Below are 144,179 nucleotides of genomic sequence, written 5' to 3'. Positions count from 1 at the left end.
GCTGCACATACACCCAGAACTGGGACTAAATCTACATATATCTGGGGATTGTAGGAAACAGCATTAAACTAATTAAAATCACCCAGGGCAAAATGGTGCAAGTGCAAGATCAAAAAATTGAGGCAGTCACTAACCCCACATATATGCAATACATAAAACAAGAAAACACATGTAGAGCCTGCTCTGTGGCTTGAATTGCAAGTGGTTTGTATATTAAGTGGAGTTCCAAAAACCGGATTGATTTACTGTGTTGTGTGTGACAAAGTGGGGGGCCATTGTATGTGATATATGTATTGATTGCTTGCTTGCTACAAAGTTTGCAAAAGTGACATAATTTGTAACATTTTTTTTCCTTTGCAGTTTCCTGAGTAGCTGAGTAAGGGGGAGGGCTTAGCTGCTACCAGGTGGTATAAATCAGGCCTCACTACTCTGTAGAGCCTGCTCTGTGGCTTGAATTGCAAGTGGTTTGTATATTAAGTGGAGTTCCAAAAACCGGATTGATTTACTGTGTTGTGTGTGACAAAGTGGGGGGCCATTGTATGTGATATATGTATTGATTGCTTGCTTGCTACAAAGTTTGCAAAAGTGACATAATTTGTAACCTTTTTTTTCCTTTGCAGTTTCCTGAGTAGCTGAGTAAGGGGGAGGGCTTAGCTGCTACCAGGTGGTATAAATCAGGCCTCACTACTCTGTAGAGCCTGCTCTGTGGCTTGAATTGCAAGTGGTTTGTATATTAAGTGGAGTTCCAAAAACCTGATTGATTTACTGTGTTGTGTGTGACAAAGTGGGGGGCCATTGTATGTGATATATGTATTGATTGCTTGCTTGCTACAAAGTTTGCAAAAGTGACATAATTTGTAACCTTTTTTTTCCTTTGCAGTTTCCTGAGTAGCTGAGTAAGGGGGAGGGCTTAGCTGCTACCAGGTGGTATAAATCAGGCCTCACTACTCTGTAGAGCCTGCTCTGTGGCTTGAATTGCAAGTGGTTTGTATATTAAGTGGAGTTCCAAAAACCGGATTGATTTACTGTGTTGTGTGTGACAAAGTGGGGGGCCATTGTATGTGATATATGTATTGATTGCTTGCTTGCTACAAAGTTTGCAAAAGTGACATAATTTGTAACCTTTTTTTTCCTTTGCAGTTTCCTGAGTAGCTGAGTAAGGGGGAGGGCTTAGCTGCTACCAGGTGGTATAAATCAGGCCTCACTACTCTGTAGAGCCTGCTCTGTGGCTTGAATTGCAAGTGGTTTGTATATTAAGTGGAGTTCCAAAAACCTGATTGATTTACTGTGTTGTGTGTGACAAAGTGGGGGGCCATTGTATGTGATATATGTATTGATTGCTTGCTTGCTACAAAGTTTGCAAAAGTGACATAATTTGTAACCTTTTTTTTCCTTTGCAGTTTCCTGAGTAGCTGAGTAAGGGGGAGGGCTTAGCTGCTACCAGGTGGTATAAATCAGGCCTCACTACTCTGTAGAGCCTGCTCTGTGGCTTGAATTGCAAGTGGTTTGTATATTAAGTGGAGTTCCAAAAACCGGATTGATTTACTGTGTTGTGTGTGACAAAGTGGGGGGCCATTGTATGTGATATATGTATTGATTGCTTGCTTGCTACAAAGTTTGCAAAAGTGACATAATTTGTAACTTTTTTTTCCTTTGCAGTTTCCTGAGTAGCTGAGTAAGGGGGAGGGCTTAGCTGCTACCAGGTGGTATAAATCAGGCCTCACTACTCTGTAGAGCCTGCTCTGTGGCTTGAATTGCAAGTGGTTTGTATATTAAGTGGAGTTCCAAAAACCGGATTGATTTACTGTGTTGTGTGTGACAAAGTGGGGGGCCATTGTATGTGATATATGTATTGATTGCTTGCTTGCTACAAAGTTTGCAAAAGTGACATAATTTGTAACCTTTTTTTTCCTTTGCAGTTTCCTGAGTAGCTGAGTAAGGGGGAGGGCTTAGCTGCTACCAGGTGGTATAAATCAGGCCTCACTACTCTGTAGAGCCTGCTCTGTGGCTTGAATTGCAAGTGGTTTGTATATTAAGTGGAGTTCCAAAAACCGGATTGATTTACTGTGTTGTGTGTGACAAAGTGGGGGGCCATTGTATGTGATATATGTATTGATTGCTTACTTGCTACAAAGTTTGCAAAAGTGACATAATTTGTAACCTTTTTTTTCCTTTGCAGTTTCCTGAGTAGCTGAGTAAGTTTCCTGAGTAGCTGAGTAAGCTGCAGTTTCCTTTGCAGTTTCCTGAGTAGCTGAGCATATTGTTCACCTGGAAGCTCGTATTAGAGATCTGGAGGAGCAGAATGCAACACTGAGGAGGATAGACAATTTTGAACGGAGCTTGCTGCTCACAGAGCATGCAGTTAGTGGGTTACAACTGGAGGGTGAAGACATGGGTGAGCAGGATCAGGTAAGTAGCTGGGTTAATGTAGTTAGGGGCAGTAGAAAGGGGTCAAAGACAAGGAAGGCCGATCCGGTTTCTGACATTCCAGGCAAAATTGCCAAGTTGGGTGATGATGCGAGGGTGTCAGTCTCAGAAATGGCAGCCCTAGTGGATACTGATCTCCCTAACAGCCGGGAGAACAGCCCAGCTAGTAGTCGGCGGGATGGTAATGCAGGTAAGCCAAGACAATTGATAGTCGTAGGGGATTCTATAATCAGGAAGACGGATAGAATTATTTGTCGCCAAGACCACCTCAACCGAATGGTTTGCTGTCTCCCTGGTGCCAGGGTTCGGCATGTGGTGGAACGGGTGGACAAATTGCTGGGAGGGGCTGGTGATGATCCAGCTGTCGTGGTCCATGTCGGTACCAACGACAGAATAAATGGTAGGTGGAGGAGCCTTAAGAATAATTTTAAAGAACTAGGCTACAAGCTGAAGGGAAGGACCTCCAAGGTTGTATTCTCAGGAATACTGCCTGTGCCATGCGCATCACAGGAAAGACAGCGGGAGCTTAGGGAGTTAAATGCATGGCTGAAGTCTTGGTGTAGAGGAGAAGGATTTGGGTTCCTAGAGCACTGGGCTGACTTTTCATTGGGGTACAAACTGTATTCTGCAGATGATTTGCACCTAAATGGAAGGGGGTCCGCTGTGCTGGGGGAGAGAATTCTAGCTGGGGTGGCGGAGTATTTAAACTAGGGCTGAGGAGGGAGGTCAATGTAGAAAAAAAAGGGGTAGCCAGGTTAGAGAGGGGTCAGACTATATTGGTGGGGGGAGAAACAGAATGTGGGGAGAGGACTGGACAACAGGGTAAGGAGATCCTTTCGTTACAAAACATCAGTGTAAATAAAAAGGACCGATTAATGTCAAATCACATTTCTGATAATAAAAGTGAAAAACTGACAGGCAAGTTAAAGTTTATGTTCACAAATGCCAGAAGTCTAGCAAGTAAAATGGGGGAGCTGGAGGCCTTGATACTGGAAGAAAATATAGATATAGTTGGTGTTGCTGAAACATGGCTGGACTCTTCACATGACTGGGCTGTAAATCTACAGGGTTTTACACTTTTTCGTAAAGACAGGACAAATAGGAAAGGTGGTGGTGTATGTCTGTATGTGAGAAGTGATATGAAGGCGAGTGTGAAAGAGACAATAGTGGGTGAAGACTGTGAGGAGGTTGAAACCTTGTGGGTGGAACTAGAAAGGGAGGTAAACACTGAAAAAATTACTTTTGGTGTAATCTATAGACCCCCCAATATAACTGAGGAGATGGAAGTTCAGCTATATAAACAGATGGAGCGGGCTGCACAGGCGGGTACTGTAGTGATAATGGGAGATTTTAATTTCCGGGATATTAATTGGTGTCATGGTTCGGCTTCAACTGCAAAGGGGAGACATTTCCTCAACCTGTTGCAGGAAAATTTTATGGGCCAGTTTGTGGAAGACCCGACTAGAGGTGAAGCTCTGTTGGATCTGGTCATTTCTAATAATGCAGATCTTGTTGGGAATGTCAATGTTCGTGAAAACCTCGGTAACAGTGATCACAATATAGTTACATTTTACCTATACTGTAAAAAACAAACGCAGGCTGGGAGGGCAAAAACATTTAATTTTAAGAAAGCCAATTTCCCCAGGATGAGGGCTGCAATTCAGGATATGGACTGGGAAGAACTAATGTCAAATAATGGAACAAATGATAAATGGGAGATTTTCAAATCTACTTTGAGTTATTATAGTGCAAAATTTATTCCTACAGGTAATAAGTATAAACGACTCAAATTAAACCCCACATGGCTTACACCTTCTGTGAAAGGGGCAATACATGACAAAAAAAGGGCATTTAAAAAATACAAATCTGAGGGTACAGCTGTAGCCTTTGTAAAATATAAAGAGCTTAATAAAATCTGTAAAAATGTAATAAAATTAGCAAAAATACAAAATGAAAGGCAGGTGGCCAAGGATAGTAAAACAAATCCTAAAAAATTCTTCAAGCATATAAATGCAAAAAAGCCAAGGTCTGAACATGTAGGACCCCTAGATAATGGTAATGGGGAGTTGATCACAGGGGATCAAGAGAAGGCAGAGTTACTAAATGGGTTCTTCCGCTCTGTATATACAACAGAAGAAGGAGCAGCTGATGTAGCCGGTGCCAGGGCTGTTAATATATCAGTTGATATACTGAATTGGATGAATGTAGAGATGGTCCAAGCTAAATTAAATAAAATAAATGTGCACAAGGCCCCGGGACCAGATGGGTTACACCCTAGAATTCTTAAAGAGCTTAGTTCAGTTATTTCTGTCCCCCTTTTCATAATATTCAGAGAATCTCTAGTGACTGGTATAGTGCCAAGGGACTGGCGCAGGGCAAATGTGGTGCCTATTTTCAAAAAGGGCTCTAGGTCTTCCCCAGGTAATTATAGACCAGTAAGCTTAACATCCATCGTGGGGAAAATGTTTGAGGGGCTATTGAGGGACTATATACAGGATTATGTGACAATAAATAGCATTATAAGTGACAGCCAGCACGGTTTTACTAAGGACAGAAGTTGTCAAACTAACCTAATCTGTTTTTATGAAGAGGTGAGCAGAAGTCTAGACAGAGGGGCCGCTGTGGATATAGTGTTTTTGGACTTTGCAAAGGCATTTGACACTGTCCCCCATAGACGCCTAATGGGTAAATTAAGGACTATAGGTTTAGAAAATATAGTTTGTAATTGGATTGAGAATTGGCTCAAGGACCGTATCCAGAGAGTTGTGGTCAATGATTCCTTCTCTGAATGGTCACCGGTTATAAGTGGTGTACCCCAGGGTTCAGTGCTGGGACCACTATTATTCAACTTATTTATTAATGATATAGAGGATGGGATTAATAGCACTATTTCTATTTTTGCAGATGACACCAAGCTATGTAATATAGTTCAGACTATGGAAGATGTTTGTGAATTGCAGGCAGATTTAAACAAACTAAGTGTTTGGGCGTCCACTTGGCAAATGAAGTTTAATGTAGATAAATGTAAAGTTATGCATCTGGGTACCAACAACCTGCATGCATCATATGTCCTAGGGGGCGCTACACTGGCGGATTCACTTGTTGAGAAGGATCTGGGTGTTCTTGTAAATCATAAACTCAATAACAGCATGCAGTGTCAATCAGCTGCTTCAAAGGCCAGCAAGATATTGTCATGTATTAAAAGAGGCATGGACTCGCGGGACAGAGATGTAATATTGCCACTTTACAAAGCATTAGTGAGGCCTCATCTAGAATATGCAGTTCAGTTCTGGGCTCCAGTTCATAGAAAGGATGCCCTGGAGTTGGAAAAAATACAAAGAAGAGCAACGAAGCTAATAAGGGGCATGGAGAATTTAAGTTATGAGGAAAGATTGAAAGAATTAAACCTATTTAGCCTTGAAAAAAGACGACTAAGGGGGGACATGATTAACTTATATAAATATATTAATGGCACATACAAAAAATATGGTGATATCCTGTTCCTTGTAAAACCCCCTCAAAAAACAAGGGGGCACTCCCTCCGTCTGGAGAAAAAAAGGTTCAAGCTGCAGAGGCGACAAGGCTTCTTTACAGTAAGAACGGTGAATTTATGGAATAGCCTACCGCAGGAGCTGGTCACAGCAGGGACAGTAGATGGCTTTAAAAAAGGGTTAGATAATTTCCTAGAACAAAAAAATATTAGCTCCTATGTGTAGACATTTTTCCTTCCCTTTTCCCTTCCCTTGGTTGGACTTGATGGACATGTGTCTTTTTTCAGCCGTACTAACTATGTAACTATGTAACTATGTAACTATGTAGCTATTGGTTTTTGGGTTTTAAACTGTGTTGATAAATATTTTTGGGGGGATATGTTTTTGATATATGTAGGCGATCATCTGTTATCCATACTGATGTATGTCTATGTGAATGAGTAACGCTGGCATTTATGTGCTCGCATTGCTGCCCGTTCCTATGTTGGGATCTTCGTTATAATATAATGGTTGTAGGAAATATTATTTATTTATAGAATTATTTTATGGAATGATTTTTGGTGTTTATGTTTGTGAAATGGCTTCGCTGGCATGATGCCGTCTCCTTGGCAACGTTAGGGTGTCTGCCGTGGAGACTATCTATATATATATATATATATATATATATATATATATATATGTATATATATATAGAATCTCTTTCTAGTCATTGAACCTATTTTGGATAAGTTACTAAAACTTCTTGACCTGATACCTGTATGTGACTGGGGTTTTTGGTAGGCTTCATCCCAGGCTGTTTTTTTACTATGTATTTTTTTATTTTTTTTAAACATATATTTTTCTTTGGTTCAAATAGTAATGCACACAGTTAGCAATAAGATAGTTGCAGTGTTACATTGACCCACTTTTAACTATGTTTTTAACATTTTTTGTACATATTTTTTTGAGGGTGTATTAGTCTGTTTATATGTATGGATTAATAAATATAGAATTTTCTAGACTATTCGGTCTATTATGTATATGTACTTTGAGATAAGACACTTTTTGGTCTTTTTTTTAGTTTTTTTGTGTTTTTTTTTGTCTTGCTTTACAAGTAGTGTTCAGGAACTATATAGGTGTATAATGTGTTGATAAATGTGACCCATATTTCCAGTGCTAAGGTGCCTGTTTTTTGTTTTTGTTTTATGATAAAAAGATTGATTGATGAAAATCGAGAGTTGAAAAGAAAGAAGCTCAGACTGATTCCATGCAAAGGTAAGCGAGGTGACAGCAGAAAAAAATAGATTAGAAATAAGTATACTGTGAGTTCATTATTGCAGTCTAAGTTCTATGCAACAAGAACCTGCTCAAATTGATTAAAACTATGAGAAGCAAATTATTTTATTAAAAAATATTCAGACGTTGCCATGAACTGTGTGCTGTACTCTGTGCCTTGTAAGGAAGCTTAAGGACTGATATACTCGTTAAGAATTAAATAAAAACAAAGTTGGTAAGCACAATTGAAATAAATGTCCAGGTGTACGTCTGTTGTGACTGCAATGCAAAAGCAAACAAACACAAGGTTACAATGTCGACAAAAATTTACTGACGCAACAATCTGAAATATTCCTTGATATATCCAGCCAAACTCTGAATTATCCATGGAGATTTTTTTTTTTAACATCACCTAGAGAAGCAAATGAGTGGTTAGATCGGAATGGTTACAAGGGCTAATAGGGCCTTAAGATACCTGAAAACAATTCTAGAGGGTCTCAAATCTTTTAAATAATTATGTTTCTCTGGGGGAGTCTGTATTTTGATCATATGCCTGAGAATAATATGTGGATACATCCAAAATGTTTGGATTATATTAATAGAATTTAGTTAAAATGATTAGATAGAGGGAAGTGCAAGCAAAGTAGCGGGATGCTCTTTTTGAGGAGAGCATGTGGCCAACAAAAGAGAAGGCTTGGGGGGGGGGGCACGATTTGAGGGCATGGGGGAGGTGGGGGACTAGAGAGGGCGTATTGTTTTTTTCTTTTCTTTTTTTATTATTATTATTATTATTACTGTATTTATTATCTTTCCTTTAGGATTATTGTGTATGTATCTAAAGTATACAAACAAAGGTAATTGATGGGAGAAACTAAGGTGGTAATGTGGAATGCCAGAGGACGGTAAGAAAATTAAAAGATACTGCTGTTTAAAATCCTAAGAAAATATCACCCGGCCATTAATGGCATAGCAGAGAAACATATGACAAAACATAGCCTAGCAGTGTTTAATAAAAAATGGATTAAACAACAATACCATTTGACCTATTGCAATCATGCCCGAGGGGTTAGCATTTTTATTCATCGAGCTGTTAACTGTAACGTAATTGGTAGTAAAATATATGAGGAAGGAAGGGTCATATTCTTGTATTGTGAATTGAATGAATTCAAATGTGTTCTGGCATCCGTGTATTTAGCAGCGCCTTATGCCTATGATGTTATGGAATGAGTGAATAAATAGGGGATAAGCCAGATGTACCTATAATGAAATTGGTGGAATTTTAATTGCGTACTTGATGACGAAATAGATAGATTATATAATATATATATATATATATATATATATATATATATCTATATATATATTTATTTACTTTTTTTTTTCATTATTTCGTTTATTATTTTAGGACAAGTAAATACAAGAGAACAAAAATCTACGGTATCAGCACAAGCATACAAAATATGCGGTAACAGCATATGCGCAGTAATGAAGGTAGAGGAAGAATAAAAACAATGTAGTTGTAATACAAAGTACGTATGGCAAATTTTCATAATACAGTTATCATTGCAATAATCCAAAACTACAGAATAGTAATGGAAATAAAGAGAAAAGAAAAGTCACAGATGGGGAGACAGACAAAAATAGAGGAGGGGAAAGGGAAGGAATAAGAGATCAATCGAAGGCACTTCAACACCAGCACCCCACTGAGGAAGATCGTCACCATCCCGGAACTCAACCCATAGAGCCCGAGTGTGGAAAAATCTCACAGAACTACCATGATCATCTGACATAAGTTCCTCGATTTTCATAATAAGGTTAACCTCCATGACCCATTCACCCAGCGAAGGAACCTGTGTAGATTTCCAATGGTGAGGAATTACAGTACTAGCTGCAGTCAGGAAATGTCTAAGAAGATCTTTATCAAGGCCGGAAAGTGTCCCAGGTATAATAGTGAGTAGACCTGCTACAGGAGTAGCAGAGATGGAAGATGCAGTATGTTTGTTATAGAAATCAAATATTTTTATCCATAACGGACGCAATAATGAGCTGTCCCGCCAAATATGTAGGAAAGTCCCAGGGGCCCTCCCGCAATGCCAGCAAAGATCTGGCACAGAGAGGAAAATTCTATGCAAAAGAGATGGATACCTGTACCACATGGTGAGAATTGTATAATTCTTCTCTTGAGCAAAACACGATGTAGGACGTTTATGTTTAGGTGATCATCTGTATCCTTTATCTTGACCTTTTCAATGACAGTTCAATGGCTTTTGTTGTGTGAGATCCCGCTGCAGCAAGTTATCACAGTCAAGATAAAGATGGCTACATCTGTATTAATACCTTCCGCCAATCTTCATTTGAAATCGGAAGTCCTAGTTCTCTTAACTCAGGACTTAGTATAAGGGAGTTGTGTTAGAAAAAAGTGGGCTGGAGGAAAGTGCGGAACTAAGAGAGGAGATGAAACTCAGAAGAAGACTGATATAAATAAGATTCCATGGGAGTCTCATCCTGAGTAAGGGCAGTACAATCCTCCAAGGAATATAAGTATGACCTTAATTGTAAATATGATAACCAACCCAATCTCCTCTCCGGCAATTATTCGACAAAACACTGAGAGATGGGAGCTCCCCATTTGAAGACATCGTTCTTGCTAAGCATACATTGTCGGATCCCCGACAACTCAGAAAATCCTCTGCTCCAGCAGCAGGAGGAAAGGCAGGGTTGCTAAAAAGTGGAGAGAGAGGGCCTGGTCTATGTGAAAGGTCTGTAATTTGATGTATGCAATCCCATGCCAACAAAAATTGCTGAGTTAGCAAAGGAAGTGAATCAGCCTGTCTATGTGAGTTATTCAGCCATGGGAGTGAGGTTAGAGCAAGGAACACCATTTCTTTCTCAATCCTTACCCATTGTTTGCTGACCGATGATCTGAACCAGTCTGCTACCCTCATAAGTATTGCTGTATGGTGAAATTGTGCAAAATCTGGTAATCCAGTTTCCCCATTCAATTTTGTCCGACAGAGAACTGAGAATCTAATGCGTGGTCTGGATGAACCCTATACAAATTTACTAATGACTCTGTTGAGGTTGCGAAAAAAGGATGAGGGAACCATAATGGGAACAGTCTGAAATATGTACAAAAATTTAGGTAAAACATCCATTTTAATGGCGTTTATGCGGCCAAACCATGACATACGTTTGCAACTATAAGTTTCCAAATCCTTGAGAGTAAGTTTAAGGATAGGAGCATAGTTTAGGGAAAATAAGTCAGCGAGCCATTTAGGAATTTCTATTCCCAAGTATTTGAGAGAAGTAGTCTGCCATTTGAAAGAGAATGTTCGAGCGACATGTTCAGCCAAAGAGGCTTGCAAAGAGACATTTAAGGCTTCCGATTTGGAGTAGTTGACCTTGAAGTTACTAAGCTGACCAAATCGCTCAAATTCCCCCATCAATGATGGTAGTGAAGTTAATGGTTCCATAATATATAACAGGAGATCATCTGTGTAGAGTGGCAGCTTGTGAGCATGAGGACCAACCTGTATGCCATGTATATTTTAATTCCCCCTGAGTGCCACAGCCAGGTGTTCCATAGTAACTACATATAACAAGGGTGACAATGGGCATCCTTGTCTGGTGCCATTCGCTATCCTCACTGAATCAGAGAGGATGCCATTGACTAATACCGATACCTGAGGCTTGTTGTAAAGAGCCATAATCTTCCCAAACAAATTTGGGCCTAGACCAATCTGAGCTAAAGTACTGCGGAGAAACAACCAGTGGACACGGTCGAACGCCTTTTCAGCATATATAGACAACAAACAAGCTGCCACTCTACGTTTCTGAGCATATGACAGCAGAAGGAGGGACATGTTTGTGTTGTCTCTAGCCTCCCTTCCCTTAAAGGGAATGTGTTGCCAGAAAAACATGTTTTTTTTTAAAAATTAAACATTTAGTGTGTGGGTGATTAAACATTGTTCAAATTTTTTTTATTTTTTTCACGAGTCAGGAAATATTATAAATTAATTCTAATTTATAATACTACCCATTTTTGGTCACTAGATGGAGCTATTCCCAAAATTGCAGCTTTGCAAAATTGGGTAAAAAGCCCTCGCTCTAGTGAGCTCTCAGCATCCCCCCCTCCTTTATCCTGGCTAGTGCCGGGATAAACGAGGGGTTTGAACGGTGTAACCTCCTACACTGTGTGTCGCCATTTTTTGAGCTAACACACAGTGTAGTAGGTTTACATACAGTAGTAAACACACACAAACACGAACATACATTGAAATCTCTTACCTGCTCCTGCCGCCGCGGCTCCCTCCGGCCCGTCCGCTCCGTTTGCTGCCGCTGGTCCAAGTGCACAAATCCGGAAGCCGCGACCGGAAGTAGTAATATTACTGTCCGGCCGCGACTTCCGGTCCACAGGAAAATGGCGCCGGACGGCGCCAATTTCGAATTGGACTGTGTGGGAGCGGCGCATGCGCAGTTCCCACACAGACGCCGTACACTAAAGTCAATGGGACGGGAGCCGTTCGCTGTCCCTATGGGACTGTGGCTGCCGTATTCCATGTCTGTATGTGTCGTTAATCGACACACACAGAAATGGAACAAAAAATGGCAGCCCCCATAGGGAAGAAAAAGTGTAAAAATAAGAAAAAGTAAAACACAAACACACAAATGAATATAAACGTTTTTAATAAAGCGCTAACATCTTTAACATATAAAAAAATAATTTGTGATGACACTGTTCCTTTAACACCTTAACAAAGCCCACCTGGTCACGATGGACAAGAAAGGGTAGCAGAAGAGGAGAAAGGCGAGAGGCAATTATTTTGGCATATATCTTGAGGTCCACATTAATTAAAGAAATAGGGCGAAAGTTAGGACATGCTGTAGGTTCCTTACCAGGTTTTGGGAGGAGTGTTATGTGAGCTACCAAGGATTCAGAAACAAAAGGGCATGAGGGTGAGATGGAGTTAAATACTTTGACTAGAAACGGAGCTAGTTGTTCTCCGAAGGTCTTGTGGAAGCGGTTGTTAAAACTGTATGGTCCAGGGCTTTTGCCTAACAGCAAAGTCCTTAATTACCTGTTGGATCTCAGAATCCGAGAAATCAGAATCCAAGTTTGAGACGTCGTCTGCCAACAAAGTCGGCAGTGCTGTCTCATGGATGTATTGATCAATTTTCTCCTCCAGAGCAGGAACCGGCATGTCGCTGATGTGGCCTGTGATGTTATACAATGACGAATAGTAGTCTTGGAAACATGAGGCAATGGCAGTGGGATCGCATACTTCTGGACCCAGTGGAGGGATAACAACGGGAATATACAGTGAAGGAAATAAGTATTTGATCCCTTGCTGATTTTGTAAGTTTGCCCACTGTCAAAGTCATGAACAGTCTAGAATTTTTAGGCTAGGTTAATTTTACCAGTGAGAGATAGATTATATATATATAAAAAAAAAAAAAAGAAAATCACATAGTAAAAATTATATATATTTATTTGCATTGTGCACAGAGAAATAAGTATTTGATCCCCTACCAACCATTAAGAGTTCAGCCTCCTCCAGACCAGTTACACGCTCCAAATCAACTTGGTGCCTGCATTAAAGACAGCTGTCTTAAATGGTCACCTGCATAAAAGACTCCTGTCCACAGACTCAATTAATCAGTCTGACTCTAACCTCTACAACATGGGCAAGACCAAAGAGCTTTCTAAGGATGTCAGGGACAAGATCATAGACCTGCACAAGGCTGGAATGGGCTACAAAACCATAAGTAAGACGCTGGGTGAGAAGGAGACAACTGTTGGTGCAATAGTAAGAAAATGGAAGACATACAAAATGACTGTCAATCGACATCGATCTGGGGCTCCATGCAAAATCTCACCTCGTGGGGTATCCTTGATCCTGAGGAAGGTGAGAGCTCAGCCGAAAACTACACGGGGGGAACTTGTTAATCATCTCAAGGCAGCTGGGACCACAGTCACCAAGAAAACCATTGGTAACACATTACGCCGTAATGAATTAAAATCCTGCAGTGCCCACAAGGTCCCCCTGCTCAAGAAGGCACATGTACAGGCCCGTCTGAAGTTTGCAAGTGAACATCTGGATGATTCTGAGAGTGATTGGGAGAAGGTGCTGTGGTCAGATGAGACTAAAATTGAGCTCTTTGGCATTAACTCAACTCGCCGTGTTTGGAGGAAGAGAAATGCTGCCTATGACCCAAAGAACACCGTCCCCACTGTCAAGCATGAAGGTGGAAACATTATGTTTTGGGGGTGTTTCTCTGCTAAGGGCACAGGACTACTTCACCGCATCAATGGGAGAATGGATGGAGCCATGTACCGTCAAATCCTGAGTGACAACCTCCTTCCCTCCACCAGGACATTAAAAATGGCTCGTGGCTGGGTCTTCCAGCACGACAATGACCCGAAACATACAGCCAAGGCAACAAAGGAGTGGCTCAAAAAGAAGCACATTAAGGTCATGGAGTGGCCTAGCCAGTCTCCAGACCTTAATCCCATCGAAAACTTATGGAGGGAGCTGAAGATCCGAGTTGCCAAGCGACAGCCTCGTAATCTTAATGATTTACAGATGATCTGCAAAGAGGAGTGGGCCGAAATTCCATCTAACATGTGTGCAAACCTCATCATCAACTACAAAAAACGTCTGACTGCTGTGCTTACCAACAAGGGTTTTGTCACCAAGTATTAAGTCTTGTTTGCCAAAGGGATCAAATACTTATTTCTCTGTGCACAATGCAAATAAATATACAGGGTGGGCCATTTATATGGATACACCTAAATAAAATGGGAATGGTTGGTGATATTAACTTCCTGTTTGTGGCACATTAGTATATGGGAGGGGGGAAACTTTTCAAGCTGCGTGTTGACCATGGCGGCCATTTTGAAGTCGGACATTTTGTATCCAACTTTCGTTTTTTCAATGGGAAGAGGGTCATGTGACACATCAAACTTATCGAGAATTTCACAAGAAAAACAATATTGTGCCTGGTTTTAACGTTACTTTATTCTTTCATGAGTTATTTACAAGTTTCTGACCACTTATAAAATGTGTTCAAAGTGCTGCCCATTGTGTTGGATTGTCAATGCAACCCTCTTCTCCCACTCTTCACACACTGATAGCAACACCGCAGAAGAAATGCCTCCCGATCTGACCCCCTTAGACTTATCTTTGGGGTCATCTGAAGGCAATTGTCTATGCTGTGAAGATACGAGATGTGCAGCAACTGAAATTACGGATACTGGAAGCCTGTGCTAGCATTTCTTCTGCGGTGTTGCTATCAGTGTGTGAAGAGTGGGAGAAGAGGGTTGCATTGACAATCCAACACAATGGGCAGCACTTTGAACACATTTTATAAGTGGTCAGAAACTTGTAAATAACTCATGAAAGAATAAAGTAATGTTAAAACCAATCACACCATTGTTTTTCTTGTGAAATTCTCGATAAGTTTAATGTGTCACATGACCCTCTTTCCATTGAAAAAACTAAAGTTGTATACAAAATGGCCGACTTCAAAATGGCCGCCATGGTCAACACCCAGCTTGAAAAGTTTCCCCCCTTCCATATACTAATGTGCCACAAACAGGAAGTTAATATCACCAACCATTCCCATTTTATTTAGGTGTATCCATATAAATGGCCCACCCTGTATATAATTTTGACAATGTGATTTTCTTTTTTTTTTTTTATATAATCTATCTCTAAAATTAACATAGCCTAAAAATTCTAGACTGTTCATGTCTTTGACAGTGGGCAAACTTACAAAATCAGCAAGGGATCAAATACTTATTTCCTTCACTGTATATAGCCTGTGACCTTGGGTGTAGTAATTTAGCTAGTGGTTTACCACATTTGTCTGTGAACTCAAACGAATGTCGGCGCATATGATCTCGGAATCTGGTATATGATTGAGACTCTAGAGTTTTAATCCAATTTATGAGGTCGTTGATGGCAAAACTTTTTTCTTTCTTTAAGCGAGAGCCCTGTTTGTATAAGTACACATCTGACGATACCTTTCAATGCTTCCCACTGTGTAGGCAGAGGCGTCTGATCATGTTCATGAGTAGTAAAAAATTTTTGTATCGTTTCTTTAAGTGCTGTCACACAGACCATGTCACGTAAGAAGTTATCATTGACTTTCCAAGCTGAGAAGTTTTTAACAGAGTTGGGAAAAGTCAAGGATAAGAACACAGGTGCATGGTCATACCACAACATCACTACCACTGTAGAAGAAGAATGCCATGTGAGTAAATGGTGACTCATCAGTAAAATGTCTAAGCGACTATACATATTATGCAGCGCAGAAAAGAAAGTATAATCCCGGTGTTAAGGATCTGCCAGGCACAGCTTCTGTATCCACGCCCATAGGTAATCAGTCTGCACCTGCTTCTATGTCTGTGAGACTGACTCCATCTTCCACCACTCAGGATGGCAGGCTTAGGAGTGGGAGAGCCTATCACAGCCTTGCCAGACGGAGCTAGCTCCCGCCCTCTGTCTATTTATACCTGCCTTTCCTGTTCCTCCTTGCTTGTGATTCTTCTCTGTTGGTTTCCTGGCCCTGCTGCGCTTCTTGAACTACTTGTCCCTGTTTCGTATTGACCCTGGCTTACTGACTACTTTTCTGCTCTGCGTTTGGTACCTCGTACATTCCTGGTTTGACACGACTTGTTCACTACTCTCCTGCTCTGCGTTTGACACCTCGTACTCTCCTGGTTTGACTCGGCTCGTTTACTACTCTTGTTGCTCACCGTGTTGCCGTGGGCAACTGCCCCGTTTCCCTTTGTTCTGTGTTTCCTTGTCTGGTTGTCTGTCGTGCACTTACTGAGTGTAGGGACCGTTGCCCAGTTGTACCCCGTCGCCTAGGGCGGGTCGTTGCAAGTAGGCAGGGACTGAGTGGCGGGTAGATTAGGGCTCACTTGTCTGTTTCCCTATCCCTGTCATTACATAATCACAAGCCCATATACCTACTCTACCCTGGTACCTCACATCACTATGGACCCCCTTGAGACCCTGGTTCAGCAAATGCAGGGTCTCTCCCTACAGGTCCAGGCCCTGGCTCAGAGGGTCAACCAGCATGATGCTACCATGGTAGTTCCCCTCACCTCACCTCTTGAACCCCACCTCAAGTTGCCTGACCGGTGCTCAGGGGACCGGAAGACTTTTCTCTCCTTTCGGGAGAGTTGTAGGCTCTATTTTCGTTTAAAGCCCCACTCCTCAGATTCTGAGAGCCAGCGGGTGGGTATAATTATGTCCCGGCTCCAGGAAGGGCCCCAAGAATGGGCCTTCTCCTTGGCTCCTGACGCCCCTGAACTTTCCTCCGTTGATCTTTTCTTTTCTGCTCTCTGACTCATTTATGACGAGACTGACAGGACTGCCTTTGCCAAGAGTCAGCTGGTGACCTTACGTCAGGGTAAGAGACCTGTTGAGGAGTATTGCTCTGACTTTAGGAAGTGGTGCGTAGCTTCTCGGTGGAATGACCCTGCCTTAAGGTGCCAGTTTAGGTTGGGTCTGTGGAACGCCCTGAAAGACCTGCTAGTTAACTATCCCTCTTCTGACTCCCTAGACCAGGTTATGGCTTTAGCGGTACGACTTGACCGACGTCTCAGGGAACGACAACGTGAACGTTTATGTGTTTTCTCCTCTGACTCCCCCATGATGCCTTCCGAGGTTCCGTTGCTTCGTTCTTCCACGGAAGACTCGGAGGTACCTATGCAACTCGGGGCCTCCGTGTCCCCCCAACAACGTAGAGAGTTCCGCAGGAAGAATGGTCTCTGCTTCTATTGTGGGGATGACAAGCATCAAGTGAACACCTGTCCTAGGCGTAAGAATAAGCAGCCGGAAAACTTCTGCGCCTAAGTGATCATCGGGGAGGTCACTTGGGCGCACAGGTATTTCCCGTAAATATGAAACGTAATAAAATCTTGCTTCCCTTTCAGGTCTCTTTTGGTGGTAGGTCTGCTACCGGCAGTGCCTTCGTGGATTCAGGGTCGTCTGCTAATATCATGTCTGTGGAATTTGCTATGTCTCTAGCTATGCCTTTGATTGATTTGCCTAAACCTGTCGCGGTAGTGGGTATCGACTCCACTCCTCTTGCTAATGGTTATTTTACACAGCATACCCCTGTTTTTGAACTCCTTGTTGTCTCCATGCATTTGGAGCAGTGCTCTGTACTGTTGATGCAGGGATTATCGTCCGATTTGGTTTTAGGCCTTCCCTGGTTGCAGTTGCATAATCCCACGTTTGACTGGAATACTGGGGAGCTTACCAAATGGGGTAATGAATGCTTGACGTCATGTTTTTCTGTTAATTCTATTTCTCCCCCTGAGGAGGTGAACACGCTACCTGAGTTTGTTCAGGACTTCACTGATGTTTTCTCTAAGGAGGCCTCCGAGGTGTTACCTCCTCATAGAGAATACGATTGCGCCATCGATTTGGTACCAGTAGCTAAGCTCCCTAAGGGTAGGATATTTAATCTCTCTTGTCCCGAACGTGAAGCCATGAGAGAGTATATCCAGGAATGCCTGGCCAAGGGTTACAATCGCCCCTCTACTTCTCCGGTAGTTGCTGGCTTCTTCTTCGTAGGGAAGAAGGATGGTGGTCTTAGGCCATGCATTGACTATCGTAACTTGAATAAGGTCACTGTAAGGAACCAGTATCCCCTTCCTTTGATTCCTGATCTCTTTAATCAGGTTCAGGGGGCCCAATGGTTCTCTAAGTTTGATCTACGGGGGCGTATAACCTTATCGGCATCAGAGAGGGGGATGAGTGGAAGACTGCGTTTAACACGCCCGAAGGTCATTTCGAATACCTCGTCATGCCCTTTGGGTTGTGTAATGCTCCCGCGGTCTTCCAGAATTTCATAAATTAGATTTTAAGAGATTACCTGGGGGTATTTCTTGTAGTGTACCTTGATGACATACTTGTGTTTTCCAAGGACTGGTCCTCCCACATTGAGCATGTCAGGAAGGTGCTCCAGGTCCTTCGGGAAAACAAACTGTTTGTGAAGACCGAAAAATGTGTGTTTGGGGTGCAGGAGATACCATTTTTGGGTCAAATCCTCACTCCTCATGAATTCCGCATAGACCCCGCCAAGGTCCAGGCTGTGGCGGAATGGGTCCAACCTGCCTCCCTGAAGGCGTTACAGTGCTTCTTGGGGTTCGCTAATTATTACAGGAGATTTATTGCTAACTTCTCGGTCATCGCTAAGCCTCTTACAGACCTCACTCGCAAGGGTGCTGATCTCCTCCACTGGCCTCCTGAGGCTGTCCAGGCTTTTGAGGTCCTTAAGAAGTGCTTTATCTCGGCCCCGGTGTTGGTTCAGCCCAACCAAATGGAGCCATTTATCATGGAGGTTGACGCGTCCGAGGTGGGAGTGGGGGCTGTCTTGTCCCAGGGTACCAGGTCCCTCACCCATCTCCGTCCCTGTGCCTACTTCTCCAGGAAGTTTTCGCCCACTGAGAGTAACTATGATATTGGCAACCGCAAACTTTTAGCCATTAAATGGCATTTGAAGAGTGGCGCCACTTCCTGGAGGGGGCTAGGCACCAGGTAACGGTCCTTACCGACCACAAGAATCTGGTTTTCCTAGAATCGGCCCGGAGGCTAAACCCGAGACAAGCTCGATGGGCGTTATTTTTTACCAGATTCAATTTTTTGGTTACCTATAGGGCTGGGTCTAAAAATATTAAGGCTGATGAACTGTCGCATAGCTTCATGGCCAGCCCTCCTTTGGAGGAAGATCCTGCTCGTATTTTGCCTCCAGGTATAATCATTTCCTCTATTGATTCTGATTTAGTCTCTGAAATTGCTGCTGATCAAGGTTCAGCTCCCGGGAACCTTCCTGAGAACAAGCTGTTTGTTCCCCTGCAATTCCGGCTAAGGGTACTTAGTGAAAATCATGACTCCGCACTATCTGGTCATCCAGGCATCCTGGGTACCAAGCACCTCATTGCCAGAAACTATTGGTGGCCTGGGTTGCCTAAAGACGTTAAGGCCTATGTCGCCGCTTGTGAGGTTTGTGCTAGGTCCAAGACTCCCAGGTCCCGACCAGCGGGCTTACTACGTTCTTTGCCCATTCCCCAGAGACCTTGGACCCTTATCTCCATGGATTTTATCACCGATTTGCCTCCATCTCAAGGCAAGTCGGTGGTGTGGGTTGTAGTAGACCGCTTCAGTAAGATGTGCCACTTTGTGCCCCTCAAAAAACTACCCAATGCTAAGACGTTAGCTACCTTGTTTGTCAAACACATCCTGCGTCTCCATGGGGTCCCTGTCAATATTGTTTCTGACAGAGGGGTACAATTTGTTTCTTTGTTTTGGAGAGCCTTCTGTAAAAAGTTGGAGGTTGATCTGTCCTTCTCCTCTGCCTTCCATCCTGAAACTAATGGCCAAACCGAGAGGACTAATCAGTCTCTAGAACAATATTTAAGGTGTTTTATCTCTGACTGTCAATATGATTGGGTCTCATTCATTCCCCTCGCCGAATTTTCCCTTAATAACCAGGTCAGTAACTCGTTAGGGGTCTCCCCCTTTTTCTGTAATTTTGGGTTTAATCCACGGTTCTCCTCCGTTTCACCTGGTAGTTCCAACAATCCCGAGGTAGAGGTCGTTCATCGGGAACTGTGCACAGTCTGGACCCAGGTTCAGAAGAACCTAGAGGCGTCCCAGAGCATACAAAAAACTCAGGCAGATAGAAGACGTTCTGCTAACCCCTTGTTTATGGTCGGGGATCTGGTGTGGCTATCATCAAAGAACTTGCGTCTTAAAGTGCCGTCCAAGAAGTTTGCTCCCCGGTTTATAGGGCCGTACAAGGTCATTGAAGTCCTCAATCCTGTCTCCTTCCGACTGGAGTTGCCCCCATCTTTTCGAGTACACAACGTGTTTCATGCCTCCCTCCTTAAACGCTGCTCCCCGTCCTTGGCTCCCTCGAGGAAACCTCCTGTCCCCGTTCTCACCCCTGAGGGGGTAGAATTCGAGGTGGCCAAGATTGTGGACAGCAAGATGGTGCAAGGCTCCCTCCAGTACCTGGTCCATTGGAGAGGATACGGGCCTGAGGAGAGGACTTGGGTACCCGCCCGGGATGTTCACGCTGGGGTATTGGTCAGGAGGTTCCACCTTCGTTTCCCCAATAAACCAGGTCCATCTAGAAAGGGTCCGGTGGCCCCTCATAAAAGGGGGGTACTGTTAAGGATCTGCCAGGCACAGCTTCTGTATCCACGCCCATTGGTAATCAGTCTGCACCTGCTTCTATGTCTGTGAGACTGACTCCATCTTCCACCACTCAGGATGGCAGGCTTAGGAGTGGGAGAGCCTATCACAGCCTTGCCAGACGGAGCTAGCTCCCGCCCTCTGTCTATTTATACCTGCCTTTCCTGTTCCTCCTTGCTTGTGATTCTTCTCTGTTGGTTACCTGGCCCTTCTGCGCTTCTTGAACTACTTGTCCCTGCTTCGTATTGACCCTGGCTTACTGACTACTTTTCTGCTCTGCGTTTGGTACCTCGTACACTCCTGGTTTGACTCGGCTTGTTCACTACTCTCCTGCTCTGCGTTTGACACCTCGTACTCTCCTGGTTTGACTCGGCTCGTTTACTACTCTTGTTGCTCACGATGTTGCCGTGGGCAACTGCCCCGTTTCCCTTTGTTCTGTGTTTCCTTGTCTGGTTGTCTGTCGTGCACTTACTGAGTGTAGGGATTGTCGCCCAGTTGTACCCCGTCGCCTAGAAATTACCTGCAGACTCGTGCCTGGTCCTGGTTAGGAAGATAAAAATTAGCAAAATTAAATAGTTTATGCATGCCATATAAGATTTTAGACCTTTTCTCCAGAACGTTAAAGGAACAGTGTCATCACAAATTATTTTTTTATATGTTAAAGATGTTAGTGCTTTATTAAAAACGTTTATATTTATTTGTGTGTTTGTGTTTTACTTTTTCTTATTTTTACACTTTTTCTTCCCTATGGGGGCTGCCATTTTTTGTTCCATTTCTGTATGTGTCGATTAACGACACATACAGACATGGAATACGGCAGCCACAGTCCCATAGGGACTGCGAACGGCTCCCGTCCCATTGACTTCTGTGTACGGCGTCTGTGTGGGAACTGCACATGCGCCGCTCCCACACAGTCCAATTCTAAATTGGCTCCGTCCGGCGCCATTTTCCTGTGGACCGGAAGTCGCGGCCGGACAGTAATATTACTACTTCCGGTCGCGGCTTCCGGATTTGTGCACTTGGACCAGCGGCAGCAGACGGAGCGGACGGGCCGGAGGGAGCCGCGGCGGCAGGAGCAGGTAAGAGATTTCAATGTATGTTCGTGTTTGTGTGTGTTTACTACTGTATGTAAACCTACTACACTGTGTGTTAGCTCAAAAAATGGCGACACACAGTGTAGGAGGTTACACCGTTCAAACCCCTCGTTTATCCCGGCACTAGCCAGGATAAAGGAGGGGGGGATGCTGAGAGCTCACTAGAGCGAGGGCTTTTTACCCAATTTTGCAATGCTGCAATTTTGGGAATAGCTCCATCTAGTGACCAGAAATGGGAAATATTATAAATTAGAATTAATTTATAATATTTCCTGACTCGTGAAAAAAATTAAAAAAATTTGAACAATGTTTTTAATCACCCACACACTAAATGTTTAATTTAAAAAAAAACAACATGTTTTTCTGGCAACACATTACCTTTAAGACCCCTAACATTCAGGATGCCTAGTTTAAGCAACGCCATGAGTATAACAAAGGGGGAAAAACAAATGGATAAGAAAACAGATATACAGGGAAAGAAAGGAGATAGGGATCACACAGAGGTAAATCAAGAATACAGTAATAAAGCACACAATATGTAAATCAACACAGTGCTATAAGCACTCACTCCCTGAGCTCTAAGTCAGGGAGGAAACACAAAACTTATTTCAACACTGGAATTAATCCAGCGAGGCCCTAAGTGAGGAAATGTCAGAAAAGGCTTGAGCAGGTTGTCTACACGGACTCCAGCACTCAAAGTGAAACAGTTGAAACTTATCAACATATCTAACAGTGAGGTCATATAAACCTTTCAACTTTTAAAGGCGAAAGGTGAATTAATGCCAACACTAAGAAACCCATGAAAAGGGATGCACCCCTAGCTTATGTAATACATTCAGCGTAAATATCAAGGAACAACAGAAACCCTTATAGCGTTATATGTAGAACATTAATCATTTTCAAACAGAAGAAATCTGTAAAAAAGGATTTGTCAATCGTATGTGAGAGAAATCAGAATACAAAGGAAGGAAATATAACAATAGCACAGGTAAGGATGTAATTTCAGTTCAATGAGAAATTATACCTGGAAATATTAGGAGAAGAACAGAGCAATTCAGATAATCATTCTAGTTCAGCAAGACATCCTTGTTGCCGGCCTCTATGAGCTACTGGTGAGCAATGACGATGGCGCAACCATGCGCGTTGAGGTGGTGGAACATAAAGCCAATCTGAAATTGTGACCCTCGGCAGGTCGTATTCAGCACAAAGGTAGGTATATCGTCTGGGTCTCTGACGAACAATAAGGCACTATCTTTACGAGCCTGAAGCTGAAATGGATGGCCCCATGAATGGGGTATTTCCCGTTCTTGCAATATCCCTAACAATGGATGCAAGGCTTTGCGTTTATCCAAAGTCATTCTGGCTAGATCTGAGAGCAATTGGATCCTTGCACCCTCTGGTATAATGTCTCCATGATCTTGAACCTTGCGCAAAATAGTCTCTTTGAAAGTAAAGTAATGAATACGGCATTACCCATCCCTGGGTTTGTCAGGGTCCGGATTACAGGGACCGAGGGTTCTGTGAGCTCTATCAGTTTCTAAAGTATTGTAAACCTTCAGGCCCATTAGAGAGTTAAACATTTTCTGCAGGGTAGGGATGAATTTCACAGGGGGAATAGTTTCAGGAATCCCTCTCACCCTAATGTTGTTGCGGCAGTTCCTAATTTTGTGATCTTCTGCTATAGTAAAGAGCATGTGTATTTGTCGGGAATGTTGATTCAAAAGACCCTGTTGGGTAGATTGGTGAGTGGAGAGGACAGCCACATCATCTTCAATGCACTGAACATGATCAGTTAAATGAAATAAGTTAGTAGTCATAGACTTTATCTCAGTCTTATATGTGGTTTCCAAGCGCTGAATGTAACCCTCCATATCCGTCTTGGTAGGCATAGCTGCCAAGTGATGTTTCAAAGCTCGTAGTTCATCCCCTCCCACAGTACCTGGATTAGCAGAGTGTGACGAAGCAGCCAAGGAGCCGTCGCTCGGTTGGGATGAGGGACTGATGGAGCAGCCAGAGACCGTCAGATTGATCGGTGGAGTGGTCCCTGAAGTAAGTATAGCGGCGTCAAGTGAGCGCACATGGTCCGGAGGCACCATCTTGGGGGAACTGCCAGCCGCAGCATCTGTCAGGGACCTGTGAATTCCTCCGGCTAATGACGCTTGCCAAGTGCTTAGAGGGATCCCAACAGGTTTCTTATACCATCAGAGAGGTTGATTAGGCAGAGCAACAGTGGTTATGAAAGTGCTGGAGCACTAGCAGACAGGGAGCTCTCAAGCATCACGTCCACTCGGCGCCATTTCCAGGCCACACCCCGTCATATAATATATTTTTAACGAGAAAACTAGTGGATCACCATTAATCAAAATATTGGAAGAATTGTAATGGTTTCATGTCAGAAGTTTGGATTGGTGGGGGTCTGAGCACTGAGACCCCCACCTATCTGTGTACGGACTCAATAGAAAGTCTATGAGCCCATGCACCGATACATCGGCTTTCTGGGAAAAGCCGAACAGATACAAAGCAGTAGAGCGCTCACATGAGCACTTCAGCTGCTTCGTTCTAGTAATTGGCGGGGGTCTCAGTGTTCGGAGCCCCACCAATCCAAACTTCTTTTTGAAAAACCCATCACATACGGTTTCACAGTTCTTTATCAGACATAGGCTATACCATACCCCTACAGGACTAAAACATTTTATTAATAGATCCTCCGCAATATGTCCAATATGCAAGGCAGAGGATGCGGATGAAACCCTCAATTCATAATCAAACCCACTGGCCATATTTGGAACAAGAGCGCATAGACTGTCCGGGGAGGAGACCTGAACAATATATCCCTGTTATCCTCTGTTTACAAAACATTATATATAAAGAGGACAGTGTTAGTAATGTCATCTACCTATACCCCTCATGATTGGCTGTCTACAAGGCATTATGGAGAAGCCTGCCGAGGTCATGTGATCCTTTTTCTAATCTGTGTGTGGCACTCACCAACGGCCACACATATAACCGCAATTCATGTGCTGCGAACTTCAAACCGATTTTGATTTATGTAGAACCAACAGACATGCACCTGCACATTTATTTTACTTTGTTAAGAGGTGCTGGCCAACTTTATTTTTGAGGGCAATCTGGGCACGTGCCCAGGGCCGGAGCCTGAAATTGTTAAAATTACAGCCGGTTCAGAGAACCGGGGTGAAGTGGGAACTCTCATCTAATTGTATCCACGTCCTTAGGTCACGGATATAATTGATTATTATAGCGCTGGCGAGGTGGAAACTATTAGTACCTGCCTCACCATTTGGCGCTTTAACAATGTTGCAGTCGGCACGATGAGGTCATCACGCCGACTGCACCGTTACGCCGGGTGATGCTGCCTGGTGTCTGACCAGTACTGTGTCGCTGGAGGATGGCGTGGGAACAGGGACAGGTGAAAATGTTTTGTTTTTTTCTATGGGCAGCGTTGGGGACAATATCTACAGGGGGCGTTTTCTACACTGGCCAATATCTACACTAGGCAATATCTACAGGGGGCATTGTGACTGGCATTATCTATGGAGGGCATTGTGACTGGTGCTATCTACTTAGGGTATTGTGACTGGAGCTATCTACAGGGGGCATTGTGACTGGCGCTATCTACAGGGGGAGTATGACTGGCATTATCTATGGGGGCATTGTGACTGGTGCCATCTACTTAGGGTATTGTGACTGGTGCTATCTACAGGGGGCATTGTGACTGGCGCTATCTACAGGGGGGATTATGACTGGCTTTATCTACAGGGAGCATTATGACTGGTGCCATCTACAGGTGGCATTGTGACTGGCACTATCTACAGATGGAATTGTGACTGGCGCTATCTACAGGGGGCATTGTGACTGGTGCTATCTACAGAGGGGTAGTGTGACTGGAGCTATCTACAGGTGACATTGTGACTGGCGCTATCTACAGGTGTTATTGTGACTGGCGCTATCTACAGGAGGCATTGTGACTGGTGCTATTTACAGGGAGCAGTGTGACTGGCACTATCTACAGAGGGCATTGTGACTGGTGCTATCTACAGGGGGCATTGGGACTAGCTTTATCTACATGGGGCATTGTGACTGGCACTTTCTACAGGTGTCATTGTGAATGGCGCTATCTACAGGGGACATTGTGACTGGAGCTATCTACCGGGGGGATTGTGACTGACACTATATACAGTGGGCATTGTGACTGGCACTATCTACAGAGGGCATTGTTAGTGTGTGGTGTTTTACTGTAGAGTGTTTGACACAATTTACTTAATGTGGACAGAGCATGGTGCTATTATATTCAGGGGCACAGTGTGTGATACTATTACATTCAGGGGCATAGCGTGTGGCACCATGAGAATTTTCAATGGGAAGAAGGAAAGAGGCTGGCACTACCAAAACCGCACAGTCGGAATAGGAGTTGAAATATGGCTTGCTTACTATTGGATGATTGCAGGTAAATTGCCACGGAGTTGCTCTTCGAAAGAATAGCACAAAAAGCTGGATATATATGTAGAGGAATGATCGAGGCACTCACCGGAACTGGCAAAAAATTCGTTCTTTATTACAAAAGAGGATCTAGGTCAGGATGTGGAAATGCCTACGGCCGTTTCACGTGCTGGTACACGCTTTCTCAAGGCCCTAGCGTCACTTCCTTCACCTGCCTTTTTATACACAAATTAGTACACATTGTTACATAACAAAAAATTAAAAAAGACAGGGAAATGCACAGTATACTTAGATGGTTCATACAATTGGTACATTCTAATCTTAGAATATCAAAATTACAATACAAAATTCTCTAAAAACAAATAAGGTTCATGTTAAAAACGAACTCAGATCATTCCGATCATTGAGACCGAGCGGTCCTAGTGCACCTGTCAGAGAAATAATCTCTGCCTCTCTCTGCAGCAAAGATTTGTGTCTGTCTCCTCCTAACACCAATGGCTGAATGTGAACAATACCCACAAATCGCATACATCGAGCGTTATTTTCATGTTTCTCCTGCATATGTTGTATCAACCTAGGGCATCCCTCACATGTATTTAGTGATCTTATATGTTCACGAAATCTTACATACATAGGTCGTATAGTTTTTCCTATATAAAATCTACCACAATCGCAAATTACTGCATAAACAACATATTGAGTCCTACAGGTTATTAATCCATTAATTTCAAACGTAATGCCCCCTAAATTCAGGTTCCTTGTACGTATTATGGAATTGCAATAATTGCATTGACCACATCTGTGGTTACCCTTTGGACTATTAGCTGTCAACCAATTTTCTTTGCACTTCTCTTTTTGGGAAAAACGTCCCCTGACTAAAATATCTTTTAAATTTTTACATCTACGAAAGGATACAATTGGTTTCCTAATTGCGACTTCCATAAGTAATGGATCATTCTCAATTAGGTGCCAATTGTTTCGAATACTTGTTCGAATAACATCACTCATTGCGCTATAACCGAAGGATAGAACAAATCTCTGATCTTTTTTCATAGGAGTTTTTCGACTATGTTTTTTATGATGGAATAACGATGTTTGTTTAATTTCACTAGCTCTATTTAAAGCATCTTTTACCAATTGTACCGGATAACCTCTTGCTTCCAACTTTTGACTCATCTCATCTGCCTGTTTATAAAATGTCAAGTCACTACTATTGATTCATCTTAGACGCAAAAATTGAGCATAAGGTAAAGATTTAGTTATATGTCTAGGGTGATAACTATCATACCGCAACAATGTATTAGTGGCTGTTGGTTTTCGATAACCTTTAGTCTGAATTACTCCCTCCTCTATTGTTACATATACATCCAAAAACTCAATTTCTTGATTACCAAATTTATGTGTAAAACTCATATTTGACGAATTTGCATTCAGGTATTTTACAAAGTCTAGAAACTCCTGCTGGGTACCAGACCACACTACAAAAATGTCGTCTATATAACGTAGGTATAACTGTAGGTATTTGGCATAGGGATTCGAAAGATTGTATATCATTTGTTCTTCAAAATCCGCTAAAAATAAATTCGCAAAAGTCGGAGCTACGGGAGTACCCATCGCCGTTCCTGACTTTTGTCGATACCAGATGTCATCAAATTGAAAGGAATTGTGACTCAACACATACTGTAATGCCTCACATATGAAGTCAATAAACGCATGATCACTTTTAGTATACTGCAATTGACGTCTAACGGCCTGTACACCGGCATCCTGAGGGATACGGGTGTATAGGCTTTCGACGTCAATACTAGCCAATTTAAATCCTTTTTGCCAACCAAAGTCCATAATTATTGACAAGAAATCTTGTGTATCCTGTAAATAGGAAGGAATATTCTTTAATAATGGGCGCATAACCCAATCCAAATAGCGTGAAAGTGGCTCAGTAACTGATCCAATTCCCGCTATAATGGGGCGGCCCGGAGGAAATTCCATTGATTTATGTACCTTTGGGATGAAATACCAGTATGGTCTATTGGGAAATGGTATAATTAATTTCTCTCCGAATTTTTCAGAAAAGAAACCACCCTCAACCCCCTTTCTCAATAGTGATCTCAATAACCTTAGGTATAATGAAGTTGGTTCCTGTTTGAGGATTTCATAGACCGAATTGTCATCTAACTGACGATGGGCCTCCTGAATATAATATTCTTTGGACAGTAATACTATATTCCCTCCTTTATCTGCCGGTTTTAAAATAATATTATTATTAGAACTTAACCATTTCAATGCCTTCCTTTCCTCTACTGATAGATTAGGAATGGCTGAAGGATAAATGAGGCATTTTACATCACGTAAAACCTCTTTTTGAAATAAATCTAATTGTGAACCGGCAGGTAAAGGAGGGTTAAAGGTGGATGGTCTCCCACCCTGAAACTTCTCAATATTGTACGATTGTGATTCACAATCCACTTCTTCAATAGGGACATCCATTAAAATATGTAACATTTTTCTATCTTCAGCAGAAAAATTATCATTTAAACTAAAGCCAAGATTACCTACAGTAACTTTCCTTTCTCCAATAGGAGGCACCTTTTCAGAAACATGACCAGAAAAAACCCGATGCAAATTCATCTTACGTATTGATTTATAAAGATCTATTTCAAATTTAGTATAATCAAATTCAGAATTGATACAATAATTAAAGCCCTTTGAAAGTAGAGACAAACAATCTGGAGTCAAAATAAGATCGGACAGATTAATCACAGTTGTTACATTGGTAGAAACAGGTACATCCAAATCAGATATAGACACTGCATTATAAGAAGAACAGTCTCTTACTGTCTCCAAGAGACCTGCTTTCGCTTGACTCCTGCATAATTGCCTCTTCTGCCTGACCTAGATCCTCTTTTGTAATAAAGAACGAATTTTTTGCCAGTTCCGGTGAGTGCCTCGATCATTCCTCTACATATATATCCAGCTTTTTGTGCTATTCTTTCGAAGAGCAACTCCGTGGCAATTTACCTGCAATCATCCAATAGTAAGCAAGCCATATTTCAACTCCTATTCCGACTGTGCGGTTTTGGTAGTGCCAGCCTCTTTCCTTCTTCCCATTGATTGTATCCAGTGTATTTGGGCTAGAGCACGCCGATAGAACCAGCCATGGAAAATAATCCAGTGGATTATGTGGAGCCTCTGGCTACTTTGGATTCAGCAGCGCTGATCGCAGGTCGTATGGATGTGGATGCGTTTTTTGCACAATGCAATCTCCAAGATGAGTTGCAGGTGATGGGCACAAAAGCTCTTGAAAATAAGGTCATGTTTTTGTCCGAAAAAGAAGTCAAGTTGTTTTGGACTGTTAACTCCTTACAATCTTACAAGGACTGCAATAGATCACCTAGAGGCTTGCGTATATATAAAGAAATTTCGCAATATCATGATGATATGGAATTTGCTGCACAGTGGAAACAGCTGCATGTACAACATTCACTCAATTTAACTGAGTTAATACTGACCCGCACTGAAAAAGAATATACATCTATAAAGGAACAACTTGGTAAAGCCAAAGTGGAATTAAAAACGAGATTAACCGAAACACAATTCCAAATGTTTATTAAGAAAGTTGACAAGAAGGTTATTCCTATTCAGTCGGAAATAAAAGAAAGGAAAAAAGATAAATTCATCCGAGATAAAGGTGATTTTGATACCGGTCATATCTTCAGTTGGGGTAATCGGAGGATACGAAAATTTAGACGTCAAAGGATCCAGCACAAATCAACTGATTACTGGACTACTGATTCGGGATCGGATTCTAGCTATGGAGAAGAAGTGACCAGGCATGGTCCGTTGATGGACATTTCCACCAGTTCTGTAATTGAGGGGAATAATAACCCTTTAGGAGGAGCATCAGAAGGGGTCGTCAAAGGCAGAAGAGGCAATTATGCAGGAGTCAAGCGAAAGCAGGTCTCTTGGAGACAGTAAGAGACTGTTCTTCTTATAATGCAGTGTCTATATCTGATTTGGATGTACCTGTTTCTACCAATGTAACAACTGTGATTAATCTGTCCGATCTTATTTTGACTCCAGATTGTTTGTCTCTACTTTCAAAGGGCTTTAATTATTGTATCAATTCTGAATTTGATTATACTAAATTTGAAATAGATCTTTATAAATCAATACGTAAGATGAATTTGCATCGGGTTTTTTCTGGTCATGTTTCTGAAAAGGTGCCTCCTATTGGAGAAAGGAAAGTTACTGTAGGTAATCTTGGCTTTAGTTTAAATGATAATTTTTCTGCTGAAGATAGAAAAATGTTACATATTTTAATGGATGTCCCTATTGAAGAAGTGGATTGTGAATCACAATCGTACAATATTGAGAAGTTTCAGGGTGGGAGACCATCCACCTTTAACCCTCCTTTACCTGCCGGTTCACAATTAGATTTATTTCAAAAAGAGGTTTTACGTGATGTAAAATGCCTCATTTATCCTTCAGCCATTCCTAATCTATCAGTAGAGGAAAGGAAGGCATTGAAATGGTTAAGTTCTAATAATAATATTATTTTAAAACCGGCAGATAAAGGAGGGAATATAGTATTACTGTCCAAAGAATATTATATTCAGGAGGCCCATCGTCAGTTAGATGACAATTCGGTCTATGAAATCCTCAAACAGGAACCAACTTCATTATACCTAAGGTTATTGAGATCACTATTGAGAAAGGGGGTTGAGGGTGGTTTCTTTTCTGAAAAATTCGGAGAGAAATTAATTATACCATTTCCCAATAGACCATACTGGTATTTCATCCCAAAGGTACATAAATCAATGGAATTTCCTCCGGGCCGCCCCATTATAGCGGGAATTGGATCAGTTACTGAGCCACTTTCACGCTATTTGGATTGGGTTATGCGCCCATTATTAAAGAATATTCCTTCCTATTTACAGGATACACAAGATTTCTTGTCAATAATTATGGACTTTGGTTGGCAAAAAGGATTTAAATTGGCTAGTATTGACGTCGAAAGCCTATACACCCGTATCCCTCAGGATGCCGGTGTACAGGCCGTTAGACGTCAATTGCAGTATACTAAAAGTGATCATGCGTTTATTGACTTCATATGTGAGGCATTACAGTATGTGTTGAGTCACAATTCCTTTCAATTTGATGACATCTGGTATCGACAAAAGTCAGGAACGGCGATGGGTACTCCCGTAGCTCCGACTTTTGCGAATTTATTTTTAGCGGATTTTGAAGAACAAATGATATACAATCTTTCGAATCCCTATGCCAAATACCTACAGTTATACCTACGTTATATAGACGACATTTTTGTAGTGTGGTCTGGTACCCAGCAGGAGTTTCTAGACTTTGTAAAATACCTGAATGCAAATTCGTCAAATATGAGTTTTACACATAAATTTGGTAATCAAGAAATTGAGTTTTTGGATGTATATGTAACAATAGAGGAGGGAGTAATTCAGACTAAAGGTTATCGAAAACCAACAGCCACTAATACATTGTTGCGGTATGATAGTTATCACCCTAGACATATAACTAAATCTTTACCTTATGCTCAATTTTTGCGTCTAAGACGAATCAATAGTAGTGACTTGACATTTTATAAACAGGCAGATGAGATGAGTCAAAAGTTGGAAGCAAGAGGTTATCCGGTACAATTGGTAAAAGATGCTTTAAATAGAGCTAGTGAAATTAAACAAACATTGTTATTCCATCATAAAAAATATAGTCGAAAAACTCCTATGAAAAAAGATCAGAGATTTGTTCTATCCTTCGGTTATAGCCCAATGAGTGATGTTATTCGAACAAGTATTCGAAACAATTGGCACCTAATTGAGAATGATCCATTACTTATGGAAGTCGCAATTAGGAAACCAATTGTATCCTTTCGTAGATGTAAAAATTTAAAAGATATTTTAGTCAGGGGACGTTTTTCCCAAAAAGAGAAGTGCAAAGAAAATTGGTTGACAGCTAATAGTCCAAAGGGTAACCACAGATGTGGTCAATGCAATTATTGCAATTCCATAATACGTACAAGGAACCTGAATTTAGGGTATATATATATACACACACACACTACCGTTCAAAAGTTTGGGGTCAGCCAGACAATTTTGTGTTTTCCATGAAAACTCACACTTATATTTATCAAATGATTTGCAAACTGACTAGAAAATATAGTCAAGACATTGACAAGGTTAGAAATAATGATTTTTATTTTAAATAATAATTTTCTCCTTCAAACTTTGCTTTCGTCAAAGAATGGTCCATTTGCAGCAATTACAGCATTGCAGACCTTTGGCATTCTAGCTGTTAATTTGCTGAGGTAATCTAGAGAAATTTCACCCCATGCTTCCAGAAGGCCCTCCCACAAGTTGGATTGGCTAGATGGGCACTTCTTGCGTACCATACGGTCAAGCTGCTCCCACAACAGCTCTATGGGGTTGAGATCTAGTGACTGCGCTGGCCACTCCATTACAGATAGAATACCAGCTGCTTGCTTCTTCCCTAAATAGTTCTTGCATAATTTGGAGGTGTGCTTTGGGTCATTGTCCTGTTGTAGGATGAAATTGGCTCCAATCAAGCGCTGTCCACAGGGTATGGCATGGCGTTGCAAAATGGAGTGATAGACTTCCTTATTCAAAATCCCTTTTACCTTGTACAAATCTCCTACTTTACCAGCACCAAAGCAACCCCAGACCATCACATTACCTCCACCATGCTTGACAGATGGAGTCAGGCACTCTTCCAGCATCTTTTCAGTTGTTCTGCGTCTCACAAATGTTCTTCTGTGTGATCCAAACACCTCAAACTTCGATTCGTCTGTCCATAACACTTTTTTCCAATCTTCCTCTGTCCAATGTCTGTGTGCTTTTTCCCATATTAATCTTTTCCTTTTATTAGCCAGTCTCAGATATGGCTTTTTCTTTGCCACTCTGCCCTGAAGGCCAGCATCCCGGAGTCACCTTTTCACTGTAGACGTTGACACTGGCGTTTTGCGGGTACTATTTAATGAAGCTGCCAGTTGAGGACCTGTGAGGCGTCTATTTCTCAAACTAGAGACTTTAATGTACTTGTATTGTTGCTCATTTGTGCAGCGGGGCCTCCCACTTCTCTTTCTACTCTGGTTAGAGCCTGTTTGTGCTGTCCTCTGAAGGGAGTAGTACACACCGTTGTAGGAAATTTTCAGTTTCTTGGCAATTTCTCGCATGGAATAGCCCTCATTTCTAAGAACAAGAATAGACTGTCGAGTTTCAAATGAAAGCTCTCTTTTTCTAGCCATTTTGAGAGTTTAATCGAACCCACAAATGTAATGCTACAGATTCTCAACTAGCTCAAAGGAAGGTCAGTTTTATAGCTCCTCTAAACAGCAAAACTGTTTACAGCGGTGCTAACATAATTGCACAAATTTACGCTGTTTACCGTGTGGTATAAATAACACAATAACTTTATTCAGTGGGTTGTTGTGATTGCAACGATACCAAATTTGTATAGTTTTTGTCTGTTTTACTACTTTTACACAGTGAAAACACTTTTTTTTCAAAATTTTTTGTCTATGTGTCTCCATATTTGAAGAGCCGTAACGTTTTTATTTTATCGGTACCATTTTGGAGCAGATGCGACTTTTTGATCACTTTTTATCACATTTTTTATCACATTTTTTGTAAGGCTGGATTCAAAGAAAACAGCAATTTTTGCATAGTTTTTTAATCTATTTTTTACGACGTTCACCGTGCGGGTTAAATTATGTAATAAGTTTATAGTTTTGGTCGTTACGGATGCGGCGATACCAAATATGTGTAACTTTTTTACTTTATTTTGTTTGTTAATAATAAAGCAGTTTGTAAGGGGAAAAAGTGAGTTCATTTTTTTTAGACTTTTTTTTTTTTTTAACTTTTTATTAAACTTTTTTTAGAACTTTTTTACTAGTCCCACTAGGGGACTTCACTATGCGATAATCCGATCGCATTTATAATACACTGCAATACTTCTGTATTGCAGTGTATTATGCCTGTCCGTGTAAAACGGACAGGCATCTGCTAGGTCAAGCCTCCGGCATGACCTAGCAGGCATTCATTACAGGCAGACCTGGGGGCCTTTATTAGGCCCCTGGCTGCCATCGGAGACACAGACACTCGGCGATCTTATCGCCGGATGTCAGTGGGATGAGAGGGAGCTCCCTCCCTCTCTCTAAAACCACTATTGAGCACCGCATCTGAGGGGTTAAACGAGTAAGATCGATACTAATATCAATCTCACCCGGTCGAGCAGGGACGCCCCCAGCCCTCAGCTGCCTCTGGCAGCTGAGAGCAGGGAGATTTGACAGCTCCCTGCTCTGTTTACTTATTCCGATGCAGCGACGTAAAAAGTCTATTGCATCGGAATAAGGCCCGTTAGTGACCGACGTAGAAACACTATGGGCCGGTCACTAACGGGTTAAAAAAGGCTTAGATAATTTCCTAGAATGAAAAAAATATCAGCTCCTATGTCAATGTGTAGAGATTTTTTCATTCCCCTTCCCATCCCTTGGTTAAACTTGATGGACATGTGTCTTTTTTAAACTGTACTAACTATGTAACTATGTAACTATGACATCGGAGGTATAAAAGTTGTTTTGTGATGGCTACGTTCAGGAAAGTTTTGGAAACATGAGATAAACAGCAAGATATTTCAGTCTTTTTTTTTTACTAATTGCTTCTATAATACGTTAAATTCTATTATAGGAAGCTTCTCTTTTCAATTTTTTATCAGTCTGTAATCATCATTATCTGTTTATTGCTACAATAATGTTACTTTGCGAAATGCCAGATGTGGAATTAGCTATTGTGAATTGAAGTTGCTTTGTAACACCTAACCTTATACATGTGTATTTATTTTTTTTAAACAGTTTTAAAGATGAAAATTTATTTGAGAACATTTGTAGTTTATTTTACACTACATCCCAGATGTAATGATGTTATAAATGGAATTCATTTTGTATCTTCATTATTTATATGCATAGTAAGTTGGAAAAGCGCAACCTGGAAGTCTCTCCTGCAAAGCTTATATTAATTCTAATTTGTACTTTGCAAAAGAGACATCTGGCATTATACAGTACTTTTACCTAGGCTAGAGGGCCTGCACAACCTACCATCAGCACAATGAAATTTCTGATGGGACCACAAGCAAAATCAAAACTGGAAGTAGAGTTTAAAGGAAGTCAAGATCATAAGCCTGAGACCAGTTCTATTTAGTTTAAAGGGAATCTGTCAGTAGATTGTATGATACCAAACGGCTGACACCACCATAGATAGCTATCTGGTAACGGATTAGGGACATACCTGTGTTCCTGCTGGTACTGCTTGCATTAGTGAAAAAAAATATGTGTTATTCTGCCACGCACCTTGCCCGCTGAACCAGGAAGAGTCTGCCATCTAACACTCCAAACCTCCCCTCTCCTATAAAGTTGATTCAACAGTCAATCAACTACATAAGAAAGGGGAGGGCTTGGGGTGCTAGATGCCCGCCTTTTCCTAGTTTAGCGGGCAAAGTGCGTGGCAGAATACACTTGTTTTTTCCACTAATACAAGCAGTAACCGCCGGAACACATAGCTATTGGCGACATACATTTGTTAGCATAAAATCTACAGACAGACTCCCTTTAACTAATAGTTTCTAATAAACTTACCTCACTAATTCCTCCTCGGCAGTCTCCCGGATCTCTTGTAGATCTTTTTTTTAGAATCCTGTGTGATAATATAATGTCCATAGTGACATAATGTGACCACTGTCATCAATTGTTGCTAGCCTATGTAACGACGGGGGTAGGGAAACGAACAAGTGAGCCCTAATCTACCCGCCACTCTGTCCCTGCCTACTTGCAACGACCCACCCTAGGCGACGGGGTACAACTGGGCGGCGGTCCCTACGCTCAGTAAGTGCACGAGACAAACATACAAGGGAATACAAAGCAAATGGAAAGGGGCAGTTGCCCACGGAAACACCGTGAGCAGTGAGCAACCAGAGTGGTGAACGAGCCAAGTCAAACCAGGAGAGCATGAGGTACCAAACGCAGAGAAGGAGAGTAGTCAGTAAGCAGGGTCAGTATGGAGCAGGATCAAATAGTTAGTAGCTGTAGCTGGGCCAGGAAACCACACGAAAAGAATCACAAGCAAAGGAGGAACAGGAAAGGCAGGTATAAATAGACAGAGGGCGGGAGCTAGCTCCGTCTGGCCAGGCTGCGATAGGCTCTCCCACTCCTAAGCCTGCCATCCTGAGTGGTGGAAGATGGAGTCAGTCTCAGAGACGTAGATTCAGGTGCAGACTGATTACCTATGGGAGTTAACCCCGAAGCTGTGCCTGGCAGATCCTTTACAGCCTACAGATATGTTCAGCCATAACTTTTCTTAAATTGCGTTAAAGGGGTTGTGTCATGACGGACATTTATGGCATATTCCCGGGAGATTTAATAAAGTTCTGATAGATGCGGATCCTACCTTTGGGATCTCCACCTATCTCTCAATTGGGGGGACCCTTGACCCAGTCCTGCATCCAGGTTTAGCATCAGTGCAGAGCAAGAAGTGTTTTTCAGAAACAGCCAAGCAGGTGGGATGGGGTTTGGATAACCCCATTCGGGAAATAGGTGCAGGTCCCAGTGGTAGGACCCCCATCTATTAGACATTAATAGAATATTCTGTGGAAATGTCATAAATGTCTTTCAGGAAACAACCCCTTTACGTTATACAATTTATTATGATATTAATTCAAAATAATCTTAGGCCTTTTAACATGGAAGTCTCTATGGGATATGTCAGGTTTAGAGATTAAGCCCACTTTAGCTGACAGTATGGGCGTTACAAATAGGCTGTGATTCGGCGAGATATGCTACGCCTCACGACTGGCACATTATTCCTCCATGTATTACACATAGTACTGACACCCCATGTACTGAACACAGCACTGACCCCCATTCATCACATTTATTTTTGATTGCATTACAACACAGTTCTGACACTTATGTACTACACAGTGTTCTTTTATGCCATACATTTACACTTTTGTACTACACGAATATTCACACCCATGTATCGTACATTTTTGTGCAATGATAGCACTTAGCTGCCACTCCCCTCAAGACTAGTGGGAGTGGCTATTACTACTTAATGCACCTGAGCACTCTCCCTCTGAAGCATTTTTGACCTGTCTGCGTCCTGCTGGGGCCGGGTATTTACCTACCCATTTAGTAAGTATGGCTTTTTCTGTGTTTTTTAAGTTTATCTATGTCCCATTTTTCTGTTGGGGTTTAGAGATACGGTAAGGGAGTCCGTAGTGATGGGCAGGATACCAAACAAAGAGCACCTGGAGACTATAGGACAAGGAAACCTTATGAAGTGATAGGAGACCAAAATATAAAACAATTCTCAAATAAATGTAATTGACACATTTAAAAATTTCCTCATCAGAGACAACCCCTTTCCCACTCCCGGCAAGCTCATGAGACACCACCTTTAAGAGACCTTAGCTAAAGTCGGTTCTCCACAGGCAGCAGTGAGCTGTCGAAGTCTTACTAGATTTTGACTTCTGTGTGAGACTTTCTGCTTCTGAGCTGGGAGAGCCCACTATGAGGTTTGAAGCATGTGTATAGTGAACATCTCTAGAGCTATAATACTTTATGACGGATGCAGTTATATTAGCAGCATTGTACGATGGATTCCTGTGTATTCTAGAATAGCAGGATGAGAAGGAGGAGGTAAATCCTGTCACAACTTTCACCTTAGTGTGTGACTGCTGCTTGTTCTATGTGTATGTAGAGACATAGATTAATCCTTTACAAGCAGCTGTTTCATCCTCCTCTAACAAATTAACCCTTGACAAGTAGCTGTATCCTCCTTCTTCTCTAGCAGATAAAACATTCAAAAGCAGCTGTAATCTGCTCCTCTCTCTGGGCTGTATAATATACAGTTAACTCTTATTACATGGCTGATAAAAAAACAATATTCTGTATGAAGTTTAGGCCCCGGGTTGGAGGGGAGGACATTTTTCACCCGATATGCATTTTGCTGATTCGTCACTTATTACAATGCTTTGGTAATTAATTCACCAGGATTGTGCTTAGCTTTTGTCAAATTTATGTTAAAAACAAGGAAATCAATTCTCCCATTGTATTCAATGGACCAGTTAATCAACAAAATGGCGAAACAGGCAAATTGATTTGATCATTCCTACGCCTTGCTGAATCTGAGTATAAAGCTCTCCTTTCATTCAGATCAGGGCCACTATCAAAAATTTTGGGGCCCCATACAATCAGTGGCCGTGAGTCAGCATGAGCACAAAAAGCTAGAATGGGGATTAGACGGCCCCGTTCTAGGGATATGTGCAGGTCCCAGAGTTGGGACCCGTATCTATCTGTCATCTATGACATATCCTGTGGATATTGTTAAGGATCTGCCAGGCACAGCTTCTGTGTATACACGCATAGGTAATCAGTCTGCACCTGCTTCTATGTCTGTGAGACTGACTCCATCTTCCACCGCTCAGGATGGCAGGCTTAGGAGTGGGAGAGCCTATCACAGCCTGGCCAGACGGAGCTAGCTCCCGCCCTCTGTCTATTTATACCTGCCTTTCCTGTTCCTCCTTGCTTGTGATTCTTCTGTTTGGTTTCCTAGCCCTGCTGCAGCTTCTGTACTATTTGACCCTGCTTCATATGACCCTGGCTCACTGACTACTCTCCTGCTCTGCGTTTGGTACCTCGTACACTCCTGGTTTGACTCGGCTTGTTCACTACTCTCCTGCTCTGCGTTTTGTACCTCGTACACTCCTGTTTGACTCGACTCGTTCACCACTCTTGTTGTTCACGGTGTTGCCGTGGGTAACTGCCCCATTTCCCTTTGCTTCTGTGTACCCTTGTCTGTTTGTCTGTCGTGCACTTACTGAGCATAGGGACCGTCGCCCAGTTGTACCCCGTCGCCTAGGGCGGGTCGTTGCAAGTAGGCAGGGACTGAGTGGCGGGTAGATAAGGGCTCACTTGTCTGTTTCCCTACCCCCATCATTACATAATCACAAGCCCTTTACTTAGTCTACCCTGGTCCCTCACACTACTATGGACCCCCTTGAGACCCTGGCTCAGCAAATGCAGGGTCTCTCCCTACAGGTCCAGGCCCTGGCTCAGATGGTCAACCAGCCTGATGCTACCATGGTAGTGCCCCTCACCTCACCTCTTGAACCCCACCTCAAGCTGCCTGACCGGTTCTCAGGGGACCGGAATACTTTTTTCTCCTTTCGGGAGAGTTGTAGGCTCTATTTTCGCTTAAAGCCCCACTCCTCAGGTTCTGAGAGCCAGCGAGTGGGTATAATTATGTACCGGCTCCAGGAACGGCCCTAAGAATGGGCCTTCTCCTTGGCCCCTGACGTCAGGGTAAGAGACCTGTGGAGGAGTATTGTTCTGACTTTAGGAAGTGGTGCGTAGCTTCTCGGTGGAATGACCCTGCCTTAAGGTGCCAGTTTAGGTTGGGTCTGTCGAACGCCCTGAAAGACCTGCTAGTTAGTTATCCCTCTTCTGACTCCCTAGACCAGGTTATGGCTTTAGCGGTACGACTTGACCGACGTCTCAGGGAACGACAACTTTAATGTTTTTGTGTTTTCTCCTCTGACTCCCCCATGATGCCTCCCGAGGTTCCGTTGCTTCAGTCTTCCACGGAAGACTCGGAGGTACCTATGCAAATCGGGGCCTCCGTGTCTCCCCGACAACGTAGAGAGTTCCGCAAGAAGAATGGTCTCTGCTTCTATTGTGAGGATGACAAGCATCAAGTGAACACCTGTCCTAGGCGTAAGAATAAGCAGCCGGAAAACTTCTGCGCCTAAGTGATCATCGAGGAGGTCACTTGGGCGCACAGGTATTTCCTGTAAATATGAAACGTAATAAAATCTTGCTTCCCTTTCAGGTCTCTTTTGGTGGTAGGTCTGCTACCGGCAGTGCCTTCGTGGATTCAGGGTCTTCTGCTAATATCATGTCTGTGGAATTTGCTATGTCTCTAGCTATGCCTTTGTTTGATTTGCCTAAACTTGTCCCGGTAGTGGGTATCGACTCCACTCCTCTTGCTATTGGTTATTTTACACAGCATACCCCTGTTTTTGAACTCTTTGTTGGTTCCATGCATTTGGAGCAGTGCTCTGTACTGTTGATGCAGGGATTATCGTCCGATTTGGTTTTAGGCCTTCCCTGGTTGCAGTTGCATAATCCCACGTTTGACTGGAATACTGGGGAGCTTACCAAATGGGGTAATGAATGCTTGACGTCATGTTTTTCTGTTAATTCTATTTCTCCCCCTGAGGAGGTGAACATGCTACCTGAGTTTGTTCAGGACTTCACTGATGTTTTCTCTAAGGAGGCCTCCGAGGTGTTACCTCCTCATAGAGAATATGATTGCGCCATCGATTTGGTACCAGGAGCTAAGCTCCCTAAGGGTAGGATATTTAATCTCTCTTGTCCCGAACGTGAAGCCATGAGAGAGTATATCCAGGAATGCCTGGCCAAGGGTTACATTCGCCCCTCTACTTCTCCGGTAGGTGCTGGCTTCTTCTTCGTAGGGAAGAAGGATGGTGGTCTTAGGCCATGTATTGACTACCGTAACTTGAATAAGGTCACTGTAAGGAACCAGTATCCCCTTCCTTTGATTCCTGATCTCTTTAATCAGGTTCAGTGGGCCCAATGGTTCTCTAAGTTTGATCTACGGGGGGCGTATAACCTTATCCGCATCAAAGAGGGGGATGAGTGGAAGACTGCGTTTAACACTCCCGAAGGTCATTTCGAATACCTCGTCATGCCCTTTGGGTTGTGTAATGCTCCCGCGGTCTTCCAGAATTTCATAAATGAGATTTTAAGAGATTACCTGGGGGTATTTCTTGTAGTGTACCTTGATGACATACTTGTGTTTTCCAAGGACTGGTCCTCCCACATTGAGCATGTGAGGAAGGTGCTCCAGGTCCTTCGGGAAAACAAACTGTTTGCGAAGACCGAAAAATGTGTGTTTGGGGTGCAGGAGATACCATTTTTGGGTCAAATCCTCACTCCTCATGAATTCCGCATTGACCCCGCCAAGGTCCAGGCTGTGGCGGAATGGGTCCAACCTGCCTCCCTGAAGGCGTTACAGTGCTTCTTGGGGTTCGCTAATTATTTCAGGAGATTTATTGCTAACTTCTCGGTCATCGCTAAGCCTCTTACGGACCTCACTCGCAAAGGTGCTGATCTCCTCCACTGGCCTCCTGAGGCTGTCCAGGCTTTTGAGGTCCTTAAGAAGTGCTTTATCTCGGCCTCGGTGCTGGTTCAGCCCAACCAAATGGAGCCATTTGTCGTGGAGGTTGATGCGTCCGAGGTGGGAGTGGGGGCTGTCTTGTCCCAGGGTACCAGTTTCCTCACCCATCTCCGTCCCTGTGCCTACTTCTCCAGGAAGTTTTCGCCCACTGAGACTAACTATGATATTGGCAACCGCGAACTCTTAGCCATTAAATGGGCATTTGAAGAGTGGCGCCACTTCCTGGAGGGGGCTAGGCACCAGGTAACGGTCCTTACCGACCACAAGAATCTGGTTTTCCTAGAATCTGCCCGGAGGCTAAAGCCGAGACAAGCTCGATGGGCGTTATTTTTTACCAGATTCAACTTTTTGGTTACCTATACGGCTGTGTCTAAAAATATTAAGGCTGATGCACTGTCGCGTAGTTTCATGGCCAGCCCTCCTTCGGAGGAAGATCCTGTTTGTATTTTGCCTCCAGGTATAATCATTTCCTCTATTGATTCTGATTTAGTCTCTGATATTGCTGCTGATCAAGGTTCAGCTCCCGGGAACCTTCCTGAGAACAAGCTGTTCGTTCCCCTGCTAAGGGTACTTAGGGAAAATCATGACTCCGCACTATCTGGTCATCCAGGCATCCTGGGTACCAAGCACCTCATTGCCAGAAACTATTGGTGGCCTGGGTTGCATAAAGACGTTAAGGCCTACGTCGCCGCTTGTGAGGTTTGTGGTAGGTCCAAGACTCCCAGGTCCCGACCAGCGGGCTTACTACGTTCTTTGCCCATTCCCCAGAGACCTTGGACCCATATCTCCATGGATTTTATCACCAATTTGCCTCCATCTCAAGGCAAGTCGGTGGTGTGGGTTGTAGTAGACCGCTTCAGTAAGATGTGCCACTTTGTGCCCCTCAAAAAACTACCCAATGCTAAGACGTTAGCTACCTTGTTTGTCAAACACATCCTGCATCTCCATGGGGTCCCTGTCAATATTGTTTCTGACAGAGGGGTACAATTTGTTTCTTTGTTTTGGAGAGCCTTCTGTAAAAAGTTGGAGATTGATCTGTCCTTCTCCTCTGCCTTCCATCCTGAAACTAATGGCCAAACCGAGAGGACTAATCAGTCTCTAGAACAATATTTAAGGTGTTTTATCTCTGGCTGTCAATATGATTGGGTCTCATTCATTCCCCTCGCCGAATTTTCCCTTAATAACCAGGTCAGTAACTCGTCAGGGGTCTCCCCCTTTTTCTGTAATTTTGGGTTTAATCCACGGTTCTCCTCCGTTTCACCTGGTAGTTCCAACAATCCCGAGGTAGAGGTTGTTCATCGGGAACTGTGCACAGTCTGGGCCCATGTTCAGAAGAACCTAGAGGCGTCCCAGAGCATACAAAAAACTCAGGCAGATAGAAGACGTTCTGCTAACCCCTTGTTTATGGTCAGGGATCTGGTGTGGCTATCGTCTAAGAACTTGCGCCTTAAAGTCCCGTCCAAGAAGTTTGCTCCCCGGTTTATAGGGTCGTACAAGGTCATTGAAGTCCTCAATCCTGTCTCCATCCGACTGGAGTTGCCCCCATCTTTTCGAGTACACGACGTGTTTCATGCCTCCCTCCTTAAACGCTGCTCCCCGTCCTTGGCTCCCTCGAGGAAACCTCCTGTCCCCGTTCTCACCCCTGAAGGGGTAGAATTCGAGGTGGCCAAGATTGTGGACAGCAAGATGGTCCAAGGCTTCCTCCAGTACCTGGTCCATTGGAGAGGATACGGGCCGGAGGAGAGGACTTGGGTACCCGCCCGAGATGTTCACGCTGGGGTATTGGTCAGGAGGTTCCACCTTCGTTTCCCCAATAAACCAGGTCCATCTAGAAAGGGTCCGGTGGCCCCTCATAAAAGGGGGGGTACTGTTAAGGATCTGCCAGGCACAGCTTCTGTGTATACACCCATTGGTAATCAGTCTGCACCTGCTTCTATGTCTGTGAGACTGACTCCATCTTCCACCACTCAGGATGGCAGGCTTAGGAGTGGGAGAGCCTATCACAGCCTGGCCAGACGGAGCTAGCTCCCGCCCTCTGTCTATTTATACCTGCCTTTCCTGTTCCTCCTTGCTTGTGATTCTTCTGTTTGGTTTCCTAGCCCTGCTGCAGCTTCTGTACTATTTGACCCTGCTTCATATGACCCTGGCTTACTGACTACTCTCCTGCTCTGCGTTTGGTACCTCGTACACTCCTGGTTTGACTCGGCTTGTTCACTACTCTCCTGCTCTGCATTTTGTACCTCGTACACTCCTGTTTGACTCGGCTCGTTCACCACTCTTGTTGTTCACGGTGTTGCCGTGGGCAACTGCCCCATTTCCCTTTGCTTCTGTGTACCCTTGTCTGTTTGTCTGTCGTGCACTTACTGAGTGTAGGGACCGTCGCCCAGTTGTACCCCGTCGCCTAGGGCGGGTCGTTGCAAGTAGGCAGGGACTGAGTGGCGGGTAGATTAGGGTTCACTTGTCTGTTTCCCTACCTCTATCATTACAGATATGTCATACATGTCCTTCATGGGAAAACCCCTTTAATAGGACTTTAGGTTGAAAATAGATCAAATTGTAATGTACTTATCTTAGTAATTCTGTACCATTCCCGCACTGCAGTTACTCGCCTGTCCCTAGTCATCTCTATTTACCTTGCTTACACAATGACGTGATGTGGTCATGTCACATGATTGTGGCAGCCAGTCACCGCCGTACTAATTAAGGGTACAGGAGGTCTGGGAACGGCGCAGTAGTTACAGTAAGCACCAATACAACTACGCTTACTTTTAAAGTTCTAGCCCTATTGAACCTAATTAAAATGGAATCTGTCACCAGGTTTATGCTGCCCTGTCCTAGGGCAGCATAAAGTAGTGCCAGAAGCCCTGATTTTCTTGATGTGTCACCTGTCAATATGGTGAAGTTTTAATAAAATCACAATTTATCAGATTCAGCGTGAGCCGAGCCAGGAGTCCTAGTAATCATGTGCATGTGCTAATTTTGGAGTCCTCCATATTCATTATATGCGGGATAATCCCACCCACCGCCGCCGATTGACAGCTTTCTTCTCTATGCGCTGCAACTGGTAAACGGATATTTTATGACAACTGTGCAATATTGACAAGTGACAGACACCTGTAATCAGGTTGTCTGTCAATACTTTATGCTGCCCTGAGATAGTGCAGCATAAATCTGGTGACAGATTCCCTTTAGTCATAAAGACCAACATCAACCATTCACATCTACCCCTTCTCCTATACAATGTGTGAACATATATATATATATATATATATATATATATATATACTACTGTTCAAAAGTTTAGGGTCACTTAGAAGTGTCCTTATTTTTTAAAGAAAAGCACAGTTTTTTTCAATGAAATGAATCATAAATACACTCTATACATTGTTAATGTGCTAAATGACTATTCTAGCTGCAAATGTCTGGTTTTTAATGCAATATCTACATAGGTGTAAAGAGGCCCATTTCCAGCAACCATCACTCCAGTGTTCTAATGGTACATTGTGTTTGCTAACTGTGTTAGAAGGCTAATGGATGATTAGTAAACACTTGAAAACCTTTGTGCAATTATGTTAGCACCACTGTAAACAGTTTTGCTGTTTAGAGGAGCTATAAAACTGACCTTCCTTTGAGCTAGTTGAGTATCTGGAGCATTACATTTGTGGGTTCGATTAAACTCTCAAAATGGCTAGAAAAAGAGAGCTTTCATGTGAAACTTGACAGTCTATTCTTGTTCTTAGAAATGAAGGCTATTCCATGCGAGAAATTGCCAAGAAACTGAAGATTTCCTACAACGGTGTGTACTACTCCCTTCAGAGGACAGCACACACAGGCTCTAACCAGGGTAGAAAGAGAAGTGGGAGGCCCCGCTGCACAACTGAGCAACAAGTCAAGTACATTAGAGTCTCTAGTTTGAGAAATAGACGCCTCACAGGTCCTCAACTGGCAATTTCATTAAATAGTACCCGCAAAACGCCAGTGTCAACATCTACAGAGAAGAGGCGACTCCGGGATGCTGGCCTTCAGGGCAGAGTGGCAAAGAAAAAGCCATATCTGAGACTGGCTAATAAAAGGAAAAGATTAATATGGGCAAAAGCACACAGACATTGGACAGAGTAAGATTGGAAAAAAGTGTTATGGACAGACGAATAGAAGTTTGAGGTGTTTGAATCACACAGATGCTGGAAGAGTGCCTGACGCCATCTGTCAAGCATGGTGGAGGTAATGTGATGGTCTGGGGTTGCTTTGGTGCTGGTAAAGTGGGAGATTTGTACAAGGTAAAAGGGATTTTGAATAAGTAATGCTATCACTCTATTTTGCAACGCCATGCCATACCCTGTGGACAGCGCTTGATTGGAGCCAATTTCATCCTACAGCAGGACAATGACCCAAAGCACACCTCCAAATTATGCAAGAACTGTTTAGGGAAGAATCAGGCAGCTGGTATTCTATCTGTAATGGAGTGGCCAGCGCAGTCACCAGATCTCAACCCCATAGAGCTATTGTGGGAGCAGCTTGACCGTATGGTACGCAAGAAGTGCCATTCAAGCCAATCCAACTTGTGGGAGGGCCTTCTGGAAGCATGGGGTGAAATTTCCTCTGCAAATTAACAACTAGAATGCCAAAGGTCTGCAATGCTGTAATTGCTGCAAATGGAGCATTCTTTGACGAAAGCAATGTTTGAAGAAGAAAATTATTATTTGAAATAAAAATCTATATTTCTAACCTTGTCAATGTCTTGACTATATTTTCTAGTCATTTTGCAACTCATTTGATAAATATAAGTGTGAGTTTTCATGGAAAACACAAAATTGTCTGGCTGACCCCAAACTTTTGAACGCCAGTATATATATATATATATATATATATATATATATATATATATATATATATATAGAGACAATACACTACCTTTAAAAATTTTTTTTAATAAAGCATCCATCACAACATCTTGTGGCAGAGAGATCCATAGTCTTACTGCCTTTACATTGAAAAACCCAATCTCTGAAGATGGTGAACCTTCTTCCCTGTAATCGTATTGGATGCCCCCTTGTTATAGTTACAGGTGTGGTATAAAATGATCATTAGACAGCTCTATAGTGTACTGTGTACTGATCTTATTTTCCAAACTAAATACCCTCAAGTTTGATCATTTTTCTTTTAATGCAATCTATCCATTTTCTTAAAGGGAATGTGTCGCTAGAATTTTTTTTTTCAGTTAAACAATGAGTATATAACTGATTACACATTGTTTTAATGTTTTTTTATTTTTTCACAAGTCAGAAAATATTATAAATTAGATTTTAATTTATAATATTTCCATGTGCTGGCCACTAGAGGGAGCAGTTCCCAAAATTGCAGCATGGTCACTGTGGTAAAGCAACCTCATTGATTTCTGCTGCAAATTTCGGGAGGACACACTCTCCTCTAGTGTCCTCACACAATCCCCCCTTCCTTCTTCTGGTATAGTACCAGGCGGGGGAGGGGTTTGAATGTCTTCAAACCCCCTACACTGTGTGCCGCCATTTTCTGAGCGTCTTACCAAGTTCTTGCCGCCTACGCTCCTCTTCCTTGCGCCTTCGCTTCATTGAACATATGGCCGGAAGTTGTCATCTTACTGTCCGGCAGTGGCTTCCGTTCCACGTGAAAATGGTGCCGGATTTATCTCTAGGAACGAGCTTTGTTCTGGTCTGTGTGTGAACTGCGCAAGCGCAGTTCACACACAGACGGCGCACGCTTCTGAGAATGGAACGGCTCCCATTCGAATTCTTTATGGCACTGTATGTTTCGTATAGCATCTTAATCGACACATACAGTGATGAAGAAAAAAATGGCAGCCCCCATTGAGAAGTAAAAGTATTAATACATTAAAAAGTTGAAAGTGACAACATAATATTTTTTCTTTACATTATATAAAAAGCAATATAATTACAAAAAAAATCATGACACCTTCCCTTTACCCCCTTGAGGACATGGCCAATCTTGGTTTTTTCATTTTCGTTTTTTCCTCTCGCCTTCCAAAAGCCATAACTTTTAAATTTTTTCCCTGACATAGCCATATGAGGGCTTGTTTTTTGTGGGACAAGTTGTATTTTTTCATGACTTCATTTATTGTACTGCATAATGTAGTCTGAAGCTGAAAGTGAAATGGGTAAACAACAGATTTGTTGGGGGGTTTCGTTTTTACGGCGTCAATCAGGCGGTAAAAACTACATGTTCACCTGATTCTATGGGTTGATACGATTATGGTAATACCAAATTTATATGTTTTTTAAAAAAGTTTTACCACTGTTAGAAAAAACGATTTAAAAAAAATATATGTTGTGTTGCCATATTCTGAAACACATAAACAACACAATAGTTTGAACAGCACATTCCAACAAAATGAAACAAAATGTGTATACAGGTGCAAGAACACCTGTGACTGCAAATTTAAACAGCACACAAGAAAATGGCGATAGCACACTGCTGTGCTGTTCAAACTTTTGTGTTCTTTATGTGATTCGTATATGTGGGGTTAGTGACTGCCCCGATTTTTTGATCTTGCACTCCTCCCATTCTGCCCTGGGTGATTTTAATTAGTTTAATGCTGGTTCCTACCATCCCCAAGAATATGTAGTTTTAGTCCCAGTTCTGGGTGTATGTGCAGCGTAGGTTTCCACCTCATAGAGGTCGTCTTGGCGTGGCAGGTGGGCTAATACAATTTGATCAAAATGTTCGCTAAGAACCTCCCTATTGTAAGTAGATAAAGCATTAATGCATATTTATTTATATTTAGTGGCTTAGCTGGCATTGGTTTTCGCAGTGTGCTGTCACCATTTTCTTGTGTGCCATATTCTGAAAGCCATAACTTTTTTATTTTTCCATCAATTGAGCGATGTGAGGGACTATTTTTTGTGGGGCAAGCTGTCGTTTTTACTGATACCATTTTGTGGTACATGCGACTTCTTGATCACTTTTATTCCAATTTTTTTGAGAGCTAAGGTGACCAAAAAAAAATGCACTTTGCGCTTTATTTATATATATATATATATATATATATATATATATATATATATATATATATATATATATATATATATATATTTTATGGTGTTCACCGAGCGGGTTAAACAACACTGTATTGTGATAGTTCAGACTTCAGACTTTTACTTATGCGGAGATACCTGTTACAGTGAGGGTATGTGCACACGATAGCAGGCTTTTACGTCTGAAATGACAGACTGTTTTCAGGAGAAAACAGCTGCCTCGTTTCAGACGTAAATGCTCCTCCTCGCATTTTGCGAGACTTCTCTGACAGCCGTAAATTTTGAGCTGTGCTTCACTGTTCAATGAAGAACGGCTCAAATTACGTCTGAAAGAAGTGTCCTGCACTTCTTTTGACAAGGCTGTATTTTTACGCGTCGTCGTTTGACAGCTGTCAAACGACGACGCGTAAATGACAGGTTGTCTGCACAGTACGTCGGCAATCCCATTCAAATGAATGGGCAGATGTTTGCCGACGTATTGTAGCCCTATTTTCAGACGTAAAACGAGGCATAATACGCCTCCTTTACGTCTGAAAATAGGTCGTGTGAACCCAGCCTGAAGGAAATAAGTATTTGATCCCTTGCTGATTTTGTAAGTTTGCCTACTGTCAACGACATGAACAGTCTAGAATTTTTAGGCTAGGTTAATTTTACCAGTGAGAGATTATCTAAAAAAAAAAAAAAGAAAATCACATAGTCAAAATTATATATATTTATTTGCATTGTGCACAGAGAAATAAGTATTTGATCCCTTTGGCAAACAAGACTTAATACTTGGTGGCAAAACCCTTGTTGGCAAGCACAGCAGTCAGACGTTTTTTGTAGTTGATGATGAGGTTTGCACACATGTTAGATGGAATTTTGGCCCACTCCTCTTTGCAGATCATCTGTAAATCATTAAGATTTCGAGGCTGTCGCTTGGCAACTCGGATCTTCAGGTCCCTCCATAAATTTTCGATGGGATTAAGGTCTGGAGACTGGCTAGGCCACTCCATGACCTTAATGTGCTTCTTTTTGAGCCACTCCTTTGTTGCCTTGGCTGTATGTTTCGGTTCATTGTCGTGCTGGAAGACCCAGCCACGAGCCATTTTTTTTTTTTTTAAACTCAGTTTATTGAAGGAGACATATTAATACATTAACACAGCAGCAGGACCCCCGCGTAGCAGACATGTCCATAAGTTATGCATATACAGGGCCGATCTGTTCATAATCACTGTAAAGTACTTAACAAGAGTCATAACACTCCTATACAATAACAAAAAAATAAAATAATTAACCACATAAACAAAAAAGAAAGAAAATAAAATACAATAAAAGAAAATACGTCTCTTTTTATCAAATTTTGTCAGTTACATTTCTGTCTTGATATAGTATACAGGTTCTCAAAATGAACAAATAAAGGATCAGGTATATGAGTATACGGTACCCCCCTCTGCAGTGCCGATCAATCAACTCGACCTTATTCCACCTAGCTCCTGAATGCTCATATGCGAATCCCTCTAATAGCACCCGTTAGCTCCATTCCTGAGTAAGACGTAAGATCCGAATTACACCAATTATCCCATATCCAGTTGAATTTTTCAGTACGATTTCTATGAAGAAACATTATACGCTCATAAGGTATAGCTGCATTTACCAATTGGATCCACATAGCCTTGGTAGGTGGACGGGCGTTCATCCACCTGAGCGCTATTGATTTGCGGGCCATAAACAACGTCTCCCGAAGGCAAATTCGAAGATGTGGAGAAATCAGGTCTTCCTCCATCATCCCAAATAAGCAGATACCTGGCTCTGCCAACACAGGAATCGACAGAACCCTAGCAAGCAAGGCAGTAACCTCCGTCCAGAAGTGGCGGATATCTGGGCAGTCCCATATCATATGCCGGAAATCAGCCGGGCTATAAAGGCATCTATGACACTGGGGGGAGGGCCTTCTACCCATTTTATATAATCGTAGTGGCGTTAGATAACACTGATGTATTATATATAGCTATATAAGTTTGTTATTAATGGCCGGGGATACAAATCTATGTGATTCCAAAAGGCTATCTCTGGCCTCCTCATCCATGGATGGGATCAGCTCCTGCCACTTGTCCAGCGCCGGAAAGGCTGCCCTGCTTGCTTTGGCGTGTATGAGATAAGAGTATATCGAGGAAATCAGCCCTCCCGGTCCCTGGGACCGTACAATACCTATTAGGGGATATGAGGAGATGTCTATGTCTCTACCTCTAAACTGGGCCTGTAAAGAGTGCCTGAATTGCAAAAATTTGTAAAATGCCTGTCTCGGGATCTGATATATCTCTTCCAGCTGGGTAAAAGAAAGTAATACATTATTATTAAACACATCCCCGACAGTGTTGATACCTAGATTAGACCAAAACCCAGCATCCTGTGAAGTACTCATCTGGTCCATCGTGTCATTATGCCACAAGGGGGTTTCTGCCATTATTTGTTCATTCCATGAGAGCTGCCTCGCGGCTCCCCAGGACTTTTTTGCCACCCTGTGGATTGGCAGGGCATTACTGCCAAGTGGAGCCGAAGGTTCCAGTATTGACCACATTTTCCTTAATCCTATAAAGTTTGCCAGACATCTCTCCAAACCCACCGGTTCTTCATGTGACACCCAGTCTCCCAGGTATTTCAATTGACCAGCTAAATAATATACGTATAAGTCCGTGAGTGCCATGCCCGCCCGGTCTTTAGGCCGTTGCAGTTTGGCTAATTGCAGCTTTGATCTGGAGGACCCCCATATAAACCTTATGAACATAGAATCCATTTCTCTAAAGAACGCCATGGGAATGGGAACAAATATGTGCTGCAGTATATATAAACACTTAGGTTGAACCACCATTTTAACAAGATTAATCCGGCCCGCCACCGAAAGAGGTAGAACCGACCAAATTTTAAATTTGTCTTTAAAGGTTGCTAACAAAGGTTCTACATTCAGCTTCAGCATGTCATCATCTGATCTAGCTATCTGAATCCCCAAATATTTAAATTGAGATACCACTTGTAGCCCGCTAATCTTCTGGCCCACCCCCATATTTCTGGTAGGGGAGAGATACATCAGACAAGATATGTCGGGTTCGACATATATAGAAGCATATCATCTGCATATAAGGCAATCCGTTCCTCGCCCCTATTTAAACACGTACCCCGGAATATCTCATCCTGTCTAATCAAGATTGCAAGGGGTTCTATGGCAAGGGCAAACAATAAAGGAGATATCGGGCACCCCTGCCTAGTTCCCCGTTTCAATTTGAAGTATGAAGACAACTGCCCATTCAGGTCTATGGCCGCTCTGGGATGTGAATATAAAGGCTTATCCATTGTATAAAAACTGGCCCTAACCCAAATTTTTGGAGAATATGCAGTAAGTATGGCCATTCAATAGAGTCAAAGGCCTTGGCCGCATCCAAGGAGGCCAAGGCCCAGTCCTTTTTTTGCCGCGTAGCTATCTGAGGCACAATTTGGGTCCTACGTAAATTATCTGATGTACTTCTCCCTTTAATAAACCCTGTTTGATCCGGGGCTATAACAGATGGCATGATAGCGTTCAACCTATTGGCCAATACCTTCGTCAGTATTTTATAATCCACGTTAAGAAGTGCTATAGGTCTATATGATGAGCAATCTAGGGGATCTTTATCTGGCTTTAATATGACCACTATAGTTGCATCAGAAAATGAATCTGGTAAAGCCCCCTGAACAAGGGATGCATGATACGTCTTAAGCAGCTCAGGAGCCAACTGGTCCATATACTTCACATATACGGGATGCCATCCGTGCCCGAGGCCTTCCCTTTAGGCATGGACGTTATAGCTTCCACTATCTCCTCCATAGTAATGGGACTATCTAGGTACTGTCTTTGGTCTAGTGTTATTTTAGGGCAGCTGACTTGATCACAGTAGCCAACCAGCTCCTCCTTTGATCTATGAGATCTAGTAACATATAAATCTTTGTAAAATTCATAAAACTCCAATAATATATCAGGTGTAGAAGTCAGAATCGTACCCTCTCTAGTTTTGATTTTAAGTATGGCCGGTGACGCATTATTCTGATGAATAATGTGTGCTAGCATGCTAGTAGATTGGTTGCCCTGTTCAAAATACTTCTGGTTATTAAAAAACATTCTGCGCTTGCTTTTCTCAGTAAGATATAAAAGATACTGTCTCCCCGCCTGCAGCCATGTCAGTCTGTTAACCTCCGAGGGGTCAGAAATGTAATGTGCTTCCAACCGTGTGCAAGCCTCCGCTAATTCTTTTTCTTTTTTAACCGACTCTCGCTTTATATAGGAGATGGTAGATTGGAGGCAACCCCTGAGGTATGCTTTTTGTGCATCCCAGTAGGCAGAGTGGTTAGGTGTCATCGAATTCTCCCCTACGTATATCTGTAATTGATCCGGTATACGGTCCTGCTGGGTAAACTGTGTTAGCCAGAAGACTCGAGTGTATCTTCCTACTCAACATTCGTGTACCCTCTTGAGTCACCTTTATGCGCACCACGACCGGTGAGTGGTCTGAGAACGTGCGAGGTAAATGTTCTGCAGACTGCAAGGCTAAGCAAATCTGGCCATTCCCGCAGATATAATCAATTCGAGACATCGAATTCTTCCCAGGGGTGAAGCAGGTAAACTCCCGAGCACCGGGCCACATGTGTCTCCAGAGGTCGTGCCACCCAACCTCCTCCAAAAATATTGCCAGTGGCGACGGCCTACTACTCGACAAGGGATCCGGGGCAGCGTCGCCCCTAAACTTATCCATCCCAGGAGCGGCTAAAGAGTTAAAATCACCCATACAGATAACTGCGGCGGATGGATATGCTGAAGCGAAACCCGCTGCCTCATATAACACAGCTAAGGCCTGTGTAGGGGGTATATATACACACAGTATTACATAGGGCTGACATTCAATCCATGCGTGTATGAAAATGTATCTACCCTCCGGGTCTTTTTTGATTACTCCAGGCTCCCACCTAAGGGACCTATAAACTAGCAAAGAAACCCCTCTGGAATAGGTAGAATAAGTGGCATGTGCTGCCCATTGTATCCATGACCGTCTAAGAAAGCGAACCGTATCTGGAATTGAATGTGTCTCCTGTAGACTTATCATCTGTGCTCCGCTTGCACGTATTTGAGAAAAGACTTGGGTTCGTTTACCTGGGGTACCCATTCCCCTTACATTCCATGATAATACATTGAGAACTACCATTTACTGGGTATTATACGACAGAGAGCTTCAAGAGAAGAGAAAAGAAGAGAGACGGAACTTACTAACACAATAAACTATAAACTTCCTCCGAATCTGATGTAAAACTAATCAGATCCTATCAAGAAGATTTTCACGGGGGTAGTCTGTGAAGAACGATCTACCTATCACAGACTATTGCTCCGCCCCTTCAGCGTCTCCCAGGCTGTATCAGACATTTTGTTCCACATTATAAAGATATACCCGTATTTGCAGACAATTATTAAATAATTTCATTCCAGCTCCCTCTAATACTTTGTGTGTTATCAGCCACATATATTGTTAAACTTACAGCTATCAGTTGTTTCATACTGCTCAAGTATGTACCCAAACCTACAAAATACAGCAGGAGTGGCTATATGCTTTTTGTAATAAAGAAAAAACAACCCCACACATATTTGAAAAGAACTACCAGGTAATTTACACAGTGGTGCAATTCTGAGTATACAGATATAGAAATAAATCAATCTGGGCTGAAAATAAACGGTACTCAGCCTATCAGTCCAACTTTTCTATCCTTGCCAGGCTCCATGACCTGCTTCACCGCAGGCAGCATCATGGTAAATTTCTTGGCGCCATGGCATTGCGACTGTTCAGCCAGTCTTCGGCCTCCGCCGGCGTGTTAAAGAAAAGGGACCTGTCCTGATGGACGACTCGTAGTCTTGCAGGAAAAACCATTGAGTATGGAATCTGTAGATCTCTCAGGCGCTTTTTAATCCCCACAAACGTGGCCCGTGCTTTCTGGAGTATAGCAGAGAAATCCGGAAAAAGCATGATGGATGCCGTGTTGTAGGTAATATGACCTTTTTGGAGCGCAGCTCTCAGGATGGTATCTCTATCTTTACTGCTAAGCAGTTTAACCAGCATGGGGGGGGGGGGGGGCGAGAGGGGACTCGGTGTGCTCTCTCAACCGCGTAGGCCATAGATAATTTAACTTCCGGAAAGATATTCTTAATCCACTGCTCCATGAATGTGCTGGGGTCCGAACCTTCGGCTCTTTCCGGTAATCCCAGAACCCGTACATTGTTCCGCCTTAGGCGGTTTTCCAGATCATCGGATCTTTGTGACCACATTTATGCTGCCCTCTCCAGGGCTCCAAGCTGTCTAGCCACAGGTGCAGCATCGTCCTCAATCTGTGAAATGCGAGTTTCCGTGTCTTTCACTCTGTCCCGGAGCTTATGCATATCCTGGCGTATCAAGCCAATATCAATTTTAACTTCCTCTATTCTGGTAGTCAATGAGGTAGTCGATTCCCTTATAGCCGTAAATAGCTGAGCTGTGACTTCTTTCAGAGTTGGCTCCTTCTCCCCCTCCCCCTCACCTTCACTCTGCTCTTGCCGCGCCTAGGGAACTTCGGCGCCATGCTGTCCTCCCGGCCTAGCAAAGTCCCGGAGCTTGTCCGCTGCTGTCGAATGTCGCGTTTTGCTCATAGTAAGTGCTCCTCTGTTCCTCCGTCTAGTATACCTGGTCCAGGAAATGTTTGCGGCAGTATTATGTCAGGATTATTAGTGGAGACGCTGAGACATGGACGGAGCTCCTACTGCATGCAACTGCTCGTGGTGGTAGCTAGCCACACCCCCCCGCCACGAGCCATTTTTAATGTCCTGATGGAGGGAAGGAGGCTGTCACTCAGGATTTGACGGTACATGGCTCCATCCATTCTCCCATTGATGGGGTGAAGTAGTCCTGTGCCCTTAGCAGAGAAACACCCCCAAAACATAATGTTTCCACCTCCATGCTTGACAGTGGGGACGATGTTCTTTGGGTCATAGGCAGCATTTCTCTTCCTCCAAACACGGCGAGTTAAAGTTAATGCCAAAGAGCTCAATTTTAGTCTCATCTGACCACAGCACCTTCTCCCAATCACTCTCAGAATCATCCAGATGTTCATTTGCAAACTTCAGACGGGCCTGTACATGTGCCTTCTTGAGCAGGGGACCTTGCGGGCACTGCAGGATTTTAATCCATTACGGCGTAATGTGTTACCAATGGTTTTCTTGGTGACTGTGGTCCCAGCTGCCTTGAGATCATCAACAAGTTCCCCCCGTGTAGTTTTCGGCTGAGCTCTCACCTTCCTCAGGATCAAGGATACCCCACGAGGTGAGATTTTGCATGGAGCCCCAGATCGATGTCGATTGACAGTCATTTTGTATGTCTTCCATTTTCTTACTATTGCACCAACAGTTGTCTCCTTCTCACCCAGCGTCTTACTTATGGTTTTGTAGCCCATTCCAGCCTTGTGCAGGTCTATGATCTTGTCCCTGACATCCTTAGAAAGCTCTTTGGTCTTGCCCATGTTGTAGAGGTTAGAGTCAGACTGATTAATTGAGTCTGTGGACAGGAGTCTTTTATACAGGTGACCATTTAAGACAGCTGTCTTTAATGCAGGCACCAAGTTGATTTGGAGCGTGTAACTGGTCTGGAGTAGGCTGAACTCTTAATTGTTGGTAGGGGATGAAATACTTATTTCTCTGTGCACAATGCAAATAAATATATATAATTTTGACTATGTGATTTTCAGGTTTTTTTTTTTTTAATATAATCTATCTATCACTGGTAAAATTAACCTAGCCTAAAAATTCTAGACTGTTCATGACTTTGACAGTGGTCAAACTTACAAAATCAGCAAGGGATCCAATACTTATTTCCTTCACTGTATGTTAACTTTAATTTTTTTTTTAACATTGCTTTAAAGAGAACCTTTCACCTGCCCAGGCAGGGCTGCATAAACCCTTGGGCACTTTAATGCCGATGCCGCTGCCGAAGATACTCCCGCCACCATTGAACAGAATAAAGAGAATTCACATTCTATTCCTCCTCTTCTGTTCTGTGATGGTAGCGGTGCTGTGCGTGCGCACGCACACGCTCTCGCTCTTTCCAGCTCTTGCTTTGACACTGTCCGTAGCTGATTGGGCAGTGTCACAGCCATGTTACACGCCCCCCTAGCCAATTACACGCCCTATTGAAAGTTCAGGGGGTTATTTAAATATTGTGTGCAAAATATAATCGCACCGATATCTAAATAACGGAGAAAGATAGGAAAAAATTTATAGTGAGACAAAGTTTGTACAGCCCTGCCCATTACATGATGCACTTAGCTGCACATGTATGGGCAGGTAAAAGGTTCTCTTTAAGAAAAAAAATGGGATTTTTTTTGGAACATTAAAAAAACCTTTATTTAACTGTTCTTTTACTTGTTTTATTAGTCCCCCTAGGGGACTTGAACCACGGATCGTTGGATCGCTTGCATAATATACTGCAATACTAATGTATTGCAGAATATCGCAATAGTCTCCATTGAGACTCCATTAAAGGAGTAAAAAGATGGCACAACTGGGGGCCTTTATTAGGCCCTCAGGCTGCCATGACAACCATCGGCACCCCACAATCGCGTTGCAGGGGGGGGGGGCGATGGTACGTCGGAGGGATCTTATTAATTTTCTTATCCTAGTTACGGTGGGTAGATCCATCATCACATCCTGAATTGAATCCTGTCCCAAGTAGAGTTTTGATATAAAACATTTTTTTTTTTCAACATTCAATTTTTATTTACATTTTTCAAATACAACAACATTTGCAACAAATAATCGATACATTGGAAATCTTATGTCCCATTAATTCCAATCATATCCAGAGAACTGAACGAATAACCAAGTAGGAGGGATCAGGAGAGGGGAGGAAGGGGAAGGGAAGGGGAAAGAGGTGGAACTGTGGGTACAGGAGCTACATCGACAGCCACTTTGTTATACAGTATCCAATGACTCCAGAAGGCAATATAGGAAGCATATCTCTTTTGCCTAAGATAGAAGAGATGTTCATATATGAAATGTGTTGACACTTTGGCATTGACTTCTTTGCATGTAGGGGACGTCGAGGACTTCTAGGCTTTAGCTATCAAAAGTTTGGCTGTGAGTAGAACATGGCACACTAGGCGTCCAAGAACCTGTGGAACCCTCTCTATCTCCAAAGACAAAAGAGCCAGGGCGGGATCCTTAGCTATGGGTATCCCTGTAACCGTCGAAAGTAATTGGAAAATTTTGTTCCAAAAAGTGGAAATAAGGGGACAACCCCAAAATATATGGTTGATCGTACCCACCTGGCCGCAAAGGCGCCAACATAAATCAGATGACTGAGGATAAATCCTAGCCAATTTAAAGGAAGTATAATACCACCTCATTTAAAACTTATGAAATACTTCCAAAAGATTCATACAAACCGAGGATTTCAAAGTCCACTAAAGCGCCATTTCCCTTTGTGCCAGGGTAAATGTTTTATCAAGATCTCTTTCCTAATTAAAAAAATTAGTTCGCCGGGAAATCTCCACATCCCCATTCAAAGTGTCATAAATTCGACCTGTAAGGTTCACAACTCCCCAACCAGACCCAGAAAGGAGAGTACTAATGGATAAAGGCAAATGGAAGTCCAACAAAGACAAACTAGTCAAATAAGACTTTATCTGACCATATTTATAAATATCTCTATCCGATATATGAAACAGAAAATAAATCAGAAACAAAATGAATGCCTGCTGCAGGCCAATGTCTAATGCCCAGATTAGGAATCAACACTTCCAAAACTCCCACCGGTATCTGAACCAGACTGCTCCCAGGAACCCTAGAGGGCTGTGAAAGAAAATAAAGCCAGCTCTGCAAGGAAACCTTTACAGTGGGAACACTGGGAAGAGGAAGACCAGGTTTTAAGGCATAGGCTAATAAGACATTAGACAGAGGCTGTCCTCCCCATAGGTAGTATTCAATTGAAGGCCAACTAGAACCATTAGTAGGGGAAAACCACTTCTCAGATTGCTTTATCACTAACGCTCTATGATAGTGCAACAGATTAGGGACTCCAATACCGCCTCTATTTTTCCGGATCATAAGAATAGACGCCGCCACCCTAGGCTTCCTGCCCCCCCACAAGAAGATCCTGAGTTGTTTTTGGAATAGAGAGCCATAAAAACGGGATTGGAATTGTCAATGTCCGCAAAAAATACAGAATCTTGGGCAGTATGAACATTTTATAACAAACATTGTGACCTAGCCAAGATGGTTCATGTTTCGAAATTTGGTCCAATTCTCCCTGTAAAGAAACCAAAAGAGGCTCAAGATTAAGTTTAGGAAGCCTGGACAGAGGAAAACCAATTTGAATCCTCAAGTAAGGAATGGAGGAACTTTCCCACTTAAATGGGAATTCAATGTGTATAGACTGTTTTAAAGCAGAGTTAATAAAGAGCCCAAGTATCTGAGACTTGGAGGCATTCACTTTATAATAAGAAATTAAACCAAAACTTGAAATAATTTTTCCCTCAAAGATGGCAAAGGATCAGTAATAGTTAAGATAATATGTACCATCAGGAGCCTGCCGTCCCTTTATGAAACCAACCTGATCGGAGTGTACTATAATAGGCAGGATATCTAATAAATGGATAGCAAGAAGTTTGGCATAAAGTTTAGTATCGAAATTAAGAAGGGAAATAGGCCTAACGTTAGCTGGGTTTGTAAGGGATTTTCCTGGTTTAGGAATTGTCACTATCGGGGCTTGAAGCATCTCTTGGGGCATACTTCCCTCAGACATCGCCTTATTAAAGACTGAGGTTAGGTGGGGTGAGAGAATGGAATCGAAGGCTCGATAGTATTCATTAGAAAAGCCGTCAGGCCCAGGGGATTTATTAGCTTTGGATAGCTTAATTATTTTGGAAACTTCCGTGTGAGAAATGGGGGCGTTCAAAAGAGATAATTGTTCCTGAGAAATCGAAGGTAATTGAACTGAATCCAAAAAGGTCTTTATATCTATATCCGTGGGTTTCGGGGTATTAGGGTCCGACTGCAAATTATACAATTTGGAATAATAGGATCTAAATTCATCCGCTATTGCCTGGGGGATGATAATTTTAGAACCATCTTCTAGGGATTCTATATGGGTTATTTTAGATTTTAGCTGACGTTGTTTAATTCTACGCGCCATCAGTTTACTGGCTTTATTGTCGGAGGTATAATAATTCAGCCGTAAGGAAGTAATCTTGTTATCAAATTCATCTAAAAGGAGGGCCTTTAAATTACGTCTGAGGATCATAAGTTTATCGTGCAGGGAAGGTAACTTATTTTGTTGAAGTTCTTGTTCCACAGAGCGCATGTCAGATAATAAAGACTCCATATTGGCCATTTAAAATTTTTTATACCGCCCCCCTTGTTGTATCAAAAATCCCCTCATGACGGCCTTATGGGCATTCCATAAAGTAAAGGGACACACATGTGGGGAACCATTAAACAGAATAATATTCCTGCAATTGGGAGGATATCTTTTCTTTATATTTGGGAAGACCAAGGAGAAAATTATTGACACGCCATGAAAAACCAGGAGAAGGGACATGGCCTAAAGAAAACAGGAGATATGTGGGAGCATGATCTGACCACGTTATTTGTCCTATCTCAGAAGACTTAATTCCCGGAATAGAGCCCCTATCGACCAAAAAGAAATCTATTCTGGAAAAGGAACGATTTCTTGTAGAATAGAAAGTAAATTCTCTAGAAGAAGAATTCATACAGCGAAACGTATCATATAAATCTTCCTTGAGTAACTATCGGGATAAAGTCGGGGGAGATCTTCTGTCCTGATTAGTAGTGTCCCACTGAGCGTCAGGTATAATATTGAAATCTCCACATATTATAAGCTTCCCTTTCATAACCTTGCGAATCTTGCGCAAAGTTTTGTTTAAAACACTTGTTTGGGACGTATTTGGAGCATAAATTTTAGCGATTGTAACGGGACAATTGCTAAGCATACCTACCAGGACCAAATATCTCCCCCGCTCATCAACAACAGAAGAATGCATTTGGAAGGACAACGTATCTTTAAAGGCTATTAACACTCCTGTTTTTTTCTTATCAGCATTAGACGTATGAATTACCGGAAACCTATGGGGAGTACATTTTGGACAATTAAATCTAGAAAAATGTGTCTCTTGTAGACATATAATGTTCGTGTTAGATGCCAATGCATCCCTCCATACGGAAGCTCTCCTAAAGGGAGAATTGAGCCCCCTTGTATTCAGGGACATAAATTTAACCGCCGTAAAAAGGTATTGTAAAGCATGCATAGACATAAAAAATACTATTCGAACCCAGATATATTTTGAGCGGCCATGAACCTCAAAGTAAAGTAGCAATCTCAGAGCACCAAGTGAAAAGGAAAAGGGAGAGGGCAGGGAAGGCAAGGAAAAACAGAGAATTTGTAAAAACATAACAATCACGTAGTGATAAAAGTAACTCCGCCAATTAACTTGGCTGACAGCTACCAAAACACAGGGGGAAAAGAGTCTACTCGACACCATCACGACCTCCATATTAAAGCAAATACCCTGGAAGAGGTCATGGCTGGGGTTTTCTGATCCAATCCGGTGAAAGTCTCGAAGGAGAGCGTCTAACTGGAGCAGAGGAAAGTGATATAGGCGAGAGACGCCATTGATTAAGTAAGGCGGACCCTTCCTCCACGTTCGCCATAGTGTGCAGAACCCGTTTCTGTATACAATCAATTTGGCAGGGAAGCCCCACCTATAGCCCATATAGTTTTTCTTCAAGGCCAAGGTGAGATGCAAAAATGTCTTCCTAGCTTGTAGAGTCGCTTGGGACAAATCAGCGTAGAGATGTATCTTCTCATAGGGTGCAGGTAGAACCGGCAGTCGTCTTGTAGCAGACATGAAGGAGTCTTTCGTATGAAAGAAAATAATCCGTGCAATCACATCCCTTGGTAGCTCAGCAGAGACAGATTTAGGCTTAGGGAGCCTATGCGCTCTATCAATGATAAGATCTGCAGGTTTAGAAGCAGGCAATAAGTCTTTAATAAGTTGCTGCAAATAGACATTTACGTTAGCCCGTTGGTCCGACTCAGGAATGCCTCTGAACTTCACAGTGTTTCTTCTATTACGATCTTCCAAGTCAGCTATCTTACATTTAAGAGCATGCAGCTCTTCTTCCAAAGATACATGAGCGTCCACAATGTCATTATGGGCATTAGTTAGTTCTCCCATTTTAGACTTCACATGATCCACTCTATCTCCCAGATCATCAATAGCATTAGATAACTTTGTGGAGAATCCCATCAAATCATTTTGGAAGGAACCTCTGAGAGCTAGCACCACATTTTTTATACAGGCTTCTGATGCAGCCTGATGAGAGGAAGATATGAAGTCCTACCTAAATAAACGTTTAAAATGTCTTTATTAATTAGTATTTAAAATAGGGCACTCATGCCAATTTATACCGTGAATAGGCGTTTGGCAAAACAGAGACACAGTTCCCTGATCAGGTGTAAAAATAAGATGATGATTGGTACACCTTAGTGTCGATACAACACCCGACAGGAGTAGTGATACACACCACTCGTCCGTTTGCCGCAACGATACAAAGTAGCTCAGTCCAATATGAATGTTCCACAGGCACCGATGCTAGGTGCACCAATTGAAACATGAACAGAGAACTTAGCAAAAATAAATGTGGTCTGTTTGCCACAAGTTAGCAATTTTGAGCAATCTCCCAACGCGTTTCTGAAACCCTCTGAACCAGAGGGGAACGTCCTCAGGGGTATTTGTAAATTGCGTATATTAGTTTAAGCAGCTACCATACAGCACATATTATGCTGCTGAATTCGTGTATTCTCAGGAGCGCAATGAGACACTAATGCCTGGTCTGACTCGCGCCAGAGACTCTCACAAGATTTATACAGCTAGCCCCGCCTAGCAGATGGGCGGAATGGAACGGACATAGCCAATCGGTGTATCACAGCGTATAAGTAACGCCCACCGATCGGGCCTGCCCATGGTAACATAGACGCCAATCAGGTAGATGCATAAAGCATCAGTAGTTACTAGGGGAATACAGGCGGTTTATGCGTACGTTTGATAAATAAACGGGTAGGTGTGAATATGTGCCAAGCTTAGGGCAGACTGACTATGTAAATGTGGCGGTAGTCACCTACAATTTGAAGCTGATGACCATTTCTTATATACACAATAAAGGAAGGGTGCACGTGGGATGGGTAAATGGAAAAATAAATAAATAAATAAATAATTAAAAAATATATATATATATATTTTTTTTTATTTTTTTTTTATTGGGAGTATACATCGCTCGCAAAAGACCAAGCTGTATTTAATAGATTGTTGTAGATGAGCGACTAATGATGTTATTGTTGGCATAGACGAGTAAGAGAACTAAAGGAAGGAAAGAAAGGACAGATATTCATTAAGTCCAGATGGACTAACTGTTTTCATTCTGAATATCCATTGGGCTTCCTTCTGGAGTATTTTTTTTATCCCAATCACCTCCTCTGGTTGGTGGCACAATGTGTTCCATCCCCTGGAATTTCAGGACAGAGGAATCACCAGAATGATGCTCCCATACATGTCTAGAGACAGAGGTATCTTCCTTCCTATTTATGTCACAAATGTGATCTCTAATCGTCCGTCTAAATGGTGATTGGGATAAAAAAATCCCTATTCCTATGCCAACAATAACATCGTTAGTCGCTCATCTACAACAATCTATTAAATACAGCTTGGTCTTTTGCGAGCGATGTATACACCCAATAATAATAATAAAAAAAAAATTCCTTTCTTATGTTTACTCCTTGACCTTTTCTTCCCCCTGATCACCCTCCTACATTGACTATGGATACATTAAAGCTGGTGTCCTACAATGTGTATGGACTTAACTTTTAGACATTCTATGGAAATTTAATGCTCAAGTTCAGTCCTGTAGACATATTTTCTGAGAAATATATGTCCCAAGTCAGCTGTGTACAGTTTTCTATCGTGGTATCACAGTTGTAACACTGATTCTAAAACTAAAGTGGTCAGTATCCTCATTTCATAAACACTCCCGTGGAAGTGTTTTGAGGGTAGCAAGAAAGCAGATATCTTTTCCCTAATGGGGAAAATTGAGCAGTGCCTGGTAACTATAGAGGTGGCATATCTACCTACTTCTATTTAATGCACTTCTAGATTCACTACTGACAGATCTAGATGAATTTGCAGTAGGAACCCTGATACTAGGAGGCAACAGAAACATTTTTTGGAACCACAACTGGACATCTCCAGAGGTGACACTCAAATACCTTATTCCACATTATGCATAATTAAATGCACTGTACATTCATATCAAATGTTGGATGCATGGAGAATCTGTTAACCTGGAGAAAAAGATTACTCACACTATTCAGGAGCACATGACACTTAACCAAAGTGAGATTATTTTGTCCTCAGACGTGATGCTTTAGAGGAGGTAGAGTATTGTACAGGTCAATCACATTTTCTGACCATGCACCACTATCTCTGTCTTTTTTCATCCACTCTCTTCACAAATCTATATGGTCATGGAGACTGAATGACTCATTACTGCAAAACCCTATGGTTATAGGGGAGATAAGTGAAGAATTTAATTCAAACCTCGACCAGAACTACACGCGCGGGATATGCCCAACAGTAGTGTGGGAAGACCACAAATTCATCCAATTAGGTACAAGGTTGAAAAACAAAGGCACAAATATTTATTAGATATTTACAACAAGATCGTGAACTTGAGTCTTTAAATAAGCATCACCAGACAACATCAATATTAGCAAAATTAAGGGCACCCGGAGAAAAGCTTTCTGTGAGGGCATTGGACAGGGCTAAAGCCATTCTCTCAAAGTGTAGGAGTTACTTCTATGAATATGGCAATAAATGCAGCTGCTCCCTGCCCAATGCCCTAAGAAAACAGAACTTATGTCCCATTCAATGATTACCCTGGAGGGGGTAGGGTACATAAACCTAAAGATATTGACCATTACCTATTACACTTCCTTTTATAATTTATAAAGAACATCTAATCCTTTCAACGTCATCTTTAGCCACTTTCTGTTCATTGGAGATTCAGATTTACAGGTTCTGCCTTAGGAGACAATTAAATCCTTAAATGTAACAGGAGATGAGTTGAGTCAGACTCATTTAGAGATGGCTAACGGCAATGCTACTGGTCCTGATGGGCTAACAATTGCCTATTATGGTTCATTCCAAGATATTCTCATTCTTTTCTCATTGCAATCCCTCAACTCTCACTCATCTGGATCATCCCTTCCTCCTGATGCCCTCATAGCACATATTTTGGTCATCTCTAAACAGAACAACGACCTAGCTCAGTGTGCCAGTTACCAACCACTATCTACAGGTATATTGTGCCATTTCTGTTTTCTGCTCAAATTAATGAAGTAATTTTTGGTTTAAGATTTCCTGGACCTATAAAGGTGCAACGTTGCTCTCTTCTTAAGTGATTTCAGGAAAATTCTTTTCTGGGCTGCAGTTTGCATCTTCGTCTTCCACCGGTGAATGTACAAGGTGAAGAGGATTGTATTGTTGAAAAGATTTTAACTTCAGAATCTATCGGAATAAGCGGCAGCACTTGATCAAGTAAAAGGGGTATGGCTCTGAGAAGAATTCCTGGGAACCAGAAGACAATGTTCATGCTCCTAGGCATACAAAATAATTTTATCAGAGATATCCTAACAAGCCAGCCCCTAGGACATCCAGAGGACAACCTCAAAGAAGAGGAGTACTGTCAGGATTTAGACCCAGAGTCTCCTGTGTCCCAGGAGGTGGCTCTTCTCATTGAGCTATCTAAAATGTTGGACAGCTCCACTGATGAATTTGTTGTTCAGGTTCTTTGGATTCCTGCCTCTCTGGATTGCTTACATTGTTTGCCTTGATTGGTTTAACCCTTTTGGCTTGCTATAAAAGTCTGGCCCCTGCACTTCCTGACTGCAGAGCTTTCTGCCTCTAGTCTAGTCCCTTGTGGCCTCTCTACATACTGTTGCTGCTCATTTTTGTGTCAAACTTAGATTGGGAGGCCTCAACTGTTGCCAATTATCTGTGCTCTGAACTTGGACTGTTTAGGGTATGTTCACACAGAGTGTTTTACAACCATTTTTCCGGCCGTAAACGCCCGAAAAACGGCCGAAAAATCGGAAGCAGAATGCCTCCAAACATCTGCCCATTGATTTCAATAGGAAAAATGGCGTTCTGGTACGATGGGCCATTTTTTTTACGCGGCTGTTTTGAAAAACGGCCGCGAAAAAGAAGTGCAGGACACTTCTTCGGACATTTTTGGAGCTGTTTTTCATAGACTCTATAGAAAACAGCTCCAAAAACGGCCGTAAAAAATGCAGCGAAAATCGCGAATGGCTTAAGAAACGTCTGAAAATCAAGAGCTGTTTTCCCTTGAAAACAGCTCTGTATTTTCAGAAGTTTTTGAGTTTGCGTGTGAACATACCCTTACTGACCACATTTCTCCCTCAGATTCGTAGCCATCCTCATTTGTCAAATTTAACAATAATGCAATTACATTTTCTATGAGAATCCATTAAAACTCTACCCCATATATTATCCATTCTTATAGATACTATAGATTTTTTAAAACTTGCTCTAGTGCACAGAGACTCCTATTAAAAAGATTTGACCTTATACAATCTACTAAACTCAGAATTTCAAGCATCAAAATATCCCTATATTAAGGCCCTGGAAAAAGATCTTCAAATAGGCTTTACTTAGAATAAAGTAGGAGTTCTACGGGCTTTGACACCAAAAATCTCATGATGTGTCAAAACACAAGATAATTACTATAAACACCTTAAAAGGTTGTTTTACACTCTTCCTACGCTATATACAATTTTCCCTCCTGTAAGTTCCATGTGTTAGACAAGTAATTGTGAGGCTGGATCTTTTTACCATATCTGGGGGCAAAGTTTTAAAATGTTCTCATTTGAGGAAATATTCTGTGGTAAAGTATACAAATAATGCTGTTTTAAAATACCACTTTTCCTCAAGTTATGCTTACTGGGTCTAATTACAGGGCTAAAGGGTCCATCATGCATGAGGAAATTGATAGAGAGCTTAATTGAAACGGTTATGTTATTAATTACTCTCTATTAGATGCCCCAAACTTGGCACATTGGATTATTAATTGTGATAATTTATTCAGATTAAAACAATTAGCTCCCTGGAAAGCACGCACCCATGCCAAATTTGCTCAGATTTAGGAGCCCTGGAGAACCTATATAAACTTAAGTATGGTCTATAAACTGGTTGTAGGTTGGTCACTTCTATAAATGTTCACTTATATCTCCAGGGATGCCAACTATGTATTTGATTAAAAACTAGTCAATTTTCCAATTGCGCTATTTCATTAAGCCGAAGATTATCTAGGCCAATTAACACATATCGTAAATTCTGAAAGACCCCAGTAGCTGGCAGGTTAAAACTGCAATAGAAAAAACTAATGTGCCTGAGGCACAAAAAAACCCTTTTCCCAGCTACCAACAAAATATATTAATATTTAACTTTTATTATTGTATTTCTAAAAGGCCCAGGAGGGACATGGAGAGCACAAAAAGTTAAAATTTGCTAAAGACCATGGCAAGAACTCTATAAGATTACTGCCATACGAGGAAGAAAACAGTGTGCAAATTCTATCGCAACCAGAATCACTAAGTCGGCAGCTGCAGACTGCCTGACAAGATGGTTTAATATAGTGTAAGGTATATTAGAGGTAGAAGCCAGTGGATAATAGCAGTTAAAATTCAAAGTATAGCCCCCCCAACTGATAGTTCTTTACGCTTGCTACAGTATTTGTTGGAATTTGAGAAAGAAGATTTCATTAAAATTGGTTCACAACTAGAAAAAGAAATCCGTGATATTCAAACATTTAATACAACACCAGAATACAATGACTGTGAAATAAAATTAAAAAAAAAACATCGAATATTTACAGAGGGAAATAAAAGAAAGGAAACTTAGGAAATATATTAGAGACAGACGAGACTTTGATATAGGACAAGTGTATAGCTACCGTAGTCGGGCAGCTCCGACCTCCTTTGCAGCCCGCGGCAATAAGCCTATAGATATCTCAGAGTCAGACATCTCAGGCACGGACGAACCTAGGCTATCCCCTGATGATAATAGATTGGGAACTAAACGTAAAAATAAAAACAGACAGTATTATCCATCTAAAAGGACCCCGACTGGCCCTAAAAAACTTTTCCAACATGTCTGCCCCAAAATGGACAGCGTACCTTTACTGCTACATCTGGTACCTCAGCTGTTCCTTCAGTTTCTCCCACATTGACAACTGGTGTACCACATACACCCTTTTTCAAGGGGACAAACATGGAGGGACCTGCAAGAAACACCAGGACTACAGGACTCTCTACAGCCCAGATATCTACAAATACTTTCCCTTCTGTTCCTTTTTTAGGACTACACAGCCAACTGTGGAATCAGACCAAATAATACCTGACACTTCTCATCTCCCAGATGAAATGCAGATAGTAAATCTATCATATATTCAACTTAGTCCACAGCAAGAGACACTTTTACGGAAAGGCTTATCATATACCCCTACACCTGTCTTTGATGATTTTATCTGGACCAAAGATATCAATTTGTTCGCTAGAAAATTGGCCTTACATAAATTTTTTAAAACAAGAACTGGTGACACTGCTTCTCTTAGTCATATCGAATCTAATACTTTAAATGCTCTAGAAGACTTAGCCAATGAGAATGAATACCCAGCGATAACGGCCACAGGTCCCTTTTCTTCTCTGCGGCCTAAATCACGATTTACTCCACCCGTCTCTCAATATGCACATATTGATATCTTTGTAAAAATGGTCAGCTCTGAACTAAGTAAACTTAAAACACACAAAAACCAATCTCCAAGTAACCTTAGTACATCCGAAATAACTGCCTTAGATGAACTGGGCAAGAATGACGCTATCATTATCAAACAGTCCGATAAGGGGGGCAACATTGTCATTCAGAATCGGATGGACTATGTTCACATGGTCCATAGACTTCTGGATGATACCTCCACATATACCATTCTGGAAAGTAACCCCACTGAGCGATATTTGTTGGAACTACGCTCCCTACTCAATGATGCGAGATCTAGTGGTCTTATCTCCTTGGAAGAATTTAAGTTACTATTCAATCCTAATCCCACATTGGCAACCTTTTATGCGCTGCCTAAGATACTACCAAAGCGCATATTTTGTTGGTAGCTGGGAAAAGGGTTTTTTTGTGCCTCAGACACATTAATTTTTTCAATTAACACATATCCACCCAATTAATCCCAAATCTCTCCCCCTCCTATCCTTTCCCCTTTCCGCCGACATGATTGTAAAAAAAAATGTCAAAACAAATACAATGCTGATGGCTGTGTATTGTACCATCGCAACACAGGCAAATGGCAATGGTACAGCACACAGCCAACAATACCAATATAGCAGCAGTTAGTTTGTCTTTTGTTAGTATAAGAGTTGATAGTCCTGATTTTAGATGTGTACATCATTGTTATAATTTATGTAAGGACAATAACCATACATACTACCATTTACCCTGAAACATCAATATTTTAATCACACCTCTCTAACTATAAATCCACCAACTTTAGGAGAACTCTCAGAAAACACAACATGCACCACAGCCAGCTTTTTTTTTTATGGATAAATTAAATAAAAAATTGTAGTGCAGAAGAGTCATAGAGTTATATAAAAAAAAAATCATAAAAAAAGTTCTGAGATTATAATTTATAATTTTGACATTTTATAAAAAATAAATACAATTGTGAAGCTAGAGGCAGCAGAGAATGTACATTAAGATGTCTTGATAGTACATTAGAAAAGGAATAAAATGGAGTCACATTTGCTAATAGTTCACAAAGCAATTTACAACACTTTTTATTTTTATTTTACTCTATCCTTTCAGAAAAATAAATAATTTCACAGTTGTACTTCAGAATTGGTTTTTACTGACAGATATGATGGAATCAATTCACTTTCAGCAAATATAAGGCATTCACCTTAAAATGTGAACAATCTTAGATCAACTATAGGATAAGCTACCACTGTAATTTACTGCAGCATGAGAAATTCTGTTGCTACCGTCAATGTCCTTGATGTCCCTGCACTCCAACCCAACTTCACTAAATTGTCAGCAAAATACATTTCTAACTGATTCTGTGGGAGAAAGGTTTTGGTCAAGCCAGTCTTATCCAAGAGCATAACTAGAGTCCTATGTGCCCCAGAAAACATCTATTAGACAATTTTCAATGTATTATAATATACTTCTAAATAATACAGTGACATAGTATCCAAATAATACCACTATACAGGGGTATAAGGAACATATATGATACGGTTACTGAACAAACCCAGCATACCAAGGCCAATATTACCAATGATACCACTATAGAAGGGACAAATAATCTGCCCCACCATGACCACATATTACCACCACATAGTGACTGAATAATACCAGCATACTGTTACTGAGAAAAAAACACCATATAAAGACCAGTATACAGTTGCCATATAGTGGTAGATACCAGGTCTACACAAGCACTCTGCAGAACATATAAGTGAGTACAGTACAGTTAAATACAGTGACTTACAGTTGACGCCTTCTATCATTGGAGTTGTTTACATTCCCTTTTCTTTTTTGTATGGTCCAGGTCACAATGAAGACTTCTTCCAGCTACAACTCTTCTCTGCAGAATTTGCAGCACACACATCTTTAACTCCTTGCTTTTCCAACGCTCTCCCCACCCTCTACACACCATCCATAGTGTAATAATACTTCTTTTGGTGCCCCACACAGTAATAGTATCCCTCTTATGTTCTCCACACTGTCATAGTGCTCCCAAACAGTAATAGTGCCCTCTTTAGGCCCCCGCACTGTAGGCGTGCTCCTCCTACTGTCCCCCCCCAGTAATCCCACAGTAATAGCACCCCTATAAGTAATTATACCCCCTTTAGACACAGTAGGCAAACTAATAGAGCTACTCTTAGATCCTCATACAATAATATTGCACCCACACAGTAATATGGCACCCTAGTGCTAGCTACACAGTAATGCCTACCTATGTGCTCCCACACAGTAGTAGTCATCTTTTGTGTCCCTTCACAGTAGTTGTCCTTTTTTGTGCCCACATATAGTAGTTAGGTGACACATACACCGTGTTCTAAATTATTAGGCACATTGGATTTAAGTGTCATAAACATTTAATTATTCGTTTTTCAATTAAACTCATGGATGGTATTGTGTCTTAGGGCGATTTGGATCATTGTAATCAATCTCAGACACCTGTGATAATTAGTTTGCCAGGTGTGTCCAATCAAAGGAAAACTACTTAAGAAGGACGTTCCACATTATTAAGCAGGGCACAGGTTTCAAGCAATATGGGAAAGAAAAAAGATCTCTCTGCTGCCGAAAAGCGTGAAATAGTGCAATACCTTGGACAAGGTATGAAGACATTGGATATTTCAAGAAAACTTAAGCGTGATCATCGTACTGTGAAAAGATTTGTGGCTGATTCAGAGCACAGACGGGTGCGTTCAGATAAAGGCATAATGAGGAAGGTTTCTGCCAGACAAATTAATAGGATTAGGAGAGCAGCTGCTAAGATGCCATTGCAAAGCAGCAAACAGGTATTTGAAGCCGCTGGTGCCTCTGGAGTCCCGCAAACCTCAAGGTGTGGGATCCTTCAGAGGTTTGCAAGTGTGCATAAAGCTATTATTCGGCCACCCCTAAACAATGCTCACAAGCAGAAACGGTTGCAGTGGCCTCAGAAATACATGAAGACTAATTTTCAAACCGTGTTGTTTACTGATGAGTGCCGTGCAACCCTGGATGGTCCAGATGGATGGAGTAGTGGATGGTGGTGAATGGCCACCATGTCCCTACAAAGACTGCGACGTCAGCAAGGAGATGGCGGAGTCATGTTTTGGGCTGGAATCATGAGGAGAGAGCTGGTAGGCCCCTTTAGGGTCCCTGACGGTGTTAAAATGACCTCTGAAAAGTATGTAGAGTTTATGACTGACCACTTTCTTCCGTGGTACAAAAAGAACCGTGCCTTCCGTGGCAAAATTATCTTTATGCATGACAATGCACCATCTCATGCTGCAAAGAGTACCTCTGTGTCATTGGCTGCTATGGGCATAAAAGGAGAGAAACTCATGGTGTGGCCCCCATGTTCCCCTGACTTCAACCCTATTGAGAACCTTTGGAGCATCCTCAAGCAAATTATCTATGAGGGTGGGAGGCAGTTCACATCAAAACAGAAGCTCTGGGAGGCTATTCTGACATCCTGCAAAGATATTCAAGCAGAAACTGTCCAAATACTCACAAATCCAATGGATGCAAGAATTGTGAAGGTGATATCAAAGAAGGGGTCCTATGTTAACATGTAACTTGGCCTGTTAAGTTTTTTTATTGAAAGAGCTTTTGATTTCTGTAAATATGACCTCCTGATGCTGCAAATTCAACAAATTACCATTTTAGTTCTCTTTAAAACCTTCAAAATGTTTTGATCGCTGTTGTGCATAATAATTTGAAACAGTGCATTTTGAGTTTTTGACTTCTAAAAAAAAATCTGTTATCATTAGGAGATTTGTTCAATAAAATTTGCATTATACTCCAACGGTTGATGGCTTGAAGATTATACTGACTGTCATTTGCATCGACTATTTAGGAAAATCAGCGAAAAATGACATTTGCATAATAATTTGGAACGCGGTGTAGTTGTGAGGCTTTGCCACTATATAGTTGTAAGGTTGTGCCTTCTTATATCTTATATATATATTAGTTAGGTCACCCCAGTAATAGTGCTCCTTTTGTGCAAATAAAAATAAAAGAAAACTCCTCTAATACTATTCCCACGATGAGAGGCTAGGTTCTCTTTCTGTTGTCTGCTGCCCCCATACCGACGTCATCGCGCCACCTGAATCGGGAAGTTGACACTCTTAGCGTCCTCCTGACTTCTGTACAAGCTCTGCTTACTGATTTCCGTGGCATCTAGGTTTTGCTGAGAAAACACTGAAGGAAGTTACCCGGGGAATAAAAACCAAGGAGAACTGAGGACAGGGTTTGGACTAACAGCAGTCACATTTTTCCAAATTAAAGTCCACTCGAAGGATGGGCGGGATGAAAGTTTGGCGAAAATAAGAGCTCTGGGACAATCTTATTAATATTTATATGTTTTTTAACTACGCAAATATTGATCATTTTTTATTTTAGAGAAAATGTTTTACAAGGAAGAAAATTATTCTGATTTGGCTCAAAGGGGTTTTCCGATCTTTCAAAATTGTGTGCAAATGGTTTAACTGCAGTAAGATTAGTCATTACTAATGTACTGTCTGCAGCTGAAATGCTCCTGGTGTTTATTTCTTGCTGGTGTGATGTCTGGTACGCTGAACATGTGGTTATCTCCCCTTGTGATGTAGGGTTACTGGAGTGGCTCCGCTTTAAAAACACACTATCGCAGACCAGATTAATTTTTAACAAGTTATTTCTACTATAGAAAATTGTTATTACAGTGGCACACAAACATATGGTTACTATATCTTTTTTAAGGCACTGCAAGCTTAATGGTTACAACAATTAAAGGAGCGAAGTCTCTTGAAAGTTGCTTAAATGTCTAAACAGATACTTAATAAATTTGAATTATCTACTGTTTCAGGTCTCTACTTGTCTTTCAGAGACCACACCCAGACTGTGTTACTCCACACAGCCTCACGCCACCATCACAGCTTTCCCGCCAATTTTTCAGTCGTCTATCTACTTCTTAAAAATCCTCTAGGTGCTCTAGATCCATGTTCTGGCCCTTTCCTCTAGGGCGCTGTCTCTCCCAATGCCTCTGATCCTACACTTAAAGGGTTTAGTATCTCCAGGACAACATTTTCCAATATTCTTCATCAGACATTTCCACCAGGAGATCTATGTAACTATGTAACCACCGCTACCTTCTCCAATGACTATTCTAGTAGCTTATCCTTTCCCAGGACTAAAATCAACAGGCCATGTCTCAGGCATATAGTACAACCAGTTACCACTGTAGAGCTCCTCACAGGCCCACCAAACTAGGAATCTCTCTATTCCCCTTTAGGCTTCACTACAGACTTCCCTGGCTTTACGCACAGTACCGCTCATCCACCCACTGGTTCCCACTCCCGGACTGATTATCTTTACAGCCCCAGCAGAATCTCTAGATCTACCATTCTAAAGAGTCTGCTGAGGCTTCTGTGATAGCCAGCACAGTACTCCATCAGGCCACTCTTTCATGGCCTGCCTCTATGACTCCTACTTCTTGCTTTACTTGGTAAAACAGCAGTCTCTACTTCCAGCATCGCGTAGGAGTCACTCCTCTTGTACTCCCCACTGTGGCCTCTTGCCTTAGCATGCCTCACTGCAGGAAGCCTGCTCTGGTCAGTCATTAGGCACTACTGCACAAATCCAGCTGCCTATCCAGCACCTCATCCGGTTCACACGGTTCACCCGCTAACTTCCCTTTAGATGCCAAAACAATCCCTTATATGGGCTCTTCTCTTTCCCTCCTCCCATCGGCATAAATGTGCCGAGCATCAGGGTCACAACTTTTCACCTGTTGCCAGTACCAGGCTCTTCCTGGGCCCTGCCAGTCCTTTTCTCTTCCATTGTAATAAGCAGGAGACTAACGATAAAGATTGCTGAGATGGTAATAGCCAACTCCTTCTTTACTTTAATGCATGCAGTAAACATGGACAGGAACAGGAACAGTACAACAACAATAGCATGCATATAATGAATTTTAAATGGGTGCTGAAACATTCTTTTTATTATTTGTAAGTAGAGGCAATGTCTGTGAGATGAGACATGAATCATGGGAACAGTAGTCCTTTGATTTGTAATCCCGCCTACAGCAAGCCCTGACAACATCAAAACAGGTGCTGTACTAAGCTGGGCAGGATAATGAAATGAAAAATAACTCTGAGCCATGATGGCTTAACCTGGTGAGCATTCAGACAAATATAGGTATTTTTCTGTGTTTTTCATAAGCTGTACTGTAGCACTGTCTTTGTTGGACTGGCATGATCATAAAATAGTGCTATTAGGCTTCTGACGGGTGAGTTACGCTATAAGATAAAAACAATTGAACCTGTGGTAGGACGGCTGGGGGTAAAACAGAGGTATGGGCAGAGTGGCACCAGATCATTTTCCTTAGCTCCAAGGACCTCCCCATTTTCCGTAGGGATGAATGGTTTTCACGTGAATGATATCAGTATGGGTTTGCGTGAAAAGTTAAGCGTGTGTTATTTATTTTGTATTTATTGGTATTTATTATTGACGTTTTTTGTCAATAAAATGGCTGCTGTGGCCAATTCATTCCAACTTTAAGTCTCTGTGTCATTATTGAAGGGATCAGAGAGATAAAAGGGGGAAGAAGAAGGGGAGCTGGTATAGATTGGTACAGTGGTAAGTAAATTTAGGTTGACAGAACTGAACTCTATAATCCCTGGTCATGTCGGGCTGATTCATCTGCTCTTCCCTCTCCCTTCCTTCAATGTTAAAGATAGTAACAGGGAGGAGGAGGAGGTTGTAAATAGTGTGGAGAGGTGGGGAAGCATCCAATTATTGAGGGAGGGCAGATCACACAGGCTGTCAGTATCTGAGTGCAGATAGAGCAGAAACCAGAGGGGGAATCACACAGACTAATGTAGAGAGAAAGCTGTACTGATATTTGAGTGCTAGTGAAGACAGCAGCATCCTGGAGTCACAGAACTCACATCCAGCATGTATTACTGGGAGGGACAAGAGAAAAGTCTTAAACAAGGATCAGGTTGTAAACTGCATATCAGGGGATATGAAAATGAATAAAGGAATGGAGATAGTAGCCTTAAACTTAATGCTACTTTTTAATGCAAAGTAACCACTAAAATGTAAAAATAATTTTTTCCATGTCAAATGTGTTCACAGCCTTTAACTACACATGCCTATCAGGAGTGCAACAGCTCGCCAGCCGGCTAACGTTCTTCCCTGATAATTGCTGATAATTGCCACCCATGGTACATACGGCGGCATACTGGCCACAACTAGTTCTCGCCAATCCAATGACTGAGCTTGTCTGCTTATTTAAATCTGACTTTTCTAACTTGCTGTAAGAACAAGGTTCCTTGGTTCCTGTTGGTGGGAAAAGATGATTATTATTTGCTATATTTGGATTGACCCAGACTTTTTATTGATATATCTGTGTACCCATACTGATTAAACTCTGTTTCCACTGACCTCGGATTTGAACTACCATGCTTCTGGCTTTTAATTCTGTACCTCACATCTGTATATGAAGTCATCAATAGTTGCTATCAGAAACGACTCTAGAGACGCAGCCTAGGGATTCTTTTTATATAGTTCAGACCCCTGTGAGTGGCGTTTTTTTTAATTTGAAATGCAAAATCTCTTTGACTCCGCCCCTGATATAGCCCTCAGCAAAATCTGATAACTACAAGGTGGATTCACTCTCTGTTGTCCTGAGGTTAGTATGTGATAAGGAGTCTTTGAAAGCTGGATGACAACCTTTGTGGGAGCAGTAATGGTGGCCATTGCATTGCATAGTACAGTAAGTGTAGAGTGGCAGCTTTTGAATAACCTCATGCTGTATTAGCAGAGTGAGACTATACCTCAGCAATTTTTCCACTCAACCCCTTAAGGACGCAGCCTAGTTTGGGCCTTAAAGAGGCTCTGTCACCACATTATAAGTGGCCTATCTCCTATATAAGGAGATGGGCGCTATAATGTAGGTGCCAGTAATGCTTTTTATTTAATAAAACTATCTGTTTTCACCACTTTATTAGCGATTTTAGATTTATGCTAATGAATTGCTTAATGCCCAACTGGGCGTATTTTTAATTTAGACCAAGTTGGCGTTATACATAGGAGTGTATGACGCTGACCAATCAGCGTCCTGCACTCCTCTCCATTCATTTACTCAGCGCATAGGGATCCTGCTAGATCCTTATGTGCTGTCTTATACTTACACATTAACAATACTGAAATGTTTAGTCAGTGAATAGACATTCCACGGGATGTCTATTCATAATCCCTGCACTTCGTTACTGTTTCTATGGTAGTTACAGCAGAGGAAGTGTGATCTCGTTGTAACCTGTCATTTACAGCGAGATCTCGCGAGATCACGCTTCCTCTGCTGTAACTACCACTGTCGCGTGTCGCGTTTACAATGCACTGGAGGAACCAAAATAGTGGAAACCCCCCAAAAGTGACCCCATTTTGGAAACTACACCCCTCAAGGAATTTTTTTAGGGGTAAAGTTAGCATTTTGACCAAACAGTTGTTTTACTGAATTCATTGGAATTAGTCTGTAAAGGTAAAAATCTACTTTTTTGCTGAAAAAACATAGACATTTTTAATTTTTACAAGGAATAAAGGAGAAAAAGCACCCCAACATTTGTAAAACAATTTCTCCCGATTACGTAAATATGCCATACTACAAATAAAATATTAACAGGGTTCTCCCGGGTATGGCGATACCATATCTGTGGACGTAAACGGCTGTTTGGGCACGCTGTAGTGCTCAGAAGGGAGGGAGCGCCATTTGGCTTTTGGAGCACAGATTTAGCTTGGTAGTAGCTCTGGCGTTTTGCTGGCATTTCAGTTTATAATGTGGGGGTACATGTAGGCTGGGCAGAGTACATCAGGGGCATAATAAGATGGTATAATAATGGGGTAAATAAATAATACTGATAACTGCTTTTGGAACACACTGCACATTTTGCATCGCTATATTCTGGGAGCCAGAACTTTTTTTATTTTCTCACCACCGGAGCCGTGTGAGGGCTTATTCTTTGCGGGACAATCTGTAGTTTTCATTGGTACCATTGGTACCATTGTGTGCCATATGTGGTAATAAAGTGCTGTTTGGACCCACAGCGGGGCTTAGAAGGCAAGGAGCGCTATTTGGCTTTTGGAGCTACAATTTAGCTGAAATGGTTTTTGAGTGTCATGTCGAATTTACAAAGCCCCCGAGGGACCAAAACAGTGAACGCCCCCAAAAGTAACCCCATTTGGGAAACGACACCACTTAAGGAATCTATCTAGGGGTATAGTGAGCAATTAGACCCCACACGTCTTTTGCATAATTTATTAGAATTAGGCCGTGAAAATTAATATCAACATTATTTCCACTAAAATGTTGAATTTTTTCAATTTCTCGAAGGACAAAGGAGAAAAAGCACCCCAATATGTGTATAGCAATTTCTCCCGAGTACGGCTATACCCCACATGTGGTCATAAATGCTTTTTCATTAGACAGTAATTAACCCTTTCCGGACTGATCCATGTTTTGCTTTTTCTTTTTAATTTTTCCCTCCCCGCGTTCCGAGAGCCATAACATTTTTATTTTTCCATCATTAGAGCGGTGTGAGGGCTTATTTTTTTGCGTTACGAGCTGTAGTATTTATTGGTACCATTTTTTGGTACATACAACTTTTTTAGCACTTTTTATTACATTTTTTGGTAGATCCAAGGTGACCAAAAAACAGCGGATTTGCAGTTTTAAATTCTTTATTTTTCACGGCGTTCACCGTGCGAGTTAAATAATGGTATATTATAATAGTTTGGACTTTTATGGATGCAGCGATACCAATTTTGTGTATTTTTTTCATTTTTTTACATTACTTTAGAGAAAAAATGTGAAAAGGTTGTTTTTTTGGACTTTAAATATTTATTTAATTTTCTCCACTAATAATAACTATTTACTTTTGTTTTTACAAATTTTATTAATCCCCATAGGAGACTTGAACCAGCGATCGTTAGATCACTGGTAGAATACACTGCAATACTAACGTATTGCAGTATATTGTCATTTTTACAGGCTCCTGTAACAGCGCGATCGCTGTTTCTGTCCGTTAGTCCCGCGAAAGGTTTCATGCGCAGCGGATGGTGCAAAGTGAAAATTACAATTTTCGACTGATGTGCCATTTTAGTGCACTATATGTTGTGCCAAGTTTGTGCCACAAATACCACAAATAAAATATTAACAGGGTTCTCCCGGGTATGGCGATACCATATCGGTGGACATAAATGGCTGTTTGGGCACGCTGTAGGGCTCAGAAGGGAGGGAGCGCCATTTGGCTTTTGGAGCACAGATTTAGCTTGGTAGTAGCTCTGGCGTTTTGCTGGCATTTCAGTTTATAATGTGGGGGTACATGTAGGCTGGGCAGAGTACATCAGGGGCATAATAAGATGGTATAATAATGGGGTAAATTAATAATACTGATAAATGGCGCCCGATCTTATCCGCTTTTGGAACACACTGCACATTTTGCATCGCTATATTCTGGGAGGCAGAACTTTTTTTATTTTCTCACCACCGGAGCCGTGTGAGGGCTTATTCTTTGCGGGACAATCTGTAGTTTTCATTGGTACCATTTTGGGGTACATGCGATTTTTTGTTATCACTTTTTATTCCATTTTTCGTCAAGCAAGGTGACCAAAAGCCATCAAGCCATCAAATGTTTTTTATTTATTTTTTACGGCTTTCACACTGGGCTATAAATGACCATTATACTTTATTCTGCGGGTCGATATGATTTCGGCGATACCATATGTATATCGTTATTTTTACATTTTGCAGCGTTTGCGCAATAAAAGAACTTATTTATAAAATAAACTATTTTTTGTGTCACCATATTCTGAGAGCTATAACTTTTTTATTTTTCTGTCAAAAAAGCTGTGTAAGGGCTTGTTTTTTTGCGGGACGGGATGTAGTTGGTATTGGTACCATTTAGGCGTACATGCGACTTTTTGATCACTTTTTATTGTATATTTTGGGAGGGGTGGTGACCAAAAAATAGTGATTCTGGCATTGTTTTTAGTTTATTTTATTTGCGGTGTTCACCGTGCGGGAAGAATAATATTATAGTTTTTTAGTTGGGGTCGTTACGAACGCGGTGATACTAAATATGTGAATTTTTTTTTTACGTGTTCATTTTTTTCCTATAATAAAATACTTATTATAGGAAAAAAAGCAGTTCTTGTTTATGTCACTTATAACTTTTATTTTTACACTTTTTTTAAAATATTTTTATTCCTTTTTTTACTTTCTTTACTTGTCCCACTAGGGGACACTTAAACTTGCAGCTCTGATCGCTGCTGGAATACATTACACTACCTACGTAGTGTAATGCATTCCAACTGTCATTGTGACGTGACAGTCACACTGACAGGAAGCCTACGACGACCACCCTCCGGCTGGCCCTCATAGGCTTCTGTACATGGCAGCCCGGACGCCATATCTGGTGTCCGGTTGCCATGGGTACCATCGCCAGCACCCGTGATTTCACGTGGGGGCTGCCGATCGGCGCTAAACTCCTTCGATGTGGCGATCGGAATCGACCGTCGCATCGAAGGGGTTAACTGCCGAAATCAGCATCGATGGCCCGCCTACGGCAACAGGGAATGCAGGGCAGACACCCTGCACAGTTAACCGCCGCTGCGGTGTAGCGCCGCGCGGCGGTTAACTGTCAAAGCACAGCCGTAACTGCACGTCGAGGTGCACGAAATTACTGCTCACCTCGACGTGCATTAACGTCAAGGTGTGGGAAGGGGTTAAGCGCCACTTATTCATCCGTCTGGTTGATACATTTTTATTGTCTATGAACTGAACACTAATTACTATAACATCATTAACTGTTCGTGCACATGATTATTATAGAGTTAGCAATATGGACTTACGTATCTACACACTTATAGGGGATAGTATGTGATATTTATTAACAATCAGGACCTAATGTTTCATGGACATTGCACTTTATATACCGTAGGGAGATGGTATATGATGCTACCTTTAATCATGACTATGTAAATGTCCTCCATGCACATTGAATTTTTTACACTTGTTTCACACTTTTCATTATGCAGACATTCTTTCCATTGCACATTTAATGTATCATTGTCATTTGTTATACTGTATACACTCTATACTGGGTACCCACAGAATTTATTCATGTATATTCTTATAGGATAGCTTTCATAATGACAGAGCTGGCATTACTCAAAGGATTTATGTTCCAGGTTTATGCTTTTTGCATTTTAGATATCTGCCTTAGTGCACATGCGCATGGTCCCTAGAGACGAAGCCCCAGCCCGTTTCTATCAATAACGTTTAGACGTCATACATCACGTGATGATTCTGTCACGTGTCAACCTCTGACGTTGGCGAATGCCGGATCTGGAGCACCGTCACACATAAGACTTCAAAATGATGCAAATGAAGAGGCAGGCTTTTATAATTATATGATTACACCACATATGGATTATCTACCCATTGAGTGGCCTTTTGGCCATTTAAGTAGAGGCTGTTTGTTGTAGAGCCCCACCCCTAGACAAAGGTGTTTTGCCGCAAAGTGCGTCAGTGTGGATGCCATTTTTCGTGATCTTCAATATGGGTATGTAATATATCAGTGTCATTACAGCATACATGGTTATTGATTTATTTCTAGCACTGTTGCACTTTACTCCACAGTTTGTATATTTTTTTGACCGATGGGTCATGTGTAGCTGTGGCACGTTGTTGTATACATATATAATTGATTTGTGAATGACGTTCATCTTTTGCTGTATTGAGTTGTATGTGTGTTTTGATCAATAAAGATAAACCTTTTTAATTTTAATAGACTTTTGGCTCTTTGATGCACTCTTGTCCTCCTTTGCTTTTGATATTCTTAATTTGAGTGTGGCCTCTGATGGTTCTTAAACATACTGCCCATTTTCTATTTTTTCTCTACGTTTACTAATGACATATGTTTCCCACTAATATTGGTTTATTATACGCTGTCATACATTTGCTAATAACTTCCATTGTAAAAAAAAACAAAAAAAACAATTTTAGCAGCATAACAAATATATCAAAAGGAAAGACATGTTGTGTAAAAAAAACCTTAAGAGCAACTCATACAACTATTGAGGCTCATATGCAACCAAAGGCTGTGTATTGACCAAAACTTAGGAACTTCTCACACTTGTTTAATGACTTAAGTTTTTAAACGGGTCTTTCACAAATAGGATGGATTTCCATGCCCCTCCTAACAGCCTGTTGTTAGACTATAGTAAGTATTATACTACCACTGAGCAGATTAAAGTAACAACAACACACACACACACACACACACACACACACACATATATATATATATATATCTATATATCTATATATACGTACGTATATATACATATATATATATATATATATATATATACGTATATATAGATCTATATATATATATATATATATATATATATATACACACATATATATATATGTATATATATTTATATATATATACACACATATATATTTCAAGAAGAAAATCAGCAGCACTCCAATTTAAGCAAAAAAATAAAGTGTTTTATTAAATCGAATGCAGAGATGCAACGTTTATGTCCAGCCTTAGGACCTTTCTCAAGCATAGTGATACCATCAACATAGGTGATATTTAAGTCATGTGTCACATTAGCATAATGAGTAATCATTAAAACATTGTGCAAGTTAAATACAACCGGAACCATATATTACAAATATATCATCCAGCGTAGCAAGTGTAAATGCATATGAGTGACATAATTGTGATGATAAAAAACATAAAACAACAATACAATACATCTATAATCAATTGATTAGTGTATGATCAAAAATGCAGCAATGTGTGTAGAAGCTGGGACTTCAGGGACACTCACCAATAGATGACGAGCAATGCAGCTGTCCGATAATCAACTTGTTATGTACTAACTGACAGCTCGGCGTTCACAGGAATCTCCTGCGCATGTCCGGAACTGTAGCCGGAAGTTTATTGTTGCTGAGCAACGAAACATCAATCGCTGCGCATGCACATTGATGTAAACAATTTCGCCGGACACAAGAAAATGACATATTGATATAAGAATTGCAGGTAAGAAGCAACAATCACAGTTCTATGCGTTAGACTTTGTTGAAGGAACAACGGTCCTGTTATAATAACCATATCAGTCTGTTTTGTACATGGGAAAAGGGGGACTAATATAAGACAAGACGCTGTATTCACTATAGTCACAAGGACAAATAGCATATTTTGTATTTGTTGTGTTACAGTACCACACGTAGACCCAGGGTTCCTGACTCACTTAACGTGAATCATAGTACCATGGATCGGGGTCTGGGTATGGACTTGTTACACTTTCGTGTACCAGTCTCACACCTCAGAACACCACACCAACGTGTACCGGGACTTTTAAAAGGACAGGAGCCAGCCTGTCAAGCAGCTCAACTTAAGAGTATAGTCCAGGGGGTGAGTAAACAGCAGCTATGTCCTCCATTAACCACAGCATATACAGATTAAATAATTGTTTATTAAACCTAATGAAATTTACAACTAGTCAGACTCTAGATCTACAATGGCTTCACTGTATCTAAAGTTCAGTAAATACAATTTATATGGAAACGTCGATAAGTGGTAAGTGGTCCCTATGTCCGATTATGATCTATAACAAGAAAAACAAGAAAAAGATAAATGTTAAAATGTCATTAATATGAAAAAATATCATGATAAATAATAAGTATCACGGTTAAATCATTTTCGCGGAGGAGCACAACACAAGGACCGAGAAGACACTTCAAAGGCATTCATTTTTTTGATAGTCTAACTACGTTGAACTCAATATTTCACCCCTTTGGTTTTAGGGAATCTAATAAAAACATCCACTTGAGTTCACATTTGTGTAAAGCCGTATGTCTGTCCCCACCTCTCCTAATCAGGGGAATATGGTCTAGCAACATAAATCGAAGGTCTTTTTCGGTGAGTCCCATTTCAGAGAAATGATTCGCCACAGGTTGATCACATTTTTTCTTTCGAATGGCATATCTGTGGTTGTTTAAACGTGTTTTAAAATCACATGTGGTTTTACCCACGTATAAAAGAGAGCAAGGACACCATAACACATAGATGACCCAATCTGAGTCACATGTTAGATAATGTTTAATTCTATATTCCTTATGTGTGAGGGGATGTAGAAAAATACTGCCTTTACACATAAGGCGACAATTGATACAGTGAAGGCACGGGAAATTACCTACTCTTCTTGATTTGAATAAAGTCTGTTGTCCCATTCAATCTGTGTCTTTTATCTGAGTTTTAACCAGTCTGTCACGTAGGTTTTGTGACCACCTATATGACATGAGGGGAGTGTTATTCAGTTCTTTAATCTGTTTGTAACTATTGTTTATGATGTTCCAGTGTCTATTAATAATCTTAGACACATCCCCACTTAAGTCATTATAGGTTGTGATAAACGGAATACGTTTTAATGATCTAGGAGTACGTATGGGATTCTCACTGAAGGATGTTCCAATCTCATTCATTTGTATCTGTAGCCTCTTTCTGAGAAGTTGGACATCATTCTATTTAGGGTTTGATCCAAATTTATATCATCATCCACTATCCGTTTTGCCCTAAGTATCTGGGAATACGGAAGAGAACAGATCATTCTCTTTGGGTGACAGCTTTCATATCTTAGCAGTGTATTACGATCAGTTGGCTTGGTATAAAGATTGGTTTTGAAAGACCCATCACTAATGTACACCATTACATCCAAGAATTGAATCCTCTCAGTAGAGAGTGCAATCGTAAATTGGATGTCAGGGTCAATTTGATTCAGAAATGTATGAAAATGTGACAATGATTCTTCAGAATCTGTCCAGATGATGAAGATGTTGTCTATGTATCTCCACCACCTCAATACATGGCAGAAGTGGTAGGATACATAGATCAACATCTCTTCCATTATATCTACAAAGATGTTAACATATGTTGGAGCCATATTTGACCCCATGGCCGTCCCCCTCTGCTGTAAATAGTACTTGTCATTAAAACAAAAGTAGTTAGAAGTCAAAATCAATTCAAGAAGAGATATGATAAAATCACAGCTAGATGTACTGTAATCTGATGTATCAAATCTGCGTCTGACCGCCTCAATCCCTTTATTATGATTAATAGATGTATACAGTGACACAATGTCAAAAGAAACTAAAATAGATCCCTGAGGTGGTGTCACCTGTTTTAATTTGTGAATAAAATCTGAAGTATCTCTAATATAGGAACTAGTAGTCACAAAGTCCCTCAATGCCCTGTCCACAAAAATAGATATGTTGTTAAGCAACGAGCCCCTACCCGACATTACTGGGCGGCCCGGAGAATTTATTAAACATTTGTGTATTTTGGGCAACAAATACAAAAAGGGAATATTAGGATGATCCACAATAAGGAATTTCTTAAGGTTCTGGTCAATGACATCACTGTCACAAGCTTGATTCACCAGGGTAAGAATTCTCTTTTCAATATCCAATCTAGACAGTCACCAAACAGTGGTGTATAGACATTAATATCCTGTAACTGTCTATTAACTTCATCGATGTATGAGCTTGTGTCCATAACCACGACCGCACCACCCTTATTCTTATATCGATATGTAATTTTCTTGTGTCCGGCGAAATTGTTTACATCAATGCGTATGTGCAGTGATTGATGTTTCGTTGCTCAGCAACGATAAACTTCCGGCTATAGTTCCGGACATGCACCGGAGATTCCTGTGAACGCTGAGCTGTCAGTTAGTACATAACAAGTTCATTATCGGACAGCTGCATTGCTCGTCATCTATTGGTGAGTGGCCCTGAAGACCCAGCTTCAACACACATTGCTGCATTTTTGATCATACACAAATCAATTGATTATAGATGTATTGTATTGTTGTTTTATGTTTTTTATCATCACAATTACGTCTCTCATATGCATTTACACTTGCTACGCTGGATGATATATTTGTAATATATGGTTCCGGTTGTATTTAACTTGCACAATGTTTTAATGATTACTCATTATTTTAAAGAGACACATGCCTTAAATATCACCTGTGTTAATGGTATCACTATGTTTGAGAAAGTTCCTAAGGCTGGGCGGAAACGTCGCACCTAAATTTGAATAAAACACTTTTTTGCTTAAATTGGAGTGCTGCTGAATTTCTTCTTTATATAGTATACAATCCTTGGATCAGGATTATCTGCTGTGCACCCGTCACTGTAGTGGGATTTGCTACAGAGTGCTGCTGTCTTATATATATATATATATATATATACATACATATATATATATATATATGTAAGTCGATTACAACTTTGTTTTATATCAGGTATACAATTAGATTAGCATAAGTTGTTTTATAAAGTTAGTTAATGCAATTCCCTAATATATTAGGGAAGATACATATGCCAAATGTGCACATAGCATATTTTTGTATACAAGTATTTGTTCTTTCCATAGAATACAGCAAGTATTATTGTTTTACCTGGTTCAATTCATTTTCTATTGTTCTTCCTCATATCAATTGAAGGATTAAAGGTGAAACCTCTTTGCAAATGAAAGGGGTCATCAAAATAAGAACTTGTGACTGGTTCATATAGAAGAAAAATCCCATGCTGACACCCATCAGCTATCTCCAGGCAAGTATGTCATGCCACCATGAGGATAGTTTTTGACTCTGCAAAACTCTTTGTGAGGAGCATGTACTTCCAAAGCATACATTGAGTGAAATGTTATATCTAACCTCTTATCCAGACTACATGTGTGTTAAGGTCTTCCTCAAATCAAAGCGATTTTCTTCTTGCATCCTGTTTTTCTCTTTTCAAACAAACCAAGAAATCCAGTATCTTTTATCTGTCATAAAATAGCTTGTAGCATGAATATGAATTCAGGACTCTCTGCCGTATAATCACCATTATGTGTTGCTAGGAATGGTAGGCCAGAGAGATCTTATCAGAGAAGCTGTGTTTTATAGTAGACACAAAGAATATGAAAAGTATGCATGAATTAAAAGCAAAGTGCCCTCAGCTTTCCGCTTTGTTGGATTTCTAGATATTCTCACTTGCAAGTAAAATAAAAAAAAGTGGCAGATGCACATGCAAAAAAAAAAACAAAAACTGCCAATAGCAACGACATAAAGAAACCAACATAGATGGAGCTAGCTGTTGCGGCGTACACTTGTCAGACAGCGGGGATTAATTAAATACACTATGTTTTTAACTTTCATATCCATAAAATATGTATAAGTTTCTCTTGGTAGACAAATTCCCTAAGCTTAAACTAAGTGAATAAACTTCTTAAAGCCCACATCTTCAGTTCTGTAAAAGCTGAATTGTAGAATTTGGGCATGATTTGTATTCAATATACATACAGCTGCAGCTCATTCTCTCAGCACACAAAGTTACCAATTTAACAATAGAAAATACAGCCTTTTAGTACTGCAAATGATTCATAGTGTTTTATAGTGAACTCGGAAAAAAAAGGATTTCTTTTATTTCCCTTTTTTTTCCAGATTCATGCAGAATAGATTCAGCTTCTACACAATTTCCTGAGTGTTTTCTGCACTGGTAATGAGCTTACAAGTGTGCTGTTTAGTACTGTGTGGCGATGTACATACGCATGTTTAATGTATCAAGCCTTGCTGACCATCCAATGTACTACTTAAGGCAGTACATCTTACTATGACTTGAGTTTGTCCTAGTTTCCTTACTGCATTATGCAGTCTAAGAGAATTAATATATAGACAGCACCATATTAATAAAGATTACAGTTGCCATTAGGACCTTAATCAATGCACAATCTGTTACAGCCCTCCCCCACCACCTACCATGTGCCATTTTTAATACTGGTGTCTTCTTATGTGACTGATAGGTATTTATGCCTCCTAATGCACCAGGGCCCAGGTACCTCTGCACCCCTATAGCTTCGCCCCTGATACTGGATAGAGTTGTCTCGGTGTATGAACTAAAACTTCATTGTTTTACTTTTTATAGGTCCCATATGACAATGTTGGATTTGGTATCTATGTCAGATCAGAGTAATGATTCTGAGGCTCCAACTTTTGGCTAAACACGAATAGTGGACTTTAAGTTTTCTGTTCTGCTCACAGTTTATTTCCCCAGTTATGCTAGGAAAATGTATGTGCCATTTACAGCTTTTGTATTCTGTGAATAATAAGAATTATAGCATGCTGTGAGAGATATCAGCACATTGTGACAACACCTTTACCACTACCTAGGATACTGTTGTAACTATAGTAGCAAATCTTAGAAGAGGTTTTCAGCCTAAGGCCTAATTCACACGACCCTGTTCGGTCCATGATATACGGTCCGCTTGTTGACTGCATTTCCCAGACCGAACACAGTGCAGGGTGCCGGGCTCCTAGCATCAGGGCCAGCCTTAGGGGTGTGCGACCTGTACCATTGCACAGGGTGCATCACTCCAGCAGGTGGAAGGGGGCGTTGCGCTAGCTACCTTCCCCTGCTTGTTTCAGAAGAGCCCGGCGTCTCAGCAGCCGCTAATCCGCCCAGGCGCTTCTTCACTCAGTGACGTTGCCACCCCTGTAGCAGCCATAGCAGCTGCTAGTTGCGACACTGGGCATCAGGGCGCCCGTGCCACCTGTCGGGACGGGGGACGGGCCCTTCCATGGCCGGCGGCACCTCTAGCAGCCGCTGCGGCTGCTACAACGGTAGCGACGCCACTATAGCAGAGCAGGGAGGTATCTTCCGGCTTTGCTATCTACTAGCGCCACTGTAGCTTCCTGAAGGAGCGGAATCCCCGCGTGGCCGGGTATTCCACTCCTGGACGGATGGGCTTCATGTCCCTGTCCATATATGAACAGTCTATCAAACAAAATATGTAAGGATGCACTCCAAATAATATTGTGTTGGTGCTATACAGGTTCGGGTTTGGAAACCCACACTGTAAGTCCATAGAAAAACCTAGAGCACTCTAAGAACACTTGAAATATTGATTCTTCAAAATTGCTTTATTCCAAATATTATTTTTTTTTGAACAAGCGATTTCTAAGACGTTTCAGCCTATCCAAGGCCTTTATCATAATTGCTGTGAGAATACAAAAGAACAAGTGTATAATATACACAGTAATTGCGTACAACGCTATAATTATAACATTTCCAAAATATGGACATTGCTAACGAATCCAAAATAAATGTATACGTAAATGCAACAAATATCATAAAGACGATACATTCCTAATATAATCTAGAGATGACAAAGGCACGGAAACAGTATTTCTTTAATGATTTTCTTGAATGTCGTCACTACGAAAGTCGTGTAGTACATAAAAAGAGGGGGGGGGGGGGACATGGAAGGAATTTTGCCCTGTGGCATAATAAAAAATATGTTCATTATTAATTGAATAAATAAATGTATATCCATAAACACCTATATATATGTGTAATAGAAAAATATGCATGCAAGTCCAAACATCAAAACATACTTCTGGATCATTGAAATAAGGAAAAATTAGTAACTACATTTTTTGTAGCCAGTGAACAGATTAAATATACACCGCATATAGGACAATTTAGGAAAACGGAGGAGGGGTATTAATAAAAATACAGCAGAAAAGAAAACGAAAAACTAATGGACCAACCAGCACACTTTGGGTAAAATAAATACAAGATAAGACTGTATTAAACAATTTATACAAAATGTATTTATTATTAAGATTTTTTTTATATATATAAAAAAAAATTTGGATATAAATTACATTATCCATGCACAATGTCAGATTGGTGGAAATTCATTGTGCATAGAAATGGATTAATTTTCATGGTTATAATTTTCACCATAATCATCTGGACAGATGTTTCTCAGAAATCAAAATTCATGAAATAAAATAAGATATTAAGAATAAGAAAAGAAAAAAAAAATATATAAAAATAAGAAATAAAAAAATATAAAATTAAACAAAGAAAAAAAGGGAAAAAAAGGGAAAAAAATATATAATAATAATTAAAGAAAAAGATATACTAAGAAAAGAAAAAAAAATATTTTTTTTTTCTTAGTATATATTTCTCTTTAATTATTATATATATATTTATTTATTTATTTTTTCCCTTTTTTTCTTTGTTTAATTAAATTTTTTTATTTTTTATTTTTATATATTTTTATTTTTATTTATTTTTTCTTTTCTTATCCTTAATATCTTATTTTATTTCATGAATTTTGATTTCTGAGAAACATCTGTCCAGATGATTATGGTGAAAATTATAACCATGAAAATTATACCTGAAACTTTGTCAGAGATAAAAATAAATTATAATGTCTTCAAAAGTAGGAGTAAAACCCTTTATGTATTATATGAAGTTAATTATTGTTGGTAAAACTACTTTTCTTGTGATCAATGATGTATTGAATTCCTTTGAAATGTTTTGAATAGTAGGAAACTGTGAAATGTACGAATCTGTAGAAAGCAAGCCTGGATATTCACTGAATGGGCGGGAACTTGCAATAAAACTTAATTACGAAGCATATATAAGAGGCACTAGCCTGGAACAGAATAATGGCTCTGAGGAAGTCACAGATGTGATGAAACGCGTTAGCTAATTACCCCCTAACACGTGTGTTTGACGTCACACACGATGTACCTTGCTGGATTCTAACCTCAGTCTGCAACGAGCTCAGCCGTGCCTGCACTATATCTGTATATGAGGAGGCACGAAGGGAGAGAGATCCAGACAAACTTGTTAAAACCCATGAGGACAACTATGGAAAGGAGAGGCCTTTCTGGACCTGTGCTATAAAGCTGGATTTTCGTCCTGTAAAAAGTGTTGGGACTTAGACTACACTTACAACATAAAGGTACCAGTGAAAAAACCTTGAGAAAAGGGTTTGAAATAATCCTCTCTAAGCAAGCAATTTTTGGTCTAATACAGATATGTGTCATGTGAATATATATTCCCAAAAAAAAATAACGGCTCATGACATCCTGCTTAAGTATAGGTTATATTTGGCATCTCCTAAAAAAATCTCTTCTGGATCCTTTGCCACCTGGATCCCGTCCATAACATAAATGTTGAAATCTGGACGATGCCTGTAATTTGAAGGCACGAGTGGAAAATCCCTAGCAGGTAGCTAGACAAAATTTTTCCAAACAGATCTTGGGAGTGTCTGCCTTATCTCCTGTTTAAACGCATAATGTGAACAGCACAGATCTTGGGAGTGTCTGCCTTATCTCCTGTTTAAACGCACAATGTGAACAGCACAGATCTTGGGAGTGTCTGCTTTATCTCCTGTTTAAACGCACAATGTGAACAGCACAGATCTTGGGAGTGTCTGCCTTATCTCCGGTTTAAACGCACAATGTGAACAGCATATAGCCGGCTTTGGGAGGGAATAACCTGCTTATATTCTCTTGTATGTCATTTCACCTTAAACCACATAATGTTATTGTATCATTTTGTAAAACAATGTTTATATGCATGCAATAATTTGTCGGTATATCGCAATAGCTCTTGCAATTTTGTTAGTAATTCATTTCTATGAATGTTAGTAATCCATTTCTATGCACAATGAATTTCCACCAATCTGACATTGTGCATGGATAATGTAATTTATATCCAATTTTTTTTTATATATATAAAAAAAATCTTAATAATAAATAAATTTTGTATAAATTGTTTAATACAGTCTTATCTTGTATTTATTTTACCCAAAGTGTGCTGGTTGGTCCATTAGTTTTTCGTTTTCTTTTCTGCTATATTTATTTTGGACGGCACCGTGCAATATATATTGCATTTCTTTTTGGGTTATTAAAAGGATAATATTTTTTCTTTTTGTTATATTAATAAAAATACCCCTCAAGACCATACCATAAAGTACCGGCAATATAGTGCACAGAGCGGGAAATGGAAAATAAAGAATAGAATATAGAACACGGAGGAGACATACCTGTATGCAATGTGAAGGGAGATTGATATAGTGGCGTCTGCCAGACGCTCCAAGGGGATTAGTGTGATCAATGTCTTGGAAAACCCCAAATATAGGGCGCTGATTACTCTTACCGGACATCCGGTGTCGGCTCGTGTGTGGAGAGCTGTCTGCGCATGCGCGCTATGACGAGAATGCTATTGGAAACGTTCCTGGAACGCAAGCTGTATTGGTTGTCAAGGTATGTGTTCTATAGGAAGTGATGTGTTATCCGGATCTGTGACCATGGTAACATCGGCAGAAAGGTGGAATGGTAAATATATTGGAATGAATTATATAATATGTATAATATGGTATATACAAAAAGTATGTTATAGATGTATATATGAGAGGAAGGTACAGTCAGTGAACCGGTTTTATGGTACTTGTATCTGGTCGCACAATGGGTTTCGTATTTTTTCTAGCGTGCCTAAAATAAATGAATAAAAGGCATTATTTACAAAAGCACAAAACTGTGGTAGTTACATATTTTTAGGACAATAAATCATATTCTCTATTTAAACCCTTAGGTGATAGTTTCTAATGTGTGTATCCAATAAGGCTCCCTCTTTTTTAATAGGTTTATGTGATTACCTCCTCTTCTAGGTCTAGGTACTTGTTCGATGATTTGGAATCACAATTGGGAGAGATTATGATTAAACTTCATAAAATGATCTGGTAGAGGTAGCCATGTTTTTTTACATCTTATCGTAGATTTGTGGCTAGATAGACGATCCCTGATATGTTGGGTGGTTTCACCTATATAGGTGAGGCCACTCGAGCATTTAATTAAGTAAATTACGAAATTAGAGTCGCATGTAAAATAACCCCTGACGGGAAAAGTCCTATTGCTATGTGGGTGTTGAATCGTGTCGCCTTTTATGATATTGGAGCAGCATGAGCAATGTAGGCATGGATATGTGCCATTACATTTTGTCTACAAAAAACTTTGTCTAGATGTTCTAGTGAAGCTGCCAACATCAGCTCTAATGAGGCGATCACGAATATTGGGGAATCTCTTTGAGCACATAATCACAGGATGTGAAAACTCCTCAATCTTAGGCTAAGCAGTATGTAATGCTGGCCAGTATTTCCGAATATAAGTAAGGACTAATGGCAGTCTGGCTTGAGTAGGTTTTTTAGATATTCTATTCTCCCTGTTTATTGTGAGTGATTTTTCTAGTCCTTGTGATAAAAGTGGTAATGGATAACCTCTCTGTTCAAATTTCTTGGACATTTGTTGTAACCTGATTACCTTGCTATCGTTATTAGATACAATCCTGGAGATTCTCATGAACTGTGATTTCGGTAATGAACATTTTGTATTTTTGGGGTGACTGCTCTTGAATGTAACAGTCCATTTCTGTCAGTCGGTTTAGAATAGAGGTCTGAAGTGAGGTATCCCTCATGATCCTTTATGATAATGGTGTCTAGAAAGCAAATGCTTTCCCTATCTGAACTTAAAGTAAATTTAAGTTCCACTCTAATTTGATTGATGTAATTTAGAAAAATTTTTTTTAGGGACTCTTGGGGGCCATCCCATATGCAAAAAATGTCATCAATGTACCGATTCCAGCATTTAGCATGCTGTATAAACAAAGGATTTTTATATACATGTTCTTCCTCAAAATATGCCACATGTGCATTAGCATATGGTGGTGCTACGTTTGAGCCCATAGCGGTCCCGCAAATATGTTTGTAAAAATCGTCAATCCAAACAAAAAGAAATTTTCATGTAGAATTAATTTGAGTAATTCAAGACAAAAGGATATGGAGTCTCTTGTCATAGAGGTCAATTGAAGAAGGTGTGTAGTGGCCTGTATTCCCTTATGATGAGTTAAAGAAGTATAAAGACTATTGACGTCTAGGGTTTCTTTATGATATTTGTTGCATTTACGTATACATTTATTTTGGATTTCGTTAGCAATGTCAATATTTTGGAAATTTTATAATTATAGCATTGCACGCAATTACTGTGTATATTATACACTTGTTGTTTTATATTCTCACAGCGATTATGATAAAGGCCTTGGATAGGCCGAAATCTCTTGCTGCACTGTGTTAGGTCCAGGAAATACTGCTGACATGCGTACCGTATATCACGGACCGAACACGGTCGTGTCAATTAGGCCTAATAGCAACTTTGAGAGTGTGCCTGGGCAGTAGGCTTGTGTTGAAATATAAGAGCAAAATAAGCTCCATCATAGAGGATAAATTCATATCAAAACGTGAAAATTCTGTAAAATTGCCGTTGTCCTTTCTTAACTCCCGATAGAGTAGGGACCCACTTTGAAAGAGGTCGTCTTGAAGTGGCAAGTGGGCTTATACAGTTTGTAAATTATGCCTATATGTATATATTGTGGATGTGCGGTCCATATCTAGTTTCTCACAATACTGCCACTTAACCCCTTAAAGTCCAAGCCATTTTTTTCTTTTTCACTCCCCGCTTTCTATGAGCCATAACTTTTATATTTTTCCGTCAATGGAGTAATGTGAAACTTACTTTTTTTGCGGGAGGAGTTGTAGTTTCTATTGCCACCATTTAAAGTACCATATAATGTACTGGGAAACTGAAAAAAAATTCTATGTGGGGTGGAATTGGAAAAACTGCGATTCCTCCATTTTCTTTTGGGCTTCGTTTTTACGTCTTTTACTATGCGGTAAAAATGCCAAATTAACTTTATTTTGCTGATCAATACGATTACGGCGATACCAAATTTATGTAGGTTTTTTACAAATTTACTCCTTTTACAAAAAAAAACCTGCTAGAAAAAAGTGTTTTTTTCCAAATTCTAAAAGTATTCTAAAAAATATTCTAAACATCGATTGAGCGGTTTAAAGGGGTTATTTTTTGCTGCAAAAGCGGTGGTTTTTATTGGTACCATTTTTTTGGTACATACGACTTTCTGATAACTTTATTAAAAAACAATTTGCCGCTAATTTTAACAAAAAAAAGTGCACATTAAATAATGCTATATTGTAATAGTTCTGACTATTACGGACGCAGCGATACCAATTTTTTTTAATTTATTTTATTTTTTACATTACTTCAGGGTAATACACAGCTGACACCCGCAGCGCATGGAGCGGGCTCAGTGCATGAGCCTGCTCCATACTTCTCCCCCTGCACCATGACGTGCACTTGCGTTAAGGTGCATTAAGGGGTTAAACATATAGATTATGTCATCTATCAGTCATTAATCGCCCATAGACTTCTATGGGTGGACTCATATACAGGTGATACTGCCATGCACCCTAAAAGCCCTAAAGATTGTATACAAGTACACAAATAATGTAGTAATGTAGCCATCCTCTCCTGAGGTTTTTGATGAAGCAAAGACACCAAGACATATTAATTCTTAAGCCACGTAAAAAGTCTTTGCCAGTTTGACCTTTTTTTTTTAATGCTGTTTATGAACAGTTGTTTTTTATCATCATAGAATCTGTTGAAGTTAATGGCCAAATTTCCACATATATATTTTAGAATATTTTCCCTAGACATTCTCAACATCCTACTGAGAAGACACTTCAGAAATAAGGTCATTTTATAGGGGCAGAAATAGAAGTTGAGGCCTCAAACAGATCAGCAACTCCTGGAGGTAGTGACCAAAGATTTAGATCAGGAGGAGTCTCAAGTATAGCAATATTGTTTGTGACCTCTTGATGTAGTGTGATGAGAAATTGGCAGCTCACTTCTAACATCTACAGCCATTGATTCCCAAAATTCACATCCTCAATCTGGCTATTTCATATTACGGAGGAGATTTCAAGATGCAGGAAGAAGTCAGAAAATCAAAGCAGAGCAGAACATATTTTTGGTGAAGCATCCGCACTGGAGTTCCGCAACAAGTCCTCCATGTCTGAACGTGTCCTTAAAGTCTATTGTATCCAGGGGCAGCCCTACTGCCTGTGCAGATGAATCAGTTGAATTCCAGTCACATTGGTACATATATTAGAGACCTTGGGAGTAATATCCAACCGTGCAAAAGTCAGAAACCCAAGGTGTCACCTTAATGTTCCTGAAGCCTTCACAGCACTAGTAATGGGTAAGGGGTGTTAAAGGTTATGGGATTTTTTTGGTTTAGCTGCATCAGGTGTTGATGTTGCGGCTTAGCAATGGTGGGGGCATGACTTTGTCTTGTAAAATATGTCTACAACCTGCCTACGTTTATCTGGTTTCCAGTGGTCATAACTGAGGGGGAAAAAATACGGTAACTATCTATCACATTGTGATTCATGTGTTAAATTGACATATTCATAGTGTTAGTTATTTGTGTGCGGTATGTCATCACCACGGGTGACATGTTTTCAGTGTTTAGTTTGAGCAAGGTGTGTCCATTGTATGTCCATATGCGTGCGGCATGTATCTAATATATGGACAAAAAGTAAACTGAGTAGCTTGTGTGCAGAATATGTCTAATGAATGAGTAACATACAGTATGTACTATGTAATGGTACGTCCTGAGAATGTGTCGTAGTTACCAGTGGAGTTCCACAGTGGTCAGTATTGGGCACTCTTCGTTTTAATATGTCTTTTAATGACTTTGTAGAGGGTTTACAGAGTATAATTTCAGTATTTGCAGATAATACTAAGCTCTGTAAAGTAATAAACACAGAGGAGGATAATGTAATACTACAGAGGGATTTAAGGAAGCTAGAGGCGTGGGCAGAGAAATGGAAAATAAAGTTTATCGTGGATAAATGTAAGGTTAAGTACTTGGGCCCTGGAAATAATTTCTATATTTATGCATTAAATAGTAAAACTGCCACTGAAAATGACATGGGGAACTTGGTGTACAGGAAACTTGACTTTAACAACAAGTGCCAGGGATATGCTGCTAAGGCAAATAAAATCATGGGATATGACAAAAGAGGTTTAGATGTTCGTGACAAGAATACAGTTTTGCATCTTTACAAATCACTAGTCAGACCACACATGGAATACTGTGTACAAATTTGGGCACCTCTATATAATAAGGGCAACGCTAAACTAGAGAGGGTTCAAAGGAGGGCGACCAAGGTAATTAATGTAATTAGTGGAACACAGTACCAAGAAAGGTTATCAAACCTGGGGGTTTTCAGTTTAGGAAAAAACAGCTCTGGGGGGGCGATCTAATAAAAATTTACAAATATTTGAATGGACAGTACAGAGATCTTTCTAATGATCTTTTTATACCTAGGCCTTTAACCATGATAATGGGGGAATCCTCTATGACAAGAGGAAAGAAGGTTTCACCATAATAATAGATGGGGATTTTTTACTGTAAAAGCAGTGAGACTTTGGAATTCTCTGCCACAGGATGTTGTGATAGATGGTTTATTAAGCGAGTTCAAGGAGAGCCTGGACACATCCTTTGAAAAATATATTAGAAGTCATGTGTACTAGATTCTGGAGATGGTACGTTGATCCAGGGATTTATTCTGATTGCCATATTTGCAGTCGGGGAGGAATTTTTCCCCTAATGAGCCAATTCGCAGCCGCCTCATCGGGGGGGTGGAAGGTTTGCCTTGCTCTGGATCAACATGTTAGAATTATAGGTTCGAGATCGACCTGTGTCTTTTTTCAACCCTATCAACTATGTAACTATCTTACTATGTGTGTACATTTATGCTTGAGCGTCGTGAGTGCCAATGTGTGTAGCATATGCCTAATGTGTGAGTGACGTATGCAGTATATATCAAACATATGAGTGTCATGTATCCAATGTGTAAATTGCATGTGTGCTTTGAGTGAATCAAGTTTAGCATGTGTCTAAGTTTGAGTGGTAGGAATGTAGTAGGAATGTCATTTGTACAGTTCATATTGTAATTGTTTTTATATACAGATGTAGCACAGGTGATCTTGACTCTTATAACTTGCTGCAGCATGACATCACAAAACAAAAGTTATAGAAAAGCCATTGAAAAAGTCAAGCTAAAGTTTCTTGCCACAGTGTATTTAATGTGTTGAGTCAAAATAAAGATTGCTACATCTGTAGGTGTGATCTATCTACATCTCTTGCTCAAGAGCACTTTGCTTTCAGTGTTTACTTCTTTTTATGCCTTATGCTTAAAATCAATCATATCTACTTCTTTGCAGTTGAATGTTTTTTTTATTGTTGTTTGTATGCAGTTAGACACAATTATTTAAACCACTGATTCACAATGCTCTCAATCGTTATGAGCATAATATTGACATTTCAGGACCAATTTCAAATGTAAATTCGATCATACTAGCAATGCATTTCAAGAGACAGAAATTGATGATTAATTTTTTTTTATCTCACAAATATCTAGTTCTAAGAGTTTCCAGAAAGATGTGCGCAGCTCTCTCCATTCTGTTCAATGGGAGCGCTGCTCGGCTGTTCCCGTAACTCCCATACATCAGAATGTTGTCCCCTTCTGGAATTGGCAGATTGTGGCCACCGCACCAAGCAAACAAGGGGCCGGATGACCCCCATTCTCGATATAGGTGTGGGTCCCAGAGTTAAAGTTTGGAATACCCCTTTAACATATTTAAAGCCAGACGTTCGTATAACCGGCTGTGTCTGGTACAGTAGTTCAGCTCCTCCCATTCACTTGAATGCAAGTGCCATGGCCACTTCACTGGTCTGATCGGTGGGGTTCGGGAGGGCCCACGTCCATGACTAATCATCGATGACCTATCCTAAGGATGGGCTGTTAATGTTAAAGTCCTGGAGAAGTCCTATAAATAAATATGCATAAAAAATTTACTTTATTCCCTCCTGATGGCACAAAGCAAAGACGAGAAGCAAGTACACTTAAGTGTAAAACATCTGCTACCTTATATTTTTCACAGCTATCAAACTTTATTGTAAATAATAACAATGTCTTATTAATATTTACAAGTTTACATATTTATTATCTGTTAATTATTTTACAGTACATCAACCATTTTAATGTGTTTGACAAACTTACTCTCATATACAATGTATCTTGTAAAAGCAAGGCTGCTATCACACTACTATTTTCTATTTTAAAGTAACTCATTAAAAGCTATGTGCAGAATTGTTATACTTTCCCATAATGATTGGAGAATCAACCGGTATTATTTACATTTATTTGAACAAAGATGCCTGATTTGTAAATGATATGTGATGACATATGAAACAGTTAATTATCTAGACCCAGTTCTTGTAATCAGAAAATGTGACAATCTTTCAAAGGAACAGCCTTTAAACATTCATCAACTTCTACCTATGCCACAGGAGTAGCAACATGATGGATTGGCATGAAGATAAATACTATTCAAAGGATGAAAAGAGGTATAAATAATCTGTTAATGTTTCATGAGGTTCTGATTAAATACCTGGAGCAAGAATGCAGATTATCCAGTAGCTATTTCCGTTATTACCTGTTTCATATACTGTCAGGAAATCTGGATTAATGTACATCAGTGCTATATGAAAGAGTTGTTAATTGCATGTTTGTAGACAGGGAATGTTCAATCAGTAAATCAATAAAAAGGATTTCACACTGAAAAATATGCGATCCCTAGTGACCACTTTTCAGTCTTTTCATTGTTGCATTTCAAAAGCCATAACTTGCTTATTTTTCTGTAGACATAGCTGTGTGAGGGCTTGATATTTGCAGTTGTATTTTTTAAGGGCACAATTTAATGGCATAAATAAGGAAATCAGGAAGCTCACTTTTGTATCAGCGATACGCGTGGGGCTTCAACTGTGGTGTATGCTTTGACCAGATATGCATGCGTTTTAATCTTCCTCGACTTATTGTTGTTTTTTTAAATTACTGATACTATTTCTCCCTCCCATATGGGTCAGACTTAGGACATGACCACACGAGGCGGATTTTATCCGCAAGTGTCCGCATCAATGCCGCACATAATCCGCATTGCGGATTACGGTGCGGTTTTTGCCAAAGTGCTGCGGATTGCGTTGCGGATTTTCAAAACAAGTCTTCCCAATTAGGCACTGACCTCATTTGTGAGGTCATTTCCTTGGAGCACGTGCTGTACACACCCATGGCATGTATAAGTGTGGCCCGAAGGAGAAGTGAATCTGCCTGGCGAAGTCTACTAGTCCGAAGTGTTGGACAATGGCTTAACTTCAGGAGCGACCAGTTCAATGACGGCTGCAAAATTTGAATAGGGGGCTGCGCACCATAGTGAGCATTGTCCTTCGTCTCCAACTCTCCATTAGACACCCTGAGAACATTCAGGGAACAACTTTGACCATAAATGCGCTCACTGGTACAATGGCTAACCAAACAAACCCAAAACCTAATGCAAGGTCTGGTAGCGAAGGGGGCTCAATGGGGGATACGAGGAGGGGGCAGAGGAGGAGGTCGATGTCGAAGGCATGTATGCCGCAGAGGTGGGAAGATTAATCTGAAGAGGTGGGAGAGCAGAAGAGTATGGGGTGGGCAAAGGGTTTGGGACATTGGGGTAGGGACGGTAGGAGGAACCTGAGGGATGTCCATGTGACCATGGAGAAAAATATGTTTCGGCCTGCAATGAGGGTGCAGAGGCAGGAGGTGGGGCGTGCGGCACAGCGGCAGAGGGGTCAGGCCTACGGCCAGTTAAGGTGCGCATATGAAAAATATATGCTAGCCGGCGACTCGATTCCATCCCGCGACAGCGCCCACCGACGGAATTGCCAAAGCTATGATATTTATCCTCCGCCTCCACCCTCCGAATCATGCTGATCGCTTGGCCCACGACGGTGTCGCTTGTATCCTCTGGGGCAACACGCTTTCGGCCACCCACTCGTTGCCGACGACGGGACCTTTCGGCCGGGGGGGCTGGAGAGGTGTGGGCAGGAGGAACAGCTGGGGCCGGGGTTGCCTCGTGGGGGACATCATCCTCAGGCACATTTGCAGACGAGGCTCCGACAGACTGCTCCTGCACCTGGGCACTCACGCGCGGCGTCCGCGGTGGAATATTGCCTTGAGCTCTGCAAGGAAAAAAAAAGGCACTGACTTTGGTGATTGAGAAGACATTTTGCGGACTGTTTGTCAGTCGCTAATCTCATTTACATAGGCTTTGGACATTCTACACACACACACACACACACACACGAACTGACACTAAGCTTGGGGGGGAATCTAAAGAGGCTTTCTCTTCGTGAAGAGAATGAGTTACATAAGCAACGCAGAGTGATAGTTGATAATGTGTAAGGTTAAGGGACATTTTCGTGACGACACTGGCCAAAGCAAACCAAACATGTCCACTGTAATCGTCAAAGAAGGGAAATAGAATTCCTTTCAATTGGAATCACGTGGTTCATGCGCTCCCTTTTAACACAGGTGTGTGTGCGCAAAGAGACTCACCTTCTTAGCTCCCTGCAGGGAATGAGAAAAGCAAGTTCCTCGTAGTAGGCGATCCCTGCGCCCCGTGATGGAGAGGAGCCACTTGCTGGTGTTTTCGACACCTGCTTCCTGAATCGGTCGCGGACTGTCCGCCACCTGTTGCGCACATAATTTTCTGTAAAAGGAAGGATGTTTTTTAAATTAGGGCATAGGGGATGAAGTCAGGTGTATACAGATCAATCGCTTCCTATTGCCTGTTGTGAGGAGATATCATCAATGCAACCACATCATTGGGGCAGAAGTTGAGTAGCCAGTGGTTATGGCTACGGCTGGGTTCCCACGACCTCTTGCCATGCCAAAAGTAGGCATTTCAGGCCTATTTAATGCTGCATGCCGCGACGCCGCCAATACGCTGGCAAACATCTGCCCATGCATTTGGTTGTCCACGCTTGCAAAACGTACTTTATGTCGTTAAATGGAGTGTCTAACGCAGGATTTAGTGCCGTCAATAGGCCATGTGCACATACCCTTACAGTCGGGAAAAAAGTGATCAACAACTGCGCACGTGCCATATTGACATGACAGAAGTTGGGGTATGGTTTAGCTAGGCAGGAAAGGCAAAATTAGAGCAGATACTTTGCAGCATGCTAATGATGCTAAACAACCTAAGCAAACAGTGTTTTTACCTCTCTGCATTACAAACTAAATGCAAACATACCAATCACTCCCTGCTCCCTCTCCAGCATCCCGTCCCACTCGGGGTACAGACCGCGGCACACGATGGTCCATCCCTCGTCACGTGCGTTGCGGTCGCTATAGGCAGCTATAGAGGTGTCCCAGATTTCTGGCCTACTATGCACCTACAAAATAAATACACAGTGCATATTGCAGTTTGCTTGGTACTCTGGAATCACGGTGGAGCTGTTACATGGTGATCTGCCTTAGAATATGTACATACTGCAGGTGCTGCTAGTGTTAAAACATACATACTAGACCTCTTGAAACAACATGACACAAACATATACATGTACTTACCAGATTTATGAGGGACGAAACCTCCATGTCCATGCGTCTATATCTGGACATTGCAGCCTGGGTTCAGAGTTGTCAGTTTGCTTTTTCAAAAATCCCTGTCAGGCTGCAAGCCGAAAATGGCGTCTTCCTTTTCTATACTGAATGATGATGTCATATCCTGCTCCGGCTGGAAATCCGCACCGCAACAGACACGAAATCCGCACCACACATAACATCTGCGGACTTCATTGCGGAATTTAGAATCTCCATTGAAGTGAATGGAGAACTTCCGCAATGAGTCCGCAACCAGTCCGCCACTGGTCCGCAACAGACAGAGCATGCTGCGGACACCAAATTCCGCTCCGCAGCCTATGCTCCGCAGCGGAATTTTACGCATCGTCTAAACGAACACTGCTAAATAAAAGTGGAAGTCAATGGAGAAACGGCTCCGCTGCGGATTAACGCTGCGGAGTGTCCGCAGCGGAATTCAAGTAAAATTCTGCCACGTGTGAACCCAGCCTTATAGTTCTGTTTTGCAGAGTTGCCAAGATTTTTTTTCCAGGGACACTAAGGTTGTGGCTTCCGTGGTAGGTGTGTCTTATGAGGGCATCGTTTATCTGGTGGGGGTAGCTAATGGGACATGGCTTTCTTCCTAGAATTTCTGCATACAAAAAAACTGACAAAAATGTCTGCAATAGTTTGGCTGACAACTACTATAGTGGCCAGTATCTATAGTGGTTTTCCAGTTGTTTACAGGCAGATGATGTCTTACTTTATCAATAGAACTAGGTGATACAGTGAAGGAAATAAGTATTTGATCCCTTGCTGATTTTGTAAGTTTGTCCACTGTCAAAGACATGAACAGTCTAGAATTTTTAGGCTAGGTTAATTTTACCAGTGAGAGATAGATTATATTTAAAAAAAAACAGAAAATCACATTGTCAAAATTATATATATTTAGGTGCATTGTGCACAGAGAAATAAGTATTTGATCCCTTTGGCAAACAAGACTTAATACTTGGTGGCAAAACCCTTGTTGGCAAGCACAGCAGTCAGACGTTTTTTGTAGTTGATGATGAGGTTTGCACACATGTTAGATGGAATTTTGCCCATTCCTCTTTGCAGATCATCTGTAAATCATTAAGATTTCGAGGCTGTCGCTTGGCAACTTGGATCTTCAGCTCCCTCCATAAGTTTTCGATGGGATTAAGGTCTGGAGACTGGCTAGGCCACTCCATGACCTTAATGTGCTTCTTTTTGAGCCACTCCTTTGTTGCCTTGGCTGTATGTTTCGGGTCATTGTCGTGCTGGAAGACCCAGCCACGAGCCATTTTTAATGTCCTGGTGGAGGGAAGGAGGTTGTCACTCAGGATTTGACGGTACATGGCTCCATCCATTCTCCCATTGATGCGGTGAAGTAGTCCTGTGCCCTTAGCAGAGAAACACCCCCAAAACATAATGTTTCCACCTCCATGCTTGACAGTGGGGACGGTGTTCTTTGGGTCATAGACAGCATTTCTCTTCCTCCAAACACGACGAGTTGAGTTAATGCCAAAGAGCTCAATTTTAGTCTCATCTGACCACAGCACCTTCTCCCAATCACTCTCAGAATCATCCAGATGTTCATTTGCAAACTTCAGACGGGCCTGTACATGTGCCTTCTTGAGCAGGGGGACCTTGCGGGCACTGCAGGATTTTAATCCATTACAGCGTAATGTGTTACCAATGGTTTTCTTGGTGACTGTGGTCCCAGCTGCCTTGAGATCATTAACAAGTTCCCCCCGTGTAGTTTTCGGCTGAGCTCTCACCTTCCTCGGGATCAAGGATACCCCACGAGGTGAGATTTTGCATGGAGCCCCAGATCGATGTCGATTGACAGTCATTTTGTATGTCTTCCATTTTCTTACTATTGCACCAACAGTTGTCTCCTTCTCACCCAGCGTCTTACTTATGGTTTTGTAGCCCATTCCAGCCTTGTGCAGGTCTATGATCTTGTCCCTGACATCCTTAGAAAGCTCTTTGGTCTTGCCCATGTTGTAGAGGTTAGAGTCAGACTGATTCATTGAGTCTGTGGACAGGAGTCTTTTGTACAGGTGACCATTTAAGACAGCTGTCTTTAATGCAGGCACCAAGTTGATTTGGAGCGTGTAACTGGTCTGGAGGAGGCTGAACTCTTAATGGTTGGTAGGGGATCAAATACTTATTTCTCTGTGCACAATGCAAAAAAAATATATATAATTTTGACTATGTGATTTTCTTTTTTTTTTTTTTTTAATATAATCTATCTCTCACTGGTAAAATTAACCTAGCCTAAAAATTCTAGACTGTTCAGGTCTTTGACAGTGGGCAACCTTACAAAATCAGCAAGGGATCAAATACTTATTTCCTTCACTGTATGTATATTGGCTAGTCTGTGATTTCGCTTTGTTGCTCGTTGTTTTTGCTTTTTTTCACAGGTACCAGGGGATTCTGACGGGCGGTTTTACAATGACACAGCAGTAGCATGGTGGATTGGGGGTCCTTGGAGTTGGTGGTAAATTGGTGTGGGGGGGATTCATCGGGGGTATGGTCCCTCCCTAATTTATTATGGTTTAGTGGTCTGGTCAATTTGGGCTCCTGTTGGGTGGGCTCCCGGGGAGTGGTTGCAGTTTAGGTCAGCCAACTGCAGCCTGTAGGTTGACGGCTGGGAGTAAAATACGATGAAGGTGGGCTGTTTTTTGTTGACAGACTTTTGTAGCTCCATTGTTATTCTTATATGTAAATTGTTGTTTCCATTATGTTTGTTTGTAAATAAATTGGCTGCTGTGGCCAAATTTATCCAACCCAAGGTGTCCGTGTTTTCTTCTAGGTGACAGGTGGGGTAGGTGGTATGGCCACTAAGGGGGGGGGGTAGTAGTCATAGTAGCATTACCCTTATGACAATGAACATACTCTACAGTCCCCTGATCATGTCTTCATACAGGAAAAACAGTTTTACAAAATAGTTAAAAAGAAACCCTAGGCCGTCCACCCTCTAACTGAACATACAGCTTCCCTAGCTATCAGCGTGAAAGGCCTTCTGCCGAGCACCTCACAATAAACATTTGTTCTTACCAGAACTTCTGACTCCCACAGGCTAGCAATACCTGTCTTCCTCAGACTGGGAGCATTGTGTGAATAGATCACACCTTTCTTAAAGGAGTCTTAACAGCTGGCAGCTAATGAGACTCCTAAGGCAGTCCAAACCCTGGACTGTCCTGAAGACGGAGTGGAACTTTACCATTCTATTCCACTCCAGCATCCCAGCCCTTTTAAATATATAATTCTGGGCCCAAATCCTGCCCCTTAGTAGCTGCACTGTTACGGTGTACATATATATATATATATGTGTCTGTGTATATATATATATATATATATGTATATACTACCGTTCAAAAGTTTGGAGTCACCCAGACAATTTTGTGTTTTCCATGAAAACTAACACTTACATTTATCAATTGAGTTGCTAAATGACTAGAAAATATAGTCAAGACATTGACAAGGTTAGAGATAATGATTTTTATTTGAAATTATAATTTTCTCCTTCAAACTTTGCTTTCGTCAAAGAATGCTCCATTTGCCACAATTACAGCATTGCAGACCTTTGGCATTCTAGCTGTTAATTTGCTGAGGTAATCGGGAGAAATTTCACCCCATGCTTACAGAAGCCCCTCCCACAAGTTGGATTGGCTTGATGGGCACTTCTTGAGTACCATACGGTCAAGCTGCTCCCACAACAGCTCTATGGGGTTGAGATCTGGTGACTGCGCTGGCCACTCCATTACAGATAGAATACCAGCTGCCTGCTTCTTCCCTAAATAGTTCTTGCATAATTTGGAGGTGTGCTTTGGGTCATTGTCCTGTTGTAGGATGAAATTGGCTCCAATCAAGCGCTGTCCACAGGGTATGGCATGGAGTTGCAAAATGGAGTGATAGCCTTCCTTCTTCAAAATCCCTTTTACCTTGTACAAATCTCCCACTTTACCAGCACCAAAGCAACCCCAGACCATCACATTACCTCCACCATGCTTGACAGATGGCGTCATGCACTCTTCCAGCATCTTTTCAGTTGTTCTGCATCTCACAAATGTTCTTCTGTGTGATCCAAACACCTCAAACTTCGATTCGTCTGTCCATAACACTTTTTTCCAATCTTCCTCTGTCCAATGTCTGTGTGCTTTTGCCCATATTAATATTCTCCTTTTATTAGCCAGTCTCAGATATGGCTTTTTCTTTGCCATTCTGCCTTGAAGGCAAGCATCCCGGAGTCGCCTCTTCACTGTAGACGTTGACACTGGCGTTTTGCGGGTACTATTTAATGAAGCTGCCAGTTGAGGACCTGTGAGGCGTCTATTTCTCAAACTAGAGACTCTAATGTACTTGTCTTGTTGCTCAGTTGTGCAGCGGGGCCTCCCACTTCTCTTTCTACTTTGGTTAGAGCCTGTTTGTGCTGTCCTCTGAAGGGAGTAGTACACACCGTTGTAGGAAATCTTCAGTTTCTTGGCAATTTCTCGCATGGAATAGCCTTCATTTCTAAGAACAAGAATAGACTGTCGAGTTTCACATGAAAGCTGTCTTTTTCTAGCCATTTTGAGAGTTTAATCGAACCCACAAATGTAATGCTCCAGATTCTCAACTAGCTCAAAGGAAGGTCCGTTTTATAGCTCCTCTAAACAGCAAAACTGTTTACATCGGTGCTAACATAATTGCACAAGGGTTTTCAAGTGTTTTCTAATCATCCATTAGCCTTCTAACACAGTTAGCAATCACAATGTACCATTAGAACACTGGAGTGATGGTTGCTGGAAATGGGCCTCTATACACCTATGTAGATATTGCATTAAAAACCAGACGTTTGCAGCTAGAATAGTCATTTAGCACATTAACAATGTATAGAGTGTATTTCTGATTAATTTAATGTTATCTTCATTGAAAAAAACTGTGCTTTTCTTGCAAAAATAAAGACATTTCTAAGTGACCCCTAAACTTTTGAACGGTAGTGTATGTGTATATATATATATATATATATATATACACACACACGTGTGTGTGTGTGTGTGTGTGTGTGTGTGTGTGTATATATATATGTGTGTGTGTGTATATATATTGTAGCAGTGCAGCTACTAAGGGGCAGGATTTGGGCCCAGAATTATTTATTTAAAAGGTCTGGGTTGCTGTAGTGAAAGAGAGTAGTAAAAGTTCCACTCCGTCTTTAGGACAGTCCAGCGTTTGGGCTGCCTTATGAGTCTCATTAGCTGCCAGCCTTGAGGACTCCTTTAACCCTTTAACGCTCAGCGACGTACTATTCCGTCATGCTGACCGCCCCGTTCGCGCTCAGTGACGGAATAGTACGTCACGGGAGTAACGGCCATTTTGGCCGTCTTCCCGACACATGCAGGAGCTGTGGCCGCTGCTGTCTTGTACAGTGGCTGCCGCAGCTCCTATAGCGGGGACCGATCGCTGTTTCCCCGCTGATTAACCCTTTAAAAGCCGCGTTCAATAGCGATCGCGGCTTTTTAGAGGTTAAGCTACCATCGCCGGCCTGCTACACGATAGCGGACGGCGATGGTGACTATGGCAACCGGACACCTAACAATGGCGTCTGGCTATGCCATCGACGGAAACCTAGTGGGTCCTGACAAAGTCAGGACTCACTATGCTTGCTGAAAGTGAGTAGCTGACAGCTCTAATACACTTCACTACGTATGTAGTGCAGTGTATTAGAATAGCGATCAGGGCCTCCTGCCCCCAAGTCCCCTAGTGGGACAAAGTAATAAAGTAAAAAAAAGATGTGAAAAAATAAGAAAATAAAAGTAATAAAAGTAAAAATCCCCCTTTTTCCCTTATCAGTCCTTTATTATTAATAAAACTATATAAATAAACAAATAAACTATACATAATTGGTATTGCCACATCCGTAACTGCCTGAACTACAAAATTATTTCATTAGTTATCCCACGCGGTGAACGCCGTAAAAGAAAATAATAATAAATCGTACCAGAATCACAATTGTTTGGTCACTTCACCTCCCAAAAAATGGAATAAAAAGAGATCATAAAGTCGCATGTACCTAAAATTGGTACTGATCGAAACTACAGTTCGTTATGCAAAAAATAATTACTCGCACGGCTTTCTTAATGGAAAAACAAAAAAGTTCTGGTAACACAAAAAGTAATTGATTTTTTACAAAACGTATTTTATTGTGCAAACGCCATAAGACATAAATAAACTATAAACATATGGTATCGCCGTAATCGTATCGCCCCGTAGAATAAAGTGAATATGTCATTCATAGCGCACGGTGAAAACTGTAAAAAAAAAAACAATAGTAGAATTGCTGTTATTTAGTCACCACGCCAATTAAAAATAGAATAAAAACGAATCAAAAAGCTGCATGCACCCTATGAAAATTACAATGAATTCCTCAAGGTGTCTAGTTTCCAAAATGTTACTTTTGGGGGTTTCCACTGTTTTGGCACCACAAGACCTCTTCAAACCGGAGATGGGCCTAATAAAAAGGAGGCCTCAAAATCCACCAGGTGCTTCTTTGCTTCGGAGGCCGGTGCTTCAGTTCATTACCACACTAGGGCCACATGTGGGATATTTCTCAAAACTGCAGAATCTGGGCAATAAGTATTAAGTTGCGTTTCTCTGGTAAAAGCTTTTGTGTTATAGAAAAAAATGGTATAAAAAGTATTTTCTGACAAAAAATAAATAAATTTAAATTTCACCTCTGCTTTGCTCTAAATTCCCGTGAAACACCTAAAGGGTTCATAAACTTTCTAAATGCTGTTGTGAATACTTTGAGAGGTCCAGTTTCTAAAATGGGGTGTTTCATAGGGGTTTCTAATATATAGGCCCCTCAGAGCAACTTCAGAACTGAACTGGAACCTAAAAAAAAAAATTAGGCAATACTTTGCTTCTTACAATATACGAATGAGCAGCGCCCACCCCAAGATGACCCCAGTTTTGACCGTTTGTATAAACGGAGACCCCTATTAGACCGTTTCAGTGCCCGCTTTTCCCAAGCATACACCCCGAGAATTTTATTTCTATTGATGAGTCCTTGGTGCATTTGAAAGGGAGGCCTCAATTCCGCCAGTACCGAGGGCAGGGTATGGCGTGAATATGTATAAGCTACGCGAGAGTGCATCAGGGTATACGTACAAATTTAGGATATATTAAGGGAAGGACACCAGTATTCAGCCCCTAGAATGCCCCCCCTTACTGGGAGTTAATGCAAAAATTGTGTGGGATTTGGTGCACCCACTGCTGGACCAGGGTTACCACCTCTACCTGGATCATTTTTATACCAGCGTCCCACTCTTCAAGTGCCTCGCTTCCAGAAGTACTGCGGCATGCGGCACTGCTAGAAGAAATCTGAGAGTCCTCGCTAAGACTCTGCTTGGGCAAACAAGAAGGTGTGAGAGCAGAACACATTCTAGCAGCAACATATTGTGTGTCAAGTACAAGGACAAGAGAGGTGTCCTTGTATTGTCAAGAATACATGGCCACACCAGTACCCATGTACCTGTATGAGGTACCAGTACAGAGACCCCCAAACCAGACTGCATCCTGGACTACAATAGGTACATGGGAGGGGTGGACTTGTCAGATCAAGTCCTGAAGCCCTACAGCGCCATGCGGTGTGGTATAAGAAGCTGGCCGTGCACACCATACCGATGGCATTGTACAATGCATACGTGCTATGTCGATGTACAGGCCAGACGGGAACTTTCCTGGAATTTGAAGAGATGGTTATCAAGAAACTCATTTTTAGGGACCAAGAAGGGGGGCACCCAGTACTTCTGGAAGCAAGGCCACACGCATCGTACCAGGGCAACACTTTCCAGGACAAAATCCCCAAACTGGCAAGAAGGGAAAAAGTCAAAAGAGGTGCAAAGTCTGCTATAAGAGGAGGATAAGGAAGGACACAATATATCAATGTGACATGTGTCCCGAAAAACAAAGGCTCTGTATGAAAGAGTGTTTTAAAATGTATCCCTTGATTTTTAATCTACCCCAGTTTTACTTACCCTGATGCCCTCCGCACAGCTTATCCCCCTTCATCTTTCCCTTCTGAGCCCTGCTGCGTGCCCAGGCAGCTGATAACAGCCACTTTGAGGGTATTGCCATACCCGTGAGAAGCCACATTACAGTTTATGAGGTGTATGTCTCCAGTCAAAATGCTCACTACACCTCTAGATGAATGCCTTAAGGGTGTCGTTTTTAAAACGGGGTCACTTCTTGTGTGTTTCAACTGTATTGGTACCTCAGGGGCTTCTGCATACATGACTTCGCACAAGAAAATCCCCAGTAGGCCAAATGGTGGTCCTTTCCTTCTGAGCTCTCCCATGGGCCCAAACAGCAGTTTATCACCACAAATGGTGTATTGTGGCACTCAGAACAAATTGGGCAACAAAATTGAGTATTTTTATTTTGTGTGAAAATAAGAAATTTTGAGCTAAAACTACATATTATTGGAAAAAAATTATTTTGTTTTAATTCCCAGCCCAATTCAGATAAGTTCTGTGAAGAAACTATGGGGTCAAAATGGTCACAACACCCATAAATGAATTCCTTGAGGGGTGTAGTTTCCAAAATAGAGTCACTTCTGGTGGGTTTCCATTGCTTTGATACACCTGGGGCTCTGCAAATGCGACATGGCACCCGAAAACCAATCCAGCAAAATCTGGACTCCAAAGAACAAATAGCGCTCCTTTCCTTCTGAGCCCTCCCATGGGCCCAAACGGCAGTTTATCACCACAAATGGAGTATTGCTGCACTCAGTACAAATTGGGCAACAAAATGGAGTATTTTATTTCTTGTGAAAATAAGACATTTTGAGCTAAAACTACATATTATTGGAAAAATATATATTTTTTAAAATTCCCAGCCCAGTTCAAATAAGTTCTGTGAAGAAACTATGGGGTCTAAATGGTTATATTACCCATAAATAAATTCCTTGAGGGGTGTAGTTTCCAAAATGGGGTCACTTCTGGTGGGTTTCCATTGCTTTGATACCTCTGGGGTTCTGCAAATGCGACATGGCACCGAAAACCAATCCAGCAAAATCTGCACTCCAAAGAACACACAGCACTCCTTCCCTTCTGAGGCTTCCCATGGGCCCAAACGGCAGTTTATCGCCACAAATGGGGTATTGCTGCACTCAGGAGAAATTGGGCAACAAAATGGGATATTTTGCTCCCTGTGAAAATAAGAAATTTTGATGAAAAATGACATCTTATTGGAAAAAATTTCATTTTTTTAATTTCACAGCCCAATACGAATACGTGCTGTGTAAAATCTGTGGGGTCAAAATGGTAACAACAACCATATATTAACTCCTTGAGGGGTGTAGTTTCTGAAATGGGGTCACTTTTGGGGGTATTCCTACTGTTTTGGCACCTCAACACCTCTTCAAACCTGGCACGCTGCCTAAAATATATTCGAATAAAAAAGAGGCCTCAACATGTACTAGGGGCTTCTTTGCTTCTGTGGCTTGTGTTTTAGTCCATGAGCGCACAAGAGACACATGTGGGACATTTCTAAAAACTGCAGAATCTGGACAATACATATTTAGTAGTGTTTCTCTGGTAAAACCTTCTGTGTTACAGAAAAAAAAAATAATACAATTGAAATTCAGCAAGAAAAATGAAATTTGCACATTTCACCTCTACATTGCTTTAATTCCTGTGAAATGCATGAAGGGTTAAATAAACTTTCAAACATTTTTTTGAATACTTTGAGGGGTCTAGTTTTGAAAATGGGGTGTTTTATTGGGGTTTCTAATACATAGGCCCCAAAGCCACTTCAGAACCGAACAGGTACCTTATAAAAAAGGCTTTTGAAATTTTCTTAAAAATGTGAGAAATTGCTTTTTATGTTGTAAGCCTTGTAACGTCCAAGAAAAATAAAAGAATGTTCAAAAAACTATGCCAATCTAAAGTAGACATATGGGAAATGTGAAGTAGTAACTATTTTGGGTGGTTCAACCATCTGTTTTACAAGCAGATGCATTTAAATTCTGAAAAATGCTATTTTTTTTATAAATTTTCTCTCAATTTTGCAATTTTTCACCAATAAACACTGAATATATCGTCCAACTTTTACCACTAACATAAAGCCCAATGTATCACGAGAAAACAATCTCAGAATCGCTGGGATAGGTTTAAGAATTCCGACGTTATTACCACATAAAGTGAAATATGTCAGATTTGAAAAATGGGTTCTGAGCCTTAAGGCCCAAACTAGGCTGCATCCTTAAGGGGTTAAGAAAGGTGTGATCTAATCACACAAGGCTCCCAGTCTTAGGTAGACAGGCATTGCCAGCCTGTGGGAGTCAGAAGCTCTGGTAAGCACATGTGTGTTGTAAGCTGTTGGGCAGAAGGCCTTTCACCCTGATAGCTGGGGAAGGTAAATGTTTAGTTAGAGGCTGGACGGCCTTGGGTTTATTTTGAACTGTTTTGTAAAACTGCTTGCTGTATTGAAGACAATAAAGCTGGTTGCGGACAGTTTCGTACAGAATCCTCGGTGTTGGAGTGGAAATTCTTAAGTAGTGTGCCAACCATCTTACCCTGGAGATCGCGATCCTGTGAGCTAACTTACCCCAAGTTGTCACAAAATATATACATATGGAGAAAGTATTGGAACAAACCTCTTAATCATTGTATTTAGGTGTTATATTCAGGCCATTGACACAGGTGTATAAAATCCAGCACCTAGCCATGCAGTCGCCTTTACAAACATTTGTGAAAGAATGGGTTATTCTAAAGAGCTCACTGAATTCCAGCGTGGTGTTCTAATAGGATGCCACCATTACAAGTCAGTTCATGACATTTCTTCCCTCCTAGATATTCCACAATCAATTGTGAGTGGTATTATTGCAAAAAGGAAGCTTTTAGGAAACACAGCAACTCACGTTGCAGGCCACATAAAGTTACAGAGCGGGGTCGCCCAATGCTAAAGCGCATAGTGCATATGCGCTTCATCAATGCTCTGCTGACTCAATAACTGCAGAGTTCCAAACCTCCTCTGGCATTAACATCCACACAAAAACTGCTTTGGGAGCGTAATGTCATGGCCGAGCAGCTGCATGCAATCCTTAAATTATCAAGCACAAAGCCAAGCGTCGGATAAGTGGTGTAAAGCACGCGTCCACTGGACTCTGGAGCAGTAGAAACTTGTTTCGTATTGAGTGACGAATCACTTATTTTTCTGGCAGTCTGATGAACGAGTCTGGATTTTGCAAATGCCAGGAGTATATTACCTGCCTGACTGCATTGTGCCAGGTTAAGGTTAGTAAGGTTTGGTGGAGGAGGGATAATGCTATGAAGTTATTTTTCAGGGTTTGGTCTAGGCCCCTTAGTTCCAGTGAAGGGTTATCTTAAAGCTCCAGCATACAATGATTTTTTTGGACAATTTTATGCTTCCCACTTAGTGGGAACAGTTTGGGGAAGGCCCTTTTCTGTTCCAGCATGACTGTGCCCCAGTGCACAAAAAAAATAAAAGTGCACAAAGGCATGTTTGGGGGAGTTTGGTGTTTAAGAACACCTTTCGGATAAACTAAAATGGAGATTTCGAGCAAGGCCTTCTCGTCCAAAATTAGTGTCTGACTTCACAAATGCTCTTCTAAGTGAACGGACAAAAATTCCCACACAAAAACTCCCAAATCTTGTAGAAAGTCTTCCCAGAAGAGCAAAAGCTGTTTTGGCTGCAAAGGGGGGGGGGGGGGGGGCCAACTTCATATTAATGCCAAAGTATAATGTGTCCAATACTTTTGTACATGTAGTGTACATGTAAATGTATGTATATATATATATATGTATTTCTCAGGGTCTATACTACTATAGGCTTGCATTAATCCCCTTTGGCGCTAGTGTTGACATTGTCACAAGCACATCGGCACTAATCCTGAAGTCACCACTTAGCACAGGAATACGACGTGATAGGAAGTTATAGCAGTGCAGTCCCTGGTTTGTGGCCTGCATAAATATAGTATATTATACCATTACTCACAATTATATTACACTACTGACCCACGGAAGACCCACCCCTGATCCGCAGATGAACAGTAGTCTTGGATTATCATGTAATTGCTTTTACATTCTGTTATTAGAGTATATTAGTTCAATACCTGATTAACTGGATTTTTAGACCATCGGGTGTCGGTCTATAGGACTATTTCTCACATACAGAATAAATAAAAAAGAATATCATCTAATAATGAAGGATGTTTAAATCCAAAAAAGACAGACATTTTTTGCACCATAACCAACCCAGCAACCCAGCTACCTCCACTTCCATTTACTTCCCCTTCCCCTTCATGTTTCACTGTTTTAACATTTGCACATTTTTTAATAAAACCATTGCAAAAAATATGTACAGTAGTGCATTTTTAATTTGATCTTAAACTTTGCAGTCTCTGTTATCTATGTTTTTTCATTCTATGTCCATTTTGTTGCTGAATCAATTTGAATTAATTTTAGTTCCCAAATTGCTGAACAGAAGATGATTGAAGAAATGTTGTACCAGTGCAAGTTCCTGAAGTAAAATACGTGGTAGATATAAAAATATATATACAAATGGGAGATACAGTGCAAACAAATGCTATTTGAATTAGGCAGCAAATCATAAGAAGACTCATGGGTTATTTCTGCTCTAGGTTTTTTCAATGTAAATCATGTGCATTATGTGTAGCGTCCATGGCCGTGGACCGTCGGGATTACTCACCCCCCCGGTGGCCGCAGCCATGGATCTGTGAGCGCTGGCCTGCATCTCCTCCTCAGGAGATGCCAGCGCTCACTTCCGCTCCGGTCTGCTGTGTCCCGTATGGTGCGCGCGCGCGCACGCACGCACACTCAGATTGAAAAGACTGCTCATCAGAGCAGTTTCTCTTAGCTCTGAGATTCTACCCTATGGGGATACCTTTTTTCAGGTCCAGTGGATGGATGCTCTCCCAATGTAGAAAGCTATTAGTAACTGTGGCCTTAGGGTAGATATCAGTGTGGACACTGACAACAGGGTCCAGAGAGATATTGAGATCTCATGGGTAAATTTCATCCCTATATCATTGATGTTAAGAATTTCCATGAAGTCCAGAAAAAGCGTCTTGTCCCCATCCCAAAAAATAAGAATATCGTCGATATATCTACCCCAAAACAAAATGTGACATGTAAAGCAGAGTAAATCTTCAGTGAAAACAAAAGTGTCTTCCCACCACCGTAAAAAAAAGATTGGCATAAGTGGGTGCACAAACTGTGCCCATGGCAGTGCCTTTTAATTGATGATAGAATTTCCCATCAAAAATAAAGTAATTTTGAGTCAACAGAAATTTTAATAGTAAAATAATAAATCTATTATGTGCTTGAAACTGAATCCCCTTGGTGCTCAAAAAATACTGAGCAGCAATTAAACCAAGGTCGTGCCTAATGTTAGTATATAAAGATTCGACATCAATGCTGGCTATCAATGTAGTAGGTGTAACAGAAATCTCCTGGATCCCGGTGATAGTGTCCTTAGTATCCCTTAGATGGGAGCGTAAGGCTGTAACAAAGGATGAGAGCACTTCATCCACATACATACTGATCCCTTGTGTAAGGTTATCATTCCCGGAGACGGTAGGTGTACCAGGTATAGGGCGAGATGTTTTATGAACTTTAGGCAGGGCATAGAACATTGACAAGGTTGGATTAGGACTGAACATCTGTTTAAACTCATCTTGAGTGATGAGATTTTGAAATTTAGCCTCAGTAAGGAGGGGACGCAATTCTGTCAGAAAATGGTCAGTAGGATTATTATCTAGAATGGTATAAGTGGAAACATCATCTAGAAGCCTATGGACCATAGATACATAATCATCCCGGTCCATGATCACAATGTTACCCCCCTTATCGGATGGCTTTAAAATAATAGCTTCGTTTTTACAGAGTTCATCTAGAGCGGCCTGCTCCATTTTACTAAGATTACCAAGAACTTTAGATTTCGAATGGTAGGTAGTGGTTCAGAATGCACTGGACCAAGGCAGGTGCACGAATAGGGTCCCAACCCAATCGCATTTGAAGAAGTATTCGGCACACAAAATGTAGTTTTTAAATTCTTCAGGTTTATTGTATTTGATGCCAGAGGCTTAGTGCGTGCGACGTTTCGGTCAGGAGACCTTTATCAGGCACTTAGTTCCACTGGTTCCTGGTGTATCCAGGTGTTCAGCGCTACTGTCTGTATGGCGGCTAACAAGCGGTTAACCGCCATACAGACAGTAGCGCCGAATACACCTGGATACACCAGGAACCAGTGGAACTAAGTGCCTGATGAAGGTCTCCTGACCGAAACGTTGCACGCACTAAGCCTCTGGCATCAAATACAATAAACCTGAAGAATTTAAAAACTACATTTTGTGTGCCGAATACTTCTTCAAATTTAGATTTCGAATGTTTAAGTCTCCGTAGGTCTGCACTAACCATTTTGACAAAAATGAGTTGTATACTGAGGCTATAAACTTTTTTCTATGTCCATTCCTTCTTTATAAACGTCTTCTTTTATATTCTCCTTCAGAATCATTATTATTATTATTATCTTGAGACGGTTGTATATATATTCCGTCCCTTGTTCTACATCTTATAGGTGTTATTTAGTGTCAGGCTTTTTCAGTCTTCTATACCAGTACCTTACATCTGTATTAACAGCATGTACAGTATATCTATTCTACTTACCGTATAACAGAATCCTTCCATCAGTTTTCTAAGTGTCCTGACATGCGCTTTGACTGCCTTCTCGCACTTCTCGTTTCGGCAGATGCCGATGCCCTTAGTGCGCCTGCGCACATTTCCCGTTCCTCATAGGTCAGATGACCTTTCCCTCGTAGAGATGAGGGCTCGCCTGCCTAGCCCTATCGCTATTGGTTCTTTATGGACCCACGTCCACTGTCATGGCGGCCTGAGGTTATAAGAACGTCGAATTAGCAAAACGCCGCTAGTAGCCCCATTTCAACCCCTTATGACGCTACGTTCGTAGTGAAACATGTCGGGGGGCTTCTTCCTATGTTTTAATCTCAATGCTCTACTGGCAGCCAGTTACAGTCTCTATCTTGCTTATGTAATTACAGCGTTCTGCAGGTGCTGTTCCTATACCTATATAGTACCGTACTGACTGAGTGCATCTCTGGCAACTTGCCATGCAAACTTCTCACTGTCAGTGAGCATTGGCTTATTTTTAACAAGTGTGATTTTGTGTTTTTGTTCTTGTTTATTTAATAATACACAATAAGATTTATATTTTAGTTTATTCTTTAACAGCTAGCAGGAAATCAGGGCATCTTTTTGCTTAATTGCAAATTAGTTAATCTTTGTGGTATTGTAACGCCTGCCGGCTAGTAGGGTCTTCTCTCGCTTTAGTTATGCACTTTAGGCTAAGGCTGCATGGCAACATTGACTGTAACACATTACCCGGATGTTAATGGACATATTTGATCCTCTGTTGGCAAGGGTCTATGATCATCTGCAACAGCAGGACACCTTCTTCATGAACAGTGTTCCACTGGAAGAAAGGCTGATTGTGCCTTTCACGTAAGTTACTCACAAGTAAACCCAATTTTTTTAAGTGCATTTTAAAAAATTTGATGAATTCATTGTAATTATTAATTTGTATATTTGTTCTACAAGTAATTGGCAAGAGGAGAGAGTTTCTCCACTCTTCACTTCTAGTTCAGATTGGGGAAGTCTCAGTGGAATAGTGCACCTCCTTACCGTGTCTGATGGTCCCAGCTCCTTGGTAAACTTTCCTCCCTCCCTGATATAATCTTTCAGTCATTTCCAGAGCTCTAGTGGTCAAAGTGCTGTACTACATGCTGGAGCTTCCTCTAGTAGTCAACATGTGGTGTTACATACCAAAGCTACCTGGAGTGTTCTTCATGTGGTCTTTAAATTAGAAGACCTCCCCCTGGTGTTACATTATTCCATTAGACTACTTATATAAGCCTCTTTCTGAGCACCGACAGGTGCCAGAGTATTAAGTCTCAATTTGAATCCAGCACTCTTGTTCTTGTATCTATAATTGTCTATTCAAGTACCTGATCTTGGCTTTTTTCTAAACCTCTGCCTGTGCCCCTGTCAGGTTTGTGACGAATAGTTAGGAATACCAGTTATGTTATATGGTATAGTCTACAACCTGAGGTTCTGTCACACCCTTCCACAGAAGAGTGATTAAGATCAGCAACACAATTTTAAGAAGTTTTCCAGTTCCCAAACTGTGTTGGAGTGGTGGATGGGAAACACAGTAGTATTAACAAAGCATCGGACAGTGACTTATCATACTTCAACTATAAAAATACTTTTCTATAATATTGAAGATATTGCAGATGCTAAATATCTCTTCATAGCAGTTGACATTAATGCTTTAATGTGTACAAATGACTCCTGGCTATTTAAAATCTCCAATATGGTATAACATATCTATGGAGGGCAGTTTGGGCTCCCACCTTCATGGCCACTGCCAGCAACCTGGAAATCATCTCTGCCCTTTGTGCTTGTGGGATATGAGGCATTCCAGATGAGTGAAAATCTCTGAAAGCCATTTGCTAGTCAACACTTGGATAGCGCTAAGAGTGTTTAACTATTGGCTCACAAGAGCAAGTTTAAGAGAAATGCAGTTTTGTGATCCTGAAGCTGAAGGGTGCTTACCAAGTTACATTCTGCTGCTACAAGAAAATGTGGACAAGGTTTTAAAGGTGTGTATTGTCTTACATAACTTCATTTTACACAGAGGGCCATTGGTGATAGACCGTGAGAATATGGATTCTGCCTGCTGAAGCACCACTGCAGTTGTGCTGATGGGAGACCACTTTGCCGGCTACTTCATCAACCCAGATGGAATAGTGTTGTGGCAAAACAACTTTGTGTAGACATGGTTTGTACAATTACTAAATGACAGTTTGACATGTTATGTTCTTATACTGAAGCTGAGGATTCTTTCTCTGGATTAATACTTATTTCTACCAAACATTTCTGGACCTGGCAGACATTTTGTCCATTTTTCATTTTTTTTTTAAATTATATACAGTGATTGTTACACTGTATATATATTTCAACTAATGGTTTACAATATCCTCAAAAGATCTACCAAGCTTGCCTCCAAAGCATAATTCAAAATGGAAACATTTTATTAAAAAAAATACAAGAACACAAGGTTGAATTCTGAAGGTATTTAAAAAAAAATAAAAAAGGAGGACTATTCTTATAAAATGCTACTTTATTTATTTATTTATTTATTTATTTTGGATAAAAAACGACAAACTCGCATTTCCTATTATATCTGGAAGGGGGGTAGAGGCAGAGTGAGGGTTTCAGGGATAATAGCATATACAAATTTAAAGAGTGGTGGAATGGGTATACCAAGTTTATTATGCTATTATAAAGGAGCAATCCTAGAGACAATTAATTTCTGGTGGCAGGAATAGGAAACTCCGGTATGGGTTAAATTAGAAGCCACATCCTTAAAAGATGGATGGCACCCAAAACAGATTTTGAACTTTGATACCTTAAATCTCCCTATTCCCCATGATCTCCCTTATACCATCTCCAATTATTTTAGAATTTGGCGCCTTACATGTATAGAGTTAGGGGAATTACCCATTAATACAACAGAGTTTAAAAGTCCATTTTTTGGACATTAAACACATAAGCGGGATAATACTTGGTGGCAGTCAAAGGGAATCTCAAGCTGAGCTGATCTTTATAATAAAGACCAATTTGACTCTCCAGAATGGTTATTACGGTTTTATTGTATAGGTGACAAAGATTTCTTGAAAATTTCTCAAATTAAAAGCATTATTAATAAATATAAAATTGTTAAAGCTATTGGAGTATCGAGTCAGAGGGATATAAAGGGATCTATACAGGACATCAGGTCCACAGCACCCTCTAACAATCTATCCTCGATTTATAACAATTTAGTATTTGGAAATATCATTGGTAAATTTAAATACATGTTAAAATGGGAAAAAGGATTTGCAAAAAGAGTTTTCCCTGGATAAATAGTTGACCGCTATAAGATGCACTTGACAAAATACTAAATGCATAGGTCATCCTGTAACGGTTAAAAAAAATAATCTCTGCATAAATTTACATCCAAAGAAATTATCAGTTTAACCCAAACAACAATGGGCTATGCTGGAAAGGTTGTGGGATAGTGGGTGATATGATGCATACCTGGTGGGGGTGTGAAAAATTTAGGATATTTTGGTCCAAAGTCTCTACTCTAATTAACAAAATTATCGGGGAGAGTAAAGGAATTCTCAAGATAGAATTGGCCCTATTAAATATGAGAGTGAACCTAATCGCTAAAGAAAACATATGGGTCTGTTGCAGAATTTTAGATGCAGCACGTAATATAATTGCATCTAATTGGAAAACTGTTAAAATTCATTGCATTGCTGAAGTAATAAATAAAGTAAATATATATTTTCAATATGAAAAAGTTTAGATTTAGATTGGGAGGCAGGAAAGTATTTATTCCAGGAAAGATGGACACCTTGTATAAGGAAGCAATATTTCCCAAACTTATAGCCTCCTACCCTATTAGGTAACTGGTTCTTTGTTTGTTTGTTTGTTTGTTGTTTTGTTTTTTTTCCTCTCTATTTTTCTTCCTTTTTTCTTTCTTACGCTTTATGGACGTATAGAGTTTTGTTTATCAACTGCACTGTAGAAAACTTCTAATAAAGATGATAAATAAAGTTTTTCATACTGATGACCTATCCACAGGATAGGTGTAACGTCCGTGGTTGCTGACCACGAACTCCTTCCATCCAGTCGACGGCCTTCTCTCCAACGATGTCTGCACATACGGCCGTCCTGTTCCACAGGTTCCACCAGGGTGCGCTCGCGAGCTCAGTCCAGACTTATGAAGCCAAAGCGCATGCAGGTGGGAGATTGAGCTGATTGCTCACAGAGCACCCTGGGCTATAAGAAGGGCCCAGCACCTTCCTCCCATGCCTGAGCGACGTTTTCGTACCCAAAGTTTGTCTATGCAAATGGTCTCCTAGTGTCTTCCAGTTCCAAGTGTTTCATGTACCTGTCTCCTGTATCCCGTGCTATCCTGGTCAAGTGCCGTGCTGAGCTTTAGTCGTGCTGTGCTGCATACCATGCCTGTCCTGCTACACCATGCCTGACGTCTGTCTGCTACCTAGTCCCAGCCGAGCCTGCATCGCTACTATCTGAGCTGCCACAGGTACCCTATAAAACTAAGAATTTTAACTGTGCTCTGTTGGCCAGCTGCCATACCGCCAACGCGGTATGGCCCAGTGGGTCCATGAACCAAACGTGACACCTGCGCCCTGTTGGCCAGCTGCCATACCGCCAAGGCGGTACGGCCTAGTGGGTCCACTAACCCAACGTGACAGTATGCTCAGGCCATGGACCCCGCTGGTCGATCCAAGACCAATATGACGTCACAAGAGATGCGGGCAGATATGCTGGACCTCCGTTCTCGACAGGACCAACTCCTCCAGGCCTTGAACATTCTCGCATGTCGTCAGGAGGCACAAGCTGCCATTCCTCCTACTACATCTCCTGGCAGTGTTGATCCTCAGACTACACCTCCTGGCAGTGTTGACCCATGTTTTTCTTTGCCACTTCCTGACCGCTATGATAGAGACGCAGGTGCCTGTCGTGGATTTTTGAACCAGTGCCAGATCCACTTCAGCCTGTATGGTAGAGCATTTTCGTCTGATGGCGCAAGGGTCGCTTTCATCATCTCTCTCCTCACTGGCAAGGCTCTTGCATGGGCGAATCCTATTTGGGAGAGACAAGGACCAGGGACCCGTGACTTCCAGGGCTGCCTCCGGACTTTTCGCATGGTGTTCGAGGAGCCTGGACGAGTCTCATCTGCAGCGGCTTCCTTGCTAAACCTAGGCCAAGGAGACACCTCCGTGGGCGGGTACGCCATCCACTTCCGCACCCTGGCGGGAGAACTGTTGTGGAACAATGAGGCCCTGGTGGCTACATTCTGGCAGGGACTGTCTCCTAAGATTAAGAACAAACGTGCCGCTCGAGATCTACCGTCTACCCTGGATGGCCTCATCCTTCTGTCCGCCCGGATTGATATGAGGATCTGAGAACGGCTCCATGAAGCTCGTCGGGAGGGAGGCCTTCCTAGTCCGGTCCCACCCTTGCAGCAACCCCTGCTGTCCTCAGGTGCCGATCCTCCTAAGAAGTTTGTGAGCATGGACCAGTGTAAGCTATCCACCCAGGAGAAACAACGCAGACGCACTTCGGGATTCTGTCTATATTGCGGCCTCGGAGGCCATCTTGTGCGTCTGTATCCCCAAAGCCTAGGGTTGCTAGGAGAGACAACCTTGGGTAAAAAAGGACTTCCGACTAAATTGTCCATACCCGTGATCATAGTTTCCGGCGAGAAAACGCATCAGGTCTCTGCGTATCTGGACTCTGGATCCTCTGCTGATTTCATTTGTAGAGACCTGGTGGATCTTCTTCAATTACCCACTACCTTTCTGGAGAGGCCATTACCACCTCTGCCAGACCCAGTTATAGCTGTCACCAAGCCGCTGAGGCTCCAAGTGGGAGCTCTGCACTCCGAGCTGTTATCGTTCTTTGTCTTGTCCAAGGCCGTTAACCCCGTGCTGCTGGGCCTGCCTTGGCTCTGATTACATGCCCCAGTCCTGGACTGGAACTCTGGAGACGTTTTTGCAGTGGGGCTCCGAGTGTCACAACGTTTGCCTGGGACAGATTCGTTCGGCTCAACCTCCTCTGCCTTAGTCATTGGCAGGATTACCTGGTCATTATGCTGCATTTTTGGACGTCTTCAGCACTGGGTGTATGACTGTCCTATCGAGCTGATTCCTTGTGCATCCCTTTGCTGTGGTAGGGTATATCCTCTCTACTTACCAGAGACTCTGTCTATGTCCGCCTATGTTAAAGAGAACTTGGAGAGGGGCTACATACTGAAATCTTCCTCCCCGGCAGGAGCCGGGTTCTTCTTCGTCAAGAAAAAGGATGGTTCCCTTCGTCCCTGTATTGACTACAGGGGTCTCAACCAGATCACGGTGAGAAATAAGTATCCATTGCCATATTTGACCGTATACGTGGTGCCAAGATTTTTTCCGAATTAGACCTGCGTGGGTCTTACAAACTAATCCGGATTCGTCGGGGTGAAGAATGGAAGACTACATTTAACACCCGTGATGGACATTATGAATATCTAGTAATGCCCTTCGGCCTGTGTAATGCTCTTGCGGCCTTCCAGGAGTTCGTTAATGACATCTTCTGTGACCTCCTCTATGTTTGTGTAGTAGTCTATCTTGATGACATCTTGATTTTTTCTCCAGATCCTATGATTCATCAGAGACATGTCCGTCAAGTTTTGCTGCAGTTAAGGGATAATCGCCTGTACGCTAAGTTAGAGAACTGCGTGTTTGAGAGAGATGCTCTACCCCTCCTGAGCTACATCGTCTCGAATCAAGGTCTCGAGATGGATCCTGAAAAGGTAAAGTCATCCAGGAATGCCCACGCCCTCAAGGCTTGAGGGCCATACAGCGCTTTCTGGGATTCGCCAATTTTTACAGACAGTTCATCCCAAACTTCTCCTCACTGACATCTCCTATCTCTAACCTCACCAAAAAGGGCATGAATGCCAAGGTGTGGACTCCTGAGGCAGAGTCCGCATTCAATAGCCTGAAGCGTGCCTTCACGTCAGCCTCTATCCTCCATCATCCAGATGTTTCTCTACAGTTCTTATTGTAGGTGACGCCTCCTCTGTCGGTCTGGTGCCCTCCTGTTCCAGAGAGGTTCCAAGGGCAAGTCAATGGTATGTAGATATTTCTCTAAGCTCTTCTCTTCCGCAGAACACAACTACTCGATTGGGTATCGGGAGTTACTGGCCATCATATTGGCTCTGGAGGAGTGGAGACATCTATAGAGGGCGCAGCTCATCCTATCCTAATTTTTACGGACCACAAGAATCTCACCTATCTCCAGATGGCCCAACGGCTGAATCCTTGTCAGGCCAGGTGGTCGCTGTTCTTTACCAGGTTCCAGTTTGAGCTCCATTATCGCCCGGCCGACAAGAATGTGAGGGCCGATGCCTTGTCCAGGTCTTTCGAGACAGAAGACACCATGGAAATTCCATGGAACATTATTGATCTGTCTTGCATTGTCTCTGTCAACCCCCTGCAAGTTGGGGACATTCCTCCAGGGAGGGCTTTTGTGTGCCTGTCTGACAGAGGGAGAATCCTCCACTGGGGACACTCCTCTAGACTGGCAGGTCATGCAGGGACCCGTAAGACCCGAGATCTGATTGCCCGTCATTTCTGGTGGCCCACGCTGCCCAAGGACATTTTGGACTTTGTTTCTTCCTGCTCAGTGTGTGTAGCTAACAAGGTTTCTCACTCCAGACCTGCTGGCCTGCTCCAGCCCCTGCCTGTGCCTGATGCTCCCTGGCAGCATATAGCTTTGGACTTTATCACTGACCTGCCTCTCTCTGCTGGATGCAGTACTTTCTGGGTGGTGGTGGATTGATTTTCGAAGATAGCCCACTTTGTTCCTCAGACCGGTCTTCCTTCTGCTCCTCAACTGGCCAAGCTTTTCATCCAACACATCTTCTGCCAGCACGGCTTGCCGCAGCATATTGTGTCTGATCGGGCGGTTCAGTTCACCTCGAAATTCTGGAGAGCCCTCTGCGGACTCCTAGGTGTAAAGTTGGACTTTTCCTCTGCCTACCATCCTCAGTCCAATGGTCAGGTCGAGAGGATCAATCAGATCTTGGAGAACTACCTACACCACTTCATCTCCAAGCAGCATGATGACTGGGTGCAGTTGCTCCCGTGGGCTGAATTCTCATACAAAAATCACACCAGCGAGTCCACAAGGAATACACCGTTCCTCTCCCGGTGCCTGATACGCACGAGGTACCAGCAGCTGACACTGCTTTTAGGGACTTTCTGCAGATCTGGCAGCAGACTTGATCCTCCATCCTGCTGGTGGTCGACCGCATGAACCGGAAGGCAGACACAAGGAGAGGAGAACCTCCTCAGTTTCTCCCTGGCACGAAGGTCTGGTTCATCAGACCCTTCGAGATCCTACAGAAGATCAACCCTGTCGCCTACAAGCTTCAGCTGCCTCCTACCCTCAAGATCCACAACTCCTTCCATGTCTCCCTCCTGAAGCCGGTGTTTCTGAACCGCTTTACCAAGTCTCCTAGCCCTGCGGTTGCCTCCAGCGGTCCTTCAGACACCTTCAAGGTTAAGGAGATCCTGGACATTAAAAAAGTAAGAGGAAGAACCTTTTATTTAGTGGATTGGAAGGGGTTTGGTCCAGAAGAGAGGTCCTGGGAGCCAGAAGAGATTCTCAATGCTCCTACACTCATTAAGAGGTTTCTCTCTCGTTCTGGTCCCAAGAGGAGGGGGCGTATGAGGGGAGATACTGTAACGTCCGTGGTCACTGACCACAAACTCCTTCCATGCAGTCGATGCCCTTCTCTCCAGAGATGTCTGCACATAGGGCCGTCCTGTTCCACAGTGACCACCAGGGTGCGCTCGCGAGCTCAGTCCAGACTTAAGAAGCCAAAGCGCATGCAGGTCGGAGATTGAGCTGATTGCTCCCAGAGCACCCTGGGCTATAAGAAGGGCCCATCCCCTTCCTCACATGCCTGAGCGTCGTTGTCATACCCAAACTTTGTTTATGCAAATGGTCTCCTAGTATCTTCCAGTTCCCAGTGTTTCCCGTAACCTGTATCCTGTATCCCGTGCTATCCTGGTCAAGTGCCATGCTGAGCTGTAGTCGTGCTGGGCTGCATACCACGCCTGTCCTGCTACACCACACCTGAGGTGTGCCTGCTGCCTAGTCCCAGCTGAGGCTGCCTTGCTACTGTCCGATTTGCCAGAGGTACCCTATACGAACTTAAGACTGTTACTTGCACCCTTTTGGCCAGCTGCCATACCGCAAAGGCGGTACGGCCCAGTGGGTCCACGAACCCAACGTGAGAATAGGTCATCAGTATATGAATGTTAGGGGTTCGACACCTGTACCCCGCACCGATCAACTGCTATGGCTGCTTCCATGCACCGGACGTTATGCAGTGTTCAGTGCCTGGAGTGTCGGAAAAGGATGGCTCCATACACCGTATAGTGGCCGTGCTGCAGAACTGCAACTCTGCTCCTATTCATTTGAATAAGAGCAGAGATGCAGTACTGCAGCACGGCCGCTATATTGCGATAAGAGCCATCTGCTACCAGCACAGAGATTTGGTGCCTGGAGGCAGCCGGAGCAGCTGATTGGTGCGGGGCGGGTGTTGGACCCCCACCGATCATATACTGATGACCGATCCTCTGGATAGGTCATCAATCTGAAAAAACATCCCGGATAAGTCCTATGAATTGAACCAAAGAAGTATGTTAGCAATAGCAACCATTCAACAGTTATCTCCCAATATAAAACATTTGACATGTTGAATATCTAGCTTGTGGCCATGGTCAAATGAGCTATGTTGTGATGTACATTTTCCACATTATAGACTTACAATATGATGTGTACTTGGGTTTCACTTAGAATAGCACTGAGAGTAGACATCTTTGGACTGAAGAAAAAAAAAATCTTAAACAAATTACAGCATTTTTCGGACTATAAGACAAACTTTTAAGCAAGAATAAATCTTGCTATAAAGTGCCTGCATCTTACAGTCGGCAGTCAAGGTGCCTGGCTTCGCCAGACCCACCTGACCGCTTCCTTAACCCCTTCCCGACCCATGACGTGCCGGCACGTCATGGAGCACAGGATGATGTTTGGAGTGGGCTCACGCACGGAGCCCGCTCGATACACTGTAGGTGTCAGCTGTGTATTACAGCTGACACTCTGCTCTAATGGCCAGGAACAGCGATCGCGCTGTTTCTGGCCATTTAACTAGTTAAATGGGTTTTTGCATGAGGGACATTTCTGACACTTACTGATTACATGGTCGGAAACTACAAAAACAGCGTAACTCACTGAGCTACGCTGTTTCCGCAACTCCCATAGAACTGAATAGTAATTACGGAAACAGCACAGCTCGCATGCTACGCTGCTACCGTAACTGCCATTCATTAATAATGGAGTTACAGAAACAGCATAGAAAGCCTGTAAAAATTACAATAAACTGCAATACATTTGTATTGCAGTGTATTGTACCAGCAATCTAACGATCGCTGGTTCAAGTACCCTAGGGGAACTAATAAAATGTGTAAAAAAAGTTTGATCAATTTTCAGTGTAAAAAAAATAAAAAATATTAAAAGTAAAAAAAAAAACCTTTTCTCATTTTTCCCAAGAACAATATAAAAACAAAAATATTGGTATCTCTAAAAGTCCGAACTATTACAATATACCATTATTTAACTTGCACGGTGAACGGCGTAAATAAAAAAAAAAAATGAATACACCAGAGCCGTTGTTTTTTGGTCACCTTAAAGTTAAAAAAATTAAATAAAAAGTGATCACAAAAATCGAATGTACCAGGAAATGGTGCCAATAAAAACTACAGCTCGGTCCGCAAAAAACATATGCCCTCACGCCGCTCAATCGATGAAAAAATATAAAAGTTATGGGTCTCAGAATGTGGTGAAACAGAATAATTTTTTTTTTAGCAAATAATTTGTTCTTTGTAAAAGTAGTTAAATATGAAATAATTTTTTCCTATTTTCTGTAGTCTAAAACCTGGGTGCGTCTTATAGTCAGGTGCGTCTTAGGTCTTTTGCACATGACCATTGTGCCACTCGAGCCATTTTTGACAGCGTCCGAGTGGCACCTGATAATCTTCACAGACACATTCACTTTGACGGGTGAATCGGGTCTGTGAAAAATGGTCCGAGTCTCCGATCTGAGGAAAGATAGAACATGTCCTATCTTTCCTCGGATCACTGACGGGACTCAGACGGCACACTCGGTCGTGTGCATGAGGCGTAATAGTCCAAAAATTTTGTAACACATTTCTTTGCTCTTAAAAAACAATAATTTGGCCTAATGCAAGTGGTAAATATGGGGAAATAAATATATAAATACAAGACATGTCTGTGAGTTATTACAATTCATGTATTATATACTATTTATTTGGTTGGGCTGTAAGGTAATATTTCATCAGTTTACGCTGAGCATGCAGCACACACCTTAAGAGTTTCTACTGCAATACTGTATTTCTTAAAAGGAAAAAAGTATATTGAAAAAAATTAAATGCTAAATAATTGTCATGTAAATTTTTTCATTCAAATGGAGGTGTGTTCCATACTGTTTGTATCTTCGCTACATTTGTCAGCTTTGTTTTATCAGTAGACTCCTGCCTGCCTGCCTACAGTACGTTGATCCATCTAGTTCCTTGCCTAACGATCTTCACTATATTCTTTTATGTTAGGATACACAATGTTTTATTTTAGTAATCAACAAAATTGAGATACATAAATACAACTTTTCGGTCCATCATAGACCTTGGTCATGAATCATAGCTCATATAAGGTTCCTGCCGCTAGTGTGATGATGAAGGAGGTACAGTATATATTTTTTTATGCCTGATGTGTTGTGGTGGAGTTTTTTCTTGTAAAGGTATATCTCCTGTGGCCACATTAAAAATCTCTATAGGAACCATCACCTATGGGCTGCTGCCCTATTTTATGGCCCATTTGCAACTATGACTTTTGCACCCTCTGTTACTACTTACTGGTTCCTTGGGCAGGATTTTTCAACTACTGTATATTTTAGTGGCTATACAATACTATATAAACACACATGACAAACGAAAGTATTGTACCATCTGATAAATACTCAATCATATTCTCTGTTTGCAGAGACTAGGTTTCAGCGCAGTGTTTTTGATGTTTATAGTAATATTTTTTTTGTATCAGCATGACAGTTTCTTGGCATTATTCTAAATTTTTAATGTCTTAAAATATTGGCAAGGAAAACATTTTTAAACTCTTTAAATCTAACCTTTTCCCCCTTGAAGACGCTTTGGTGTACAAATGATAATTTCCAAAGCACAAAACCAATTACTACAGCCTGCCTTGAATTGCAAGTAGTTGTAGTACAGGATATGGATATCAGTGTTTAATATTTATATTGTTTCAAATGTCTGTTCAATGTGTTATCCTGGGGTCTGGAACCTTCATTTAAAGAATATGATACAGTAAAAATTTTTGAGATGACCACCCAAAATTGTGTTAAAAAGTGGGGGTTAGTCTTCTCAAAGAAGATAGCCAGTAACCATAATATGTGGTGGGACTAAAAATGTATTCTAGATAAAGGGGTGATCTTCTCTAAGAGGTATTCTTTTGGAGAGGTTTCACTGTACTCTTGGAGACTCAATCACCACTTGTCATTGGAACCGGTATGCATGGCAGACATGAAACATGCTATAGTGGACATTTGTTATCCAGCCCAGATTCTACTCCAACACCAATGCAATGAGAGGACCTCAAGGGTTTGATTAGCGGTCTCTTTTTATTTCACATGCTCCAGACTTAAGAAAATGATATATGGGAGCATTGGTTATCTGATCTGGAATATTGCATATCTGGAGTCTTATCATAAAACATCTTTTTCTGATCATCTAGCCATAGACCTTGCTAATTAAAGTCAGAAATTATAACTGTTACTTTATTAAAAATAGAAGGATTTGCTGAACTGGATCAGAAGGATATACTAGGGTTAAAAACAGCAAATCACCCTCGGGTTTCATCCCCATAAATATATTACGATGCGCCATTCCCAATCCAATAAGACTCGCTTGCTACCAAATATATCACAGAGGAATTTAATGATTACTACATATCTATCTACTCTATTAAGAAGACATTTCATAATTTGCCCAGTCTACTAGAGATTTAATGAAAAAATGATGTAATCCTACAACACTGTTGTAAAGGGTTTGCCAGACACAGGTTCTGTGTCGACGCCCGGGGTTAATCAGCCCTCATCAGCTCCAAGGTCTGCTACAGCGACGCGATCTGTTACCACTCAGGCTTGCAGGCTGAGGAGGGGGAGAACCTATCACAGCCTGGCCTGACAGTTCTAGCTCCCGCCCTTGGTCTATTTATACCCTCACTTGCAGCATGCTCCTTGCCTGTGATTGTCTGGTTTCCTGGCTCTGCGATTCCTGCTATTCACCCGATTGACCGCTGTTACTTGTTGACCCTGACTTGCCTGACTATTCTCCTGCTCTGATTTGCTACTACGTACTCCCCTGGTTTGATTCGGCTCGTTCACTATTCCCTGTTGCTCACGGTGTCGCCGTGGGCAACTGCCCCAACACCCCCTGTGTGCCCTTGTCTTGTGTTGTCTGTCTTGCACTTACTAAGCGTAGGGACCGTCGCCCAGTTGTACGCCGTCACTTAGGACGGGCCGTGCAAGTAGGCAGGGACTGAGTTGCGGGTAGATTAGGGCTCACCTGTCCGTCTCCCTACCCCGATTCATTACAACTGTTTTGGATAATAGAAGACACATGCAAAGCATAATATAGTATATTTCTCTACACTGTTATCCCCAAATACTTAAAATACCTGAAATCTTTAACTTATTATGATTTATCCCCCTATCAAATTGCATTAGGATAGTTTTTTGCCAATTAATCGTTAGTCCTGAGATTACCCAAAACCTTCTATCACCTCTATGATCCATTCAATAATTTTTTTTTGTATTCCCTATGAAAATTAAGACATCATCTGCATTTCGTAAGATCTTGTCATCTCTCACCCCGCAACCAAAACCATAAATTTGAGAGTCCTGTCCGATTGATAACCAGTTGACTTTGAATTAGGGGCTTGTTTAACCACACTCCATACTTCCTCTAAGGTGATATCTGCTTCTAACATTTTCATTTGCTGTAGGAAAATTGTTAGATGGGACCTGAGGTTAACATACTCCCTAAAAAAGATGAGTAAATCAATTTTAACTGGTTGCCGACACAGGACGAGTATGCTCGTCCTGAGCGGCGAACACTTCGCGCATTAGGACGAGCATACTCGTCCTGTGTGACAGCCGTCCCTGTGCGCGTCTGTGCGCGCGATCGAGAGCGGGGCAACGGCTGTAATACACAGCCACGGCCCCGCTCTGACAGCGGAGAGGAGAGAAACATCTTCTCTCCGCTGTTAACCCTTTGAACACCGCGATGAAAGCAGAATATAGCTGTGACGCGATCAAAGCCCATAACTTGTATGGCCAGACAGTCCAGGGTCTATTGAAGGACCCCAGGGCTTTCTGATCATATTTCCTGTTAGGGCATACTGAGGTATGCCCTAACAACTGCCTGCGTACAATCAGTGCACAGGCTAATGTACTGGCATATAGATCTATGCCAGTACATTACAGTTACAAAATCAAAATCAAAATGATAAATCCCTTTATGGGATTAAAAAAAAAAGTTAAATGAATGTAAAAAAAAAATAATGAGAAATAAATAAATAAAAAGTACAAGAAATACACAGAAACACACATTTTTTTATAATACATAAACTTTTTAAAATATAAGTCCCAAAACATGAAATAATATAGACATATTTGGTATCGCAACGACCGTAGCAACCTGTACAACAAATGTATGACATTATTTATGATGATCGGTGTATGGTGTAAAAGAAAGAAAATTAAAACTGCAGCGGAACTGCTTTTTTTCTGCATATTCGCCAAAATAAAAATGTATAGAAATTAAACGATAATGTATTTGTACCAAAAAATGGTACCTACATAAAGTACAACTCGTCCCACAAAAAACAAAGTCTCATACAACTACGTCGTACAAAAAATAAAAGAGTTATGAGCGTCGGGATGCAAAGAGGGGAAATGTAAAAAAATTGCTCTGTCCTCAAGGCCAAAATTGGCCGTGTCCTTAAGGGGTTAAGCAATTTGACTTTGGTCCAAATCTCTGAATAGTTTTGGATTCGGTGAAAAACGCTGAATGGCCGCTGGCTGCCATTTTACAGATTAGAAAATGGAAGAGGAGAGAAGAGGAGATAAAAGAAGAAATACCATACTCCCCTGGTCTCCTGTAGTAACGTGTCCCTGCTAGCCTTTTGTCCCATGTGACCACTGCTGACATGCGTCACTGGCGGCCCGCTGAGATGATTTTGTTTTATCCCATGTGACCACTGCAGCCATTCACAGGCTGCAGCAGTCACATGGGAAAAAACAACATAATCTCAGTAGGCTGGCAGGGAAACGTCGCTATGGATGACCAGGAGAGGTGAGTATGGTAATATTTTTATATTATGGGTGTAATCTAAAGTACCCCGATTGCCCTGATTGACTCTCTGAAGTCTTCTGAAATCTTCTAGGACTGTATCCAACTTCGATACAGTCTTAGAAGACATCAGAGAGTCAGACAGGGCAATCAGGGAACTTGCAAATCGCGGCAAATTTACAGTATTTTAACCAAATGGAAATGGACAGCCGATTCGATAGAATCGGCCTCAAAATGATTTTCAGGAAATTCACTCATCTTTATTCCCTAATGTTCCCCAGAGATTCCCTAAGATCAAATTCATATACATTTTAATAAAATGAAAAAAAAAAACAAAAACACTCTAATGTTTTCTTTCTTATTTACTATTTTACTTTCTTTATTTTTTAAATTTCTGAAATAATTATTGGACCTCCTTTACTCTTAAAAATGTTTGACAGAAACTGACCTATTCTCCATTTACCACTGCTGACCCATGAAAAACTGAATTTTGGGCTTTTTGTTTCAGTCGTTTTTTTATTTCTAGTGGTAGCTTCCTCCCATCTCTGTCTTGAAGTCCCAGTCTTAAATATAACATACTGGGTCTCAGTCTTCTGGACCCTAATTTTTGCCTCCTCCCTAAGAAACATTATCTTAATTTTTGAGACGTTCCTAAATAACAACCCTCTTAAATATGCTTACCATCATCCTAGACCAGACATGGGCAAACTACGGCCCGCGGGCCACATACGGCCCGTTAGGCTTTTTAATCCGGCCCGCCGAACTTGTCCAAATTATAGTAAAAACCTCCTTTTTTTTCCCCTTTCCCTGCAATGCCCACGTTTTCCCAATAGATGGCGCAATAAGGGCTATTTTTCACATTTGAAAGACAGTTAATAAATTGGGTTGTAGTGTTCTTACTGTGCTATGAGGTTTGCACACACTCCATTTAATGCTTTAGTATATCCGGCCCAAACACTCCCTCCAAATGCTCCTGGCCCGGCCCCTCTGTCAAATTTTAGAACCCATTGTGGCCCGCGAGTCAAAAAGTTTGCCCACCCCTGTCCTAGACCATTCCATCCAAGGCTGATAGATCATTTATCTCAAAGAACATTCCATTTGTTTCGAAATTGTGTCCTGAACTTTCATCATAGCTAGCCAATACAGGTTAATTTTCAGATAGTCTTACTGACCCAGTATCAGTATATTTTAATACTACTAATAAAGTGAAATAATCTGAGATGCTTCTGGGTTCATATGTAATTAATTTAATCATAGGGAAAACCTCCTATGAGTTTAGGGATAAATCTATTTGAGATAACCTATTGCTAGTTTTATTATAGCATTAAAAAAACATGTTTTCTTGGTTTAAAACCCTCCAGAAATACTGCCAACCAATTTCCCCAATAAATCTCCTTAGGGGGGTTTTCTGGTGACCAACATGCCTATTTACCAGCCTACTTATTAGTCTATCCCATTCTTCATTTAGTACATACTTGTAATTACAATATACCCAATATCCCCTTAATTATCCATGAATTTACATAAACAAATCAAAACATTAGATGTATATAGGGGAGGACTATACAGGAAAGTGATATACAATTTTTTAATATCTAACCCTGTCAAGAGAATGTATTTCCCTTTTTATATCTGCCATACACGCCAATAATTTGCACCCTACCCGCTTTATTGATAATAACACTCACTCCCATAATATAGGAGGTATATACAGAGTAGTACTCTGCCTCACTGCAGTTACTTTTCAAAATATGAATTTTCTCTCTTGTTAGGTGGGTCACTAAAAAGCAGATTATCCTTGCTAGATGGATCATAATAACCCAAAATGCTAACGGCTCACCTGTTGATTCTATTCCCCAGTCCTCTCACATTTGATGCCAATTTGCATATTCAACATTTACAAACCTTACATACGAAAAAAAAGAGGAAAACAGTATAAGTATTAGTAAGAGAGGCATAGACTGGAATAGGGGACAGGGTAGGAGCAATTCTGAAGCCACACAGACCAATGTTAGGTTGAAGAATAAAGCAGAGATCTTCCTTTCTGTTCTTCATATTTCAGATGGTATTCAGAGTATGAGCAACGGCCCCACTTGTTCCATGAGGCTATATCTGCTATCCCCCTGTTGTCTGTTCAGGGAAAATTCATGCGCCCAGGTAAAGTACCCCCGCGGCCGGATCGCTGCCTCTAGATGCTGTCACAGGGATGGCCCAGGAAGGCAGGGGAAACGTCTCCTGCTCCTTATTGGTGATATCGGGTTTGTCTGGTACCATTCATGGGATTTGGCGGAGAGCGGTATCATGTCACGTTAAGCACACATGCTCTGCCTAAAAAAACCCTGATCATACCTGATTTAATAAGTGGAACAAATTGGCGATAGCCTGATTTGTGAGGATGGCAGCCATAAAAAATAGAACTTCTCCCATGCATTTTAGATTTTTTTTTCAAAACAATCCCTTTGACAATCTTCTTTGCTGAACTTAAATCCCTCATCACTTGTTTTTTTAGGGGGTGAGGAGAGTGGACAAAATCCTTTTTCGTGTCTCGGCTGAAGTCAATGAATGTTTTTACTGTAGAGAAGCTTGCTTCGTGTTATTATATTTACCATTTTGTGAATTCCTTGCCTCCCTTTTCGGTCGTCTTAACGTTTTCCTTTTTTCTTCTTTCCCTTTCTGTTGTCTCCTATGCTGGTTTCCGCTCCCCTTTATCTTTAATCAGGAAATTTTTTGGATTCAACCAATGTGTGGAGGCTCGGTATATAGGTTTACTGGCACTTTTGTTCCTTTTTTTCACTGAAGCCACACAGACCAATGTAAGGTTGAAGGATAAAGCAGAGATCTTCCTTTCTGTTCTTCATATTTCAGATATTATTCACAGTATGAGCAACGGCCTCCCTTGTTCTATGAGGCTCTATCTGCTATCCCCCTGTTGCCTGTTCAGGGAAAATTGATGCGCCCAGGTAAACTACCCCCGCGGCCGGATCGCTGCCTCTACATGCTGTTACAGGGATAGCCCAGGACGGCAGGGGAAACATCTCCCGCTCCTTGTTGGAGATATCGGGTATGGCAGGTACCATTCAGGAAAAGAGATTTGGCGGCGAGCAGTATCATGTCACGTTAAGCACACATGCTCTGCCTAAAAAAACTCTGATCATACCTGATTTAATTAGTGGAACAAATTGGCGATAGCCTGATTTGTGAGGATGGCAGCCATAAAAATAGAACTTCTCCCATGCATTTTAGATTTTTTTCAAAACAATCTCTTTGACAATCCTCTTTGCTGAACTTAAATCCCTCATCACTTTTTAGGGGGTGAGGAGAGTGGACAAAATCCCTATTAGTTTTGTGGCAATTTTGTTCCTTTTTTTGTTCACTCCCTGATGAATCAAACTTTGTTTATGAGAGGGTACATTATTTTTTCTCTGGTATCACTGTAATCCACTTTATAACCTCTTTACCAACCGTCTACTCTTCATGTGCCAATTCTTTTGTATGTTTATTATGCATATTCATGGTATAATTTGTAAAAATCCTGTAAAATTTGAATACAATATATTTACTCTTAAAGAGGCTCTGTCACTAGTTTATAACTGCCCTGTCTCCTACCTAATCTAATAGGTGCTTTAACGTAAATAAAAACAGTTTGTTTTTTTTTAACATTTTTTTTTTTACCAAGTTATGATCATTTTAGTTTTATGATAATTTATTCTAAATGCCCAACTGGGCGTGTTTTTTTTAACTTTTCACCAAGTGGACGTTGTAAAGAAAAGTGTATGACGCTGACCAATAAGCATCATACATGTCTCTTCATTCATGCCCAGCTTGTTTAACAGCACAGTGTGATCTCCCATGATCACGCTGTGACGGGACTTCCACCAACCGGTCCTTCACCGGAGCCATGGAAAACTGAGCAGACATCGCCTCCAGCTGCTGCAGAATCGGATAAACGTCCTGGCACGGCTGGAGGCAATGTCTGTTCACTCTTCCGTCGCTCCGGTGAAGAACCTGTGGAGGGAAGTCCCATCTCGCGAGATCACGCTGTGCTGTGAAACAAACTGGACATGAATGAAGAGACGTGTATGACGCTGATTGGTCAGCGTCATACACTGTGCTTTACAACGCCCACTTGGTGAAAAGTAAAAAAACGCCCAGTTGGGCATTTAGAACAAATTAGCATCAAACTAAAAATGATCATAACTTGGCCAAAAATAATGTTTTTACATATTTTTAAAAAAAACTGTTGTATTCTACATTAAAGCGCCTATTAGATTAGGTAGGCAATGGGGCAGTTATAAACTGGTGACAGAGGCACTTTAAGCATATGATTTTTTTTTCAGTTTATTGTTACCAAGCATAATATTCAGAATGTATTGAAATTTTAATTGTTTAAAATGTTTAATAGGCTCAGATACACATTATATGTTTATTAAAGAGCCTTTCCCTTAACTCTTGTGTGACTTAAATAACCACAACACATTTGCGATACAAGCAAGGAAACAATATTACCAATGATTTTTTTGTAAAGAATGCTATGTGGCTTAAATAGTTGCAATTTCTTTTATTCAGCCTGTACTAGTTTTTCATGACTGCAAAGGTTGCCTTGAATCATCATGGTTCAGATCATTCATAATCATCATGGGTAATTTAACGCCAACAGAGGAAGAAAGATGACTATGATCTCTCCTATAGAATTTTGGCTTTGTCCCTGACAGCAAGAAATCACAGTGACATTATCACCAGGACTTCCTTTATGTCTGGGTGTATTAGGCTATTAAAACTCAGTAATCTCCTTGATACAGTTCCTTCTTTGAGTAGAATACATATTTGCATGTTTTCTCAGTACTCCTTGATATCATTTCCTACAAAGAAAAATATAGTTCAAACTACAATTCGATTTTTTTTTTTTTACCCATATTTAGAGCCATTGCATTTTTCAAGAATGGACAATTCCTTTAACGTCAATATTGATTTCTGTAGCTATAGAATTAAGAACAAAACACTAGCTACTGTATTTCTTAAATCTAGTGCTATATAAATATGTATCTTTGTTTCCAGATATTTTAACGTTTTTGAAGAGAAGAAGTGATAAAGTAAAGATTTTTCTTGCTAGATAAGATATTACTTTATTTTTGGTATTCATTTAATATAAAACCATTGTTTCCTTTTTTTTCTCCTATTCACTGCAGTTAATTAAAACACATTTGTGTCAGAACCCTACATTAATAATTTTTCAACAATAATTTTTTCCTGTACTATAAAAAACGTATACTGTATATTGCCATTTAATATCACATCAATGATCTTTCAATTATTTTATTCATTAGCATTGTATGTAATCTGTAATGAAGAAGCAATTATAATTAACTTGGCCAAGAATGTTTCAAATGCTTCGTAATTGTCTTTCTGAGTTAACTGTGGCCAATGATTCTTGCATACATATTGTTCATAATCATAATTGAATCAAATATCCTACTGGAGATAAAATAAGTTTCAACATGAACTGGAAATTGATTTAAAAAATAAATAAATGTTAAATTATTATTATTTTAATGTTTTTACGTTGTATTATTTCTTTAAATAGTGAGCTGTGCTTACATAAAAGTTATGTGCCTTCAAGTAAATGTCCATTCTTAAAGGGAACCTGTCACCAGCATTTTAGCTATAAAGCCAGCAATACCTTGTGAAAGTGGGTGAAAAATCATTGTCATCGAAGCTATAAATATGTTCTAAGTAAGCTCTGTAGCTTTAGTATTCCGTTTTTCAGTGGTCCCACGCCATATGCAAATGAGCAGAAAAGAGTCAAATCTTCATCTGAAAAGAGTCATATTTTCATTACTCCAGCGTCTCAGAGTGGACTCCACCTTCTTCTTTTTGATTGACAGCTCCTTAGCCAGTCAGGGCCAGACAGGTGGCAACGGTGGGCGGGGTTAAGAAGCTGCATCCCAGAGGGAAAATAATTACCATAAAAGGCGGGAAGAGTTTAAACGACGATATTTACAGACAGAGGAGGACTTTAGGAAAGAAGAGAACAGGAACGCACTCTGGACAGCTGCGGCTATTGAGGGGTCAGGCGAGTTTAACAGGCAAGATGTTGATGACAGGATCCCTTTAAACACCATTTCTTTTTAATCTAAATAGGCTCAAAATCCTGTGCTGATTATTTTTCAATATAATTTTACAGCAGTCAGTTTAGTTTTCTGATGCAGAGCTCCAAATCCCCAGCATAGACATGGATTTAAAAAACAAAACAAAAAAACATGTTGGCTATTTACAGCCACCACTAATGGGAGCTCACTGCATACAGTTAGACATTTAGCTCAATAATAACAAAGTATGCATGTAATGTTTTAAATCTATGTCAATGTAGCGGATTTGGAGCTTGAGAAAGGCCCCATGGAGTAGGGCTGAAACGTCACAAATGGGATTACATTTTATTGTGACATCTTGGGGACCACTTAGCTCACAGGATCGCCATCTCCAGGGTGAGATGGTTGGCACACATATAAAGTTCACTCCAACTCATGGCATAAAAGTTTAAACCAGCCGCAGCTAGCTTAATTGGCTTCACCACAGCAAGCAGTGTTACAACAAAAAACATACAAAATAAACCCTAGGCTGTCCAGCCTCTAACTAACACATTCAGTGTCCCTCACTACGAGACACTGAGCGTTGTGCCCAATACCTCAAAACCTTCACAGCTTTACCTTACACGGGGGTGACTCTCACAGGCTAGCATACCTGTCTTCCCCAGACTGAGAGCCCTGTGTGAACAGCACACACCTCAATTAAAAACCCACCTCAGGTGAAGCCTACCTAGGATCATCAGACAGCCCAAGACATGGACTGTCTGTATGGAGTGGAAGCCACCCTTCTTCTTCACACTTCGGCAAACCAGGCCCTATTCCGGGTTTTACACCCAAGCAACAGCGGAGAAAACCCTCTCTGCTGTACATGTTCCCTGGTTGCTTGAAACTGGACAGTTTCTGCACTGTCCAGTAGTTGCACTACTACAATATATGTTATTATTTATATATATATATATATATATATATATATATACACATATATATGTATTTGCCACCAGCAGCATGAGTGTCAGCTCAACATTGGACTGCATGTATAAAAAGTACTGTAGACTAAAACTGTACATAGCTCTACATAGTACTCTTATACTACAAATCCACCATCCAGCCACACCAGTTAAAAAAAATTTGATGTGTGCACACCTTAGGGATCCGACCAACTGCCAGTTCAATCCATATATACAAAGTTATAGGCAGCACTCCAATTCAAGATAGAAAAAGTGATTTTCTATATTGCCCTCGTGCAACGTTTCGGTCTGATGCTTGAAAAAGGCTCTAGCATTTGAGCCGAAATGTTGCATGAGGGCAATAAAGAAAATCACTTTTACTATCTTGAATTGGAGTGCTGCCTATTACTTTGGATATATGTGCATAGTACTTATCACCAGATTCGTTCTTCAACTTACAAGAGAAAACAATGATTTGATTGTCATTGATTGTGTTAGTTGTATAATGCATTAGATGATTATTTGCTTGCTAATTTAGCTGTATTTGTGCTGGGGCTGTATATATGTACTGAGTTTGGTTATGGGGCTGTATATATGTACTGAGCTTGGTTCTGGTGCTGTATATATGTACTGGGCTTGGTACTGGAGCTGTATATATGTACTAAGCTTTGTTCTGGTGCTGCTTATATGTACTGAGCTTGGTTATGGGGCTGTATATATGTACAGATCTTGGTTTTGAAGCTGTATATATGTACTGAGCTTGGTTCTGGTGTTGTTGTAAAGGGAAGTGTTTTATATATTTATATCTATGTACATGGGAGTGTAGATTTGTCCCTCCAGAAAGGTGTATCTCTAGCCTCCGGGGGGGGGGGGGGGGAGAAGACAGTGGATACATCCAATGCATCCGCATTGCCTGCACCCCCTCGCCAGGTAATGATATTCCATGGGGGGGGGCATAAACAGTCCCAAGGCCCCCCCACTTGCACATCCATGAGCATGTTATGTCATACAGAAGTGCACCGGAGGGTTTAAAAGGAACTGTCCCACACTTCGGTCTTTTGCTCCTGCCTCCCAGAATAGACACATACAGCTCTCTGTTCCTGACTCCAGACTAGGACCACATGTGCTAAGTATCCACGTGTAGCAGCAGCTACATGTAACCCTCTCCCCCTACACACTTAACCCTTCACCTCTCTCCCCCTATACACTTACCCCTTACTTTTCCCCCCAACACAACGAGCTGGTGCCCCATCTGCCTACACAACACTTCCCTGGTCAACCCTTTCTCACCTGACTGCACATTACCTGAACCCTTTACACAGCAATCCATTCCCTATTAACCCTTTAGTGCACAGGGACAGTTGATGCTAGGAGGGAGTGGGACAGAAACAGTGAGCATGTGTATTGTATTGTAACATAACTTCTATGTATTTTAGTTAGAGCCAGGTGGGGGAGGGTCTCACAGAAGCAAGTATGAGTGAAGGCACTGTATGTTTAGGTAAGTGGGTGGTGGCATAAATTAGGATACCATGTTTATACTGTACTACGTATAGTGTGCGTATACTCCGCATATATTAACTTGTTATATGTATTGGGGTATACTGATACGATACTTTGATCAGTTACTGTGTTCTGTGTTTGGTGTATTTTATATGTAAGTGTGATTATTGTTGGTAATACATAATACCCTTTATTTACTATGCAGTCTTATACGCTTACTTAGTGTCACATAGGGTTCGTGGACCCACTGGGCCGTACCGTCTTGGCGGTAAGGCAGCTGGCCAACAGGATGCAGGTAAAAGTCTATAGTTCGTATAGGGTATCTGTGGCAGCTCAGACAGTAGCAAGGCAGGCTTGGCAGGAACTTGGCAGCAGGTGGACGTCAGGCGTGGAGAAGCAGGACAGGCGTGGTATACAGCACAGCACGACTACAGCTCAGCACGGCACTAGATCAGGATACAAGTATAGGATATAGAAACAGGAACACTGGGAGCAGGAAACACTAGGGGGCCATATGCAAGACAGACTAGGAATACACAACAAAGTTCAGGCATAGGAGGATGGGCTGGAACCTTCTTATAGCCCAGGGTACTCTGGACCAATTAGCTCAATCACAAACATGCTTACATTCTGGCTTCTCAAGTCTGCACTGAGCTCGTGACCGCAAACCCTATTGACCCTGATTATAAAGGAGGTAGTAATAGTGGGTGACGCGAGTAGGTGAACCACGCTATAATACCAGCACTTTAACAGTTGTATATATGTTGAGCTTTGTTCTGGTGCTGTATTTATGTACTGTGCTTGGTTCTGTTGTTTTATATATGTAACTAAGCTTGGTTCTGGTGTTGTATATATGTACTGAGCTTTGTTCTGGTGCAGTAGATATGTACTGAGCTTTGTTCTGAAGCTGTATATATGTACTGAGCTTGGTTCTGGTGTTGTGTACATATGTACTGAGCTTTGTTCTGGTGATGTATATATATATGAGCTTTGTCCTGGTGCTGTATATATGTATGAACTTTGTTCTGGTGCTGTATATATGTACTGAGCTTTGTTTTGGTGCTGTATATATGTACTGAGCTTTGTTCTGGTGCTGTATATATGCAATGGACTTGGTTCTGGAGCTCTATATCTGTAGTGAACTTGGTTCTGGTGTTGTATATATGTACTGACCTTGGATCCGGTGCTGTATATATGTATTGAGCTTGGTTCTGCGTTTGAAATTGCAGGGCAGATGGAATTGTTTTCAATTCATGGTATATTTAATGCGAATGAGTCAAGTAGTTTTAACCACTTGAACCGCCACCATGCGGTAATACATGATCTGTGTAAAGGATCTGCCAGACACAGCTTCTGTGTCGACGCCCGTGGTTAATCAGTCTGCACCTGTTCCTAATTCTGATAGAGTGACTCGAACTGCTACCACTCGGGCTGGGAGGCTGAGGAGTGGGAGAGCCTATCACAGCCTGGCCAGACGGAGCTAGCTCCCGCCCTCTGTCTATTTATACCTTCATTTCCTGCTCCTCCTTTGCCTGTGATTCTGCCTGTTTCCTGGCTCTACTGCTACTGCTTGTACTATTGTCCTCTGCTTCATATTGACCCTGGCTTTACTGACTACTCTCCTGCTCTGCGTTTGGTACCTCGTACACTCCTGGTTTGACTCGGCTCGTTCACTACTCTTGTTGCTCACGGTGTTGCCGTGGGCAACTGCCCCATTTCCCTTAGCTTCTGTGTACCCTTGTCTGTTTGTCTGTCGTGCACATATGCTCAATATGCTCAAGCTAAAAAAAAAAAAAAACAACAGCAAAAACACCCTATATGAACACAACCGTTTTGATTTTTTACTAATTGTATTTCTTCATTCTGTAAATAAACAAAAACTACAATTAACTATTACCAATTGATTCACCATTGCACTGATATATTATATGCTTGGACAGAAAAAAGTACCCTATATGATTTATGTGTTGAAGTAACAGAAACAGATGGATAATTTAAAAAGCAAATTTAAGCACAAAATCTAATTTATTCAGTTAACAAGTTATAAAATCACACCGACAGTGCCTCATATACCACTAAACAGAATATTAATTATACTGAACAAACTGTTAAATACCATGAAAGAAAAGCAAAAGTCTTCCTAGACCTTGACTCTCTGTGAATAGAAGGGATGAGTTAGCAAATAAAGCCTAAAACTGGCTTTTATGGTTACTAACTATTGATAGTTTTACATTCATCAAATATCCATTAAATATTTCTTTATTACAATTAATATAGTCAGAAATACAGTGCCCAGTGTTAATTTTTTACACTATAAGAAGAATTCCAATTAATGTAGTTAAGACATTCTATTTTGATAACACAATCGTAGCTAATCCAATCTCTTATCTACATCATATTGTCACTTTTTTGCTCGTGCTCATCTGATAAGAACATTTTCATGTGTTGGATTTAGCTATTTCCAATTAAAATTATCTTCCTTTTTGAAATTGACACTAAGCGCTCACTAATTAACAGATATTTTCACTCTATGGCTTTTACAGCTTTTGTTTTTAACCATATAAACATTTAATAATATGTCTGCAACATATGCTGCCTTGTGGTTAATAGGCATGTTAAAATAGTTGCAATATACAATTGTAGTAAAAATGACTATGCCTTAGTTGAAATTATTTATAAAAGCATATATTTCTGGAAAAAAGGTAAATAATCATGTTCTGTTGAGTAAAATATATTATTTTCAAATTTTTTACCTGCAGAGTTTGAAAAGTTGAGGTATGGAGCTACAGTAACATCTAGCCAGGTGGTGATTGACACCCCTGGCATATAATGCTGGTTTGCTTATCACACCAGCATGGTAGACGGGAACATCTCTACTGTTTGTGCTTGTGTTTTGCTGCGGTCTGCAGGACGGTCATTTACCAAACAAGAGACAAACTACCTATATTTAGGAGGGATGAATAGTTTTATTTAGGGAGATATTGATAGTTACGTTTTTATTTTCTTGGGGTGGGTGGGTTGTCAGTCACTAAGTATAAAACTCTTTTAAATTACACGATACTGGTAACCTGTATCCACTAATATGGGGAGGTTATGGAAGATGGATGTATTATTTAAATTAGGATAAATAAATATATATATATATATATATATATATATATATATATATATATAGATAGATACACTGTTGGGAGCAAAAGAAGTCTGTTTGGTGACATGATTTATCTTGGCTGCCCACCCTCATGTAAATGTTAAGGAAGTGTGTTTTTAGTTCCTTATGGAGGTTGCAGTCCAGATACGTAAAAAAGAACTGGTGTTCATAAAAATGAATTATAGTTCATCCTATGAATGTGAAAAGATTTAAAACCAATCAGCAAATTCTTAAATATACACATGAGTATAGTAAGGACAAGTTTTTGTCAAGGAATAGCCTTGACATTGATGCCAACACTGATGAAAACGATCATGTAAATGAATGAGCATTTTGACTGACTACTCCAGTTGTTAACTATAAGGGGTTAAAATCCACCAAATGTCAAATATGTTATTTATTTATTTTATTAATATGAAAATACAATATGTACTAACAGGGCCGGCGTCAGCACCCTTGGGGGGCCCACTTGGGCGCCGGGTGCTGACGCTGCCATCATCACGGCATCACTGTCCATATATGGACAGTGATGTCAGGAGGAGAGGAGGAGTCCCAGGCAGAGTGCTAGAAGTGGCTCTGCTCTGGGACTCCGTCTCTGGGAAAGCCTCTGACATCACTGTCCATATATGGACAGTGATGTCAGGAGCAGAGCAGGAGTCCCTAGGTGGAGTGCTAGTAGTGATCTGCCTGGGACTATTGCTCTGGGGCTGCCTCGGAAAACACTGTCCATATATGGAGAGTGACGTAAGGGGCTTCCCCTGAAGCGGAATCCTCACCCAGAGTGTCGGCAATGCTCTGGCTGGGGA

This window comes from Rhinoderma darwinii, chromosome 5 (genome assembly GCF_050947455.1).
Source record: "Rhinoderma darwinii isolate aRhiDar2 chromosome 5, aRhiDar2.hap1, whole genome shotgun sequence".
Lineage (NCBI taxonomy): Eukaryota > Metazoa > Chordata > Amphibia > Anura > Rhinodermatidae > Rhinoderma > Rhinoderma darwinii.
Note: the sequence above shows the minus strand (reverse complement) of the source record.